The 144,179-nt window shown below is 45.1% G+C and overlaps 1 protein-coding gene and 4 long non-coding RNA genes across 7 annotated transcripts; 3 read left to right on the top strand and 2 right to left on the bottom strand.

Annotated features, from left to right (window-relative positions):
• Positions 1 to 37,264: 37,264 nt before the first annotated feature.
• LOC308472762 lies at positions 37,265 to 40,377 on the top strand. The gene is made up of 2 exons (XR_013983714.1): positions 37,265 to 37,367; positions 38,327 to 40,377. It is a non-coding gene; the product is annotated as an uncharacterized lncRNA (long non-coding RNA).
• A 300-nt stretch (positions 40,378 to 40,677) lies between these two features.
• Positions 40,678 to 102,853, bottom strand: BAHD1 (bromo adjacent homology domain containing 1). Its single transcript, XM_080996627.1, has 7 exons — positions 102,367 to 102,853; positions 61,693 to 63,339; positions 53,618 to 53,979; positions 52,371 to 52,530; positions 49,274 to 49,350; positions 46,377 to 46,468; positions 40,678 to 44,082 (listed from the first exon to the last, which is right to left on the bottom strand). The coding sequence occupies exons 2-7, from the start codon at positions 63,320 to 63,322 to the stop codon at positions 43,893 to 43,895; spliced, it is 2,511 nt and encodes an 836-aa protein (XP_080852753.1). The 5' UTR covers positions 63,323 to 63,339; positions 102,367 to 102,853; the 3' UTR covers positions 40,678 to 43,892.
• LOC308472731 lies at positions 43,971 to 49,266 on the top strand. 3 transcript variants are annotated; one of them, XR_013983682.1, is made up of 3 exons: positions 43,971 to 44,089; positions 46,191 to 46,359; positions 49,114 to 49,266. It is a non-coding gene; the product is annotated as an uncharacterized lncRNA (long non-coding RNA). The 3 variants fall into 3 exon arrangements; XR_013983683.1 differs by having other exon boundaries at positions 49,210 to 49,263; XR_013983684.1 differs by lacking the exon at positions 49,114 to 49,266 and adding an exon at positions 46,572 to 46,775.
• Positions 58,497 to 66,106, top strand: LOC308472784. The gene is made up of 2 exons (XR_013983727.1): positions 58,497 to 59,184; positions 65,523 to 66,106. It is a non-coding gene; the product is annotated as an uncharacterized lncRNA (long non-coding RNA).
• Positions 102,854 to 133,625: 30,772 nt separating the features above from the next.
• Positions 133,626 to 134,537, bottom strand: LOC308472688. The gene is made up of 3 exons (XR_013983613.1): positions 134,347 to 134,537; positions 134,149 to 134,236; positions 133,626 to 134,031 (listed from the first exon to the last, which is right to left on the bottom strand). It is a non-coding gene; the product is annotated as an uncharacterized lncRNA (long non-coding RNA).
• Positions 134,538 to 144,179: the final 9,642 nt, after the last annotated feature.

Below are 144,179 nucleotides of genomic sequence, written 5' to 3'. Positions count from 1 at the left end.
CTACCATGAAGGCTATTCTGTTCTTCTGCGGTCAGAGGCAGCAACCTTCGGAATACCAGTTGCTAGAAACTGCAGGAGGCAAGAGAGTGCTCCAGTGCTCATGTCCTGCTCCCCAGTTTCCCACAGGCATCCATTTGGCCACTGTGGGAACAGGATGCTAGACTAGATGGGCCACTGGCCTGATCCAGTAGGCTCTTCTTCTTAACTCCAGCATACAGAAAGTGCCACTGAATTAGGCAGACACAGTATATACAGCCTGGACGATATATAAAAATGGGCAAAAGTACCGAAGGATGGTTGATCTATAGTACAAGTTCCAGTTTTCAAAATGCTTACATCTGAAACCAGCCTCCTAATTCTGTATAGATGAGAGCAGTGATTTTTTTTTCTTTAAAAATGTAGGGGTTCTCTCATTTTGACTCAAGAAAACCACCATTTTATAGTTCAAATCGGGGGGGGGGGGGAATACAGTAAATGGACAAAAGTACAAAGATTCACAAAATGTTAAGGGATATGTGTACGCCTGCGTACCCCCACCCCCCCCAAAAATAAGCACTGAATGAGAGTCCTCAATAGAATCGAGGTATATGCTAAAAGCTTGAATGGGAAATCTCATTTTGTAAATCTGGAGCTTTAATTCTGATCCTGCCAGAGGCCTGGTCAGTATCAAACTTGAATCAAACTTCATCTGAAGGAACCTGCTGTAGGAAATAAAGGCAATAATTGACAAAGGGTTCCCCATGTTGAAATGACTTCATTATAATTAATGAGCTATAGTTTAAGGCCCGCTATGCCACTAATCACAAGGAAATAAATCAAGGGACTTGAGAATGATGGCAAGGACTTCCTGTTGTGCCTCTTTTGGTAACCACAGTCAGGGCTGGTATTACTCTCTCCATGTCTCAGCAAGCGGACACTTTCTTCTCCGATAAGTTCCAGACCATTAGCCAGGCATTGGAAGAGAATGTGCTCAGGGTGTTACATTTTCCACGAAAGTATGCAGCAATTAGAAGGGAGGAGAAAATGCCCACATCAAATTTCCATTGCTTAACACACATCTTAAACTAAAGGGAAGCAGAGCTGAATGGGAAACAGCTTTGATTCACCCTGCAGACTTTGCAAACATGTTTGCTTGGTGCATATTCTGCTCTTAGTGCTCCTGCAATCCTTCCTCCACTTAGAAACTGGAATGCACCCAACAGCCAGCAGGTCCAGTATTAATGTCCTTTCCTTGGCACAATTCACTGGCAAGGGACTCATTTCCCCCTCCATTAAAAGCAAAAGGGGCGGGGGAACCACATGAAACAGGAAAAATAAAATGCATGTCTAGAATACTCAGCAGCTTAGTTCACAAGCCGCTTTTAAAGCCACATTGATTCCCTTAGCCAGATTCTAATGGGTGCAGGGGGCCTGCAATGGTGTTGGACTACAACTCCCATCACCCCTGGCCTTTGGCAGTGCTGCCTGGGGCTCATGGGAATTGGAGTCCTGGCAATATCTGGAGGGCCAGTGTTTCCATCCCTGCTCTGTTGGAAGCAACACCCTCATACCTGCAAAGAATCCTGGAGACTGTAGTTTATTAAGGCTGCTGAGAACTGTAGCTTTGGGGAGGGGTAAACTATAGTTCCCAAGAGTCCTTGGTGTGAAGGTGCTTTAAAGTGTACAAGGCCATAAACTGAGGATGGAACCAGCAGTGGCGTAGCGTGGGTTGTCAGCACCCGGGGCAAGGCAAGTAATTTGCGCCCTCTAACCCGTGGATTTGCGCCCCCTAACCCTAACCCCCAGATGTTGCACCCGGTGCGGCCAGCCCCCCCCCTGCACCCCCCACGCTACGCCACTGGGAACCAGGCATTACTGGAGGAACAGGGGTTCCCAGCCCCATGTGTCCCTTGGAGCCCTTGTTTGTTTGTTGCATTTATATCCTAGCTTTTCCTCTAACGAGCTCAAGACAGTGCACACAGTTCTTCCTTCTCATTTAATCCCCACAACGACCCTGTGGTGCAGGCTAGGCTGAGAGCCAGTGACTGGCTCTAGGTCACCCAGTGAGCATCAAGTCCTCGTGGGGATTTGAACCCTGGTCTCCCACATCCTAGTCCAACACTTTAACTAAAGGGAGATGGGAAAAGGTTTCTCTCAATATTTTCTGTGCTTAGAACTCTGTACCTAAGAAAGGTTGCTCTCAAATACTATCTGCAGTAAATTCCTGTGCTAATCCTGTGCTAATCTTACTTCTGCAAATTTCGGCCAGACAGTTAGCACACCGCCAGTGACTGCTTGCAAAATTTGGCTGACAGGTCAAAAGTTCGTTTCCTGCCTAGCCAGCTAGCAAGAAACCGCTGCTGTTAGCAATAACTAACCAGACCTACTAAATTTGGCTGGCGGGTCAAAAGTGCAGATTTAACCAGGCCTGCTAAAGAGGCCCCTTTTCCTGTCTTATGCTTACTAATGCAAAGATGAGAAAAGACACGTGTACGAAGGAGAGGGGAGGGAATGTTTAGCAAGCAATAAAATGTGTTTAGCAAGCAAAATAGAAAGACAGGAATGTTTAGCAAGCAATAAAATGTGTTTAGCAAGCAATATAGATGTGCCATGTAAGGGAATAATTTGAGAAGGTATGGGAGGGGGGAAGAGTGCTCAGAGAGTATAAGAAAGTTTGCTGAAGTGTCTTGCTTTACAGCCAGTCTATTTTCAGGAGCTATCCAGCTGGTTGTCTCTGTGTACAGATATTGTCTCTGTGCACAGATTTCAATAAACTTTTTCTCCAAAGAAGATTTTGCTTTCCTGGTACTTTTGTTCCCTCCAAGGTCCGGGGATGGCGTGGCTGATGGATCCCTAGGTAAATAAGGCTTCATTTCTTTGGGGGCTCGTCCGGGATAAGCCCTCTCCCCAATACGGACCGGAGGGCCAGGCTCAACCAAGGTGAACAGCTCAGCAGCGTTTGCAGGCTCCCGTGCGCACCCCACCTGTTTCGTGGGGGGAGCCAGCCACACTGTCCTGCAGTGGAGACATCTTGTTGAGGGAGAAAAACAAAGAGGACGGCGCCGAGGGGACAGGTCCGCAGCGGAAAAAGGTAAGCCCAAGGGAAAGGGCGTGGGCCCCCAAGGAAAAGGGGGGCGAGGTCTGATCAGCCTCACCTGGTTGGGCAGTAGAGTGCCAGCCACCAGGAATAAGGGGATTGGTTGCGCAGTAGAGTGCCAGCCACCAGGAATAAGGGGATTGGTTGTGCAGGAAAGTGCCACCAGCAAAAATTTGGAACAGAAGAAGGAGGGAAAATTATTTTGGTGTGTTTTGTGTATTGCATGCTGAAATTATTTTGGTGTGTTTAGTGTGTTACATGTTGAAATTATATTGGTGTGTTTTGTATGTTGTATGTTGCATGTCAAGATACTCTAGTGGCTGAATTGTCAAGTGTGGGCCAGGGCTTAGTGTCCCCTTGGCCGAGCGATTGTAGGTCTGTTGTGTGTGAAGTATCTGGAAGAAATGGGTTCTGGCCAAAGTAAAAGTACCCCTTTGAAATGCTTTTGGGGATTCAAGCTGATGAGAGGGGAGGATGAGGACATTGTGTAAATTAGATTGGCCCACCCCAAAATAACAAATTGGCCGTCCATCAGGACCCTTGATTTGCAACTCATTAATCCATTATATCAGAACATTTTGAATGTCCACCCTGATCAAATCCCCTACATTTCCACATGGAAGACCAATGTGGAACAGACCCCCCCCCCTCCTGGCTGAAGTCATGCTGCCAAAAAGTCTCAGGCAGCCGTATCTGCTCAGTCAGGAAGACAGGAGGACAACCCCCCAGTCCTCCAGGATTCAGAGAGGGAAGAAGATAAAAGTTTTGATGCCCCACCACCTCATGCCCCGGCAACAGCCCTGGCACCACCCCCGCCACAGGGAACAGATGGCCCAGCCCCCAATCCCGTGGACAATGCATTGGTAGACCTGGGCGAGGATGGAGAAAGGGAGGAACGAGAAGAGGATGGTGAGGATGAGGAATTTGTAAAAAGATTAGTTAAGTTGATAGGTGATAATAAGAACAGGCAGAACGTTTGAGAAAGGAACCTTATGCAGGAGAAGTGGACGTCAGTCCCCATATGTTAAAAACAGCGGGATGTGTAGGGGAACAGAGAAGAAAGTGGCAGAAAGAGTGGGGAAGGCAGTGAAAAGAGTGACCCTCCATAGGGCACATGAAACACAGGAGGAGGGCGCGGCCAGAGTGATGCCTCTCCATAGAGTGTATGACCCTCCAGCCCCCACGGGACCTAACGGGGTGGTGCCCAATAGAACTTATACAGTTCAACATGTCCCCTTCTCTAGTGCAGATGTTTGTAATTGGAAGAACCAAAACCCTTCATTTGAAGAAAACCCTGCCAAAATTGCTAAGCTGTTTGAGGGAATTTTTTTTAAAAACATGCAACCCCACTTTTTATGATGTGCAATATTTGATGGATGCCCTGCTAGCTACAGAGGAGGATAGGCGAATTCATGCTGAAGCCCGAGCACACATGAGAGCGCAGGGGGCAGGAGATCAAGCTGTTGCAACAGGATATCCTGAAACTACACTGAATTGGGATTATCAGACCATTGAAGGGCAAAATACCCTCACCACTTATCGCCAGAATGTCTTAAATGGCATGAGGAGGGCAGCCAGAAAACTCACCAACTTTGTGGAGGCCAGAGAAATAGTGCAAGGAACAGAGGAGGCCCCTGGAGCCTACTTAAAGAAGCTGAAGGAAGCCTACCGCCAGTATATCCATGCCCCTATCATAAAAACTGCCTTTGTAGCCCAAGCAGCGCCCGATATTTGCCGAAAAATCCAGATGGGCCACACCCTGAAATGGATGTTAGAAAATAGCCCAAACCACTTATAATCAGAGAGAGGAAGAGGCCCAGAAGAAAAAAGGAGAAGTACCAGGCAAAGAAGTTGATGGCCCTGAAGACGGGAGGTCCACCGTTAGAAGAAGAAGAGGAGGGCGAGGCCGCTTAGGAAAGAGTCAGCGTGCCATCTGCCGAAAGGCACCTATTTCCTCTCCCAGGCTAAAATGAGGAAATGTCAGATGCTACTACATCCGCGTTAGAAATTCCAAGTCACCACAACCCTCAACCCAGCTGCCCTATTACCGGTAGGAGTAGGTGAGGAGCCCACGCATGACTGCATTGAAGTAATGGATGAGGTGTATTCTAGCAGGCCTGACCTTAAAGATGAAGCAGACCCCCAGTGGCCATCATGGTTTATGGATGGAAGCAGCTTCATTGAGGCTGGACACCGGAAAGCAGGTTATGCAGTGGTAGCCCTGGAAGACCAGGTGATCGAAGCAAAGTCACTCCCGCCTGGAACATCGGCCCAGCTGGCAGAGCTAACTGCGCTTACCAGAGCCCTGAGCCTGGCAAAGGGACAGAAGATAAACATTTATACAGATTCTAAGTATGCATTCCTGACTTTACATGCCCATGGAGCCTTATGGAAAGAAAGAGGTTTGCTTACCTCCAGAGGAAGCCAGGTGGCCCACCCACAAGCCTTGTTGAACCTTCTGGATGCTGTATGGGAGCCCGAGGCAGTGGCAGTTATCCATTGTTATGGACACAAGACTGGACCAGGAGAAGTGGCCAGAGGAAACCGATTGGCAGACAGAGTAGCCAAGGAAGCAGCCCAAGAACTGGCCCCCGCCTCGGTTATTGGAGCACTGGTCCCAGAAGAAATTTTAAGCACCACTGACAAGCCAGCTTATACGAAGCAGGAAAGGGACACTGCAGACGCTCAGGAGCTGACATTGTCCAAAGAAGGATGGTACCTTACCCCTGATGACAGGATATGGATTCCAGAGTCCCTTTCTCGGCAGGTTACTCAGAGATACCATGATTCAACCCACATAGGACCAGATGCTACAACCAAGCAGCTGGAGAAATGCTTCTATATAGCCCACCTCTACCAACTGGCAGCCCAGATTTCCAGGAAATGCCTGCTGTGTCAAAAGAATAACCCCAGAACCGGACCACTAGCTCCCCCAGGAATTCAGCATAGTGGAACTGCACCTATGGAAGATCTTGTCGTGGACTTTACTGAATTACCCCGTTGTGGACTACACCGCTACCTGCTGGTGGCAGTGTGCACCTACACCGGATGGGCCGAAGCATGGCCAACAAAGACTGAAAAGGCATTTGAAGTAACCAGGTGCCTGCTTAGGGAAATCATCCCTCGCTATGGATTGCCAAGGTCCATAGGATCTGACAATGGACCAGCATTTGTTCATGCAGTCCTACAGGGACTGGCAAAAGCGCTCCAGATCAACTGGAAGCTGCATACTGCTTATAGACCCCAGAGTTCTGGAAAGGTAGAGAGAATGAACAGGACTCTAAAGAATCAGCTGTCCAAGCTGACACAGGAAACCGGGTCTAATTGGGTGACCATGTTGCCCTTGGCATTACTCAGGGTCCGCAGTCTCCCGTCAAAGCGAACCCACCTGTCACCCTTTGAAATTGTGCTTGGGAGACCGGTCCCATATGTCAGAATGTTGTCCCCACATGCTGGTCAGGATATGCAATTGAATAATTAAGTCCAGATATTCTTCCGAGTTTTCTTTTGTCTCGACAGGTGGACCCAGGCTCGCAACCCCTGTGTGTTGGCTGCATCAGTTCGAGCCAGGTGATGAAGTGTGGGTAAACGATTGGGCACGGACGCAGCTACAACCGTGCTGGAACCTTATACCGTCCTGCTCTCCACACCCACCGCCGTGAAATTCGCCGGCATCACCCCTTGGGTCCACCACACCAGAGTGACCACTATAGATTGAACTGTGCAGTTAAATCCTGATTAACCCCTTCGGCTGACCATCTCCAGACCCTCCGCTGAGGACCGCTCTGCTGATATCACACCGGAAGCTGATATCTCAACGCACAGCTGAAGAAATGGATGGGAGGGACGCCCGCGGGCAGCGTCCCCAACGTGAAAACCCGTGCCGGGACTGATCCAGGAAGTCCACCAGGACATTTAATACTTTCATAAGGACTTTCTCTTTTCCTGTTTTCCTGTTATATTCTGTATTGATTTGCTCTATGCCCCACAGCCCTGACCCTACCGAGCCATACCGCCCTTACTGGCCTGCTGGCCTCTGCTACGACTGGTTCGTCTTGCCGGTGGTAAGAGATGGCGTGCTCATTGACTACTGGAAACAGGGGTTTGATGAGGTTACTATACCAACCTCATCTGATGGACCAGGTTCTAATCTTAATCCAGGCGTTAGATGGGACGGAACCTATCTTAATGCAAGTATTGCAGGGGTGGGAGCCTTAACCAGGTGTGCATTGAAATTGCTAAACAAGTGCCAGTAAGAATTGCCACCCCAGGATTTCAGCTTCCATATGCTCTGGTCAGTAGGGAGGCAGCACGAGAGTTCAATCCACCCAACAGGGTTAGTATGGTGATAGGCCCAATAATGCTTCTATTGCTTTTTTGCTTTTGTATTCCCTGCTTGATGCAATGCTTGCAGAATATGATGGGAAAGATGATGTCTCGCATGATGGGACCTCGCGTGATTGCTGTAATGAGAGAATATAGACCCCTACCCCAGAACGAATCTAAGTAATAGATTGTTCAAAAGAAGAGGAGGGAGTAAAGGGAGATGGGAAAAGGTTTCTCTCAATATTTTCTGTGCTTAGAACTCTGTACCTAAGAAAGGTTGCTCTCAAATACTATCTGCAGTAAATTCCTGTGCTAATCCTGTGCTAATCTTACTTCTGCAAATTTCGGCCAGACAGTTAGCACACCGCCAGTGACTGCTTGCAAAATTTGGCTGACAGGTCAAAAGTTCGTTTCCTGCCTAGCCAGCTAGCAAGAAACCGCTGCTGTTAGCAATAACTAACCAGACCTACTAAATTTGGCTGGCGGGTCAAAAGTGCAGATTTAACCAGGCCTGCTAAAGAGGCCCCTTTTCCTGTCTTATGCTTACTAATGCAAAGATGAGAAAAGACACGTGTACGAAGGAGAGGGGAGGGAATGTTTAGCAAGCAATAAAATGTGTTTAGCAAGCAAAATAGAAAGACAGGAATGTTTAGCAAGCAATAAAATGTGTTTAGCAAGCAATATAGATGTGCCATGTAAGGGAATAATTTGAGAAGGTATGGGAGGGGGGAAGAGTGCTCAGAGAGTATAAGAAAGTTTGCTGAAGTGTCTTGCTTTACAGCCAGTCTATTTTCAGGAGCTATCCAGCTGGTTGTCTCTGTGTACAGATATTGTCTCTGTGCACAGATTTCAATAAACTTTTTCTCCAAAGAAGATTTTGCTTTCCTGGTACTTTTGTTCCCTCCAAGGTCCGGGGATGGCGTGGCTGATGGATCCCTAGGTAAATAAGGCTTCATAACCACTACACCACACAGGCTTTTTGATGTGTCTCCTCCTGGAAAAGGAGAACTGATAGCCTGGAAGAGGTTGCTTGGTCCCTCCCCATTCTTTGCAATTACCCCCCCCCCCGGCTGCTATGAACTGATTCCTTCCCCTTCACCCCCGATTGGGCTTTTTGAAGTACAGACCCTTCAAGTGTCCTTGTTTTCCAGGGACAGTCCTGGATTTACAGAAGCCATCTGAGTTTCTGATTTGATCCTGGAATGTCCCGCTTTTCCTTAGGACGTCCCTATTTTCATCAGAGAAATGTGGGTATGGAGTTATGTGACCCACGAGCCAAGGAGACAAATAATTATACAGTTATAATTATAGAAGACATCTGAAAGCGGCTCTGTATAGGGAAGTTTTTAATGTTCAATGCTTAATTTTGTTTTTATATATGATTGAAGCCACCCAGAGTGGGTGAGGTATAAACAAAAGGAGAAGCCAGGCCAAGGAAAAAATGATGGGCAGAAGTCCTTTGTAGAGGGAGCTATCAGTTGTGACTTGCTTGGCTGATGTGCTGTGTTTATTCCATGAAATACCATAGGAGTTCCCTTTCATAACAGGGCAGAGAAATAGCACAGAGGCAGCTGTGAGGGCCAAGCCTGCTAAGCCAAAAGTCCAGCAGTTGGGTACAAGCAGTCTGAATCAACTCTCTGAAGGACCAGGGAGGGGGGGGGGAGAGAAAGTGGAGGTAACCATATGGTGAAAATAATACACTTTCTCCCTGGTGGAGCAGAACAAAGAACAGCAAAGTCGCTCGTTCTATTGCAGAAAGGTCTGCCCTTCGTACTAAGTGCTACTGTTGGGCTTCACAGCCAGTCGCTCTGGAAATCAATAATTCTCCGTGAACAAAAGGTTGATCCTCATCATCACTGCACAAGGATGCTTTTCCCGAGGATTCAAAGCATTCTTTGTTAAAATAAAGAAAAGGGAAGGGAGAGAAGTCTGGAGTCAAGAAGGCTCCGAAGTTTGCGATCATTAAATCCCAGCCCATCTCCACAATCTAAACACAAGGAAGGCAAGTGAGGACAGAGACTTCCTCCGCTATTTCAGAAGCGCCGGCTGCTCCTGCTGCATACTCTATCAAGGCACACACAAAGGAGCCGAGCAAAAGGCCAATTAAGACAAAACACTCCTCCGGTTCTTGGGGAGTTTCTTATCGGATGTACTTTGTGCCAAATGGGATGTGTGCCTGCCTCTTTAGAAGCATTGGAAATGACTCAAACCCAAGAATGAGATAACTGGAAAGTACAAGCAGTTGCACTAGGGGGGGGGGCGGACTTTTTCAATCCAAGAGGCCACATTCCCTTCCAGACAACCTCCCAGGTGGGCAGGACCAGAGGTGAAAGTGAGCAGAACAACACAGGTAAACTTTACCTTTGCAGAGTATGCTATTTTCTACACTTACTCATACTAATTGGGTGTATGATGTGTTAGGAGAAGGGTAGCACCACTGGTGGGGGCATGTTGTGCTCCTTCTGGGGTAGTTTGTCCACCTTTGGTCCCCACCCTGCACTCAGCTGCCACCTGTGGCATGTGACAGCTACCACACCCCGAGAAACAGCCTCCAGGCGAGGGAGGTCTGAAGCCCTCATTGAGTTAGGGACTCCCCCTGCATGCAAAGACAGGCTCCTGCAGATTGAGTGAACGAGAGCACTAGGGGGTCCAACGGTCAAGAAAGTGGTTTCTGCACATGCTGTAGAGGGAAGTGAGGGGCAGGTGGGGCTCATCAACCTGGGAATGTAGCCCATCTAGGAGAAGGAAAACTCTGATCCTAAACCTTCCATGCTTCATGAGAAGAAATGGCTAAGGAGTGAACCCCACGCAAATCCAGTGTGGTGTCCCTAAGATGTTTGGATGGTGCCTTGTATGCCTCCTTCCAGCAACTCCTGCAGCCAAGCTAGTGACAAACATATTGTAAGGCCGAGAGAGGGGTTTTGTCATCTGGACAATCCAGGACCTCCATACACACTGCCCTGGCTTGGACCCCGGGGAGCTCCCTTTGGTGCTAACACAGAGGTCTGTCTTCGCCCCCAAAAGTGCACTCCATTGTCTCTTGAGACAGATGGATTCCAATGCACCTACTCATGCGCCCCTCTCTGTCCTCTGAAGCATTACCAGAGATCAGGGACATATTCCAGCCAGGCAAAAAACTCTCAAGGAGGGTGCAAAGCAGGACCAGCCAAGGGTCTGGCTTGGGAGGATGTGTGACCAGGGGAGAGACCCATGAGCCAGAAAGAGAGGCCTAGAGGACTGATTTGGCTTCCAGGCCTGGCCTGGCCTGAGGTTTCCTACCCCTGTAGCAGGGTGTCTAGAATTATGCTTCTGTCTTTTCTCCCACCAATTCTACAACCAAGACCTAATGCAGGAGGAAAACAGGGAAAAGGCCACAGCTCAGGGGCAGAGCACCTGCTTGCCATGCAGAAGGTTCCAGGCTCATTTCCCAGGATCTCCAGGTAGGGGGATCTCTGAAAGCTTGGAGAGCCACTGCCAGTCAGTGTAGACAGCATTGAGTTAGAAGGATCAAAGGTCTGACACAGTTCAGCTTCCTATGTTCCTAAGACAAAAGTCTTCAAACTGTGAAAACTCACTTTATATCTGTAACATGTATGGCAAGTGCAAAACTCTCAACGTGGGGGTTAATATCTCAGCAGAGTGAAGAAATAAGTAACAGAAGAGACACATAAAAATGCAGTAAGAGCTGTGCTGGATGAGACCAGGTGGTTTATCTGTGTCCTACAGTGTCCAGCCAGATGCCTCTAGGAATCCCACAAACATGAAGGCAGCAGATCTCTCTCTTTCTCATTCCCAGTAGGGAGCAGTCAATATGCTACACCCCCTGAAGCTGGAGGCTGCATGTAACCACTGACATACAAAAGACTTCTTTTCCCACCAAGTTGTCTAAGATGCTTTCAAAGAAATCTAACCGCATCCCTACAGCAAATGCTGTAGTTTCAACTGTAGTGTTTCAGAAAAGCCGTGTTCCGATGTGAACCTATGTGCCGTCTGGGACCCTGGCCTCCTGCTGCGTAATAGATGTCCTTGGTTTTGTCTCTTAGCCACTTTCCCAGTTTAATCACCTCCCCCCTTTGGATTTGGATTTGATATCCCGCCTTTCACTCCCTTTAAGGAGTCTCAAAGCAGCTAACATTCTCCTTTCCCTTCCTCCCCCACAACAAACACTCTGTGAGGTGAGTGGGGCTGAGAGACTTCAGAGAAGTGTGACTGGCCCAAGGTCACCCAGCAGCTGCATGTGGAGGAGCGGAGACGCGAACCTGGATCCCCAGATTACGAGACTACCGCTCTTAACCACTACACCACACTGGCTCTCTTTATAGCAGCCCAACTAGTCTGAATTGCATGGCTGTTTCATAACAGATATTTTGTGTCATTTAAAACTGTGGAGATGTACTATGAATAGATGTTTCCCAAGACTCTACTCAAGGATGAATTTTGAGATATCCTAGTGGTTGGTTTCTTCTTTGAAATTCCTGCTGGTTGCATTAGGTATTGCAACAGCCTACATTTTTAGAGGAATTATCAGTGCCTTCTGCTGCCACCTGCTGGACCAAGTTGCCTGTTTTTCAATGCTACTCTTTGTTTTTTCCCTTTTTCTACACTCTTAATTTTTGTTCCTTTGCAGAGCAAACAAGCAACTCTGGCTTGCTGATGGCATCTTTTGGTTAACTGTGAGCCATGTCAAATGATTCAGATTTCCCTGTCTTTCTCTGGAAGACATTTTGAACTCAGCAGTGCCTTTGTTATTTTGTCTGGGGTACTGTTTTCTTGCAATTGCTATTGCTGTTTGTTAATGTGAATAAATGTGGTTGGCTGGCTGTATCTCATCTCACCGCCCCCCCCCCTCTCTCTGTGTGTAGAAAAGGAATGAGACAGGTACCCAGACATGCAAACAACTGGGGTCCCCTGGTTCCTCATCCCTGCACTAAATAGCTGTGTTTTGAAAAAGCAGAAATTAGCAGGAGAAAAGGAAACAAACCGTTGGGCCCATTACTGAGTAAAATCAAAAGAGCAAGAAAGCACCAATATTGTTCACAAAAAACAAAACAAAAACAAATTAACACCACCGAGGAAGTTTTGCAGCACTCCAGCAGACCCCAACGTCAGCTCCACGTTGGGGAGGCTCCTTGGGCAAGACACCCTCTCCATGCCCCCCTCCTTGTCCTCCTCCCTAGTGCAGGGCCAGGGAACTCTTCTCAGTGGGGACTCTGCAGGGACATGGACCCTTGGCAACACAGGAACCAGCTCCTAGGGGCCGTGGAGGCTTTGGCCCCCACAAAAAAAATTGAGGCTCCCCCCCCCCAAAGTTGATGGGAATTGTCATTCAAACGGTGTGCGTGCACTGCAACATGTGATTGATTATGTGGGGCGGGGCATACCTGCCCCCAATATTTTATTCAAGTTGTTCCCCTGCTTGGCAAATGATCCAACATACCGGCTGTTGATGCCAGCCTTGGGTCACCCGCAGGGAATTCTGAGACTACTTCCTCTTTGACTGTGTAAGAAGTCACTGTCCTGAAGGTCAGAGTTGTCTGTCCACTAACCATAGTTGATATTAACTGATCTGTCAGAGGCCACCAGACACCTGGGGCTCTTGGGGCACTTGGCTCCCTGTCTTGCAAGTGAGCAAGAGAGGGCAAGAGGTCAGAGAAAGCAGTATCTGTGCATTTTTCAGCAGCACCACATCATTCAGTCCCACTGCCCTGAGGATGTGGTAACAGTGCTGCACCTTATCCTAAAAGGTACTTATTTTCTTTTTCAAAATAAAAAGTTTTTTTAAGAGAGAGAGAGAGAGAGAGAGAGAGAGAGAGAAAGATAAACCAGCCTACCACATCTTATTGATGTATGTTCTAAGATGCATACATAGTTTAATAAAGAGGTCGCAGCAACTTCCTGTACCTACTATCCCAGCAAAGTGAATGCCAATTGTTTGGAAATATATCTAGATCTTCTTTGTTTGGTGACTCATCACCACAATAGAGAAATGAAATCTTGTTAACCGTCTTAATCAAAACAGATGACTCACATGCCACAAGTTAGGCAACTTTTCTTTGGAATCAGGGGGTGGGGGAGTTTCTGAGTCTCAGCCAAACCCACTTTTCCTTTCAGCTGAGCAAAACTGAGCAGCAGTTGCTAAATTGTGAGGTCGAAGTTCTCAGTTTCTTATTCCCACAAACGTTTGAAACAGAGCCGAATAAGGGGCATCAATAAGGAACTGAAATTTGTCCACCACGTGATGAATATGAGCATATACCTCATTGAGTTGCACTGCTTGCAATTGCCGCAAAAAATATCCAGTTGATGATTTGGAACAAAATGTGTGCCGTTTGCAAAGGTGACACAACAATTTGAACAAATTTAAATTGGGAGCAACCTCAAGATGTTTTAATTAAATTAAGGTTGATTTAAATTTTGATTTAATTTTAATTGTCGATTATATCACAGAATCATAGGATTGTAGACTTGGGATACCAAGGGTCATCTAGTCCAACCCCATGCAATGCAGGAATCACAGCTAAAGAATCGCTGACAAATGGCCATCAAACTTCTGTTAAAAAAGGAGGTTTCATTGTCGAGCAACTTTTACCATCAGAGTTCTTCCTTAAGTTTCGTAGGAATCTCCTTTCTTGCAATATGAATCCATTAGTTTGGGTCCTACATTCTGTAGCAGCAAAACAAGCTTGCTCCATCTTCCATGTGACAGCCCTTCAGATATTTGAAGACAGCTCTCAGTCTTCTCTCCTCCACGCTAAACATAACCAGCACTATCAGCTGTTGCTTGTAAGGCTTCGTTTGTTTTATTTTATTGTACTTGCCATGGCCTCTGGCTACAAGCAATAAATATTTATCATACCACACTCTGTATCATTTCCCCTTCAGATCCACAATTCCAATTAAAACTGCCACTTTTTGCAACATTCTTTGACATCTTTGGTAGCCTCATTTGCATGCAGCAACACTATTCACAGGTTTCAGTTTTTATAACTAGGTGAGGAAGTGAATTCGTATGCAACTAATTATCTAAAATGCCCCTTTGAAGCATAAATTGCATTGTGTTTGAACTGTCCCACTGCAACCTGCTTTCGGTGCAGCAGAATCATGTATCCTAACGTGTGTGCCTTAGACTACCAATTTCAAAAGCTCTCTTAACATCAAGAAGAAACCAGTTCTGTCTCATAACACTCTTTGATCAAGAGCCACAAGCATTTTGTCTGCAGAGTGTGACAAAGCAGTTGTAGAGAGAGAGAGTTCGATGTCAGACTGTTTTCGGGTTCCTCCTCCTCCTCCTTTTTACAGTTTGCACATATTTTACTGCACCCTGAGTTTGACAACCAACAATACATGAAAGATGGGAAGGCTACATTAGCAGAGGGTGCCAAATTGGATGTGTTTTTAAATGCTCCCTTTTTATTATTTATTTTTATTTAACAAAATGTATATAAGACATGATTGTAGCTAAATCCCTAAACAGTTTACAACAAATATTAAAGTTATCAACAAAAACAGTTAAAAACAATAAAAGACAATAAAAATTAACAGTAAAAGAAATTAAAACATGACAACACATTTTAAAAGGGCATAGGATGTAAATCAGACCAACCAAAGGCCTGGTTAAAAAGGAACATTTAAAGGTGTATAACAAAGGCGCCAGGCAAATATTCCTGGGGAGAGCAGTCCACAGACGAGGAGCCACTTCAGAGAAGGCCCATTCTTGTGTTGCCACCTTCCAGTCCTCTCAAGGAGGGGGCACACAAAGGAGGGCCTCAGAAGATGATCTCAGGGTCCAGGTAGGTTCATATGGAAAGAAGCGGTCCTTGAGGTGTTGTGGTCCTGAGATGTTTAAGGCTTTATAGGTCAAAACCAGCACTTTGAATTGGGTCCAGAAATTAATTAGTAGCCAGTGCAGTCGGACCAGGATCAGTGTAATATGCTCAAACCGTCTTGCTCCGGTGAGCAACCTGGCCGGTGAGTAAAGTATGCCTTCTTTGCTGCCTTCACTGTTACTAGGTAGGCTTGATAATGAGCCCTTACCAGTGTTCGGTTGCATTCATTCAGATCTTTCCTCCACAAGCCGTCTCCCAGCTTGTTTCCTCGCCCTAAGCTCTGGAGTGTACCAGGGGGCCAATGGGGTTCCACAAAGTGGGAAAGGGTGCTCAGGGGCAATCGTGTCAATAGCCCAAGCCATTTGGGTGTTCCAGAGGTTGACCAGCATCCCCAGCAAGGTTAGTCAAGGTTTTGGGCCAGAGACAGCATAGGATTCCCATGAACTGTGTTTCGGTTCCCTGTCTTAGAAAAGGACACTCAGCATCAAAGCTTGGGCTCTGCATAGGAAACTTTTTGTCTCTGTCTTCTTGGCCATGTTGGAGGTGCTTCCAGAGGGATAGAGTTGGTCAAATCTTTCAGGAGCTTGTGCTCTGTGAAGAGTCAGGAATTTGTTATAAGAAAAACTGCTCCCTTTCCCTTATGGGGTATTCCAGAGCCCGTATAGAGTCCTTAAGTGGGTTCCCTATTGGCAGGAGAAAATAACAGAGGCCAACCAGAGTATATTGAGAAGCAAAGCGGCTCGTAAGCCTGATCTTTATTAAAGAAACAGTTGCAACAGGGTCCCCACTCACCACACGCTAGAAGAGAGCTCGCTAGGCTTCTAGCTGGGTTGATAATTAACTGTTGATGTTCTCTGCTAGCCTTCACGTAAGTTGCTCATTCATTACATGCCATTATAAAAATGCTTCTTCCTGCCCATGCATTCATTGCCTGACTTAAATGACAAGGAAAAACATCCCTTCAAGAGGCTGCAGGAACTGCTTCATCAGATGTGTAATTGTGTTTTGCTTGCAGCTAACACAAAAAGCTCACATATAGATTCATAATGCTTTAAACTCCAAAGCAGAGAAAAATAGCATGCATCAGAACTATGACATAGTCATATGTTCTTTGCAGGTAGAATAGCCAAAGAGGGGGAAACACAGCTCTGACTGACTCTTTGGTGGCCTGTCCATGTCAACTGCCAACCTAGCAGTTCAAAAGCACACCAGTGCAAGTAGATAAATAGGTACCACAGCGGCAGGAAAGTAAACGGCGTTTCCGTGCGCTCGGGCACTTGTCACGATGTCCCATTGCGCCAGAAGCGGTTTAGTCATGCTGGCCACATGACCCGGAAAGCTGTCTGTGGACAAACACTGGATCCCTTGGCCTGAAGAGAGATGAGCACCACACCCCATAGTCGCCTTTGACTGGACTTAACCATCCAGGGGTCCTTCACCTTTATCTTTTACCATGTCAACTAGTTCCCCAGTGTCCATGGCATAGTGCCCATCTGGAATTTCTGTATTTGTTGACAATCATATTGTATGATTTTTAGCTTGCCAATTCTGAGATGGAAATAATTTCACTGATACTGGCTCAAAGATGCAAGCTGCCCAATGTCTTTGTATTTCACAACCATCCTGTGATCCTAGCCATGTGGTCCTGCACGGTAATGCTCCACAAGTAGGCAGTAAGATCTGGTGTCACTTGTCACATGATTCTTCCTGGCATGGGGTCATTATGCTTGTAGTACCACTTCTGCTTGCGCAGCGAAACTTCCCCACCCTCTCTTCCTGCATGCAACAACCCCAATCCACTCTAGGGGGTTCTCCCAACCCTCTGGAGCAGACTTCGGAGAGAGAGGGAGCGGGGAGGAGGCAGAAGAGGAGACATTCAGTTGCTTGAAAGGAAGTCATTTTGTGGGTGCATTGACTTCCCTGGATACAACCCATGGAAATTCCCCATGACATGGGAAGAAGCCACATGAGAAACCATGCTTGACATAACACCTAGAAGGCTGCCACTGTGAAGCAACCCTCCATGTGAATAAAGTAAGATGTAGACTAGTCTTTAGATGAAGACAGGTGGTGTAGTGGTTAAGAGCGGTAGTCTCGTAATCTGGGGAACCGGGTTCACATCTCCGCTCCTCCACATGCAGCTGCTGGGTGACCTTGGGCCAGTCACACTTCTCTGAAGTCTCTCAGCCCCACTCACCTCACAGAGTGTTTGTTGTGAGGGAGGAAGGGAAAGGAGAATGTTAGCCGCATTGAGACTCCTTAAAGGGAGTGAAAGGCGGGATATCAAATCCAAACTCTTCTTCTTCTTCTGTGACTATGTACAATCATATAGGCTAGGAGCTGGTCAACATGGTGCTCCCCAGATATTGTTAAACTACAACTCCCATCAGTCCCAGCCAGCATGGTGAATTGTCAGGGATGATTGTAGTCCATCAACATATGGAAGGCACTGTTTTGTCTACTCATGATATAACCCAACTACCTGCTGGAGAGGATTTCATTAGAAACATTTGTGAATGTTCATTCATGTGTTGTTGTTGTTTTTAAACAAAATCATCCAGGCAAGCCTTAAATGCATTTGCCCTCCAAAAATACCTAGGCATGAAATTCAGCTAAATCTGGCCAGGTGTCAGCTAAACTTCATTGGATATGTGGGAGTCACAAGCGTGAAGAAATACACAAGATGGTAAAAAGGTAAAGGGACCCCTGACCATTAGGTCCTGTCGTGGCCGACTCTGGGGTTGTGGCGCTTATCTCGCTTTATTGGCCGAGGGAGCCGGTGTACAGTCATGTGGCCAGCATGACTAAGCTGCTTCTGGCGAACCAGAGCAGCACACGGAAACGCCGTTTACCTTCCCGCCAGAGTGGTACCTATTTATCTACTTGCACTTTGATGTGCTTTTGAACTGCTATGTTGGCAGGAGCAGGAACCGAGCAACGGGAGCTCACCCTGTCACGGGGATTTGAACCACCAACCTTCTGATTGGCAAGCCCTAGGCTCTGTGGTTTAACCCACAGCGCCACCCGCGTCCTTACACAAGACACAAGAACAAATTTAAATGCGCAGAAAGCACCAATCCCAATGGTATCTAGTGCCCACTGGGGCTGATAGGGGAAAAGGCAGGCAAGCCAACAGTAGATGGAGACCATAGAGTTCTTCCCACTCCTGCTCATCCTCTCTCCTATCTACTAACAACCAGCACCATCTCCTGAACCAGTTGAAAGAAAGGAGGCAGACAGGTGGAGGCTGGCTGAGGGCAGGTTGAGTTTGGTGAGGAAATGCCCCATTGGCCTAAATGGATCAGGATGATTCCCAACTCAGTACTCACCCTGCATCCTTCATTATAAGTCCAGATGCAGAACCATTAATACACATCCATGTTTGATGCCCGAAAAGTCATGCTTCTATGTAGCAAGAAGTGCCTTCCAGCATCTGAGTAGGGCTGGACTGTAGGTGGCTGTGACTAAGGGCTCAGTCAGATTTCCTCTTGTGCCACGTTTCTAGGCACAGGTCCACGCTTTCAAGCGCCATGTCCGAACACTTTTTCTCTTGCCCCAGCCCTGGCTGAGCCCTAAGCATATCCAGTGGGATGGAAGATCAGACACGTGGATTTGAAAAGAAACTTCTAGATAACTTGGAATAATGAAACTGGGTACTTTCTCTATGACCTTCCTGCAGATGCATCAGTCTGGTCTGATGATTATCTGCTGGAATTAATATAAGCCCAGTGAGTCATTCACTGGGATTTGTTTGCACTTGCCTGCAGAACTCCTATGCCTTGCCTTCAGATCCCAGTGGTGTGCACCTGGGTTAGCTTGAAACAGAATTCCCTGATCAGGCTGCATCTGCCCAGCTCAGTGAAGAACTGTGCATATTTATTGGGAGTATGTGACAGCAAAGCGCAAATCCGTGGCTATCTTTTGCATGTTTCATCAGGAGAAGGTTTTTAAAAAACAGGAAAGGCTTCATGATCCTTTGACAGACCTCACCCCATTGCCACTTCCCTAATTTTAAGTTGTACATTAACTTCTGGACTTCAAATTGAGTTTCCAAGAATGAGAAATATTTATAGCAAGCCTACTTCCTCAAAGATTTATTATTTTTTAGACTGCCACTTCCTCTGAACTTCACTATGCAGACACATTATTATTTTTTTGCCTTTGTCCTTCCACTTCACAAAAAAGCCTCAGCAATCTTGCCAAGATATTAATGACATTTCACTGCTTTTCCCCATATATACTTTTAAAAATTAAAATACAACAACCACAAAACACTCTTTCTTACTAAGCAGCCTCTTCGAGATTTAAAAACAGAATAAAGAACACAAGGAACACTTCAGCAAATTATCAAGCAACACGTTTCTCCAATACTGAGAGGCCTCCTGCATGTTCATCCTATCTATTTTTCCTACCTTCATTTCTTTCATTTTTCTAGCAGTGGAATAATTTGGCAATGCATACAGTTTGCCTGGAATTCAGGTGGCTTATTATTATTGACTCAGCAGCCTGTATGAAAAGACAAAGAAAAATTGGATCAAATGGCCAGAGTGTTGAGGCAAATAGGCCCCTGAAAAGTGTACAATGGGGAATTCATGGGGAAACAGTGTGGAGTGCAGAAAACTTTTGATACTCCTCTTTTGATCATCCTCTCTAAGAAGTGAAGACCAGCAGATATGTTGAAGGTAGACACTTGGTAAGGAATTGGTGAGGACAGCTGGCAAACAGGTAGAAAATACTGTTGTGGGCTTGAAGTTGGTCTTTGGGGGTTGTAATGGCTGGGGAAGGAGGGAGAAATTAAATTCAGTTCACATTTCAAGGCAAATTTGCACTTTCTGAAACAGTATGAGAAACAAAACACAGCCATCCTTCAAAATCCCCACTTCCACAAAATCCACTGCAATGCAGTTCTCCAACCAAACCATATTTACAAAAATGCACAAATCAGGCTGAGGTGTGAATAAAAATGAACATATTAGTTTAAAACAACATACTAAAATGCATTATATTAAGAAAACTTGCAAAACTGTAAATATTAGTAAAAGATTCCTACCAAACTGTGTTTATCAGGGGAAATTCCCACTAAAATGCTGCTGAATTTTTATGATAAAAAAAGACCAGGAAACAAATCATTGCAGAAATGTGAAGAACTGAACAGAAGAATGGAAAAATGAGAAACTGAGAGATCCACAACAGGCAGACCCTTCCATCCTTAGACTAGCAGCCCATGGGCTGGGGTGGGGCTGCCCTCATGAAACACAGTAATTGCTGCTGCTCAGAGGCGTAGCTGGGGGGGGGGGGGCACTGGGTGCCACATCAAAGGGGGCAGCACTTACCACGCCTGAGCCACGCATCTCTCCTGGGACTGACACGGTGACTTGGGTACCCACAGGCCCTGTACTGAACCAAAAAGCAAGGCAGGTCTGCAGGGCACCGGAATGGAACAGGGCTTGGGCACTGGAATTCTGGCACGCCCTGCCCCACCTTGCGGGCACCTTGTCCCACCCCCACAGGTTCCCTGCCCCACTACGCCACTGCTGCTGCTTATCTGAGCGAGGCTGGGCAGGGGGGTCCTGGGTTGAGGTCCTGGGTTGAGGCCACTTCAGTAGAAGTTGCATCATTGGTTGCCAACCTGCCAACCTCCCTGCTGACTAACAACTTGGTGATTCTTGATTGTAAGAGAGAGGGTGGGCCTCAAACATGTCCAGCAGGCAGATGTAATTTATGGGTTTGCAGAAGGCAAGGATCTCCTAAAATTCCTGGGTGCCAGGTTCTCCCGATGATGATGAAAGGTGGGACATTTAGTCTCAGAAGGGGGTGTGATGTCACCACAGGAAAAAATGTACCTTTTACAAGACACTTGGGCTGCGTTTTTAGCAAGGGCTTTGGGAAAGAAGGGTAGGGCCAGAGGCCACATGGGCTGATGGATGGACAAGCTGTGTTGAAGGAGACACAGAGATGGTGTTTTGGCTGCCTTTGAATCCAATGTTGCGCCACTGTGGGAGCGAGCCCCTCTTGAGATGTGGTGCTTGGAACCCTCTCTCCATCCAGACACAGATGTAAATATGTGTGTTGAATAAACCATATTTCATAAAGGCACTACAGCCTCTTCTGCACCTCATTTTTCCCAAAGGAAACATAAACCCTGGTTGAGTGCAAAAACCCCTGGAATTTCACACCACTCGGTAAAGACTGGAGTGGCCACTAAGAATTGCAACCTGCCCTGGGACCTTGTGATGAAGGGCAGGTAAGAAATCTATTAAAACAGAACAAAAGAAAAGAAAAGTACACTGCGGTGACAAGTTGCCCGGGATCCTCCTGTTGCTAAGGAGATTGGCTATATCAAAGGCTAAAGGAAACAGAAACTCCTCCTAGAAGGGAGAATATATTTTCTCCTCCATCCCCTCCCTTCTCTAGGCATAAGGTCACCCAGCTGTGTTTGTGAAAAGGGAAGTGAGCTGCAGTTGTTGAGGGTCTACAGAGGCTGGGGGTCAGGGAGATAAGCTGGAGCTCAGAAAGATTTTACCTATGCTGCACCTGTATGTTTGCAAATCAAACCAAATCTTATAAAACACCAACAAGCCTCTAGTGACCTCATTCAAAGAAAAGCGACTCTGAGCAAGCACTGCAGAGGGTGGCTGTTTATTTAGCACCAAAAAAGAGGAAACACATTGCCAGGAAGAAGGGTACAGTACTAGAATTTAAATAGAAGTACCATGCACCTCACCATAACAGTAAAGACTGTGAGCAGGTGATGTGGCAGCCTGCTCAGTCTGCTGTCCAGGTGCTGAAGTGTTGATGGGCAACTTCATGGTCCCTGCTCTATCTTTAAACTGGAATTGGGTCAGACAGCCCTTCAAAGAGAGAGCTCTGTCTTCAGACAGCCTTTCCAATAGACAACTGTCCTCTGTAAAGCAGGATTAATTGCCACCACTGCATGGCAGTGTGGTGCTGAGCCATATTACTGTATTGTAGCGAGCCAGCTCAGGCCCATCCTATCTCTATGAGTTCACAGGGTGAAAAAGAGAATGAACAAAGGAGGGAACTTAACTGCCTAGGGCATCTAGGAACATAATTCTATGGTCTTAACCCCTTCATGCATTAACTAGCGCTAAGATTGCTAGCTATATTTGACTGCAATTTCCCACACAAATTGCCACCCCTCAGCTGCCTTTCTTGTAGGGAAAGTGAGGCGCTAAATACAGCCCTTTAATTGCTAAATTGCTCTCATCCTGTAGCAATTCCTTTGTACTGGACATAATTGCTCCCAAACATGGGGGGGAGGGGAACGGCACAGGTTCCTATTAGCAACAGGCCCCTGCTGTTTGTCCTGCCTGGTGGGAAGTATACATATAGAGACTCTTTCTAGGAAGGGAAAGAAAAGTTTTGCATGCTATGCAGGCAATGAAAGCTGGATCACAGCAACGTAATGTTCTTTTCTCATCGCTCATCTCCATTTCTACATTTACCTTGGGAGTGATTTTCAAAAAAATACTGAAGAGAGACAAACAACAGCATTTTAAAAAAAAATATAGAAGCTGGTGGAGCGTCAGAATGTACAGGCCTCCAGTGGTGATGATAACACTCCAATCAGTTGCTATTACAAAAGCTACTTTAGGCGATATGCCTTGGAGTATAATAGCTCTTCATAAAGCTTCTGCTATTTGTGACTACCGGCAAAACAAATTATTATTTATACAGAACAATCAGCAGGCATGACACTTTTCAGCTGTATAACGTAAGCAATAGAGAGGTCCTTACTAGAAACGAGCAAATTTTTCTCAGAACACGTTCTCCTCCCTTATAAATTTATTTATTTACTTATTTTATTAACTTTGCATACCATCCTTCATCTGAAAATCCCAGAGTGGTCCACAGCATAGGAATACAAAATAAAGACATAAAATACATAATAAAAAACAAGACAAACCAATAGCCCCTACCCCCACCACATTTAAAAGAACATCGAATGATAATGTAGGTGCCAAGTGAGCTTCCCTGGGGAGAGCATTCCGCAAACAGGGAGCCATTGCAGAGAAGGGCCGTTCTCGTGTTGCCACCCTCTGGGACCTCTTATGGGGGAGACACACAAAGAAAAGCCTTAGGGGATGATTGCAAGATCTGGGTTGGTTCATATGGAGAAAGGCAGTTCTTGAGGTACTGCAGTCTTGAACCTTTTAAGGCAGGTGTCAGGGGTTCAGGAGCAGAGGCAAGGGCAAGGGAGGAAACAGAGAGCGAGGGGGAGGAGGCAGAAGAAAAGATGAGTGATGACGACGACCCGAGATCTCCGAGTCTTTCCAGTGAATCAGAAGATTCACAGAAAGGAGCACCAGTGGCCAGGGCAAGGGGGGAGCCTAGGGGGACACCCCAGGAAGATAGAGCCAGAGGGGACTCAGAGGGGAGCAGTTGGAAATCGGGACCAGCGTCACCGCCAGAGAGCAGGGAAGAGGAAGGGCGCCAGGGATCAAGCGCTGGCAGCTCACAACAGGGGGGAGGGCACGAGTCAGGAGTGGCCACACCTCCATCGGGGAGCGAAGAAACGGTCAGACGGAAGGTGGAAGGTTGGGCGCGCGCGACAAGTTCAAATGCACAGGAAGGTGGCGCAGTAGGCAGCCCGGAAAGGGAGCCAGGTCCTAAAGCCCGCCGAAAGGAGGGAGAAGAGTCAGGGGGGTCAGCGTCAGCGTCAGAGGAATCCCGGAAGGAAGAGACCCCGGGGGGCAGAGGGACCCAGAGAAGAACAGTCAGGCGGAAAAGGTGGAGCAAGGCTAGGATATTAAGTTGGTGTACAAGGGGCGGAGACTCAGATGGAGCTTCGCCGATCTAACCATTAGACGTAGGGTTGCACGCAGCAGCTTGAGAATGGAAACTGTAACTCAATAAAGACTTTTATTTAATGATCGCTGGCTAGCGTGATCCTCTGTGAGCTAGGATCTGGAAGCAACCCTGACAGTAAGCTCCATCTCATGAATTGTGGGCATCTACAGCCTCGCGGAGAGGAGAGAAAGCGGGTGCCTACTAGCGAGCTCACGAACGGCAGACAACATGACGGCCGAACAGCAGATAGTGGAACTCAGAGAAGCAGTGTCGCGCCTGAATGCCGAGGCTCTTGCATCCAGGAAGAGAGAGGAGGACGCAGCTGCCGCCTACAGGGATCTCCAGGTCAGGTTGGAAGTGCTTACGAAGCAAGGGCAACTGACACCCAAACCGGAGGGGATTGGGTTGGGGAGACGAACAGGCGGTTTGGTCTCTCACTTCGATGGGAATTTGCAACAGTACCCCAACTTTAGAGCAGATGTAATGTGTGCACTGCAACTGCTGAACAAAGACTTTAGAGATGAGCAAGAGAAGGTGGGATTCATCATGTCCCATTTGCATGGAGATGCTAAAGCATGGCTGCGCAATTTGTGGAGAGATAAGGATCCGGCGCTCCAAAACGCGGATGCCTTTATTAAAGCGATGGATGGGTGCTTTTTGTCAAGCATTGACGTGGATCTTGCTCGGCAGCAGATACATGGACTGAAGCAAGGGAGGGCCAGCGTAAGGCAGTACCATGCCCGCTTTTTCGCTTTGGTCAGTGCTCTGGAATGGGACAGAGATTCGGCTCCTGTAAGAGACCTGTTTTGGGAGGGATTGCACGGCTCGGTTAAAGATGAAATTGCGAGGGGGGAGAGACCCCGGACCACGCAGGAGATCGTTCAGAGGGCGCTGGCGGTGGGGGTGCGGCTGGAAGGACGTCCGTGGAGCAGTGGCGAAGGGCGTGGAGGGCGCGAACCAGCCAGGGGCTCCTCCTTCCTTCCCAGAGAAGCAGCGCGTGCGCAATCCACGCCTCCGCCAGGAGGAGGAGCGGAACCTATGGAGGTTGGAGGTGCAAGGGCTCAGTCAGCAGCCAGAGCCCTAGCACCGGCAGCAGTGAAAGCGAAGCCTCCTAGAGGGAACAGGAAGTGTTACATCTGCGATGATCCACAGCATATGGCGAAAGAGTGTCCCCAGAGGCTCCACAAGCACACTGCAGCCTCAGCAATGGTAACTGCAGCAACGCAGCAAGGACAACCACAGCAGGGAAACGACGGAGTCTGGTTGGAAGAGGCACTGGGGCCCAGCCAGACGTGTCAGTGAAGCAGTCCCCAGAGATTTTACAGCCCATGGACCCCCTCCCGCCCAAACCGGTAGTGAGGCTCACCGCGTCGCTCCAGCTGCCCAATGGAATCACCATGGACGTGCCAATCACCATTGACTCCGGAAGCAATGCGGACTTTATAGGGCAGGACTTTGTCGACCGGCACGCTATACAGTTGCTGCCTGCCACGCTGCCCCTGCAGGTTGTCACGGTGGATGGCAGGGAGCTGCTAGGGGGGCAAGTGGTGAAGCAGACGCCACCAATGGTGATGCGACTTGGGAATCACAGGGAAATCATCAGCTTCAATGTCACTCAACTATCGGACACGCCCATTGTATTGGGCATGAGTTGGCTGGACAAGCACAGCCCGACGCTGGCTTGGTACCAGAGGCAGCTGACCTTCGGCTCTTCCTTTTGCGCTGAACACTGCATCGTGCCCAGGCAGGAAGGAGAGGAAGAGGAGTCACAGCTGCAGCTAGGCACGCTGCAAGCGGTTCCCCACAAGTACGCAGAATTTTTGGAGGTTTTCTGCGAGAAGGAGGCAGACAGGCTACCCCCCCACAGACCATATGACTGCAAAATTGACCTGCTGCCGGGGGCGGCGCTGCCCAAAGGGAAGCTGTATTCCATGTCTGAGGACGAACTGCAGGAACTCAAAGAGTTCATAGATCATAATTTGGAGCGCGGTTTCATCCGAGAGTCCAAGGCAGCGGGGGGCAGTCCGGTATTCTTTGTTAAGAAGAGGGACACGCCCCAAAAAAGACTTGTAGTGGACTTTCGCATCTTGAACAGTGTGACCAAGCCATCGGACTTCCCCATGCCCCGAATCGACGACCTCCTCGCAAAGGTACGGAAGGGCAGAGTGTTCACCAAGTTGGACCTGCGAGGGGCATACAACCTCATTCGCATGCGGGAAGGAGATGAGTGGAAGACAGCCATGTTCACGCCCCTGGGCACCTACGAATATAGAGTTATGCCTTTTGGATTGCAAAATGGCTCCCACGTTTTTCAAGCTTTCATGCATCACGTGTTGGCGGGGCTCCTCTACAAGACGTGCGTCTGTTTCTTGGATGACATCCTGATCTTTTCGGAATCGCAGCAGGAGCATGACAGACACGTCAAGGAAGTGCTGAGCAGGCTACAGCAACATAGGCTTTACGCCAAGCTGGAGAAGTGCCAATTCGACGTGACGGAGGTGGATTTCCTGGGCTACAAGTTGTCTGATAAAGGGCTCGCCATGGACAGCGCCAAGGTCCGAGCAGTGTTGGATTGGAAAAGCCCACGCAACCGGAAGGAGGTCCAACGGTTTGTCGGCTTCGCGAACTTCTATCGCAAGTTTATCAAAGGCTTTGCGATGCAGACAGCGGCCATCACGGACACGCTCAGCTCCAAGAAAAAGAAGTTCATCTGGACAGAGCAGGCGGAGCAGTCCTTTCAGGCACTCAAGCGTCTCTTCGCGTCGGAAGAGCAGCTGCTTCATGTCAACCCCAGCAGGCCGATGAGGGTGGAGACAGACGCTTCAGACAGAGCCGTGGGAGCAGTCCTGCTGCAGAAAGACCCGCAGGGGGTTTGGAGGCCGGGAGCGTTTTACTCAAGGAAGCTCAGCAAGTCTGAACAGAACTACACCATCTGGGACAGGGAGTTGCTGGCCATTCATGCAGCGTTCAAAGCGTGGAGGCACTTCCTGATCGGCGCCAAGCACACGGTGCAGGTCTGCACGGACCACAAGAATCTAGAGCACTGGCGCACGGCACAGTTCCTGAACCAGAGGCAGATACGTTGGGCTGAGTTCTTTGCGAATTTCGACTTCCGAATAGAATATGTCCCGGGGGACACCAACATCATGGCGGATGCTCTCTCCCGTAAGCCACAGTATCTGGAGGAGGCAACGCCAGCGGCCGCCATGCACATCTTCGCACCGACAGTGTGGGCGTGCGCGGCGGCAACAGTTGACCTGGATGCGGTGCGACGAGCGTTGCAGGATGACTCCTTCGCGCAAGCAAGATGGCAGAGGTGCACAGGGGCACGGCAGCGACCGACGAGTTCCAGCTGCGAGATGGTTTGCTCATCCGTAAAGGGGCCATCTACGTGCCGGGAGACGAACTTCGCGCCAAGGTACTGCAGCAGCGGCACGACGCGCCCACTGCCGGGCACTTTGGCAAGGAGAAGACGGTGGAATTAGTAGCCAGAGACTTCTGGTGGCCCGGAATGAGAGGGGAAGTCGCGGACTACGTGGCGAGGTGTGACACCTGCCAGAGGGCCAAACCAGTGCACAGACCGCCGGCCGGACTGCTGGAACCGCTGCAAACTCCGTTCGAACCATGGGAGAGAGTGGCCCTGGACTTTGTCACGGATCTGCCCAGCTCGAGGGGCAAGACGGCTGTGCTGGTGGTGGTGGACTTGTTCTCCAAGATGGCACATTTCATTCCGTGTGCGAAGGTGGCCACGGCGGAACAAACCGCCAAACTGTTCATAGACCACGTGTTCAAGGTTCACGGTCTGCCGCGGTCTATTCTGTCCGACCGAGGGCGACAGTTCATCTCGAACTTCTGGCAGAGGCTGATGGGCTTCCTGAACGTCAAGATCAACCTGGCGTCGGCTAGACACCCGCAGACCAACGGGCAAGCGGAGCGGGTCAATGCCATCATGCAGCAGTACCTGAGATGTTATGCGAATCAACAGCCTGCGACGTGGGTGGATTACCTGCCTCTCGCCGAGTTCGCCTACAACAACACGAAGCACGTGTCCACGGGGGTCACGCCGTTCTTCGCCAACAACGGGAGGCACCCCAGAACCTTCCCGGGACTGGAAAGAATGGGGGAGGGGGAGCCGCAGACAGCAGATGCGTTCGCGTCGGAGTTGCAGGAGGTCCACGATCAGCTGCGGCGGCACCTGGAGCTGGCTAAACACGCATACAAGGTACAAGCGGACAAACACAGAAGGGTTGGCGAAGAGATCCATGTGGGAGACTGGGTCTGGTTAGCAGCCCGCGCAGTGCCGGCCAGGTCGTTGGCGAAGAAGAAACTAGGGCATAAACAACTGGGGCCCTACCAAGTCGAAGAACAGGTCAACCCGGTGGCTTTCAGGCTGGCTCTTCCGGAGGGTTCCAGAATGCATCCGGTGTTCCACAGATCGGTGCTCACTCCCTACAAGGCACCTCACAGGTTTCAGGAACCAGGAACGGCACTGGGTCCGCTCCGAGAGAGAACCGGGCAAGGGGGAGTGGCACAGGAGGAGCGCATCAACGAAGTCACGGAGATTTTGGACTCCAGATGGGGGGAAGAGGGGGTAGAATACCTTCTCGCCAAGGAGGGCACCCCGGCCAGTGCCAACAGCTGGGTGCCGGGCTACGCTTTAGACGAACCTCTGCTCAAAGAAGAGTTTCATGCCCTCTTCCCACACAGGCCAATGCCAGCAGACTTTTTCGACGACTGGCTTTTCACGCCCACGCTTTCAGCCAGCACGTTCCGGGGGTTCGACTCGGACGAGGAACCGACACGAGACGCCCGTTCCCCGGAGGGGTCACCCTCGGGATCTGCTTCAGAACCCTCGTATTGGTGGGATGATCGACCAGAGGAGCAGTTCCGCAGAAGGTGGCTGGAGGGTCCAGGACGAGCAACGTCTCCAGAAGGCAACGAGGGAGAGACGGACATGGACGTTTTCGGGGACGACCCGGGTTTCGAGCACGGCGGCACAGAGATGGAAGCGGAGGTGACCGTCGTCAACGAGAGCAGGGAGGAAGAACCGGAAGACTTCGGATGGCGGCCCGCCACGGGAAGCGAACTGTATCCGACATTCGTCCCCCTGACACAGCAGCACCCAGATCCCGCACCGGAAGGAGGGGAGGGGGGAAGAGGGGGCTTCGAGGGGGGGATGGATGTCAGGGGTTCAGGAGCAGAGGCAAGGGCAAGGGAGGAAACAGAGAGCGAGGGGGAGGAGGCAGAAGAAAAGATGAGTGATGACGACGACCCGAGATCTCCGAGTCTTTCCAGTGAATCAGAAGATTCACAGAAAGGAGCACCAGTGGCCAGGGCAAGGGGGGAGCCTAGGGGGACACCCCAGGAAGATAGAGCCAGAGGGGACTCAGAGGGGAGCAGTTGGAAATCGGGACCAGCGTCACCGCCAGAGAGCAGGGAAGAGGAAGGGCGCCAGGGATCAAGCGCTGGCAGCTCACAACAGGGGGGAGGGCACGAGTCAGGAGTGGCCACACCTCCATCGGGGAGCGAAGAAACGGTCAGACGGAAGGTGGAAGGTTGGGCGCGCGCGACAAGTTCAAATGCACAGGAAGGTGGCGCAGTAGGCAGCCCGGAAAGGGAGCCAGGTCCTAAAGCCCGCCGAAAGGAGGGAGAAGAGTCAGGGGGGTCAGCGTCAGCGTCAGAGGAATCCCGGAAGGAAGAGACCCCGGGGGGCAGAGGGACCCAGAGAAGAACAGTCAGGCGGAAAAGGTGGAGCAAGGCTAGGATATTAAGTTGGTGTACAAGGGGCGGAGACTCAGATGGAGCTTCGCCGATCTAACCATTAGACGTAGGGTTGCACGCAGCAGCTTGAGAATGGAAACTGTAACTCAATAAAGACTTTTATTTAATGATCGCTGGCTAGCGTGATCCTCTGTGAGCTAGGATCTGGAAGCAACCCTGACAGCAGGGGTCAGCAACCTAAGGCCCATGGGCCGGAAGTGGCCCACGGAGGTCGTTTGACCGGCCCCCAAGCCACCCCTGAGCCGAGCTGCCCACTCGTTTGCTGCGCTAAACTGGCACAGCACAGCATGGGGACTTGCTTTCGCGGCACCGGAAATTGTGTCTGCGCAGACGCAGAAAATTGTGCACCTGTGATCCAGCCCACAGACGGATCTCCACGGGACCAATCTGGCTAAGTCAAGATAAATCTTGCCAACCCCTGGTTTAAGGCTTTATAGGTCAAAACCAGCACTTACAATTGGGCCTGGAAACTAATTGACTGGCAGTGCGGTCGGGCCAGGATCAGAGTAATATAAGCAAACCATCTTGCCCCGTGAGTAACCTGGCTGCCAAATTCTGCACCAGATGAAGTTTTTGAGCCATCTTCAGAGGCAGCCCCACATATAACACATTGCAGTAATCTAAGATGTTTCCTCCACTCCCTGCCAACCCACTGTGACAGATACCCTCACTAAAGAAGGGTGCTGGGTAACGTGACAGATAGTTTGAGTTTGCTAATAGCCAAAACTCTCTCTAGAGGTCTAGACTAAAACATTTGTGGAAACATATATGACTTCACAGTAGCAACGTATTATATTTCTGTAAAGGCTGCCCAGTGTCCATTTATTCCCCACCCAGAAGTTCAAAGCATGAGGTATGGTATGTTTAACTAAAATCTGTGAGAGATTTAACTTTTGATGCTTTCATAAGGAGACACAAAACTTAGTTTAAAGCACACACTTTTTCAGAGAAACCTTTAAACAGCACTCTTTATTGAACAAGTGTCAGGTAGATTTTTCCCACCTAAAATGGTTACCAGTGCTCTAACCTATGGGTAGGCAAACTAAGACCCAGGGGCCGGATCTGGCCCAATCATCTTCTAAATCTGGCTCGCAGATGGTCCAGGAATCAGTGTTTTTTTACCTGTGTAGAATGTGTGCTTTTATTTAAAATGCATCTCTGGGTTATTTGTGGGGCATAGGAATTTGTTCATTTGTTCACCCCCCCCCCAAATATAGTCCGAGGTCTGAGGGACAGTGGACTGGCCCCCTGCTGAAAAAGTTTGCTGACCCCTGTCAGTAACACCCACTCAGTCCCTTCTAGGATTTAACTTTCTCCCAGGGACTCAAAGCTGGGTTGCTCTCCCTAGCTAACCCCACTCAGATAGTTCAAACCCTAACTGCCCACACTGACAGTTACTACCCACTCGGGTAGCCAAAGAACCCCCCCCCATCATCCCACGTAGAAAGTCCCTCTCCCCATCTAGCCAATCCCCTATCTCTAACCAAGGCAGCCCTTATCTGACTGTTAAACTGTCAGCAGCTCACTTAAATTCCAGCCTCTATCTTCTGATTGGCTGTTGGTCTGACCAGGGCTCACTGGCTGTTGGGTTAAGAAGAGGCTGACCCAGGGTGTGTCCATCACTCACCCAAATAAATATACAGCTGTCAATGATCCCAGCCATCACCCCATATTCCCCACATTTTTGTGGCTACTGCCATTCTCCCACACAATGCCCTGGCATAAAAGTAGGGCTTCATCTGCATTACTGCTACTACTACTATACTACATTTAAAGCAGCTTCATACAAATTTAAAAAGTCATGACCTCCCCCAAAGAATTCTGGGAGCTGTAGTTTGTTAAGGGTTCTGAGAGTTGCTTTGTTGTTGTTGTTGTTCCCCTCACAGAACTACAATTCCCAGAGTTCTCTAGGAAAGCGGATTGATTGTAAAACCACTCTGTGTCTACACAGTCAGAAGTTCTCTCTCTGTTTCTGAATTGACACACTTTACATTTCAGAATGAAGTTTGATCTCAGAGAAACATAGGAAGGTGCCTTATTCCAAATCAAACCTTGGGTCAGCTACCTCATTGTTGCCTATGGCACTGCCTGGCATCAGTGGCTCTTTAGGGTTTCAGGTGGAATTTCCTCCACAGCCCTACTTGGAATTTAACTCAGGCTCTATTGCATACAAAACGATGCCTTGCAGCCCTTCCCCAACTGTTTGGCTGATGGAAAGTGTACTACATTGCCATATGTTTAAGACCATTCCCAGTCAAATCCTCTTGGAAAGTCCCCAAAGCAGGCCAGGCCAGCTGTTACCTGCCCCTAACTCATAGCAATCATCTCCCAATAAAACTTAACTTATCTTACATAACTTACATAGCTCTGGTAGATCCCCTGCTATAATTGACATTTTAATGACAATTTTGACATTAAAATATATTTCAATAGCCCTCAAGATAAAAAAACCAAGAACCTAGGACTGTGGGGTAATGTAACAGAAATGGGAGGAATTTACTGAGGTATTTATGTAAGGTGTGATTGGTAGCGAAAGGAAAGTCATCCGCTTAAAGAGAGGGAAAGTGCAGAAAAGGTTTACAGTCTGTTTATTACCTTAGCAGACATTTAGAGTGTTTGCACACAGCGGTTTAAAGGTGGTTCAAGGCATCCCATGAGTGCACTTTTTTTTGGTATCATCTACACAATGTCATCCTTATCCAAGTAGCAGCTTGCACTCCCCTCCCATTTAACTTGGAATATGGGGATTATGGTTCATAGGGGTGAGCCCAATTGCCCCACCATGGATGTCCCTAGGCACAATTTCATTTAAGCCATGAACAGAGCTAGGGGCAGAAGGCTAGGCGTGGCACACACTCCATGGCACCAGCATCTGACAGCTGAAGCAGCCGTCTCACTTTGTCAAATGGCTGGGCCATCCCTGAAAAAGCCCACAGCACCCTCATAGGTGTATAGGAGCACTACATCTGTGCAAAGTTTGGCAGCATATAATCATTTATTTAATTAACGGATTCGATTTCTCTCCATCATATATGATCTCAGAGAGGATTGCAATGTAAAATCACAGTACAGCTAAAACAACATATAGGCAACGTGAAGCTTGTAAAAGGGCACCATACTTGAATTATTTCAATTTCTGATCTCCAGGGGGAAAGGGGATGACAGACAAGCATTTTCCAGCCTTGTTCTTCCAGGCCCCTCTTAACAATCTCATTGCCATCTATTTCCTAGCTTCTGTGCTGCTTCCTGCACTCCTGTTCTCATCACGTCCTCTTTGGACTTTCTTTACATTTCCCCTTCATTTTGTTTGCTCCATGCTTCTGTGATGTCACCACAGTGCAATGCAGCCAATGGCAACGGAGGTCTCTTAGAGAGAGATACATAAAAAGCCCACTTCTGATGGCCTCAGATCTGAAGCGTTGCTTTTAAAAATATCTATATATTTAGCTGGCTGCGCATCCTTTGACATCTCCAAAGGTAGCAAAGATAGGTCCTTTGACATCTCCAAAGGTAGCAAAGATAGGTACTTGTGATATGAAAGTCAACATGAAAGTAAAGGTGACAACTGTAGTCCTGGCCAAAAACTAGAGTCTTGCATTATGAAATAGATGGAAACAAATAATTGCAGCAGACAAGCTTTTAAAAGCCTGACACCACTTTGCATGTTGATAGTTACTTTGAAACTTAAAACTGGATGTGCCTGTGTATATTTTACAGCGCCTTTCCTTGAGTGGCTGTTTTAACTGGCATCTCACGAGCAGAGGGTCTTTAACCTGGAGGTATTGAAGCATAAAACTGAAGAATAAATTGCACTTTCATTGGGCATCATTAAAATAAAAACCTCGTAAATCTACTTCCCTTCATTACATATCCTTCCCTCTTCAAAATGGATTAACGTCTTCACTAGAGAGCAGAAACTAGGAACAAGCCACTTCATTGCTATAGCAACATGGGCTACAAGCTAATATATCCTTCCTCTCTTGGAAGCACCATTGGATAAAATTCCACACACCAGCCAGATGCTCTCTGGATGTTCTGTGCTACAGCTGAAGAATGGCACGTTGTAGCTGAGGCTCCAATACTTTGGCCACCTCATGAGAAGAGAAGACTCCCTGGAAAAGACCCTGATGTTGGGAAAGATGGAGGGCACAAGGAGAAGGGGACGACAGAGGACGAGATGGTTGGACAGTGTTCTCGAAGCTACGAACATGAGTTTGATCAAACTGCGGGAGGCAGTGGAAGACAGGAGGGCCTGGCGTGCTCTGGTCCATGGGGTCACGAAGAGTAGGACACGACTAAACAACAACAAAAATGCTTTTGGGTGTGACTAAGTTATATCAATGCCATTGGTGGAAGATTCCAAGAGCAGCTCAGTTCCTCCTTCCTCCTCTAAATTAGTATAGGGGGTTCAATCTCATGGGAATTATTATTATTACTGGTTGGTACAATCTTAGATTACGTTTGGTATTAACCTCATAGCATTAGACTGCCGGTGCTGCAACATGGCCTTTTTATGTATGCCACGGATTGAAAGGAACAATAATCACCAATAGTATGGGAGAGTATACTTGTGTTTTGAATGTGCAGGCATAGATTGAGGTGAGGGTGTGAGTGTGTTTGGAATTAGTGCGGATATTGAGCCAGCAGAATCCTGTATTATGAATTCCCCCCACTCTGTTTTATATACTGTGCGAGGGTGAGAGTCAGTGCATTGTGAGCAGACTGAGTAGCACAATAGGCATTTCCTCCTCCAGCCCCCAACACATCCCCAAAATCTGCTCCAAAAGGTATGGGGGGACCACTTGGAACAGATTCTGATACATGTGTTTGATGTTTGGAGACTGGAGGGGAGAACCCAGAAGTTCTCTTGTGCTAGTGGAGTGCCTTTTGTACAAGTGGGTGGATGTAATTGGATCTCACCCTCTGTTATTTGGTGCTGTGGTCTGCTTGTCCTTGTAAACTACTTTGCAATCTTTTCCAATTAAACATACTTGAAACAACAACAGCTTTTCTTGACACGATGAATGGGAGATATGTTGGTTCAGATTTGTCTGCCTTCTACCTTACTTTGCCTCATGGCAGCCTCTTAAATTCTAAGCCACCAGTTGGCTGAACTGGATTGACACTACAATCCTAAACACATCGACTTATTAGGAAGACCCATGTCCTGTATGGTAAAATTTACTTCCAGTCTGGATTATTTAAGATTACATCCTGCCATGGGATCAAAGACTTCCAGAATCCAGAGCCATGGCAACATAAAATGAACTTAATACAGTTCAAAGCATTTTATAGTTAATGCTAGTTCTATTTTAGCGTGAGGGGCAGGGGATCCTAGTCTCCTCGTATGAATTGGGATCTTCAGGATTCCTCACAGCAAAGGAAGGATCTATCTCTTTGACCTCAGATGCTTGAGGCAACTTATTTGGAGATTTCTGTTTTGGAAATGTTTTATCATGCCATTTGGGTGTTGTTCACACACGGGGGCAAAATGCCAGAATCCTGCTTGCTTCTTGCAAGGCCTTTTGAAATGTTTGGCCTAGTCACTGCGAAGCGTGTGTTTTTTCCATTATTATATGAGGATGTTTATTCCAAGCAGAAGATTTGCTCTTTTCATGGTGATGGTGCTGCAATTTCGTGCGAAACGAACAAAATGAAAAGGATTGCAAGTACTATTATGTTTGCCCTGAAGTCAAGTGCCTGGATTTGTACAAAAGGCTTTGAAGTGTTCACTTGCATAATTATTGATTCATAAACATGGTGTTTGTTATAGAAATGGCTGAAAACAGCCACTGGAAACCAATTGCAGTGGCAAAATGTTATCCTTTCAGGTGCTTTAAAAGCAAAAGTGTGTTTGCCTCTTTTGTGGCTGCACGAAGACTGACTGACAGAGATCTCTTAGAAATAACATTATGTATGCTCGTTCAGAACCAGAAGGGACCTCCAGTGTGGCTAAAAAAATAAGCACAGTAAAAACAAAACAAAACGGAACACAAAACTGTGGACAACCAGGGTAGCCAATGGTTTAAAGTGTTGGTGCAAAAGAAAAATATAGGACGAGAATTCACTAGGTGCCAAGATCCAGGTTTGGGGCAAGTACTCTTTGGTGAAAGAACCTCAGCAGAGATTTTAAGTCACAAAATATGCAGCAAAGCAAAGCTTGGAAATATAGGTTGTTTGACCTTTAAAAATGCCCTTCCAAGTTTCCCTCCTACCCCAACATAGGAAAAGACTACACTTTTGATAAGATAGAAATTGATTTATTTACAAATTCTTCAAAGGTCTGGTTCATGTGCTTTTCCATTCATCAGTCAGTAATACATAGATTAGTTACTAAGTGGCAAAAGTTCCTAGATTATTGGTATAGGAAATCAAGAGTGGCTTGTGAGAGCCATGCGGTTGAGCTGGAGCAACCAGCAGAAACCTCTTCACATGCTGAGTTTCTCAGGTAGACTGGCGGGTGGGCAGGCAGTAGGCTTGATTACTTATTTCCTTCCAAGGGAAGTGACATAGCTAAGCCTGGCAGGACAGCTTACTCTATGGTATTAACCCCCTCATGCATTAATTAGACTTAAGCAAATTGATTATATGAGGCTGGTTATCCCACATAAAGAACCCTAAGAACAGAGATCAGAAGGGACCTTGGCATTGCCCAGCCACACTCAGACTGACCAGGTCACCTGGTCACAAGTCTTCCCCACAATAGCAAGCTGTTGTGTGTTTCTATTTCTGAATGTGTGTTTCTATTGTGTCATTATTTCTAATTTTGCATCTTTCTATATAAATTAGCACATGCAGATTTTATGTAAAATGACTTTCTCTTTTGTTTTCCTTTTGTGTTTCTTCATTTTAGGCAATATGTAAATAGCCACTCTAGGCAATACTGAATCTTAAATGGTATCAAAAACAATATTAAAATATCAAATGTAATCCCCCCCCATATTAGACATGTGAACATATGTAATGATGAACAACATATTCCCACATGGATTAAAACACGCATCCTCGACTCTTTCGGGGCTTCTTTCTATGTTTCTTAATTAAACCAGATTTACAGTAGCATACAACCACTTTGTCCATGTCTCATTTATCAGTACAATCATTTTAATGGACCCAAAGCAATAGGAAAATCCATTTAATTGGATTGGTATTCTATCATTTTAATATGACAGCCACAATTACTTCCAACACTCAATTGGGGTAATTTCGGGTGCAATTACTGTCACTCACAATTAGCCATATTAAAACTGCCAGCAAAATGTAAGCAAATATTTCATGCATTTTGCCCTCTCGTTACAGCTCTGCAGATAAGGAAAGGCCCACTCCTAATCCTGCTTTCAGTACTTTGTGTAGTCGCTCACAGAAATTAGCAGGACGCCATCTCCTAAGGCTGGCAGCGTGGGAGAATCAGTGGTACCTGACCTTTCCTAAATGGCCAGGTAATATGAAAAGACTGGGGCCCATGGTATATGCTATACAGTTGTAGATCAAGCCATTCAGGTGCTTGACAACTATGCTATTTTTACAGTCCCAGGCAAAGTACAAAGGTGGGAGGATTATTTTGAAGCAATTTATTAGGTTTTACAATAAAAATAAACATAATAAGCAATATAACATTGATCTTAACATATTTTCACATTTTCTTTGGACTTCCTCACATCTCCCGCTCCCACTTTCATCGTTGTAACATTTGGTCAGCAATTTATCATCTTATTTAAATTCTTATATCCCTTCTATATTTCATAATCTTATAATTCTCAGAAGGAGCTAAATTTCACAGTCTTACTTATTTTCTTAAAAACTTCTAAATTTAGTGGTGCTCAGTTATTTTGATCTAGCATCTTATTTAGCATTCACTCAAATTACAATACTTTTGTAAATAGTTCTTAAATTTCTTCCAGTCCTCCTCAATCCTCTCTTCTCCCAGGTCACGGATTCTGCCGGTCATTTCAGCCAGTTCCATGTAGTCTATCAGTTGTATCTGCCATTCTTCCAGTGTGGGTAGATCTTGAGTTTTCCAATGTTTTGCGAGAAGTATCCTTGCTGCTGTTGTTGCATACATAAAAAATGTCTGGTCCTTCTTTGCCACCCCTTGGCCGACAATACCCAAAAGGAAAGCCTCTGGTTTCTTAGTGAAGGTATATTTAAATACCTTTTTCAGTTCATTATAAATCATTTCCCAGAACGCCTTCACTTTAGGGCAAGTCCACCAGAGGTGGAAGAATGTTCCCTCGCACTCTTTGCATTTCCAACACTTATTATCAGACAGGTGGTAAATTTTAGCAAGTTTGACTGGGGTCATATACCATCTATAAATCATTTTCATTACATTTTCTTTCAGAGCGTTACATGCAGTAAATTTCAATCCATTACTCCACAACCTCTCCCAGTCCTCAAACATGATATTGTGCCCAATGTCCTGTGCCCACCTTATCATAGCCGATTTAACCGTTTCGTCTTGTGTATTCCATTTCAACAGCAAGTTATACATCCTTGAAAGTAAAAGGTGGGAGGATTATTTTGTCCTCAGTGGCCATCATTCATGACTGACAGGCTGTGTTGAGTTTGGTGAATACTGAATTTGACACATCTAACCAGCTGGTCATAGAATCATAGAAGTGTAGAGCTGGAAGGGTTGTTTCCTCTGCCTATCAGCCAACTGCAGCATCCATCATTCAGAGACCACTTCCAAATATTTTCTTGCATTGGACTGTCACAAATCTAAGTGAAGACCAAGGACTTGGAGAATTAGTTTGTCTTAGATGGAAACATTAAGAGCAGCTTGACCAATCCATTGTCTCCTTCGATACACGGTTTGGCAACTTGGGAAGCATGCCTGTCTGCCAGCAGATGGCACTTACTTACCACTTAACTGCATTATCTCTGAAGGGTCCCTAACTTCTAAACTCACCAGGTGAGGAAAATCAAAATAACTACCGGTACCTTCCCTCTCCTTGCATTTGTGTCCAAAAGCTGCACAGGGAAGCAGCGGCTCCAAGTTCAGTTCCGCACATGAATATTTCTGGCAACACTTTGCACTTGTACACTCTGTCACTGTTAACTCTGTGAGACAAAAGGAAGGCTCTCCCCCTTCAGTGAACGGAAACACCACTGAGTGGGGGTCTCCAGAATAAGGGCCATCCGAGTCAAAGAAGAAAAGAAAAATACCCACAATGAGCAGCAGGAGTGAAGCACTTTTAATGCCGAGTCATCTCTGGTTTGCTCTGGGAAAGAAGCTAGGACTCCTCCTTTTTTACAGCCCCTCACAGGCAGAGGCCTTCCCACAACAGGGTACAAAGTGAGCTAAATCCCAGGTCGACATCACAGTCTAACACCACATATTTCAATGTAATTTATTGACCTGGCTGGAATGTGGTTGAGTTGCTGTTGTTCTCTGTGCGCCTTAAGCATTTCGAATGAGGTGGGGATTTTCTGCAACAAGCTAGAACTTGTGGACATTTCAAAGGGAGGGGATGGAAATTAAGTTGGGAAGGAGGGAGAGGAGTTCTTCCAACTCCACAGCCCCCCAGCTCTAGTACTCATTTAATTATGAAAAGATAATTGTGGGTGGACTTGATCTGAAGGGGTCAGTCTCCTTGCATCTTAAAAGGATCCTTCAGGAAGAACAGGCTTCCACAGTGCACCTAACATGCTCCCAGCGCAATTTCTGTTCCTATTTTCAGGTTGCAAGAGTAGTTCGCTTGCTTCCCTTTAGCTATCCCCTCCCCAGGCCCCATCCGGCAAGAACGATACTTGTGAGGTGCCCTCCAAGGCCAGGAATGTTTTCCAGCACTACAAGTACAAATGCAACATCCACACATTGTCATTTGGAAAGGAAGAATCCATGGCGGTGGGCCATTCCTCCTGTTTTCCGGTATGCCCTCTTCCCATGTAGATGCCACAAGTGGATGTCCTCAGGTGGATATACTACTTTACTGATATAGAGCACCATATCTACTTCTTAAGTGCCAGTGAAAGACACTCTGATCCCAACAAACTCTCCCTGTGTGTGCAGGTTATCACAGATGGCCAGCCTGAAAGTGACTTCGAAACAGAAAGTTAGGTGAGGCATCATGAGGATTGGGGCCTTTTTTTGATGTGGCATTCTCCTTATGGAAAGCCCTCTCTAGGGAAAGTTGCCTGGGCCCATGCAATCTCCAATCTTAGGGAAAGTGGTTTGTTGTCTCTAGGAACAGAGGCACTGTCTCCGAATACCAGTTGTCGAGTAGCAACAGTAGGAGAAGACCATTGTCCTCACTCCCAGATTGTGGGCCTTCTGTAGGCATCTGGTTACCCATTGCAGGTTACAAGGTGCCGGACTGGGCAGGAGTTTGGTCTAATCCAAGAGGATTCTTCTTACATTCTAATATTTATGAGATGAGGCATTTTATGAGTTTAGGAATGGATGTACCTTGTATTCAGCAGGAGTCTTCTGTGCCAAACTTTTTGGGGGGAGGTTTCCTGTAAATTCTTTTTTTTAATAATAATTTTTTTTAGTCTCCAATTACAATCTGATAATAGCCTCATTACTGTGCCAAACTCTAAATGTTTGCTGAAAACAAATTAACACCACTTTACAATAGTCTATTGATGTTTGATTTTAATTTCTTTTTGCTTTTACTTGTTTTTAACTTTTTATGAAGTTATTGGTTTGGTTTTTATACGGCTGTAAACTGCTGTGACACAGTTTTATGATACAGCTGTCTATAAATATTTTTTTTCTAAATAAATACTGGAATTTGACATACCTTTGTGAACCACCATGAGACTAAGAAAATACATTCCATGGCCTTTACTGTTACCAAGTAGACCCCCATCAACAGATTAAACACAGGCAAGAAAAAACTACATTTGAGCTTTGTTTTCTAAATCAATACAATTTCTCAAATTTATTTTTAAGAATTACTTCTAATATATCTTTTTCACAGAAGGAGGGTATAGGGAATGCTCTCATTCCATCTGTAAACACTGAAATACAGATCTGGGAAACAAGGGAAGAGACACAAAAAAGTGCATTTTACAAAATTATCAACTAAAATATATTTTACATGTATTACATTTCAATTTAAATTCTACTGACTGCATTTTCAGTTTCAAAAATATTTCCATATCTAATAGATTAAAAAAGCATGAAATATTTTCATTTCAGATAAGACATCTCAAATCATTTACATGCTGCCCGCAAAACAGCATAAAACAACCACACAAGTCTTTAAACAATATTTCTTGGCCTGAAGTAGATTCTGACAATATCAGAAGCACGTAAGGGTTAGGGGTTCTCCTCTCCAGATAGGGGGCTTCTAGCCCACCCCCAAACCTGGGCAGATATACAATTTCTTTCCTTTTATACAATTGTGTGAGTTTATTTTCTTTGTTCCTGCCTGGAGAGGAGGCAGGACGAAGGAGGAGGAGGAAGCAGTAGCAGACACCAGCTTTTTCAGGAAATGAGTCTGGTTTCTCAGTTTTCCCAAAAGCTCTTTTTACAGGGCAGTAGCACCCCGAACATGAGTCTCAAATCAAAAGCTGTGAGGATTCCCTTCACTATACCATGAACAACACTACTATTTCCCCCCTCCCCGGAAAAAGAGGATACCTAGCAACGTGGTTTCTCCCCCCCCCCCCAATTACAGGGGCGGAGAAAGGAACCCCAAATCTGATTCTGCATAGATCAGACTACTCAACTCCTAACACACACACACTTTACCCATATCATTCTGGGAACATTCCCTATTCCAGTCATTCTCTTTCCCCTACAATTCCCTCTTCAACCAGGCAAATGGAAGAACAGGCAGCAACTACGGAACCCACAGTATTGCTCCCAAACCACCCCAGCATACCTCCAGACTGAAAAGAGTGATGCCAGCCCTACCCTTCCTTCCATCCAGTCTGAGCCTCCCTCACAGTCAGGCTCTCTCGCCTGCTTGAGGGAAATATCACATGGAAACTTCTGTTCCATTCCTGTGCTATAACAAGGTGTGCTTTGTAGCACCGGCAACTCCCAAGAGCCCCACGACATGCCCAAGCAATGGTTACAGGGGGAAATAAAGCCATTACTTTGGCACTAGCCAGCTTGGATCAGCCACAGATTCTTGCTCAGAATTAGGGTGGGAATTTCCCCCATAACGGCAGGGAGCAAATCCCTTCCCTACTAAAACACAGTAGGAACCATCTCCTCGTGACCTTGAGCTATAACCAACCATCTCTTGCTTTGACCTTCTCAACCTCTCTCTCTCTCTCTCTCTCTCCTCCCCATCACTTTCCCATCTTTGGTATGATGAGCAAAATCTGCAGATCTCCACTTGTGCTCATGGCACAAGGAACTGAACATGGCAGGGCTACTTCCTCCGGGCCAGGCAGGCAGAGAGAGCCCAGGTGGCAAGACTCCATTCCAGCCTGCGGGCAAGTACTACTTCTACTTGAAAAAAGACGACAATATTAAAGCCGTAGGAACGTTTCTATCATCGTATAACACTAGTTCAGAACACTCCCCCCCCCCCCAACACACACACCCAAAAATTAACCCCCACAGGTCCCTTGTTCGGGGGAGCGAGACTGGCCATCAGCAAGCACATCGACTGATCCAGTGTTAATTCTCATTCTTTAGAATTAGTGCAATCTACAAATGGAATCCCAGCTTTGTGTGACCGGTTCAGCGGGCTTTTCGTATGCTGTCCTTTGGTTTGCTTTTAGAATTAACTGAAATAGCTTCGTGTTAAAGCCAAAACTAAAGTAGTTTTTTCTTTCTTTCTAACACCTATACATGTAAGGCAAGAGGCAGAAGTATCCGTAGGAATCAGGTAGCAAGTTTTTTTTCTCTCTCTCCAAAATGCAAACCTCTCATTGGTCAGTTCCTTTTGGGAGCCAAAGAGTCTCGCCTTGGTGGGCATGCTCAGATGTCAGTGTCAAGAGGATATTTTTTGGGGGGGTGGGGAGGTGTTTGGGAGAGGAGAGAGGTAGGCAGGCAAAAGCAGACCAGGCTGGTCAAGTTAGGATGCCTGTTTCGAAAAGAATGCAGTTGAAGCAGTACAATGTCCTTGCTAACTCTGGCTTTTAAGCCCTTCCCGAGAACGCTGGAGTGTGCAAATCCAGGTTCTACAAGGGCTGGAAATAAGAGCAAAAAAAATGGAATCGGGATGGGAAAGAATATCCACTATTTCAACCAGCAGAAGGGATGCCTCTCCAAACATCTGGAGGGAAGGTATCGGTTTTGTAGCAGCTGTCAATTAAACTCTGGGAGCTGTTCAGGTGCTTGCCCACTTCTGAAGCAGTGATCCGTAAGGTTGGACCCTGTTTTCTCTCATGCGTGTGTGTGTGTATTAAATCTACACAGCTTTTCATAAAGGTCTGAAGTAATCCTATTGCATCTTTCCCACTTCCTGCTTTGGAGCTGAAGCTCAAATCCAGCCAGGAAAGCAAACAACGGACTGGACAACCCCAGAAAGCAAGTGTGGTCCTCCTCCCCTTACCAAATCAAAACATGTTCAGCATGTGGCAAGGACACGCAGCACGTAAACGTCTCCCAAACAGGGGTGCTTCTCCAACCTCAAGTATGACGCTGATCAGAAGGATCTCTGCCCTCAGCCTTCATATCGAGGACGCGAGATCAAGGGCCCACGGCAGCTCAGCTCTCTTCTGCACTCGTTCCCTTTCTGTATGCTCTAACCATCCCCACCAAGACTGGCTCTGGATTCAGTTTATACTGGCTTTTATCCCCTGGACCACCCCGCCCTTTCCCCTCCCCCCTCCCTCCCTCCCCCCTTATAAGATGCTCATTGTACATATATATATATAGATATAGATTTACAGAAGCAAGTACCTATATCTATATACACACACACACATTTCTCTATAGATATATATTTCCATTTATGCTCTTTATATGAAGTGCTGTGCTTTGAACATCTGCCTCGGCAGGAAATCTGCTCCCCAAACGCAGAGGATAGAGTGCTTGGGCATCCCCTCCTGTGCCCGAGGGCAGGGCTCCACCACAGCACGTGCCGGCAATGAGGTCAGGCTGCCCTCGGCTCTCCAGCCGCCACCACTTGTCAACCCCACGGAGCTGCAGAGCTCGGCTACTGCGGATTCTTCAAGATGCGCCCGTGCCGGAAGTCGTAGACATGGCGGCAGAGGAAAACCAACTCGGGGTCAGTGTCCTCTGGCACCTTGCGATGGGCAGGGGTGGAATACTCTTCCGACGGAGGAACCATCACGGCTTTCTTGCCCGGGATCCCCTCCACTCGACGCTTCGCCAAGGCACAAAATCTGCAAAGTAAAGAAAAGAATAATACTACATTTTTAGCATTATTAAATTCATATAGAACAGAATAAATGTCTAGTTGAGCCTCTCTAAAGGGCAAGGGCAAGCAAAACCAGACTCTGGCGTTGGTTATAGTGATCTTCCCATTTTGAATCTGCCAGAAAAATGAGAGGAGGGCCATGAAGGCCCATGATGCACTGATAAGACCTCAGAGAAAATACATGGAAGAAAAGTATAGTAATGTGGCCCTACTGACTCCTCTGCTCCACCTCGGCCATGTTGAAATCCAAAGAAAAACTCCCCACATGTTCTGTTGACAAGGGTGACTGGGCGGGGGGCGGATTCACTCTGCTCTTGCACTGTTGAATGCATATCATTTGCATGCTGAGTTTGTATAAGCATAGACTGGATTACGGCAGCCCTTGGGGCTGCCCTTGGAAGCTCCAACTGGAGCAACTGGAAGCTCCAACTGGCTGCCCTTGGAAGCTCCAACTGGAGCAGACTGTGGCAGCCAGACTGCTCATAGGGGCACCTGCCCATCTACTACTGAGCCAGGTTCAAGGTCCTGGTATTAATTTACAAGGCCCTGAACACCTGAGGTCCTAGGTAGCTTAGGGACACTTGAACACTTCTCTTCCAGCTCGATCACTGAAATCATCAGCAGAAGCATTGCTGGTTGTTTCCCAAGTTCGCTAGGCTCATTTACCAACAACAAGTAACTGAGTCGTTGGTGTCATGGACCGAGTCTTGTTGAAAACTCTGCAAACAGATTCAGCAGACGCCTTCTGTTTCAATATTTTAACCCCACTAGGATTATGCTGGCAATTAAGAATATATCTTTCCACAATAGTTAGCTTATTTCTCAATTAAGATTTTTTTATATGTGGCTTTTGGCATGGTTTTATGTATATATTGTTGTAAGCTGCTCTGATACTATTTATGAATCATGGTATAGAAATAATTTATATGAATAAATAAAATGAATAAACAAACAACCAAACCAGTTTTAACCCAATCTGTTTTTTAAAAATTATGCAGTGGTACCTTGGTTCTTGAACTTAATCCATTCTGGGAATCCATTCAACTCCTGAAACGGTTCAGCTTCCAAGGCAAGGCTTCCGATTGGCTGCAGGAGCTTCCTGCACTCAATTGGAAGCCGCGGAAGCCGCGTCAGATGTTTGGCTTCCGAAAAATGTTCGCAAACTGGAACACTCACTTCTGGGTTTGTGGCATTCGGTAGCCGATTTGTTTGGGAGCCAAGCCATACGACTACCAAGGTACCACAGTTGTACAGTCATACCTCAGGTTACAGACGCTTCACGTTGTGTTTTTTTGGGTTACAGATGCGCCGAAGCGCCAAATCACAACCCGCGCGTGCGTAGACGCGGTGCTGCGGGTTGCGAATGTGCCTTCCGCACGGATCACGTTCGCAACCCAAGCGTCCACTATACTCCCTTTTCACAAAGAAATGCACAAGGCAGTCTTGTTTGTTACATGAAAAAAACAAGTCAAATTATTTAAACAGGAGCTTCTTTTAAAAGGGCTAGGGAAGACATAGGTGGTTTGGTTTATAGGTGGGATGGAGCTCTCAATTCCGTCCTACTGCACAGCTTAATCATAAGGACTGGCCACTTCTTTATCTTACATGGCCCCATGGACTAGATAGGCGAGGATTGCCTTGGACTTCAAAACTATTTTATAACAATGAAATACTTTAGGAAACCAACAGCTCACGACTACAAAATTATACAGAAGACTGCTCCCTATAGTCCAGACAAACGTCCTTTAATAATGCACAGGAGCTTAGATACACTTAGCAAACACTAAATGTTCCTTCTAAAAAGGATTCAAATTTCTCTACTGGGGGAAGAGAGATTCTTATACCTTAAGCTGTATTTATTGTTAGTGGGGTGTTGTATTTTGATTAAGACTGTGGATTATAAAACGAGACTCTTCCATTTTTTAAATGAGCTTCTAACAATTCTCCCCCCAACCCCAGTTTTACTGAGAGAGGAATGAGTTGGCAGGTGAGTGGTGAGTGGACAAGTTTTTTGTTTCGTTTTTTAAACTAAAACAGTAAAGATGCCAAAGTAGTAATACTCTTTTCTCCTAGACATACCAAGAATAACCAACTGAAAATGGAATGAGATGCCCAGACAAGCATGATTAATGCCAAGGCAGAGAGAGAAGGAACACACCCATCAGCAAATGCAGCAAAGCAAAGCACACACCATGCCGTGGAAACTGCCTTTCTGGAACTCTGAGACAACAGCAAAAGCAAGGTAAGAGCACCACCTACCTGCAGTATTCTGCAAAGGTCAGGACATAGCACTTCTCCTCGATACAGGCTACACTGTTTTCATCCTGATGTCGGGATGCAAAGATCTCATTCTGCAAGAGAGCACACAGTTGGGACTGTCGCAATGCAACTTCCTGGGTGGGGGGAGGCAGTTGTCTCTGGCCTGCTAAGACATCATGCCTGCATGTTTCTCAGGCAGCCACTTTGAACATAGACCAGGGGTCTGCAACCTTTAAGACCAAAAGAGCCACTTGGACCCGTTTCTGAAGAAAAAAAAACTGGGAGCCGCAAAACTTGTCATTATAAAAATAACTTTTTTGTCACTTTTTTAATTATTTCTTTGTTTGACCCCTCAGAATTACTCCTCCTCATAGAAATAAACGTTAAATTAACAAGTTACCTGTGTGTGTGTGTGTGTGTGTGTGTGTGTGTGTGTGTTCTTCACTCCCCTTCAAAACAGTGACCAGCGTACATGCCCCCTTTCAATGCAGTGACCAGCGTACATGCCCCTTACAATGTAGCGGGCGGGCAGGCGGGAAGGTGACGTCGGGACGGTGCGTGACTAACGCACGCACCGCCCCCATGCGACGTCACAGCCAGTACAGCGCCCGCCACAGTGGGGAGTGTCAGGGCGCACAATGCGCCTCCTCCCCTCGCTAGTATCCGCCCCGGAGCCGCGGCAAAGGTGTAAAAGAGCCACATGCAGCTCCGGAGCCGCGGGTTGGAGACCCCTGACATAGACCGTGAGGCAACTTCTCATGGGATACATATGAGGTATTGTTCCAAGTTGAACCTATGAGCTGTCATCTTTTTAGACCAGCCTTTGCCGGCCTGGTGTCCAGCAGATGTTTGGAACCCAAAGCCACCACCTGGAGAGCACCAATTTAGTGAAGGTAGTTTTAGATTATATAAGGCATTCGCTGTTGAGATTCTCCTTTAGTTGTCTGGGAGCTAAACTGCCCAATCTTAACGTATGGGTACTAAGGAGCAAGCCCAATTAAAATTAATCCCTCGTAAGTGTGCGCAGGATTACAGCCAATTTAATCTCAACATCCACAAGGCTTCTAAGCCTTACTAAAATTCTATCATTTAAATGATTCACATGAAGGTTGCCGGCATCTGATTGTCTTGATAGACAATGGAGTGCACCTCTGGGGGTGAAGTCAAACAGCTGTGTTAGCAGCACCAAAGTGACCTCCCTGGGGCACAAACCTGGGCAGTGTTTATGGAGGTCCAGGGCTGCCCAGACAGCAAGACCCCCCCCCCCGGCCTCACTAATACAGTCCAAAGGAAAGCAGAGAAGTATATTTGGCACCAGCTTGGCTGCAGGAATTGCCGGAAGGAGGAGTACAAAGCGCTAATCATCCTGGAGACTTCACTCCCAGATTTATGTGGGGTTTACTCAGCCTTTTCTTCTCCTCAAGATACCACCCAAGGCAGTGGAAGTATATTGCCAGAAATAGGTAGAATAACTTGTGAAGAATTATACTCCCTAGAGTAAATGTAGTTTTTCATGTTATTTTGCAGCCAGTAAGAAAACCACTATGTTGCAAAATAGTTTTTATAAATGATACCATAGAGTGCTTTTTGACCCTTATGCTTTGTTTTTCCCTTTTGAGAAAATGTTAACTGGAATCCATTTTAACAGCACTGCTACTTTGCAAGCTTTGGGGCTTGGATGTTAATGTTTATATTTTACATGGAACTGTTAATTAAGACAGAACTCTGTCAGTTCAGAGACATTCAAGTGCATTATAAAAGGTTGCACTGCCTTTCCAATCACTGCAGAAGTTGGACCAATATACAAGATTCTTCTTCTTTCTGTTTCTGGAACCTGCTTGTCAACTCTTCAAATCAGATGCCTCCCTTATCCTCACAAACTCCTCCTTTCTTTCCCACACAATTTTAAAGTATTATTTTAACTTGAAAGGCAAGCAATAGCATACTCTTTCCCCCTGTGTCATTCTAGAACAGATATGAAGCAATCAGGAGTGGCTGAATCATCCTGTCAGCAGGGCAACATAGCTAGAACTAGTTTGATAAAAGGAATTCTAGGGTGTTGCGGTTTTTTGGTGCTGAAGAAACAAGGAGAGCATTTTTGTTTTTGCTGCTGCTCAAAAAAGTGCAACTGACCTATTAAACTGTGGGGAAGATGATCAAACCTTCCATAACAGACAAACACCTGTGTACAATAAAAGAATTGCCTGTGAAGGGAGAAATACAACAGGTGCAGATCTTTAAAATCTAGCATTTAAAGAGGTCTCTTTAAATACAGCTGTACCTAGGTTTCCAAACAGAATGCATTCTGGGAGTCCGTTTGACTCCTGAACTGTTCGAAAACCAAGGCGTGGCTTCTGATTGGCTGCAGGAGCGTCCTGCAGCCAATCGGAAGCTGCGCCGGATGTTTGGCTTCCAAAAATTGCTCGAAAACTGGAACACTCACTTCTGGTTTTCAATTGCTCAGGAGCTGAAACGTACGAGTTCCAAGGCATTCAGCAACCAAGGTACAACCGTACAGGTAACTCACAACTTATGCACATTTAACTTGCATGCGTTCAAAAAGGGGAAAGACTTTCACAGAGGTAACAGCACACTTCCAAAGCAACTACAAGTTGACTGTAAAATCATGAATGTTCTGAATGAGGCAGTAGAGGGCTGATTTTACACCGGAACTCAGATTACTTGCCAATTTATGAGATGCAGCAGGTATTTACTTATCAAACCACACTGGTTATAGTTACAGAAAGAGATGGCCTGGCTAACCAGAAATAGAAGATTCCATATGTTTTGAAATAGGCAGCACCTGTTAATCACTCTCCCTTCTCCCTGCAAGAAAATGAAGGCACAATGATCCCCACCTGATCATACAAACCACCACACGGACATACTCAACTCACCTGATGCATGCTAGGATTGCGGCCTCCCTGAGTGTGCTCTGGTCTGTAGTACCACAGGAGGCTCATCATCAGCTCCCCTGGAAGCAAACAAGGTAGGTTTTCAAAGACATCTCGCACATCAGCAGGAGCACAGACATAGCAAAAGAAAGAGAGATCCCAGCATTCCCTCGGCTATAAGGTGAGCCTGACTTCATGGCAGAAATAAGAGATGTGCATACTCATACATTTGTGCGCCACTCTGGAATCGTCTCAGGAAGGCTCGTTAAGAAATATTTAAGTAAGTTATGTGACACTCCCCACTTTAAAAAAGTTGTGCGTGTCTTCACCCACAAAATTAACAGTCATGGAAGCAGTTAATTATTTGCCCAGGATTGAATGACTTGTTCTAGTCAGTTCAGTCTTTACACTGTCAGCCTGTTTAGACTTCCTTCGGGCTGCTCAGATTGTCTCACGAGCGACAACAAACAGCTTCTACAAACAGGATGGTTGTTCTGCCGTTTCAAAGCAAGGCAACACGGTTGTGGGTTGAAGCTTTATCTGAGCAACGCTCTTCAACCTTGACTTCCCATATGTATTGGACTACAGCTCCCATGATCCCTGACCATTGAGCTAAGCTGGGAGGGCAAGATAGGAGCTATAGTCCAACATCATCTGGGAACCAGAGGCTGAACTAAAACTGGATTAGAGAGCTCTAGAATTCCAAACCGCTTTCTTAGCCACACAAAGCCTCAGCTGTAGGCACTCTGGGACAATTGCACAGCATTCTTCTTTAGGAAGCCAAAAGGTTTGGATGCTCCTCGTACCCTTTTAACTATTGGCGTTTGGAATGTAACTTTTTATTTTTTTGGGAAAAAATTGTTAAGTTTTCAAGAATAAATAAATACATAAGCAGCGGATGCTGATACAATTGCATCACACTATTATACTACCCTCAAATAACTAACTGAAACGAAACTAATTCCTTTCCTCCTCCAACCAACAGACCCTTTGGTTCAAAGTGCCATAAGAATGTCCTGTTAGTCCTCAACAGGCAAGTGTGGCAAAGAAAGGTGAAGCATAACACGTACCAAAATATAGCAAATCTACCAAATAGCACTTTATTTTAAGATGTCCAAACCCTCATATGTTGTGAAGGAAGAGATATATCCTTAGTTTTATCATTAAGAAAGGTGGTAAAATCCCACCACCCTCCCACAAAGTAATCTTTATTTGCTCGTCCCCCAACTGCTTCCCATTTATATGTAAGTTTCCCCACTAAAGTTAATGCCATTTAACTTTTAAGTCTTGAGTCATCTTCAGCAAATTAAGAAACTTCACCTCAAAACCCAACCACCCCTTGGCCTAGAAAGGGAGAAACCACCTTGCTCCCCCACAGGACTTTTGCTTTTTGTTCCCACCTGCAGCACAGCATGCATGATCCTAGCTGCTAGAAGACGGATTACAAAGCAGGCAGAAACCAGAGTTTGACGCTATTTCCCGGAATGCGAACTATAAAGAACATTAGTCTAATTAGTGGCTTCTGAGATTCTGGCTGTTAAAAGAATCACGTGGCAGCAGGTGTTGCTCAGATGTTACGATCAGCAGAGAGACAGTGCAACTGTTTGGAGGGCGCACATTCCCCAAGTACGTGGCTTGAGGCAAGAGCCAGAATTTGCAGTTCTTAAGAGCAGTAAGAGAAACGGCATTCCTGTACTTCCCCTTGTTGTTGTTGTTGCTCGCAAGGGGAGGGAAATGAAGGGAATAAAGTTTTTCACTTCACTTCACACACTCTTGGCTGACCTGGCCTAGAGAAGGAAACCTGCAGGTATGGGGGTTGTGGGGCAAGCTATGAAGGGATGGGGGAAGAGGGTGCAAAGGGAAGACTGGCAATGGGGCAGCAGCCCCTAGTACAAAATAATTAAATAGGTTTTCTCGCCTGTCTCTGCAACAGAGAGGGCCACCAGCCAGATGCAATTCTCTGAAATGGGATGGATGCACTTGTGTCCCACAAAGGATGCAATTCAGGGATGACCAGCTGAACATGGGAGTTGCAGAAGACCTGGCCACGGAGGCTGAAGAACTCCCCGAGCACTAAATAAGAGGCTCTTTCCGTGCTAATTGCAGAAGCCTCTGAAGTGGCCTCCCATTCAGTACAAGGGATGAGGAGAGTTATAGTTTGGCATGATCTGGAGACCCAAAGGTTCCCCACACCTGATGTAAGGTTTCCAGAGCATCACTGCCATACGGTGCCTTTGTGGTCTCTCTTTAAAGACAGTTTAGAAACTTCCAACTGTTTCAAAACACAGATGCCCAGGAACTGGCACCACCTCTATTGCTCCAGTTACACTGCCAGTGCTACTATATTTCTAAGCCAAATTTAAATGTCTGTTGTTGGCCGTTAAAGCCCTGAACAGGTTACTGAAGGACTGCCTTCAGTCTCATCAGCCTGCCTGTGTGCTGAGAGCCGTTTCAGAGGCTTGCCGTGTGTGAGGACAGAAGGGAAAAAACTTTTTTTCTGGCGGACAGAAGGGAAAAAACTTTTTCGGCAGTGACCCTACATTTGTGAAACTGTTCCAGTTGGGATTCGACTGGCTCCATCATTACAGGCCCTTAAGGGGACATGGAAAACTCATTTGTTGACCACCAACTTTTCACTTTTCTTAGGATTTTAACTGGGCTGCTGTCCTTGTGACGCTGCTTTATTTTGAGATCTCCTGTTCCACTGGGCTGAGCGCTGCTTTGATATTATCGTGGCTGCTGTGGTTCAGCTCTGTTGAGATGGTGGGCTCACAATTCACTTCCTTAACGTGTTCTGCTAAGCCTACTTGTTGCCCCGTGGGGAACTTTGACATAATGGGCCTTCTGCTTCCTTCTAATTTGGATGGAATCATTAATAAAATACAGAGGCTTTGGCAGAGGTGTGGAGGCAAGGTGGACAGGATGACCCTCCAATTCTCTTCTAACTCTTTAGTTCTTTGATAAAGAAATTCAGTATTAGCTGGGTGGGTGTGGGTGTGTGCATGCGTGCATTTACAAGCCATCCATCACTTGCTACCTTCCATTTCATTTCTCCCTGACTGCCTACAAAGGAGATGGCAGTTATTTACCCATCCAATACCTGTTTTGGGGTCTTCCCATAGGGCCGATATCTTTGCCACATAAGGCATAGATTTCTTTCGTGGTCCAGATTTCAGGAGGACTGTGTCTCGGACCCGGATGATTTCTCCATCTCTCTCCACGGCCTGGTAGCTCTTGCGAACAGCTGGCTCTGGTTCGTTCTACAAATATTGACAAGAGAGAGTGCCGAGGAAAGAAGTGAGGCAGGGAAACAATGCTGAGAAACAGACGCCAGCTTCCTTGAATCCACCTACACCAAGCAGAAATCTTTCTGCCAGAAAGGGTGTGTCTGCGCTGCCAGAGGAACCCATGGAGAAGCTGCAGCATACAAAACAGCAGGATGCATCTCTCTCCTCCCAGCAGGTTAATTTCAGAAGCAAAACATGCTGCTCAGATGAAAGGCAATGATTATGAAACCCAGAAAAGAAAGGGAAAAGAAATCTTCAAGCAACTTCAGTTTGTTCACACCGGTTTTAAGGAAAGCAGCTCTGCAAAAAGTGGGGTACTTCAGCCCTCTGCCCGCAGGCTTAACATCCCTGGGAGAAGAATCTGTTTAAACTTCTTTGCAGTAAAACACAACACAGGGCAGTCCCACTTAATACAAGGATGCTCTATGATGAAAGATGTTGGAGCCTAACAAGGCTCCACCGGTACCTTTTTCCAACACAGGAGCAGGGTGGGGCAGGGCACATAAAGTCAATCATCATCATCATCATCATCATCAATTAAAATTGTATACAGTCATACCTTGGTTTTCGAACAGCTTAGTTCTCGAACATTTTGGCTCCTGTACGCCGCAAACCTGGAAGTGACTGTTCCGGTTTATGAACTATTTTTGGAAGCTGAACATCTGATGAGGCTTCCGTAGCTTCCAATTGGCTGCAGGAGCCCCCTGCAGCCAACTGGAAGCCACATTTTGGTTTCCAAACGTTTTGGAAGTTGAAGGAACTCCGGAACGGATTCTGTTTGACTTCCAAGGTACGACTGTACTACCCTATACCCACAGGTCTCAAGGTGGTTACAACATAAAACCACAATACAAAAACCCAAAATACATAATAAAATCAAAAACAACCCAACACATTTTAAAAGGGCATTGGATGCCAATCAGCCAAAGGCCTGGTGAAAGAGGAACGTTTTTGCTTGGCGCCTAGAGCTGTATATTCAAGGTGCCAGCAAGCAAGCCCCATCATAAACAAACCTCATTATTGGAGGAAAAAACCCCTGCAGTTTTGGCAGGCTGCTTACCACAACATAGACAGCCTTCTCGGAGGCTGCTCCAATGGGTATCCAGCCATTGGTGGCTCTTCTCCGGTTGATCCGTTGCTGCTTTGGATGAGAGTGACCCCCAACGGTTTTGCTGTCGGACACATGTAAACAGCTGGCGGTGTTGCGGAGGCCTGATTTGGAACCACTGGGAGGCTTGGAGCTCTGTGGGCACTCACGGGCCATAGTCTGGGGCTCCGAGTTGGGCGTCTGCAAGTGAGGAACAGGTTCTGCAGCTGGTGGCACACTTGGTACCGGACATCCTGAGAGTGGGTGGGCAGGTGAAACAGGGTGCCCTGCCACAGGGATTGTGAGGCTCAGCTGGTCCAGAGACTTGCAGCTGTCTACAAGGAGATGAGGAGGGAGGGAAAGCAAAATATAGCGTGAGGCACTGCTTGTCGGAAGAAGAGGGAATTATTGGGATGGTTCCTGAGAGCACGACTGTAAAGCCCTCCTTAACAATGACTAAGCACAAATATTACCATCGGAAGCCAAGTGTCACGCTCAGAATAACAGAAGAATGACATCCTGGCTCCATAAAAAAATACTTTTTGCTTCTGCCCAGCTCACCTCCTCCACCACAGTATTTACGCAGCATTTTCAGTGTTCAAAATACTTGACTGCCCGGTGCCAAATTTGTCAGAACATGTTTTCAACCTCAAGAACCAAAGTCTCATTTTCCTTGCACCTTCTTTCTCTTTCAATGGCAAGATTTTAGCTTGTATGCTCTAATTATCAGTGGGGGAGGGGGAGTAAATGTGCAAACCAATTTTGACTGAGAGATAGAAGGCAAAATGGGTCTTTCACGAAAAAGATTCCTGTACTTCCCCATGCTATCAGATGCTCTTCTCCCTAGTCCCTACATAGTTACTGCTGCTTCAGGTGTCCCAGAGGGGCTATCTGCGCCATATTATTAGATTTTGAATGAAAATAACAGAAGATGAAAGGTGGAAAGCTCTCATCCCACTCCCAAGAAATCTCCTGAAACCAGAAGAAAATGTGGAAGGTCCCTATGATTCAGTAACAGTTCACATGAGAAGACCTCTTCTGCTTGCCACACGTGCAGAAAATCCAAACCTCTTGGGTGTGCAGCTGCCACATCAGCGGCATGGGGGCTGCTGCCATATTTCTGGTCTACCTACCAAGCCAACTATAAAAGCAATACCAAAACACCCGCAGTTCCTCCTGGCAGAATGCATGCAAAAGGGGCTTCAGTTTCTTAGGAAAAGTTAGAACAGAGAATGACTGAGAGTGTATTTACTTATGGTCTGTGTGTGTGGCTTGGAAGCTGCAGAGTCAGGAAAAAACAGTGCTGTCCAGGGTTGTAAAGACTGCGGAGAGAATAATTGGGTGTGCTCTTCCCACCTTGGGCCAAATCTATGCTTCCAGGTGTCATAAAAAAGCTGTAGAGATAGTGCAGGATAGTATGCACCCCAGAAATGATCTCTTTCAGCTTCTGCCTTCTGGAAGAAGGTACAGGGTTATAAAGACTAGGACTAGCTGCCTGAGAAACAGTTTTTATCCAAATGCGATTTTGGTTTTAAACGCAGTGTAAGATGCATATTGGATGTATATTGTATTTAATTATGGGGTATCAGAGTTTTTAGGGGGTTAACCAGGCTGGGATAGCAGGCTTGTTGGTTTTTGAATGTCTGGTGTAGATTTTTTCAATTTCGTTGTTCTGCATGGGACAATGACAATAAAGATTATTGTATCGTAACTGTTCCAAAATAATGCAAAAGGCTGCTTCCTATGTGGGACTGGGGATCCTAGCTGTCACAGCCAAACACGCCTCGGCGCGAAGACATTTTTGAGTGGCAAGATTAAACACCTAGCTCAGTTGGTACAGCATGAGATTTTTAATCTCAGGGTTGTGGGTTCAAGCCCCACGTTGGGCAAAATATTCTTGCATTGCAGGGGATTGGACTAGATGGCCCCTGGGATCCCTTCCAACTCTACAATTCTATGAGTCTCTGATTCCCCAGCTCATGACCTGACCAACGCTGCAAGAAGGGAATTCCGAACATGAAGATAAGCCTGCTTGAGCAGGCTGGCCTGAACCTTTCAGAACAGTCAGCGGAGCAACTTCCGTCGGCCTCCGATAAGTGAGGAAGTTCACAGAAATGGATGCTGCGATGAGTGGCAGCCCCTACATACGCAGCCTTGGAAATCCCAGCAAATTAGAAGAATCAATGCCACAGCTGATTTCGATCTAAAGAAGCAAAGTACGGCTGAGTCTTTTTGCTGTGGGAAACTGCTGCCCTCTGCCTCCCACTCTGCAAGCTGTAAAACAAGGCTGGGAAGCAGTCCTCCCTCCTCAGAGATGGGAGTATTAACAAGCAAGTGCCACAGCTGTAAAAACAAGGACAGCTAATAAAATATGACAAGATCTTTAAATGACCTGATTATTACAGGCACAGCCACCTTTCCAGGGCTCCCTGAGTTGTGGTGGCCCCGCCTTTTGATATGTTAAAAACATCAGTGCAGAATCCCTGAAGTCAGAAACTGGAACGGAGCTTTCTGGAGAGGGTCTCTTCTCCTGGGGAGTTGTAGCACTTTTTGCATCTCAAATCTAGTTCTCAATGAGCTGGACAAACCTGCATTATGGAAGACTCTGAAAGTAAATCCACCTTACTTAGGTCTAAATACCAGCTCACACCTTTAAAGCAGGAGTAGCCTAAATATATCACAATTAAAAATACCATGAGAGATCCATGCCACTTCTCCAACATGGCACAAATCTGCGCAGTCAGCCACTAAACTGACCAGCTAGCAAGTCTCAATGCAAGGATTGGGGAGACTGATGCAAGGAGTCTCCATTTTGCCAGTGGTCTTTCACCTGTTATTGGATATTACTGCCAGCTCCATGACACTCAATGGATCTGGAGGAGGGCAGTCACCCTGATGTCTGCAACAATCTTCTTGCCAGACTGAGGGAAAGTGAAAGAACTACAAGTGACTTTCAAGCAATTGCTTCTGACCCAACTTAGAAGTAACAGGCGATACATGGATTGTTTGTGCCAGCCAGATGAAAGACAGGCAGTTGAGGGGAGGGCTTCAATGGCCACTGGACCAATTGGCACCTATAGACCAATTGACTGCATACAGTCCTGAGTACCATTAACTACCAACAGAGCTGTTGATGGCTACTAGTAATGAGAGCTACATATGTTCAATGTGTCTCTGAGAACCAGTTGTAGGGGGATGTGAGTGGGAGTGTGCTATTGTGCCCGTGACCTGCTTGTGGGAGGCTTCTCATAGGCATCTGATTGCATGCTGGACCAGATAAGCCTTTGATCTGACCCAGCAGGGCTCCTCTCATGTTTAGCCACCACTCAAACCTCCTAATTTATGAATGACACTCATCTTCCTTTAGCAACTTCATCCCTTTCTAAGAAAGGCGAAACCTGATTAAAGGTCTTCCCATGCATGACTCAAAATATTTACACCACCTTCCCAGTTCTGTCAACTAAACTACAATCAAGTTCTTGATCATAACACAATGTGGCATAGGGCACAGCCCCCTTTGTACAGAGTCTGCGCTCCCCTAATTTCCTGAATGTGTTATGCAATCAATAAGTCTTTAGTGCAAGGTAAGTTTTTGAAGGCACATAAATCCACCAGGTGAGAACAAAAATGGCACTATGGTAGCACACATATTTACACAAATACACTCTTTGCTCCTATGCTTCTTTTTTGAACCGCAATATATTCCGGGAGCAGGAGGAAATCGTAATGCCCATCTTATCCCATAGTCCCAGTTTAAACATTTCAGCCATCTACCTAAAACCCTCCAGCAGTTTAATTGGATTAGCTATCCTTTCCTGCGAATCTTAAAACGGTTTTCACAGCATGGCTGTGCACAGCCAGAAAGAGATGTCCACAGAGGCAACTGCCATCTCGGGGAGAGGAAATTACACCTCTTTATTGACTAATTGTGTAAATAACAGTTATTACAGATATAGAATTTTATAGTCCGGCAGCTTTTATTCTAGACACAGAATTTCCTAGCACAGCAACAGTGAGAAGCGTTTTTAAATCGTTGGGATCAACATTTTACATGCAGTAAGAGAAAGATCCAGAGAACACATTGATGAAGCCCGGCTATGCAGACACCAGAAACTGTACCTGAAACAAATGACCTATGAAGCTGCCTTATACGGAGCCAGCCTCTTGGTTGATCTAGCTCAAGCCTTTCCCAACTGTGGATCACTGGGTATTCGGACAACAACCCCCATCAACCTCAGCTAGCATGCCCAATGGTCAAGGATGGTGGGGTTGTAGCTCCAACAACTTCTAGTGACCCAAGCTTGTGGAGGACTGCTCAACTTCAAGTGGTCTTAGCTCTCTGTGGGTACCAGGCAGAGAGAAATCCTTTGATGCTGGAGATGCTGGGGATTGAACCTGCAGCTTTGTGCATGCAAAACATGTGCTCTACCTACTGAGCTATGGCTTCTCTTTACATGGATTCGAATAAGAACACAGGAAACGAGTATGACTGGGGTCATACTCTGTGCAGGCCCACCAAAATCAACGGAATTACTAATTTGTCCATTGATTTCAATGGTTCTACTGCAAATATGGCTTATTTAAATAAAACCCTATTTAGAGCAATTTTTTTTAAAAAAAAACTTATCTATTTTTTAAAAAAAAACAAGTTTTTTTGCTGTTTTTCTGTAACAAGCACTGCTTTCCCTCGTTAAACTGGATTAAAACAAAACCTTAATGTAACCTTAATCACTTAAAACAGAACTTAAGTTTTCTTACAAACTTACAAAAGGCTGCTTCTCTCTGTAAGGTAAAATTGTGGAAAGCTATCACCACCAGTTGCTGCCATGCAGCACAATAGTTTATGTACTTGCACTAGGGCCTGATCCTGGGGGCCAGGGACTGGCAAGTCACCACTGTCCCCTCTGTAAAAGGGTCATAACTCAGTGGTACAGATGCACAGGTCCTGCGATGGAAGCTTCCCACAGTCAATTCCTAGCATGGCCAGGGAGGGCGGCTGCTACCAGCAGATCTAAAAGTGTGTGAAATTAGTAGGCAAGCTTTAAAAGGTGTTGGAACTACAATCCACCAAGTGCAATTTTAGCTTAGGGAAGGGGAAGGCACTGAGGAGAACTCAGTGTTGTGACCTTTTTGTTTAACTCAACTCAGTTCTCTATAATAATACTAAGGGCTTTTGTTTTTTGTTTAACTCTTTTTTGTTTAACTCAACTCAGTTCTCTATAATAATACTAAGGGCTGTAAAGAGAACTTTGCAATATGTACTGAGGCCTCTGAGTTTAGCCCCAAAGTGTCTGGGGACCCTCCGCAGTGGGATAGGCTGCACTGAAAACCACTTGGAGAATAAAACAGAATAACCGCTAAATGGCAACCACTAGGGCGTGTTGACAGGAATCTTTAGACCAAAGCTGTCATCTATTTTAACAGAGGTTTGTAAATAGCCTCTTGCTTGGTTGCTAGTGAAGAGGAAGAATCAAGACCAGGAAAAGTTGTCCCTCTTTTTAGGATTAAGTAGGATACTACGCTATGCAAACCTGGCAAATGTAAGTCTTAGTTTTAATTCTATCAACATTTAATTTTTTTTAAATTATTCCCTCCTCGCATGCCTTTAGCTGTTCTTATTTTTATCTGTAAGCAACCTTGCATCCCTGTCAGGGGAAAGGGGGTGGTGTAAATAAATATATAATAATTTGTTTGTAAGTTGCTTTGGTCGGAAACAACTGTAGCTTACCGTGCACACCAAACACAGCCCTGACTTTGTGGTTTGTTTCTGTCCAAACAAACCATGAGGAGAAGCCAAGAACAAACCAGTTTGTTGCAAGAGCACTGGTTTGCACATAATGTGATTTGTTTTGCCCGAGCTTGGCAAAGGGAGGAGACAGACGAGTGCAATTCACAGCAAGATACAGTTTCAGACTTACTGTGAAGTGAGAACAGGATCGCTAGTGGGTGTGTGGGCAGGTGGCATTTGTGTACCAACCTTCACAACTGCTTTTTGTTTTGTTTCCTTCTCTTCCCTTTACAAACTGCTTGGCTTCTTCCGAGTAACAGAGAACTAGAGGAGGGTTTGTGGGGCACAGTGCCTCTGAATGAGGAGCAGCTTGGTATGCTATTCAGCATGACCACCAAACTGCCTGCCCTTCCTCTACCTAATGGGAAAGGATAGTATTCAACCAGCCAGAATCTCTCCATGTTATCAGCAGCGCCATACACATATTAGCAGCCAGATATATGGAGCTCTGGGGTAAAGGGTGGTACAGTGGTCTAAACCACAGAGCCTAGGGCTTGCCGATCAGAAGGTCGGGGGTTCAAATCTCAATGATGGGTGAGCTCCCATTGTTCAGTCCCAGCTCCTGCCCATCTAGAAGTTCGAAAGCACGTCAAAGTGCAAGTAGATAAATAGGTACCACTCTGGCAGGAAGGTAAACAGCGTTTCCATGCACTGCTCCAGTTCGCCAGAAGCGGCTTAGTCATGCTGGCCACATGACCCGGAAGCTGTGCGCCGGCTCCCTCAGCCTTTAGAGCGAGATGCGCGCTGCAACCCCAGAGTCGGCCACGACTGGACCTAATGGTCAGGGGTCCCTTTACCTTTACCTTAATGTGGAGCTCTAGAAAAGTCGGGCAGCTGCTTTCCCCCCTGCACCCTCCATAATATCCTTCCATACTCCCCTCTATGAACTGAGCTGCTCACTTGGAAATAAAACAAGCACAGACCAAACTATGAGGTTACCACTGAAATGTGAGACTATCAGTAGAAGTTTCCCACACTTAAAACTATGTGGTTTTAAATATATGAAGGCACATAAGAACTCTGGAAAAAACTGGGGTGGGGGAGTGTTTTGCTTTCATTTTCCTGGAAAGCCTTCTTTTTTTTATTCCCCCTACCCAAATTGAAAAATGTTGGGCTATGACATGTGAAAGGATAAAGAAACTTGTTTCTATCCAAGCATTACTTCAAGTTTTAGAAGTGCTTGATGGATATGATGACAAATATGAAAAAGCAGAAGCTGATAATAATAGCTCAGAAAATGAGACTGATTAAATTTCATGTAATATTCATTGAGTCTTGGTTCCTCTCCCCCATCCGCCTTCACATTTCTTTCAATGGAAATGAGTGATGTGGGGGACTGAAAGAAGCATGGCTGACTTAGGCTCATTCATTTCAATGGGTATGCTCTTGAGTAGGACTTAGTTGAATACAAACCATAGTAATTTTCTTTCTTTACTCTAATGTTGATGGTTTATCCTGTTTTTATTGGGGGGAGGGGTTGCCTACTCCTCACCAACTGGTAAAATGAGAGATGCCATGTTCCTTATAGTGCAGCATAACTTTGTGGGGGTTTTTTTAAGGAAATTCAATACAAAATTATAGACTGAATAAATGGCATTTCTAATATACCAAACATGATAATGTAATGGCAAAGTTGAACATGATATATTTTATGTTCCTAAAGTACCCAAATGACTTTCAAAGTGTAAAGGATGCTAAAAACCCAAACGCTGCTTATTCCCCCCCCCCAATTCCCCCCTCCAAAAAACAAAACAAAACCCTCCAAATTCCGCCCCCCCCCCCCCATGGTTTTAAAATTTCTGGAAATTTTACATTTCTACTCAGGTTCTTTTCACAAAGGAATTTTTCTGAGGAAAAAAAACCTGAAGCTGAATACCCACATTGGACAACCTGTAAGTTTGCAAGCCTTTCATCTCACACAGCAAATACGGCACACGGTATGTGTACCCCACTTGCAAACAGAGAATTCAATTCAAGCCATCTGGTAGGAGAAACTGGGCTGCTATGGGCAACCATTAAAACATATCGCTGCAAGGCAGGTCATGCTAGGAAGTAAGATGAGACAGTCGCTTCAAGGAATGTAAATGTCAAGACCAGCACAGTATCCCAGCATCTGATCACCTAGGCAAAAACTAATTCATTCTCAATAGGCTACAGTAAAAAGCCGGCAACCCACATTGTAAAGCCTCAAGTACTCTTAAGTATGAGCAGCCAAGTTTTTCTTTTTTTAAGGCGTGGGGTAATCCCATTTCAGACTTACCTGCTGCAAAAGGCATCTTATAAGGGTAGCAGTTCCGCCCTGCATGCACAGTACTGATTCTGCTCTCGGGTACGTGCATAACTCCACAAAGGCTGTAACTGTTAATTGCCGGTCCTTCCCCACAACAGTAGGGAGAGCTACACCAGTGAAATGGCTGGAACGAGGGGTCTGGCGGTAAAGAACCCGGAGATACCAAAAGCCCCTCGCAACCCGTCGCCTGGGACAGCTCATCCTTCGGGTAAACAGAGCAGTGAGTGTAATCATTGTATCCGCTTTGGCCATAATAAACATAAAACCCATTCAATGGAGTCAAGTCCGACGATTCGTAGAGGCAGCCACAATCCGTATGGTTTCCTGGCACGGGCAAAGGGTGGAACTGAGGTACTGGGAAGGAAGGCTGATGAAATTCCTGCTTGGGAGTCGGAGATTTCTCTCCGGGTCTTCCATATTCAGGTTTCATAGAGGCTTGCCCACCCATGAGCAAAGGCAGTCTGTGATAGAAACCCTCCGGGCCTTCGCAAGAGTTAGGTAGCGGCTCGTAACTGACAGACTCCGTTTCCCCCAAAATTCTAGGAGGATCATGATGGGCTGGTTTTGTAAATACGCCCTCAGCGACTCCTTGCCAGCTATGATGACCTTCTATTTTTACAGTGGACGTTTCCTTTTTGGATTTAACGCAGTTTTTCCCACTGGCTTTGGCCCATTTAAGCTTGGATTTGGAACCGTGGTTTTCAGGCTTGCTCTCTTTTTCACCAGTGGATTTACTCCTGGGCTTCAGCGGCTGGTCTTTCTCATGGGTCAGTTTCAGAAACGCCGCGGCGTTGAGACTGGCCAATCTCTTTGGAGCAGGGTGGTAGGAAATCCCACCATCCTCCCGCCCTTTCCCGTCAACGACACCATCCAGCGGCTGAGGAGCACACTTCGGACTCGGTCGGTTTTGGTTCTTTCCCTTTGCTGCCTTGGAGCTTTGCTTTTCCACTGAGGGCCAAGCGCCCTGAGTACTGCAGCATATATTCTTAGTGCAACAAACTCCGCCGACTTTGGGGGGATCTTTCCGGAAACGCCGGCCGGTTATTAAGCCGTCGTCCCGTTCGAAAAGCAGGTTGTTGACTGCCTCTGCGTTCAGCGAGGCTAGCCTGCGCTTCCTGGGTTCTGCAAGACAAGTATTGCTTCCCTGCTGCCCGGTCCCAGAACACGATATTGTGCATCTCCCTGCCGATGGCTCTTGCTTCGCTGCTCTCACGACCTGAACGCGATCCGGAAGGCAGGCGGGTCTGAAGTCATCCATACAATGGGCGAGACCTCTCTTCATCCCACTCTGAGTCTCCTCCGACAGGGATCCGGCAACATCCTCCAATCTAGTGAGGAGCACGGAGCATGTTTTTTTATCCACGGATGAGCTGAGGCGTTTTCTCAATGGATACGTCTTTCTGAGTTCCTGCAAATTCCTGCTTTTATTCACGCCTGCAAATCGACTCTGGCAGGTTTGCCCCTCAGCGCCATTGCCTCGCTCGCAATCCTCCGCCTCAGTCCTATCCATTCTCTCACCGTCAATCGGTGACAAAGCTTGGCCAGCAGAACCAGCTGAGTGTTTCAGAAGTAAGAGCTGTTTCTTCCGGGCATGCGTCATAGGATCAATGTCCACCCCTGAGAACAAAGAGGAAAATGTCTTAATATTACGGGTTGAGAATATCGCACAATACACCAAGAGATGGCAGCGATATGTTTTAGAAGCATTTGCCCTGTAGGAAAAAAATGCGGACCCTTTCAGAGAGGGAGAGCTTTTCGGTCAAATTAAGAACCTAGATACATTAAGATGGGGTTTTATTTCAAACTGAGGAGCTTGATAATTATACGCAAGGCTAAAGGCCCAACGCCTTACTACTAAGCCTCCCTTTCTTCTCTCAGATGTGGGCTACCTCAATCACGTCAGCTGGGTGAACGCTATTTATGATGTAGTTACTTCATTAAAACCACATCTACCTCTGTTTCCAAAGAGAATATTTCACTTGCAGTTCTCCCACAGAAGTGGGAAAACCCACTTTTGGGGGGGGGGGCGGAATGGAAGAATTGGTTGTCTCTTTCTATGAGAGATAGAAAAGGATGGGCGCAAGTATGCATTTGTCTGGAAGGGAGGAGCAGAGATAGATATAGATATAGATATAGATATAGATATAGATATAGATATAGATATAGATATAGATATAGATATAGATATAGATAAGTGTGTATGTGTACACACACACACACACACACACACACACAGTATACTAAGGAGTTCAGCCACGGGATGGTGTAATAAAAACACAGTGAGGGGGAGGAAAGGAACTCTGCACATGTTCAAAGGAGCCCACTTTGCACACAGGGAGCCTTGCAAGGTGTTGGGAAAAGAGGAGAGAGGGAGGGACATGGGAATAGGGGGGGGAGTTCAAACCCCTAGTATTAAGCAGGCTGCGGAAGAGGAGGGCCAGCAGTTACAATGAGTGTGTGTGGGGGGGTGGAGAGATCCAGGAGGTTAACATGGGGGGTGATCTGTATGCAAGGTGGGGAGGTTAGAGAAAATGACTGGGGAGCAGCTGTGAAGGTGATGCAAGGATACAAAGCAGGGATGTAGAATAAGAGAGAGAAGCAACCCCAGAAGTGAGGTTGGGAAGGTTAAAAGGGGGCTTGATAGCTGTGTGGGGTGGGAAGGGAAAGGTATAGGCAGGCATCCCCAAACTCGGCCCTCTGGCTGTTTTGGGACTACAATTCCCATCATCCCTGACCATTGGTCCTGTTAGCTAGGGATGATGGGAGTTGTAGTCCCAAAACAGCTGGAGGGCCGAGTTTAGGGATGCCTGGTGTAGGGGGTTGCCATGAGAGAGTGGCAGAGCCCTGGTGAGGTGTAAAGGGCAGGAGGCTGCCAACAGGGTGGGGTGTGCACTAAGGAGGGTTGGAGGGCAACGTGAGCTAAAATGGCAGCCCTGCGTGTTTTTGTGTAAACACAACACAATATGTGAAAAAAGTACTGAACACCCTCATTTCCCCCTTTCATGCCATTCTGTGTTAATAATCGAACACAGCTCTTCAGCAGAAGCAGCTATTTTGTGGCAATCTGCTTTAAAAATTTAAGCTGTCGTATGGGAATTGGGATCCTGGAGTGTGTCGTTTTAATTCATGTTTAATAAATGCTGTTAAAAAGCTCTAAAAACCGGCTCATAATCTATTTGAGCTTCTATCTGCACAAAAAGCACCAGAAGGGAGCAGAGTGGTGGTGGCCTGGGCCACGGAAACCCTGTGGGAAATGTGATGGGCCTGTGTGAAAGTGAACTGCGTGCAGTGTCAGAAATGGGCTGCAGAGACTGCGAGAAGGAGGGTGGGAATATGTTGCTTCCAGGCAGTCATAGTAAACGGAGGCATGCGGGAAGAATAAAGGTGTGCTTGTTAATAGCCACCTCACTTGGTTGCATGCGGCAAGAGCCTGGAGCCTGGATAGCCCAGTGGGTTAGAGTGTTGCTCTGATAACACCAAGGTTGCAGGTTTGATCCCTGTATGTTCCAGCTCTACAATTCTATGATTCTACGAAAGAAGCATGTACACTTTAAAAAAGGTGGTTTGCCCTCTACCATCTTTAGGCACATATCAAGAATGCAGGTGTGTTGTGGGGGGGCGGGCAGGATAGTGAAACTTTGTGGGCCTACTTGGAAGTAGGAAACAGCCACCCACAAGACAGCATCTTGGATGGCTAGACTACGAAAGGTTTATCAGATAGGTTAGATGAGGCATCTTTGCAGCTCTGCGCTTCAGGGTTAGCTTTTGCATGATTTGTGGATTTATCTCTTGCCCTCCAGGGTTTTGTGACCCACTTGAGAAAACATCCAGAATAATGCAGCGCGTCACATGGAAACTTCCTATTTTGAAAGAGACAAGCAACAGGGCTCTGAGGAACAGAAACCGGCATTCCACAGGTGAAGAACGGCTGCAGCCGCTCCCCACTTGTTCAAGGAGCTTCCACTTGAGGCCTGCAGCCTGCCACACATTTTGTACATCAGTCGCAATCAAACGCATGCATCACATCTGATAGGAAGAGGACACCCAGAAAAGCCTGCTCTTCCCTTTAAATACAGGAGGGAAAGTCTCTCAAAGACACCAGTGCTTTTTTGCCCTTAATTGGAAAAGGTGCAGGTAATCATAACTCCACCCCCCTCTCCCAGAGCCTTCATTAAAGGTTGCTTTCGGTTAAAAGCACAGGGTCCACCCTGAGACAGCATCAAATGTGTAGCTTGTCCTTGGTCACCCATTGAAACCTCTGCACATTTTATCTGCTGAAAGGTAGAATGGAAGCCTCTGTATCTTCAAAAGAGGCAGTGCAGGTACAACAAAGCCAAAACTGTTGTTTCTCCCTCCAATGAATGAATAAAGTCCAACGACTACAGGGATATTGCCTTTCTGTTTCTATTATCTTACAGCTTCTTGATCCGGCGGGGGGGGGGGGGGGCTCTTCCATATGGGAGGAAACAACCCAAACTGTGGCTGAAAAGTATCAGTACAGTGGTACCTCAGGTTAAGTACTTACCGTATTTTTCGCTCTATAAGATGCACCAGACCACAAGACGCACCTAGTTTTTGGAGGAGGAAAACAAGAAAAATATATATTCTGAATCTCAGAAGCCAGAACAGCAAGAGGGATCGCTGCGCAGTGAAAGCAGCAACCCCTCTTGCTGTTCTGGCTTCTGGGATAACTGCGCAGCCTGCATTCGCTCCATAAGACGCACACACATTTCCCTTTACTTTTTAGTAGAGAAAAAGTGAGTCTTATAGAGCAAAAAATACAGTAATTTGTTCCAGAGGTCCGTTCTTAACCTGAAACTGTTCTTAACCATGAAGCACCACTTTAGCTAATGGGGCCTCCCGCTTCTGCCGCGCCACTGGAGCACGATTTCTGTTCTCATCCTGAAGCAAAGTTCTTAACCCGAGGTAATATTTCTGGGTTAGTGGAGTCTGTAACCTGAAGCGTATGTAACCCAAGGTACCACTGTACAGTGGTACCTTGGTTTAGGAACAGTCCGGTTTAAGAACGATTCGTTTTACAAACTCTGCAAAACTGGAAATAGTGTCCCAGTTTGAGAACTTTACCTCGGTCTAAGGACGGAATCTGAACGGTGGAAGGGCACCGGTGGCAGGAGGCCTCATTAGGGAAAGCGTGCCTCGGTTGAAGAACAGCTTTGGTTTAAGAACGGACTTCCGAAACAGATTAAGTTCTTAAACCGAGGTACCACTGTACAATATTTAGACTGCCTGGAGGAAGTCAATGGCAAGTGAAACAAATCTATTCCTCTCCACCCCCTCCTTTACTTAGAATAACCTCTAATATTAGGCCAGTGACAAGGTTACGTCCTACATTTAGGCTTGGAAAGATTAGGCTGCTGTTGTACCCTTTGTTTGCTTGAATATGACCTCAAGGGTGAACAAGTTTTAGAAATGCTGGGCAAAGACAACTCCTTCTGTTAAAAGTATGTGGCTCATTTTGAAGCCCTGTTGCTGTTCCGCTGAAGGACAATTCCGCTATCTCAATCTTGGCGCAGATCATTCAATACATTTTCTCAACAGAGGGAGAACATTTAAAGTGACTTGCACCAAGAATTCCATAAACTGTGAACCCATGACAGAATGTGAAAGACAGTTCTTAAACCATGAAAGTCCATTAAAATGGGCAAAAAACAAAACATTGCAACTTGACAAGCCTACACACATTTCTTATTTACCATGTGCCAAACTCTACAAATACCAAACTCTAGGCTGCATTTTAGCAAATAAACATGAAATTTATTTTCTCCTACTCTGCACATATCGGCCAAATCTGGACACAATGGTTTTTTACATGCTCAAATTTTGAGTTTGTGTCTCCCCCTTCCCTCTTTTGACATGACCCCCTTGTGCTTCCAGTTTCAATTAACAACAGTTTAGTGCTGTATTTGAACCCTAAACCATGGTTAATTTTAACTATCGCCAGCTGAAACAAGCCAAGTTCACAAAGTATGTTGTGAGGTCAACTATGATTTATTGGTTTAAACAAGCAAAGAGTATCTGTAGCATATTTTGGTTTAGAAAATTTTTAACTGTTGTTTGTCTTGGGGGGGGCGGGAATGCTTCCAAACTCATTTCCCCGGCTGAATTTCTTTTATTTTGAAATCCCTGCAATTCCATATTAGGATGCAGTTGCATCACTGACTCCTTGCCCGCCGGCCCCCCCCCCCCGCCCCCAGTTCTCTATGCATCCTCAAAATCTGCTTCAGAGGGTTGGGTGAGACTCCACAGAACATGGCGGGGCACACAATAGAGCAAAGTAAGGGGGAACTCCCCTCACCAAGCACTGGATACAATCCACCGTAATTTGGAATGCTTTGCATATGATTTAAAGCTTTCAAGAACCACACCTTTATGGTGACAGCACAGCACCAATACATCAAGTGGCAGACTGAATTCTGCACTACCTCCACAGGAACCTATTGGGACACACTGCATCAAAACTGAGGCTTCATCATATTGATACGATTTGTTCCATAGCTTTGAAAAACATGGCTTACATGCCCCAGGACAATTAATTGTTTTGGGACTAAGGTATGAAATTTGCAGTCCATTTTATGTGACAGCATCTTCAAAGTCCCTAATCAAACCCAAACCAGGATTGTTCAATAGCTTTTAAATCTCTGGAGGTGGCGATATGTTAGGCTATTAGAACAAATAGCAGCTGCTAATAAGGGGCAGGGGAGAGAATGCTGGTTTGAATGTGCTACTGGTCTTATCTAATACAGCAATTCTTGAGTTTTGATCCCAGTAAATGCTAGCATGGCCATAAAGATTACGTCTACTTCCCTTTACCCTTTTGAACAGTATTGCAAACTTATGTGTCTCAGGTCAAAAAGTACAGAGACAAGTTTCATCATCTAGTTACACCACGGACCTGGCACTTAATCAAGTGCATTAACAGTGTAGAAGTAAACACACTGGCCATCTAACCCCTCTCTCCTAGCAATTGTGATTTGGGCAAGGGAGGCTAAGGAGAGCTGCCAGCGTCCTGGTGGCAAAACACTCAAACTATCATTATAAAACATAAATGCTGCACTTGGCATGAAGAGGAATTCACTCCCAATTCCCAGGGTCCTTTGAGGAAACCATGGCAGGCAAGTTTAAAACCAATTGGCATATAATTAGTATAGACGTAACTGTGTAGATAAATACAGGCACCATGAGTAAACCTGTCAAGTTAAATTTGGCGAGGGCTTTCGTGGCTTTAGGGGGAGCTTCTCCTGGCACCTGTCAAAATTCGACTTTCACGCAGTATCCCACCTTGAGCTGAATCTGGCAAAGCCCGGTGTGTGTAAGTGGCGAAAGTGGAGCAGGATGGAGCAGTCCTCGTCAGAGTGACACAAAGCCCTGGAGCAGGAGTGGGCAAGCTCTAGGTTTGCAGGTTCTACTTGTTTTCCACTGACACCCACCAATCAGAGTCAGGTGCAAAATAGTGGCTCCGCTAAGAATTTAGGAAATGCCCAGCCAAGGAGTTTGTGATCAGTACGAGAAGTAATCTCACAAGACCGTTTTCACACCCAAATCCACTCCTGGTTCGTTTGCTCCCTCCCACCCCTCTTTCTGGTCAGCCTAATTTGGGAGGGGGAAGCTTTTAGGCTGCTTGACAACAGAGATAGAAAATCTTACTATTTACTGCAAATAAATCAATCTATCTGTCTTCTGCACCCCCTGACCTAGAATATGGTTTAAGACAGGTTGGGAACATGGCGGGGAACCCTAGTCGCTGGGGCACCGAAGAATAAAACCCAGAGGTACCACCTGAAATATTTTATACAGTGGAACTGAAGTCTCTCCTCCTCCTGGTCCATAAAAAATCCTGTAAAAAACTAACTGAAAATGCAAAAAGAAGTTACAGGTCCAAACTCTCAGAAGTCCTTCCCTACACGCTTCTCATTCTAATTGCACAAAACTTTGAATAAGCAACGTCTTTGCCTCCCTTGCAAAGTAAAGTACAGCTATGAATAAGGGCCATTTCTGAAATTGGCAGTTTCTTCACTGCACAGCTCTAGAAATCTGTGCCAAAAAGAGCTGCTGATCTTTCCAGCTATCACATAACCATTGGCGTACCTGCTGGTAATCTTTTCAGTCAGACCAAAAATGCAAGCGTATGCAGAGTAAGCAGCTTTTTAAATTTTATTTCTTGTTGAATACGGTGGCTGCAAACATATGGGTCCCTTGAATCTCTGCGGGTGCAGACCCCATCCTAGCAATTATATCACTGTCAAGCAATCACACTCCACAGTAAATTACAGGACACGCTAAGCTGTTATCAAACCCAGCGCTTGCCTTTGCTGCAAGGTTTGATTTTAAGGCCATGAGGCAAGCACATATGAATGCAGGCAGTAGTTGCAGGCTCACCGCTTACACAGGAGTCTGCTGCGGTAGGCTTGCACCTTCCCTTAGAACCCACTTCTAATTGCAAGCATTTAAATCCTTTGGGGTTTTGCACTGCTGGCTAGGCTTAATTTCTGGCCAAGTGAGTAGTGCCTTGAATCGCTTGGCAGAAGCACAAAACCCACAAGGACAACAGCACATTTTCATTGACGCTATAACACAATCACCAAGCTTTATTCCGATGGGAAGATAAGTGACCCTGAGGATTTAATAATAGTCAGATTAAAGGTGAAGTGAAGCAAGAGAGGAACAGCTAGGAACAGTACCGAACTTCGCCCAAATCCATGAAAATCCAAACTTGTTCCTTTGGGGAGAAATCATACCTCAGAGCAGCAGTTTTCAACCAGTGTGTCGTGGCACCTTGGGGTGCCCTGAATGAAGGTCAGGGGGGCCATGGGCAACACTGGCCTCTGTCTTTCTTTCTTTCTTTCCTTCCCTCCCTCCTCTGATGCCCTCTTGCATCTCTGCCTCACAAAGGCTTGCAAGGCTGTTTGTTGCAGCTGCCCTGGCTATAAGCTCCACAGGCGAATGGTGTCTCTGCGGCTGGCCAGGGGAAGCTGGTTGTCAGGAGCTGAAGTGGCCTCAGAGTAAGCAAGCAAACGGGCAAGGAAGTCCAGCCAGCCGGTCCACCAGCCCTTGCTGTTGGGTATGCATAGACAAGTCCCAGGCCCCTGTGGGGCAGTGTGAGGGGCACCTCTCTTTGGGGCAGCTCAGAGACCAAGGGCGGCGGCGGCAGCTGCCTGGAGGACTTCCAAGGAGGGAGGAGGGGAGAGGAGAGGAGGCTGAAGGAACCGTCCACAAGGGAGGGGGCTCAAAAAGGGGTGAGGGGCTGCCGGCTCTGCAGGCAAGGGGTGACATAACTGGGCTCCTGAGCCCCACAGGGGTGGCACAGAAAGAATGTAGTTGGTCAAGGGAGCCGTGGACTCAAAAAGGTTGAAAACCTCTGCCTTAGTGGTAAAACCATAGAATTCTAGAGTTGGAAGGGACCCTAAGAATCATCTAGTCCAACCCCCTGCAATGCTCTAACCAACTGAGCTATTGATGCACATGGATTTGCACGCAGTGTCCACAATTCAATCCCTGGAGCTGCCAATTAAAAGAATCAGGCTGCAGGTGGAGGGAAGGACCTCTGCTCATCAATGGAGACTGTCCAGGGCTAGACGGACAAAATAGTCTGACCCAGCATAAAAAGGGGTTGCTTATGAAGGTGACCCAAAGACTTGCAAAGCCTCTGGGCACAGCATTGTATTTACTTGTTTATTTGTTAAATTTATATACCGCCCTTCATCCAAAGAGCTCATGGCAGCTCACAAGATAAAAATACAGGCTAAAAGCACAAAACAAATAGTTAAAACAAAAATAAAGCAAAACCCCTCCAAACACATCCCAAAGGCTGTAGAATATTAATCAGCCCAAGGCCTGGTTGAAGAGGAACGTTTTTGCTGGGCACCTAAAGATATGTAATGAAAGCACCAGGTGAGCTTTCCTGGGGAGAGCATTCCTCAAACAGGGAGCCACCGCAAAAAAGGCCCATTCTTGTGTTTCCACCCTCCAGACCTCTCACAGGGGAACTACACAAAAAAGGGCCTCAAATGAAGATCAGAGGCAATCAAGCCAATCCTTTCTGCACCCACAGTACATGCCAGCCAGCAGTATATAATCCCCCCCCAATAAAAAAGGGAAATAAAAAATATAAATATTCCCAATTATGTAGCAGGTGCATAGGATCTGCTGCATATTTCCAACCTTTGATGTGGCAAAAGTTAAATTTATTCAAATGTTCAATGTACGATTTTGATTCTCTTTCAGTTTCAAGAAAGCTACAGACTGTTTCAAATTTTAGAACCACGTGGTGATTTCACAGTTTGTTAGTGTGCTTAAAAAATGCTATATGAATGATAGATTCTGTTCCTATATTGTCAATTATAAACCTCCTGGTTTGAGATTGATATGAAAAGTGAAAAAGGAACTAATCTGGCATGACCTGATGGCAGAGGTGGGAAGAGAATTTCCTTCGCAGAAGCATTCTGAAATGCCTGAAGAGGGAAGACATAACAGCTGATTCCATGTTGTTCACAGTCGGGGATAACAATTTCAGAATAATATTTTAGGTTAAATGCCATATGTCTACCAACTATACTTCAACATCTGTCACATTCATGAAAATATGTAAATCATGCTCAAAGGCATCTAAAATATGCAGATTTCTAATCTGGTGCTGAAGAAGTTGCTCACTTCTGTAACAGACACATGAGAGTACATGCATTCAGGAGCGGGAAAATAGAGTTCAAAAAGGAAGGATGAAAATGCAAAGAGAGGATTTGCAAAGTAGCAAATGTAGAGGAGGACGAGCATGAACCAGAAGTGGGTGGCGAATAATCTGCATTTTTATGTTCCATGTCCAATTTGAGCTAAAGTCTGGGTAGAAACTGTGGCTTGTTAAGGAAAAAGCCCGCAATCCCTGGGTTTAGACCTAACAGGAAGCCAAGGCTTCGTTTATCCTGCATTCGCCAGCAGAGAAGCAAAGGAGGAGCTGGATTAGCATCACATGTGAACACACCCACTGTTGTTGAACTCCGCTTGAAATGGATGTGAAAAGGCAACACATAGGGCTGGACTGAACGAACCCAGTGCGATGTGGAAGCCAGAGGAAGGACTCCTGCTACTCTAACCAGGCGTTCCTCTGTCTTCTCTCCCCACACCTTCCCCAAATCCACTCAGGGTGGTTGGGAGGAACCCTAGAACAGCGCAGAGGGGGAGGAGAGGGGAGATCGCTCCATGGGGCAAGCAGCATTGCCTGTGCTGGTGGAACAGTAGTGTTAGCGCAACAGGATAGCTCAATTGGTAGAGCAGGAGACTCAATCTCAAGATCGTGAGTTCAAGCCCCATGTTGGGCAAAACATTCCCGCACTGCAGGGATTTGGGCTAGATGATCCTTCCAGCTCTGATTCTATGAATACTGAATTACACCCTTTAGTTTTTAATAACCGCTTTTAAAGCGTACATAGACACATGTACACACAGACTGCCTCTAAGATGCATGCTTTGAAGCAAGAGTGTGAAAAGAGGAAGCCCAAAGGGCCATCTCCAGTCAGTGTATGGAAAACTACAACACAAGCAAATGAGTTTGTCAGCTGTGCAATGTTAAGTTCACTGTGCGGAGAACAGCCTGGAGAAGCTCAAGACAAAGCAGCAGGGCTGCACGTACTTCTAGACAGGTATATCCATGACTTGCTGAGTCCTCTCTCTCTCATATATCCGCAGTTGCTCTCCCACCTGCACATGCCATCTGTACCTCTATTTCCCTCAGGCCTCAAAGTTGTTGCAACATCCAAGTCCTTTATTCAGCAGAGGCACAGTGAGCTTATATTCCAGGAACTGAATATAGATTTTTGCCAGTGGCAAATGTTGCCACCCCACAGATCTTTGGCTATGACCAAGAAGCATCGTGGCTCTGTTACTCAGTCCCACTTCAAATACACCGTTGTTGGGGCAGCAAAAGTACAGTCAAAGCTCGGTTGTCGAACAGAATCCATTCCGGAAGCCCAATCAGCTTCCAAAACGTTCGACAACTGAGGCGCGGCTTCCGACTGGTTGCAAGAGCTTTCTGCACTCAAGCGGAAGCTGCGTTGGAAACTGGAGCATTTACTTCCGGGTTTTCAGTGTTCGGGAGCTGAAACATTCGAAAACGGAGCCATTTGAGAGCTGAGATATTTGCAAACAGAGCAACTGCAGAGCTGATCACCCAAGCACCCCAAAGTGAAAAGGAGCAACAGTTTAGCAAAAGCTGTGCAGTCACTGCGACAGTTTATTTATAGACCTAGCCAGCTATGGATTTTGTTTGTGGTTTGTTAATGCACTTTGACTTATCCCTTTTGTTTTAAGTCCAAGTATATTAACACACCACGAACAAAATCCATAGCTGACTAGCCCTATAAATGAAGCTTTTATAGATTATCCCCCAGTGTTAATCTATGTAAATGGCTGAAGTACCCACAGATCTTTGCAAGGCCCAACTATTCCTTGCTCCTTCTTAGCATAAGCTGCGGAGGGGGCGAGAGATCCTTCAGGCACATTCTTCCCGCAAGGAAGGACAACAAGTACTAATGTTCTTCCTGACCTTCAGAGTTGTGTGGTATAGATCACAAGAGCGTAAACACCAAAATCTCAATGATTTATAGCAGTAGCAGCTCTTGACAGTTGCCAGCGGGGGCTGAAACTTCTCAGCTGGGGTGGCGGGTGGTTTTTATTATGGTTTGTTCCCTGTTTCTGAAACATCTGCACTGCTGAGGACTGGCAGGGCTTTAAGGGCAGTGAGAACATTTTGGCAGCTCAGGGAAGTAACACTAACCCTTGGGGTTTCCTGACCAGCAACACCTGAGATACTTCCCTGAGAATGCCAGGTTGAAGGAAGGTGTCCCCTGAAGGGACAGCGGGGTCATCCCTTGGGGGAGGAGTGAGGGGCAGGGGCACTGTCCTTACTATACAGTGGTACCTCGGGTTAAGAACTTAATCCGTTCTGGAGGTCCGTTCTTAACCTGAGGTACCACTTTAGCTAATGGGGCCTCCCGCTGCTGCCGCACGATTTCTCTTCTCATCCTGAAGCAAAGTTCTTAACCCGAGGTACTATTTGTGGGTTAGCGGAGTCTGTAAGCTGAAGCGTCTGTAACCTGAGGTACCACTGTATTGGCATAGATTCCCCTCTCTGCAGGGGAGGCAGGGAAAGGAGGGGTGTTGTGTAGGGTCTCCCCATGGGAGAAGCAGGTTGGTTTCTTGTAACCACAAAAACCTAGGGTGCATACCTGATGCCTTCAACAGGAATCAGCAGTGAGAGGACTAGGGCTGGGCAATATATCAATCTATCATCCAAAACTGGTTTTGAAGTCCATATCATGTTATCGGTTTCATCGTTTTTGACCTGGCAATATATTGCAAATCACAATGTGTGCACTATGCAAAAATCACAATGTGGGGCAAACCGTGAAGCCAGCCAACGCCTCTATATAGCTCCATCCTTATTTCAGATACTGTGATCTACCATTATATTGTGCTATTTAGCTGGTGATGTATCGCGAAGTTGAAAACCAGATATTGCCCAGCCCTAGAGAGGACAGAATGGAGGAGGTGATTGAAGCCATTTAGTGCTGGCAGGAGGGCAGCTCCCTGTGAGGAGTATTAAGAGACTTATGGTATATGATCGAGCTGCTATGAAGTACTTTAACTTTTAGACTCTTTAGGCATTTTCTAGTCCAAATTTATTAACTGCTATGCATTTCATAAAATAGGACCAAACTGATAGGGACTGTGTGCACTTTAATTTTTAGCCTTCAAAAAAAGAATTCCACACTTTGTTACCTTTAAATCATTTGATATAGTACTAACAGGCAGTGTCCGCTGGTTTTATTGATAGTATGTAATATGTCCTTGATAAAAATTGATGTGTTAATGATTAATGGCTTGTTTTATAATAATTTAAAATGTCGTAACATTTATATTAGCAAAGTGAGTTGTTTGGATTGTCATTATGTTCTCAAAGGAACTAGTATTCAAGTGTGATTGTAAGGATGTACTAAATTGCATTTTTGTTGTGTTGCGAGTCGCTTTGGGCATGCATACAAACTGAAATAAAATTTTAAAAAAGATACACAGCCCTTCACCAAAACTGGTCACAGTAATTGTTTACAACAAGATAAGCAATATGAAACACATATAAGCAAGAACATTAAAAATAATTCTCATAAAATATGTAAAATAATAAGCAGCATCACAACTTAAAAATGACACAAACCCAAAGCCTCTAAAAAGGCAAATATTTACCTGTAAGCAACTCAACTGTTTCCTATGACACCTTGTGATGCACTCCCTGTTGAATCTAGCCACTTGAACACAATAAATGATTCTGCGAAAAATGAGTAAAACTATCAATCTACTTGTTGTTATTATTATAATTTATCACCTGCCCTTCACTCTAAGGTCCCAGGGCAGGTTACAATTAAAACAAAACATTAAAAACAGTTTAGAACAACTTACAATCACAGAAATAAGGTAAGTCCTGACACCCCTGGTGTCAAAAGCCGGGGTAAAGAAGTGTGTCTGCAGCATTTGCCAAAAGCTGTACAATGAAGATGCCAGACACATCTCTGTGAGGAGGTAGTACCACAATGGGGCTACCACGAAGAAGGCCCTCTCCCAGAACACCCCCCACCTGAGCTTTTGGGGGTGAGGGAACTACCAAAGGGTCCCGTTTGAACACCTGTGGGGAAGATCATTTAATACAAACTCCACTCATTTTGTGTTGAAAGCAAATCAGAAAAGAAAAGCTATGGATGCACACTGTGAACACAGTATGATACATTTTATTGCAAATATGATAGTTACTCATCAGAACTCTGGATTGGCAGGAGTCCTTCACTACTTGAGCAACTGTTCCTATTCCTTGATGATACTGGAATGCTTCAGGCTAAACCTATACATGAAGCATTTATGGTAAGAGCAGAATAATCTATCGGATCTTCCCCCAAATTATCAAGGATTATAGATTAAGAGCAGGCCATGTGTAAGTTTCCATGTAGTATGACTGCCAAAGACACTTAGAAATTGAAGCTTGTTACAAAGCCTGATGGACATACCGTATTTTTCGCCCCATAGGGCACACCTAGTTTTTTTGGGGGGAATAAAGAAAAAAAAATTTCCCCCCCAGGCGTGGGGCTGGGGCGGGGGAAGCCCTAGCTTCCCCCGACCCCAGCCCCCAGAACAGGCTGCTATCCGCAAGCCTAGGGAGCCCGGCGGAAAGTCGCGCCGGTCTCCCCAGGCTTGCGGATATCTGCCCGAAGCCCAGGGCGCGCTACTCAGCGCGCCCCGGGCTTCGGGATGCAGGCAGCTCTCCGCAAGCCTTGGGAGACCAGCACAGCTTCGCGCGAGGCTCCCACAGCTTGCAGAGAGCTGCCCAAAGTCCGGAGCGCGCTTCTCAGCGTGCCCCAGGCTTCGGAATGCAGGCAGCTCTCCGCAAGCCTTGGGAGACCGGCAGGAACTCCCGCGGGCTCCCAAGGCTTGCCAATAGCTTCCTGAAGCATGGAGAGCGAGAGGGGTTGGTGCGCACCGACCCCTCTCGCTCTCCAGGCTTCAGCAAAAGCCTGCATTCGCCCCATAGGACACATTTCCCCTTCATTTTTGGAGGGGAAAAAGTGCATCCTATAGGGCGAAAAATACGGTAATCCTAGGAAATGTAAGGGAGAAAAATCAAGGTAAATGCAATGAAAACCAATTTCCATGCAACTTGGGATAAAAACACCAAGTGATGTGAAATTTACATTCAGCTTCATAGCAGAATTAAACAATTCATTCAAAGAGCAACAACAGTGGTGTCTAGTATACTTTGGGGACGAAAATCTTGCTACTATAAAAACTGTGCCAAGACACTCTTGATGGTTCTGTTTCATCCAAGTTGTGAGTGGCATTCTTCATGCTAAAAACAGATGACTAGACTTGATGAAATGCCACGTGTGTCATTTGACAGAAAGGCTGGCACTGCTCCTAACTGTGCGGATAGCAAAATATTGACAGCTTACATCTAAAACCAAACTCAAGCGACAAAGAGTCTTACAGTTATAAATATTAACACATGTATTTAGTCTTCCCATTTCTTGTATTAAGTGACAGATTCTACTCCATCCAGAAATTCATTCTCAGTTTTGTTTTTAATCCAGCTATTTTGAATGATCACTCCCCGCATCGTAGGTAAAAAGTACTGCACAGAATTCTTGCCCTTTTGTTTAGAAGTCAGAGATTTTATTTCAATCAGCGTTCAGGGGGGACGGACCATCTCTTTTCCCCCACTAGCTAAACCAGCAGTATTCACACTGTGTTCCAGAGAACTGTGAGACTTCTCAAGAGAAAAATGCGAAGACTGCTGTACACACATTACATACAGGCTGAATTGCAGGACGTTAAACCATATGACCCAGTGGTTCCTTTTAACCATTTGTAATTCTACAGAAGCTTAATCATATCCAAGACCAAAATATATGGTCGCTGTGAGACATAACACTTAATGAAAAAGGAAGATTCTCACGTGTTATTATAGCGTCTACAATTGTGTACACCTCGAAATATGACATTTGTGACATGTCTGTATTCGTGGTGGGCCGTCTCCAACGTTTTACTAGCACAAGAGACTTGCACTAGAAGAAACGAACTTTCCTCTCCTTTCCAGCTCCCATCCTGTGTGCCCATTGAAGATGATGTGGGGGGCTGCAGGGGAAGGAGAGGAAATTAAACGACTTTGGATGAAACCCTGTACAGTGGACCTCGGGTTATGTACCGTCCTCCTTACAAACGCTTCTGGTAACGAGCTCCTAACCCGGAAGTAGATGCTCCTGGTAGCGAACTTTGCCCTGGTATGTAAACGGAAGTTGCGCACTGGCGGCCCCATTAGCGAAAGCGCGCCAGGTTAAGAACAGTTTCAGGTTAAGAACGGGCCTCCAGAACGAATTAAGTTCGTAAACAGAGGTACCACTGTAATAGGCCTGATTTTAAGCGTGGTTACTGGAAGCCAATCCTATTGTGTTCAGTGGGGCTTATTCTCAGGAATAGGATTCCAACATTACATAACTTACTGGCAAGACCAATAAACTAAAATAATATCCCCAATTAACTGGATATGCAACTTTTTCTCTCAAACAGCAGCTTTTTAAAGGGGCCTGGAAAAGATTTTGTCCTTTTCTCACACACCGAGGTAGAAAGGCCTCCGATTCATACATGTACCACAATAGCTAGGAACGAAGAAAGAACAACTTTTTCTTCATACTTTTGCATTCATTCACAGACAAATATATTGAAATGATTACTGAAACTTGTCCTTCCTAGATTAAGAGATTTTTAAAATGAATAAATCAGCACAGTGATAATACCTTGCAAGGCTGTTGTTAAGGATTGCAGGAAACAAAGGTGAAGAGTGCTGAACATTTTAGAAGTGCTACTTAAATGCTAATCATTCAAATTATAGCTTATATATTAACCCCACCAAATGGGAATCACTTGCAGATTATCTCATTGCCTCATGAAAGACAGTCAGGTCGTGTATCTGTAGCAGTGACCAGAGGAAGAATGACCACTGGGAGGAATCACAGAGAGAAGCGCTGTGGTGCACCTGTAGCAGCACAACTAGATGCCTTCATCTGCCCCAGCTGCAATAAAACATGTCTCTCCTTTATCAGTCTCTACAGCCACAACAGGCGCTGTAACTCTCCAACTGTTTGACTTTACTCCCAAAGGCACACTCTTCTACTGTCTCCCAAGACAGACGGATGCCAACAATAATCCTAGGTAAAATATTACGAACAGCTCTGAGAAATGAGTGAGTTTTTGCTTTGCTTCTCTTTGGATTCCACTCCTTCCATCTAACTACCTGAAATGTCATATTGCCAGCTGCAATCTGAAAAATGTAACAAACACAAGAGTCTGCATTTTGGAATGAATCGAAAGTAGTGTGGTGCTATTTATAGAATACTCTGAAGAGTGTACCTGCAGGTATTGTGAACGTCAAGGCTACAATCCTGTCCACAGTTCACTTGCTTAAAACTAACTGGAACCAGAAGCTTTTAAGTCACCCAAGTGCATGCAGAATCACAGAACTCTGAAGGAACCCCAGCTTTCTGATTATACTGCTCTGGAGATGATTTTCTACATCCCAATCACATTTTCAAACTCTGCATTCTTACCCTTGCAGTCAAGGCTTGCCATTGAAAGACTAGGCAGGAGGGACGTCATCCTACCAAAGAAATACATGACCCAAGCAAGACCCATCTCTCAAAAGCACCAGCAAATCCCCCATGAGCAGGTGTACTATGGTGAACCACTGGGGACAACTTACGAAGGGAATCATGTCGGCTGTTCCCGCGCTAGAAATGCAACTAGCATGACTGCAGTGCAACATTATTCTCTCTATTCTGCCAGGCTTACGCAGGCAACTGAGAAAACATCTTTCCACAATAGTCAGCTGATTTCCGGTCTTAAAAGTTTTATTGCATGGTTTTATGTTTAACATTTCTATTAAAAAATAAGTGAAATAGACATTATCAAGAGGTCCTGCTTCTACTCCTCATGGAAAGTCTTTCCTCACTTTCTGGCGAGGACAAGAAGAGTCTCAGCTTCTACCTTGGAGGTGGGGACAGACAGGTGGTGGTTTCCATAGTTGTGATCTTTGTCGGCTTAATGTAGGGAACCCAAATTTGAGAAACACTGGTGTAGGGAGTGGAAGTATCCTTGCCCGTTTCTCTACCTGCAAGCTAGAGAGAAAGGTTGTAGATGACACTTCTGCCAGCCAGCACCAAATCAACCCCTTGCTCTTCTCCTCCAGCTCCAAAAACTTTGCCGTGGAGAAGGTATCTTGAAATTGTCTCCAGACTCCTGTGCATGCACAGCAGTAGACCACAGGTTTTCTACATATGAAAGTCACAAGCAAAAGTTTAGCACTCTCGACGACCGTGATTGAATGACACAGTGGCCTAAAAGTTACTAAAATCAAAACTGGAAAATGCCATTTTAAAATGAATCCCTACTATACTATGCTCCAAAACTGACGTTTTGCCCATCGTGTCTCTTATTCAAGCACACACGTTTTTGGACAGGTAAGGCCAGGTTATGAGAACCTCAAGTTATTAAACACCTCCATCAGAACAGACAGTTTCTACCAGCCACTTTCCTGTAAAAGTTAATTGCTTGGCAATTAAATATTTCATTACTAAGCAATTAGCACTTAAAAGGTTTAAGTGCCGAGCATTCAGCTGCATTCCAGAACTGCACAGGAGGCAGGGAAGGCACCAATCCAGGCAAGGAGGGCACCGATCCAGCAATCCAGGTGGCACAGAGGAGACCAGGTATGACACAAAAGCATGTGTCAAATGCCATATTACTGAGAGAAGACTCAATGAGGGATGAGCTTATCATCTGACAGTTGGGCTTGCATATTACAAAAGCTATAAACTGGTGTTCAGACAGCGAGGATGCAAGCAAGGAATGGATGTTAATAAAAGGAGCTGCAGAACCCTCTGAGAAATTTTACTAGGAAAATGTTTTGCTTTGGGTGACATTCCTTGTGCTCTGTGTTAACAGGAAGCACACACACATACAAATGCATCTCAAACCTTTGCTCTAGGAAGGAGCTGGCAGCAACAGCATCCTAGAATTGCAAAGTTGGAAGGGACCCGAAGGGTCATCTAGTCCAACCCCCTGCAATGCAGGAATGACAGCTAAAGAATCCCTGACAGATGGTCATCTAGCCTCTGCTTAAAACTTCCAAAGAAGGTATTCCAATGTACAGTGGTACCTGAGGTTAAAAACTTAATTCATTCCGGAGGTCCGTTCTTAACCTGAAACTGTTCTTAACCTGCAGTACCACTTTAGCTAATGGGGCCTCCCACTTCTGCCACACCGCTGTACCATGATTTCTGTTCTCATCCTGAAGCAAAGTTCTTAACCCGAGGTACTATTTCTGGGTTAGCGGAGTCTGTAACCTGAAGCGTCTGTAACCTGAAGCGTCTGTAACCTGAGGTACCACTGTATTCTGTTCCTCAGCTCTTACCCTCAAGAAAGTTCCTTGTAACATTTCTGTTATAAATATAGAAAAGGGCAGAATAAAAGGTGGAACATAGAAAAAGGCTTTATTTCTGTTCAGACTATTTGCCCATCTAGTGCAGAGATGGAGAATCTGTGGTCTGTAACAACAAGTCCCATCAGCCAACATGGTCAATGGCGACAAAGGAGGATCAAAGGTTCCCTTTACCAAGCCCATTATTCTGTACTCTGAGGAGGAATGGCAGAGGTATTTCCCAGAACCTGTTGCCTAATTTCCCCATCCTCCCTTTTATAAAAAGCTGCAGATACCAAAGACTGAACCAGGGAACAGAGCATGTCCTCAACTGGGTATGGTTGAGGAATGGTCTCTACCTTAAGTATGGCTGAGATTAAACAACCTCTGAAAATGCATATAACATACAAGATTCCCTAAGTAATGAGTCAGTGTTGACAGGAGGAAAAGAGAATGCTGAAGCAGGAATAAATGGCCCTTGGGAACAGTGTCACCATACTAAGGAATGAGATGGACTTAGGAAAGACTCAAAGTAGGCTTGCTGTTGGGCCAAGGAGGCAGAGGCAATAGTTGGCTATGCAGGGCACAACCTTAGCCAACGATCCTACACAGAATGAGAAGATCGGTTTACGCGGGGGGGGGGGGGGATAAAAAAGAGAAAGAAAAGAAAAAAGACATGCAACTTACAGGAAGAAGAGAACAAAAGCAAAATTCCACTAAGTGTCATGCAGAGTTCAATTTTCTCAAGTACACAAAAATGCAAACTATTTCAGTTTATATAAAATACTCTTTAACACACAACACAGAAATACTGGGCTGATTACGTAGTAAGAGGAAGGAAGGAAGGAGGAGCTTTGCATTCAACTCAGATACTTCCTTTCTCTACTCAGTGTAACAGCCCTTTCTCAGCATCGCATCTGTAATGTCCACGCAAGGAGTCTGTTCCAAGCCTTACTGTGTTTACACGACTTACTAGCTAAATTCAATTTTTTTGTACTTAGTAAAGAAAGAAACAAAAGCTTTACTGCTACTAGTAAAAAGTAGTTAAGGATGACAATGGTGTTATACCATGGGTAGGCAAACTAAGGCCCGGGGGCTGGATCCGGCCCAATCGCCTTCTAAATCCGGCCCGTGGGCGGTCCAAGAATCAGCGTGTTTTTACATGACTAGAATGTGTCCTTTTATTTAAAATGCATCTCTGGGTTATTTGTGGGGCATAGGAATTCATTCATTTTATTTATTTTTTCAAAATATAGTCCGCCCCCCCACAAGGTCTGAGGGACAGTGGACTGGCCCCCTGCTGAAAAAGTTTGCTGACCCCTGTGTTATACTATGCAATCTGTATTAGAAAAAGTCAAATGGAAACCACCACTAGCAACAAGATACTCCGGATGATTTTTCCTTTTGGGAGAAAACGCAATTTAACAAACGAAACCTCCACTGTTGGTCTCAGGAGTACAATTTAAACAGACTTAACCCAGGATTATTAGACAGGTATAAAAGAAACACACAACCCTTTGATGACAAGCACAAATAATATGATTCATCAATTTCCAAGTGACAGGGGTGGGTATGGTGCTTTCAAATTCCTAGGAACAGCCATACACACAATTTCTATGAGGCTTTCCTTCCAAGTTAAAACTTAAAACAAAGACAATTTTATGAGTTCTTTGTAAAAAAAAAATGTCAAAGGATGTGCTATAATGTGCTTAATTGTGTGCTGTATAGAAACAGTTTGGCTTTTGAATCCTGTTGTTCCATGTTAAAACAAAACCCAGCCATAAATTCAGGCCATCAGAACTTTATAGCAACTACTGTACTACAAAACCTTTGCCTATCTAAGTAACTAATAGTACACAAGTAGTACATCATCTGATGTTCTTCTGAACCTTCTGAGGGGTCCTACACAATGCCTCCCCTTTCCCCTTTCAGTCTGTTTCTGGAGGATATCAACATGGTTTCTCTAAGGAAAGGTTCTGCCTTACTAATCTTTTCAAATACTCTGAGATTAAAGGCATACATATCAACAGAAACAATGTAGACGTTATGTATTTCTGTTTCTGCAATGGTTTGGATAATATTTCCTGACAAAAGTTGTGGGATAGGATGTGTCCTTCTATGGATTAGAAGACAGATTTTTTATATATATAAAAAACACACCTAAATATTTGGAGTAAGGGGTCAGCAATGTTGTACCCAAGCCTGCAGATAACATCCGTTATTCAGGACGATGAAAACCTGTTCAATGGCAAAGAGCTCCCCAAAGAATATTTCCAGGGTGAGCAGGCAGTAAAATGGTGAACGTGATTCAAAGTATTTGATTGGCAGAAGATTTGAGGCAGATAAAAGAAAGTTCCTCTTCACAAAGTAGTTCTTCAAAACAAAACATAATTAATAAGGAATCGTATCCAACAAAGTTGTCCCCTTAGCACACCTCTGACTCTTTTGTCATCCAAAAGTTTAGCTACTTCCCAAAGTTCCAATGCCAAAGGAAGATAAGGCGATTATAGCGGAATTAATTATTTGCATCTATCTTCGCAGGGAAAGATAAATGGAAGATTCCTGTGCCTGAACTAACTTTTGCAGGAAGGGTGTCTGAGGAACTGAGGCAAACAGTGGTGTTGAGAGATGAAGTTCTAGGCAGAATAGACAAAATAAAAACTGACAAATTGCCAGTTCCAGATGGTATCCACTGAAGAGTTCTCAAAGAACCTCTCAAAGGGGAAATTGCTGGATCTTCTAACAAAAAAAATGTAATTTGTCGCTAAGATCAGCCTCTATATCTCAGGACTGGAAAGTGCCCAATGCAACACCAATTTTCAAAAAAGGATCAGGGATGGGGAGAGGGAGGTTAATGGAAATTGCAGGTGAGTTAGCTCAACATCATTTTTGGGAAACCTGGCGAAAAGTATTGTTAAAGATAAAATAGCCAACCACACAGAAGAACAAGCCTTGCTGAAACAGATCCAGTATAGCTTCTTGAAGGGCAAGTACTGTCTCACAAACCTGTTTGAGTTCTCTGAGAGTTTCAGTAAGCATACCAGAGGTGTTCCAGGTCACATAGGAACTAGTTAAACAACAGGAAGCAGGAATAAATAGTTCTCCCAATGTAGGGATGTTGAAAGTGGAGTGCTGACCCACCAAGGATCAGTACTGGGACCTGTGCTTTTTAACTTGTTCCTAAATGATCCACGGTTGGGTTGAGCAGTGAGGTGGCCACATTTGCTGATGGTACAAAACTGCTCAGGGTCATCAAAACAAAAAGGGACTGCACAGAGCTCCAAAGTGACTTCTCCAAACCGACTGAATGGGTGGCAAAAAAACGGCAAAAGCAATTCTATGTAAACAAGTGTCAAGTGATAACATGTAGGGGCAAAATATATTTATTTCACATAAACACAAAGTGACACATTTTTTCCCATGTGTAGGAATGCTGTGTGGGAATCCCCACCTTAGTCATAAACTCCCATACATAGTGGAATGATTTCTAGCATACAGGAAATGAGTGCAGCAGAGCCAATTCATGCACTACATTTTTAGGGGCATATCTGAAACATCCCTAGTTATGCATCTAAAAATCTAAGTACAGTGGTACCTCGGGTTACAGACGCTTCAGGTTACAGACTCCGCTAACCCAGAAATAGTACCTCGGGTTAAGAACTTTGCTTCAGGATGAGAACAAAAATCGTGCTCCGGCAGCATGGCAGGCCCCATTAGCTAAAGTGGTACCTCACGTTAAGAACAGTTTCAGATTAAGAACGAACCTCCAGAACGAATTAAGTTCTTAACCCGAGGTACCACTGTATGAATTTACAAAAAAACTGTCAAACTAGTAGTTACTATTATTATTAGTCATTTATCTATATGCTGCTTAATTTTTCAAAAAAGTTTTCAAAGAGCTGTGAATATGCCTCCCAGTTGTGTTGGCTACAAAACCTGAGCTAGCATATAATTTGCTAAATAGCCAGTGTAACAAACACAAAGGCCCAAACCCCCTGCTTCTCTTCAGAACCCCCCTTTTCTGCCCACAGACATCTTCCGTTCATAAAATGCACACACAGTGTTTGCATCATCCTACATATCGGAAGAAAAACATCAAACTCAACAAGGTGCTAAGTACTGCCACTTCTCTCTCTCTCTCTCTCTCTCTCTCTCTTAGTGTGTGTGTGTGTGTGTGTGTGAGAGAGAGAGAGAGAGAGAGAGAGAGAGAGAGAGAGAGGGAGGGAGGGAGGACGAGAACCCCAGATAATCAAAATCCTCACTGACTGGATTCTTATTCCTTCTCCAAAATCACATGGGAGTCATGCCATTAAAATATTGTGGTTTTGGAGTTTGCCTTTATTATGGATGGCCTTGCAGTGCTTTGTTTGTCCCCTTTCACCAACTGAACCCAGGCTGAGCCTGTAGAAGGATACTCTGCTATGTACCTCAGAACAGCTGCTATAGGATTTCTTTTGAACAAGTGCCACACTCTCATTCTCACCCCTTTTAAAAGCAATGCTTTGCTTCTTTATGTCCCTTGGTCCTAATATTAATATATCCCCATTAGGGCTGGGCAATATCAGCTTTTCAACATCGTGATATATCACCAGCGAAACACTGTGGTCTGGCAATATACCACGATGTTGAAAAAACAAGCTGCATTGGCTTCAGACCGGGTGAAATTGCCACAGCTCTCACTGCCGGAGCTGAGACAGTTTCACCCCAGCACCTAGCGGGCTGGGACAAGGCAGCTTGTTTGTACGGCTCAGCTGGCAGAGCCATCCCTGGTGCTCCCCCCGCTTGCGCAGGAGTCAGCGCCAGGCTGGGGGATCCTTTAACTGCTCGGCTGAGGGGAGCGGCAACCGCACACTCCTCAGCCGAGCCGTTCAAAGATGCAGAGGGAGGAACAAGCTGTATCAGCACCTTGCCAGTGTAGCTTTTTTTCTCCCTCTGCACAGTATGAGGGCAGAGTGGGATGGCGGTTTCACCAGTGATATATCACTGAGTGAAGCCAACATTGCGGTTTGCTCCTCATACCGGTCCTGGGCGATGTATTGATACATCGCCTAGGCCTAATCCTAATTGGAGCTCTTGAAAGTGCCTGGTCAATTGAACTTAGGATCCACCCAACCACTCAGCTACAGTGTATACATGCAAGGAGAGGTATCTGGAAATCACAGAAGAATCACAGCCTAGCTGACCGTGATCACTGGGCTGAGAAAAACATGCACACAGGGACCTTGGAACCATTACTATTAGCTACCAATTCTTGTGGATAGCTGAACTTCTGCACACAAACTCAGTAAACACTGAAAACTTTCACTTGGTCACAAATAACTTAGTATCATCCACTGCCAAACACAGATTATTAATCCTAGTAGACCAAATGTTGCATTAACAGCATCATTTATAAATTCACTTTTCTGGATGCCTTTCCGATCTACAGGACACAGATGAAATGCAAGGTGTTCTGGCTAAGATTTTCCATTCGAATAGTTCTGTGTAATTCAAAAGCTGACTGCATCATATCAACGCGTTTGTATTTATAAGATGCACATGCTACTTTCCCAAAAAACTATGCTGAACTATGCAGTTTCCATCAAACACTGGAAAGGTATTACCTGAACAGAATGCATGAGCAGAAACCAAAGAATATGAACAAGAATGTTGAAGAATAATAATAAAATTTTTTTAAAGAAACACCCTCCTATCACCAGCACACACACACAAAATTTGGCCACACCACTGATATGCAGTGAAAATCTGCTTAACAGCTTTTGTTTCCCAAAGGCACATTTCTCAAGCCGTGCATTTTATAGACGCAGTCCTTCCTACTGCAAGCGCCAGTCTACCAAGCAGCGATCCCTTTTTAAGCCTCCTCATGCTTTCATAAGTACCTCCTGCGTCTGCCCCTAGACCTCCTGGAACATACCCATCCCAGCAAGAGAAAGAAACCTTTGCCTTTATCACTAATTGTATCCTCACAGTAGGAAAGATCAGATAAATCCCAAGACAGGCACTTCTATCCGGATTGCACACAGGCCAAGCAGCCACATACAGTAAAAGACACACATCTTATGTAGTTAAACCTCCCAAGCGTGAGGGGGAAAGTGGAATCATTACTTCCATGACCTCCATAGAGCAGCTATGATTCCTTGGCCTCTAGAAGTCTTCCTTTTCGCTGATCAAAGGTGCGTCTCACACTCCACCATTTGACGGAAGAAAATAGATGCTCCTCTCTCCCGTCAAGTAAACAAGTAAATTAATGGCACTGAGAAAGCAACTTCAAAGGTGTTTCGAGTTAAAAAACACTTCACAAACTTTACAATTTCTATCTTGTAGAGAGCACATTTTCACACCCTTTACTGGAAGTGTGTATCGGTTTTTATTATCACAACAAAAACATTTCATTCGTGGAATATGAAATTTTGGAAGTACACTACAGTTTGTAGAAGCCAAATAGTGAAGTTCAGCAGAATATTGCACCTGCCAAGTAAGATGTGGGTGGCAAGCCACAATTCAAAGAAGAATACAAGCTTATCACACGGTGGTTACAACACTAGTCCTGTACCTATTCTACCTGCAGCTGCAGCCCACTCCTATGGATAGACTCAAGAGCAGTGTTTCCCAAACTTAGGTCTCCAAGCTGTTGGAGTACAGTTCCCATCATCCCTGACCGCTGGTCCTGCTAACTAGGGATGATGGGAATTGTAGTCCAACAATAGCTGGAGACCCAAGTTTGTGAAACACTGCTCAAGAGAGCTGTCATGCAGAAGGTGGGTCAGACTTGTTCTCGGCTGCTCCACAAGGCAGGACTAGAACCAACCAGTGAAAATTGCAGGGAAACAGATTTTAATTATACAATAAGGGAAAGCTTCCTAACCCTAAGAGCTTTGAGCTCTGGGAGGTGGTGGGCTCCCCTTCAATGAAGGCATTTAAGTAGAGGCTCCATGGCCATCTATTAGGGAGGTTATAGTTGCACCCTGCATGTAGATTTCACACTGAGCAGGGGGTTGAGCTAGTCTGCCACTGCAGTCCCTTCCATGTCTATGATTCTAAGTCCCACAATGGGATATTACTCCAAGTGTGCACAAGATGGAGGGTGGTACCAAACAAAGTTATCCTGTTTGTGCCGGGGCTTCTGCTTGAACAACAAAACTTCACCTTTCCTTTCACCTCCCTGTCCGTCCCCCCATTCCGCTTGGGAGGGTTGAGGGAACCACGTAAACAGATTTGGGGGCTGCATGAAGTTCAGTTTTGCACGCGGGACGACTTTGTAGGATACAATCCTTGAAGTCATAGATGAAGTTCTTCCTCAGTTCTATCCCTGCAGAGAAGACTAGTTCGTTTTTAAGATGGCAATCTTCACTATGCCAAGCCAGGGAGGCAAGACCTATTTCTATCCCATGGCCTCCTTTCACCCTAATCCCCAAAACCAGAAACACCTTCTTTAGCATTGCCTACAATACCTGCTCTCCATGTATGAATGATTAGGAAAACAACACTTTCTATTCTCTATAGGTTAGCCAACAACAGCACCAATTCAAGTTTTATTATTATTTATATCCTGCCCCTCCTCTCTCAAAGGAGCCCAGGCCACATTCCAGAAGCAAAATAATGTTTACTAAGGCTTCAAGTACTCAACCATGTTTTGGTGGTTGTAGAACAGTTGTGGTATACCATGGGTGTTATTAGGTCTTTGCTGGTTGTGCTTACATTGCTGGGCACTACTGACACAGCAGCAATTTTTCATGACCAAAAGCCACTCTCATTCTACAGATACTTATTCCAGTATTTACAGCCTAATCATCAAAAAGAATTACTACCCACGGGTACAGAAGTACCATGAAGGTGTATACAAGGAAGAGAGAAATCCCTTGTGCTTGATTCTTTGCTGTTCTGGTACCAATCGTTGTTCAGCTTCTTAAGTCTGATGTGGAATGATCCACCATGAAAATGTTTCATGAAAGCTTGCTATGAGCGGCAATAGTGCAGGAAATTAGTGCGAAAATAAAATTACAAAATTGTACCTCTGGCTACCAGAGACCTCTCTCAGACCCAAGTCTCTCTTCCCAAATAATCTTTGCTACATATGCTAGACAGCTCTTACCAAGGATCATGCTACTTTTGCAAAAATTGCTTAGGCCATCACTTGAGGTCACCTTCAAATGCAAACACCACATCTTGGCCAGCATTACCCAGCACGAAGGACTGGGTGATGTTGGTGTCCCAAAATACAAGCTCTGAAGAGTCAGAAGGCAGGAGCTGCAAGGATGGTTTTGTCATGCAAGTAGAGACAGGCAGCTCTCTGGGCTGCATACTTCATTTGGTCCTTTGCAGTCCTTACTGTTCTAGTCCTTACTGCTTTTTAAACAAATGTGATTAAATAGATATATGAAAAATACAAACCGAAAACAGTAACCATAATCAAGCTCCCACTCCCACTTTGTCCAACACAAACACAGAGTTGAGAATTAATCTTATTCTTATTAAGATTTATACACCACCCTTCATCAAAAGACAGTTCAGGACAGTTCACAAGATTAAAAACACGAGATAAAAGCACAAATCAATAGCTAAAACAGAAACAACAAAACAAGAAAATGGGATGGTATAACCAGTGCTCCCCCCCCCCCCAAAATAGGTGTCGGTACTCACCATTAAGTTATTATAGTGTCACACTTTTTAACAACTGCGTGCCTTTGAGTACCCCCTTTAAAAAAATCACGGGGTATAACCAAAAGGCCTTTGTGACTTCAAAACATTATAGTCATAAGGAAAGTCAATCAATTCTATATTTCCAGTCATAGAATAATAGAATCATAGAATTGTAGAGTTGGAAGGGGCACAAGGATCATCTAGTCCAGTGGTTCTCAACCTGTGGGTCCCCAGATGTTGCTGGACTACAACTCCCATCATCCCTGAACTCTTGCCTTGCTAGCTAGGGGTGATGGGAGTTGTAGTCCAACAACATCTGGGGACCCACAGGTTGATAAAGGCTGTTCTAGTCCAACCGCCTGCAAGACAGAAATATCAGCTAAAGCATCCATGACAAATGCTCATTCAACCTCTGCTTAAACACCTCCAGACCCCATAACACCATAAATGAAAGACAACATATTTTCTGAAGAGTGTAGCATTTAGTAGTATTTTAAGACTTTCTGATAAAATGCTTTCCATGACAGATTCATTGACATCCAATGAAGCTAAATGTTGGAAGATTTAGGGCAGATAAAAGAAAGCGCTTTTTCATGCGGTGCATAGTCAAGCTATGACGCTCGCTCCCCTAGGAGGTAATTATGGCTTTAAAAGAGGATTAGACAAATTCACAGAGGAGAGGGCTATCAATGGCTACTAGCCATGATGCCTATACACTACCTCCACTGTTGGAGTTAGCAATGTTTCTGAATACTGGTTGCTGGACATTGCAGGAGGTCAGAGAGCGCCCTTGAGCTTGGGTTCTTCTCCCTGGTTTCTCACAGGCATCTGGTTGGCCACTGTGAGAAAAGGATGCTGGACTAGATGGGCCACTGGTCTGGTCCAGCAGGCTATTCTTATGTTATCATCAGTGTCCAGATCACAACTGACATGTGTGAACGTATGCACCAAGTACAGGATGTGGACTCAGAAATCACATACACAGAGAGAGCGAGCTTGGGTATTGTATGAATATACCAAATCGACTAACAAATAGGCCTGGACATTGTTTGGGGGACTTGTTCTGGGGAAAACAGCCCCAAAGTTAGCCTTTGGTCAGTTTTAGAAATCTCAAACAATGATAATAAAGACAGCCCTGTTCTAACTTGCTGTAATCGCTGGTGTAGGGATGATGATGCAGCAGGCGGTATAGAAACATCCAGGTTTACTGTACATTCGCGTGCTGCCCTAATAGAGGGAACAGGAAAGTTCTTCACCTGATGTCAACATTTCCAGGACAGCAGATGACGCCGAACAAAAATGCAGAAAAGCAATGGAGAATATTGCTTGACTAGCAGTGCAGACTAAACGACTTTAACCACTGTGATGAGAATAGCCGTTTTTACGTACTTATGTTTCTCTAACTACTGTAGAATTGTCACATGGTGGGAGTTATAATAAATGAACCCCTGAGCCATGAAAAGATTACACACACAGTCTCGATCTCCCCTAGGAAAGCTGGAAGCGTCACATTTTGCATGGATGCCCCCAGCTGCAGACTCCAATGCCTGCTCTTCTTGTTTTCTTAGAGCTTAAAAGCTTCCCTCCCTAACTTCTTGCTTTATACCAATGAGTCCAGGTGTTAAATAGTTTCTTCAACCCATCAAACCGTTTCTTGCACATTCCTGCCACTATTTAGCAACATTTATGTCTCTTTATGGTTGCCGAATTCTCCCCAAACAATTCAGTAGGGAATCCAGGATTTTGGCTTACCCACCCAGCTTCACATAGACAAGTCTTGTTTCAATGGAGCTTCAACCTTTACCCCAAGCATTCATATCTGCATGCATTTTTTGCATGAAAAATACTTTTAACTAAGCTACAGTAAAGATGCATACAGCATAAGTACATCTTAGTGTCTGTTCTGCTAGCAATCAAGTAAATTTTGCTTTATTTACCTTTCAGGAATCCTTTGGGGATTTAAAATGGTATATACAGTGGTACCTCGGGTTAAGTACTTAATTCGTTCCGGAGGTCCGTTCTTAACCTGAAGCACCACTTTAGCTATGGGGCCTCCTGCTGCCGCTGCGCCGCCGGAGCACAATTTCTGTTCTCATCCTGAAGCAAAGTTCTTAACCTGAGGTACTATTTCTGGGTTAGTGGAGTCTGTAACCTGAAGCGTATGTAACCTGAAGGGTATGTAACCCGAGGTACCACTGTATAGCAAACTTAGGAATATTAGGTATTTTTTAAAAAAAACAATTTTGCACATTTCATACACATTATGAAATATTATTCACAGTCATAGCTCCAAAATATTAGCTTATATAACTGAATCCATGTGCTCCATCCCATTAGTATATTTTTGCCATCAGAAAAGGAATTATTTGTCTTCCTTCCCTACATTTCACTGTCAACCTTAACTATTTTAATTATTTCCCACAAACTCACTAGAGACTTCCAAAGCAGGTGCACTTTCCGTCTTGCTATCTCTATTTTCACTGCCATTATGTTGGAACCACTTTAGCATCCTTTTTGCTAATACTCAGACATCTAACATATCCGAGTAAGATTGTTAATGAATCTACGCATAAGGAATATCCAAAGTATTGAGTATGCTTGTATGCTGAATTTTCAACCCACCAGTGTTTACAGTCTGCTCCTACTAAACCACACTTCCAAATATAGCCTAGAATTTCCTGAATCTTACAGGAATCACATATGTATATATGCATTACTCCATATAGTGGTTTTCTTTTAGACTATCAGCTATTGATATCTGGAACTGTTTTTAAAAAATGTAAATCCATACATGTTCAGCTGTTGTAATTTTTAGATCTCTTCTTCCAGCCTCTTGTAAATTTTCATTCTCAAGTAACACCTTAAAAACTGATTAAAGACCAGTTCTAAGTATGTGCTCTTAACACCTCAGATTTAGTAAACTAGCCCAAAGTACTAATATTCATCACCTGTGGAAGATAAGCAGCTAGCTGGGAAAATGTAAACGCATGTGCATTCCGCATTTTTAAAAAATTCACCTCTGCTAAGATACTAAGTAGAATTAAATACAATCACATTCTTGAAAGTTCAATAGACTGTCATATCTAGAAACTGGCTAGTTTTCCCAACCAATTAAAACACCTATTGAGATTAATGGATTAACAGCAGTAAGAAAATGGACCGTGTTCTAAACAATAATAATGTTACCTGCTACATTAAAAGGTATATGAGAGATTGTGACAGGATAAGAATACCTTAGAACTCTTGTTTACTCCAAGTTAAAATAAACAATAACAATACAAAGGTGTCAGAATACATTTTTACATTATGTTCCTCCTTTATAACCAGATATCCATTTTGGACTGATACTGACTGACCCACTAAGATGAAGATGGATATCATTTTAAAATGTTCATGATAAAGTATATACTTTAGGACAAAAGAGAAATAAGTTTAGCCATTTACTGTTATCTATGATATTCCATATTGATTCTACTGATCCTGCTCTCTTTAAATCTTATCAACTAAAGGACTGTGTGTGTTTGAAATTAAATCCCAGAGTTAGAAGTGATTTTAATCCCCAAATATTTTATTGAAGGTTTCTAAGGAATTTGAAAGAAATTATATCTTGCTTTTACAGCTATGTGATATGAAAAGTCATAAATTCCGACTTGGTTGTTAATCCAGGACGAAGACTAAACTCATTCATTAGCGTTGTGGTTTCTTTTTTCCTTCACTTGCCATATTAATCAATTTTGGGCCTTTAGATAAAAATCCTCCCCTTTCCAATTAGAAAAAGGGTTCCCATTACCCACTGAAACACAACTGGCTCATGGATAACATAAAACTTTGCCCCAATGATATAATGCATTAGTTTGTGCAAACCTGAAGGCGAAGGAATAATTCCAGTGATAGAACTAAGCACCACTAAATTAAAGAAGTATAACTTTCATCAACTCTACAGACCTATTGTATTTTGCTCCTCTTTACAGTTTAAAAAAAATACTGCACTTGAAATCCTCTCAGGCTGGAACTGTCTGGAATTGGATTTAAAATCTCCTGCCCAAAAAATGCCCCCTTTTTCAAGGCTATCAACATAATTAACTCTAAACAGCAATCTTCTGAAATCTGTATTAGGTTCGTATCCTGATCCCATGGCAATTTTGCTTCTGTATGCATTTCTTGCTGACTTTTCAAAGTTGCCTATACAATCTCTCACTGCTTTGCCCTTGTTCTGTTGCTACTCTAGCGACTGAATCAGCCAAATGTCCTAGCAGAACACAAGAGAGTCGTCAATTAAAAAAATGTGTTGTTGTTGCTGTTGTTGTTGTTTAGGGCAGCTAATATGCAGAAATGTCACAAGTTACCCTAACTGATTTGGGAAATCAAGAGTGAGCAACCTATTGTATCGCAAGGAATTAGCTCAGCACAGGGGCTCACTCATAATTTTGTTAGTGCACACACACAACCCATGGTTGTGTCCTACGCCGACCAATCCAAACTTTTGTTACGTAGCACACATTCACTGTGCAGTGCTCCTTACTTTCTCTATTTTGTTCAATACAATTAAATTACAGTTATGCACAGGGCTATAATGGCGATTTTCAATTAGTTCAATTGATTAGCTGAAAACTAGAAGTTGTTTCCACAACAGCCTCTTTGCATTATTCCTTCATCTGAGTGTTTACAACTACTTATGTAGATTAGTGGGGAGAGGAAAATATGCATTGCACAGAAGCAAAATCCAAATGTGTCATCTCAGTATTCTCTACTTGATGAGTGGTGAGTTTTCTTTTTTTAATTAACAGGTATTAATTAAAATAGTTATGTTACTTGTGGTACCAATTGATAAGGTATAATTGCATGTCTGACTACCAAGGCTCACCAACTATTTCAGCTGTTTGTTTTGCATCTAATGATTGCTGGGAGTCAAGCTTCTGTACTGGAATAAGTCTGAACAGTATTTGAAGAAAAAGTATTCCCAGTCTTCTATTTCAATAAAAGTTTCAAATACAGTGGTACCTCGGGTTAAGTACTTAATTCGTTCTGGAGGTCCGTTCTTAACCTGAAACTGTTCTTAACCTGAAGACCACTTTAGTTAATGGGGCCTCCTGCTGCCGCTGCGGCATGATTTCTGTTCTTATCCTGAAGCAAAGTTCTTAACCTGAAGCACTATTTCTGTGCTTCTGTTCTGTTAGCGGAATCTGTAATCTGAAGCGTATGTAACGAGGTACCACTGTACTGTGCAAGAAGCACCAGCAATTTTATTTAATTTTTAAAAAAGGATCACAAGGCTGAGGAAAACAGCCTCTTGTCCCAAGGGCTGACTCCTCCATGCATTCATCTCACATCCTCAATACATATTAACGGACCAACTTTTTAACAACCGTAGCCTGAAATCAGGGATGCACAAGGCAAATGCAGGAGGAAAAGAATGCCAGAGGTGCCTACTAGGTTCAAAGAGTTACTCAGCAGCAACAGCCACTGAATAGTAGTTACTGGAGTACATGGCAGGACAACAGGCCCTGGTTAAAAGACTTACAGTCTATAGTTCGACACAGAGAACACAATAACAGGCTGCTGCATCAGGCCAATGCCCCATCTAGTCCAGCATCTTGTTTTCACAGAAGCTAATCAGTTGCCTGTGGGAAGTTGCAGTGGAGAGGAAGGGGTAGGAAAGACCCACAGTATAAACTTCCTTCTGTAACGCAACTCTGGATATACCGTATTTTTTGCTCCGTAAGATGCACTTTTTTCTTCCTAAAAAGTAAGGGGAAATGTCTGTGCGTCTTATGGGGTGAATGTGTGGCCCCTGGAGCGAAAAGCAGATCATGTTGTTAGTTTTTTTTGAAAGAGGGAAGTGGGTGTTGAAACAAAGCCACTAATCACCAAGTGATCGGGGAGGGAGATAAGGGAGCTAGAGATAAAGGAGGCTGCCTGGGAGGGGAAAGGTAAAAGCCCATGGATCCTCAGGATTTTTGCATTGAGCCACCCCAAATTCACCACCAGATCACATAGCATGTCCATGGCTACAGCCTGCACCCAAAACACACCCACATCCACTTTTTCGTGGGGCCACAATGGCGCAAAAACGTGGTTACAAAGCACGGATCCACATGGATTCCCAGGATTTTTGCACTGGGCTACCCCAAACTCACCGTCAAATCACATGTCTGTGGCCACAGTATGAACCACAAAAATCATACATCCACTTTTTGTTCAGAATATTTTTTTCCCCTGTTTTCCTCCTCTAAAAACTAGGTGTGTCTTATGGCGCGAAAAATATGGTAGCTTAACGTCTCTGTCCCCGTAAGATATTTTTATTCAAAAGGACAGTATCGAAGAGTTACTGTTCTATAAAAAGCTGTGAAGGGCTATAAAGAAGCCAACATTCCATTTGTTTGTTTGTTTGTTTTGTTAAAGGAGGAGAACAGAAGCCTTCAAAAAATGGCACAGAAACTTTGAAGGATTGATTCAAGGAGGAGCTGTAAATATTGTGAAAGCAGATTCGGTACTGCTACGTGAATGACGGGGTATCATTAGGAGTGTTTCTTATAAGGGAAACAAATGGGAGAACGATGGAAAAATGCAAAGCTGTCTATGAAATGTCACACTGTGCCCCACTTTAAAGGGTCACTAATCCCACAAACATTAGGAGGACCCAAATCTAAAGAGTGTCTTAAGTTCTCTCACTGTCTCCTATATGAAGCTTTGCCTCGACAAAGGGCCTCTTTAAAAGTGCTACAATAAAGAATGTTGTAGACTGTGTTCACAGAGATTAAGGCAGGTTTTCAACAAGAATGTTGGGCTGGGGGTTCTATCTAATGCTTAAGCAAATCCACTCAGAGATCAGAGGATTTCTGGTCCTAAAGGTGCTCCGGTTTTCTCTTTGCTTTGAAAGATCAATGACAGGTGCCTTACTGGGGCAAAGGTCGCAAAGAGGAAGCATCCAGAATGAAACTGACAGGTCTTGCTTACAGGGGAAATGCCTACAATTCTGGACCTTGCTGTGATTCTTCTCTTAAAAGAATGAAAATGAATCCTTTGCTTGAATCAATTTGCTAGAAAATTCTGTATTTTTCACAAAGTCTCTCAAAACGGCAAAACAGCGTTTAACCCATTTGCAGCATACCAACTGCAGCTTGCTTGATGCAGCATCACAGCTGAGGAGTGTGGACTCGGAGGTCCTTGGTCCTCACAGCCTCAACCCACCCACCCCATCTGCAATATGGTCATAACAATACAGTGGTACCTCAGGTTACAGACGCTTCAGGTTACAGACTCCACTAACCCAGAAATAGTACCTCGGGTTAAGAACTTTGCTTCAGGATGAGAACAGAAATCGGGCGGTGGCGGCGCAGCAGGCCCCATTAGTTAAAGTGGTGCTTCAAGTTAAGAACAGTTTCAGGTTAAGAACGGACCTCCAGAACGAATTAAGTTCTTAACCCAAGGTACCACTGTATTGACCTACCTTGCAGGACAGGAAGTTATAAAAGATTGCAGAAATATGCATTCAAAATTATTTGAATAGGCATTGAAAATGCACATTATAAATACAGTCGTACCTTGGAAGTCGAATGGAATCCGTTCTGGAAGTCTGTTCAACTTCCAAAATGTTCAAAAACCAAATCATGGCTTCTTATTGGCTTCAGGAAGCTCCTGCAGCCAATAAGAAGCCGCGGAAGCCCTGCCAAACGTTCGGGTTCCAAAAGAATATTCACAAATCGCAACAACCACTTCCGGGTTTGCAGCATCCGGGAGCCAAAACATCTGAGTTCCAGGGCGTTCAGGATCCAAGCTACGACTGTACTAAGTCTTCAAGCCCTGCTCAACAATCCACTGACTAAAATGCAGTTGATAGGTAAACAGTGCAAGGCTACTGTTTTGGCTTCCAGACTTCGGAAGTATCTAAACGCTTGAACGTCCAGCCCCCACTTTGATTCTGCTCTGGCATTTCATGAAAAATGATACTGCTCAACAAGGCTCTGGTCCATGACTGTGTGCTCTTCTCTTTCGTGATGATGATTTTACGCTGGGCTATTTCTTCAGAGCCAGTAGTTTTGATTAAAAATAGCAGAACCTTGTTAGCGCCTTTAAATACTCATTAACGGAAAGTAGAGTGAAGAATAAAAGTATTTTAATAAATAAAATCCACTTCCCTTCTATTTTGAGATGATTATTAATGCAGGCAAGAATTCCAGTCTGGGACCCGGTACATACAAGAGACTACCTGCAAGGATCCCTTCCAACCTTGTTTTCTATGACTGATTTACACACTTGACTAAGACGAGAAACCCATCTCTAACAAGGACTCCAGATTTCTGTTCATCCTGCTTTGAGCTGGGAACACAGGATAGGCGACATCTAACTTCTCCAGAAGTGCAACACAGCACGACACTATTAGCGTACACGTTAAGAAAGAAGATTTCAGTAATTTAATGTTGGGGCTTACTCTTTCCCAAAGTTCGCAAATGGCCAAAGACACTGTAAATCCTCCTATCCTTTTTTAATGTATTTCACACTTATTCAATGTATATGTACGGTGGTGCAGCTTGTACAGCTTTTCCTGCCTGCATTATACTGAAATTATATTCAATATTCACAACCTTCTCCTCGTTCTTCATTTGGATGCTTAACAGGTAATCCTGTTCCAGCCCACCTTCACTGCTACATGCTGATACCTATTCTCACCCTTCACTTTTGTCCGGTTCATCTGACTTAAAGCAAGCATGGACAAAGCCCCCTCAATGTCCAACAGAGAAGCTACTGCATTTCTAATACTAAAAAAAGTGCTGAGCTATCAGCACTAGAAAATTCCTTTAGACCAGGTACTTCACGCCCCTGTGTGGCAAGGGGCTTCATAAAATATTGGATGAGTAAAAATCAAACAATACAACTTAAAAAACACACTAAGCAAATGAAAAAGTCAGCATATATCCTTGAAGAGAAGCATGCACTAGATCAGCTTACAAACACGATACAAGCAAGACTCTTGAACCAGCAAATATTCTGATTTATTATGATGCCAGAATTGCATGAATTCCTCAAGCACTCTGTAAAAGTCCCTTTGGAATGTCACAAGGAAAATTTAGCATTGCGCCACCTACTTGAAACCAGAACTCTGGATCTCAATCCAATCTACAGAACACATCTAACAGCTTGCAAATGCCCTGTAGGCAAGAGCTTGACATAGGGATAATTTGGAAAGAAGGGCAGCCAGTGAAACCAAAACTCAAAGCCACGGTTTATCCATGGATTCACCAGGTGATCTCAGGCATCTGCCTTGGATCAATTTCTTACAAAATGGAAATTAACAAAAGTCGATGCAATAAGGAAATGTTACGTGCCTTAAGGATTAGTCAGGCTACATATCTAAATAAATAAAACGTAATGATCCATCTAGAACTGGCTAATCTCATAAAGTCAGAAGCATCCGGAAAGGAGCAAGAGCTGATCGCCTGAAGTTACTTTCACATTTTACTACAGAAAGCAACAGAAGCAACCGGTTTTGTTTTCCATACAGATAGAAACAAATGGAAATCAGTGTCATCTGACTCTTAACTTCATTCCTCTACATATATGACAAGAAACCTTAACTTGGAAATAAAAACAGAAAGGTACTTTCCTAATCCTAACATTATTCTTCTACGTAAACACAGCTTCCAGATTTTAGAAGCTCAAGTCAGATGTGTGAACATGTGGTCTACATAATGAAACAGAATGCCTGATGTTCCACACTGTAGTTATGCATAGGGAGTGATGACACACAAGCAAAATGAAAACTATACACATTTTTCACAACACAGTCGTCCAACATGCAACACTGAGTTGCTACAATCTGAGTACAAGATTAATTTAATGCTGTTACCAAACATTTTTAGAACACTCATGAAGTACTACAAGAACCCCTAAAGATAATTTCACAATACTACTTCAATCCTCTTTTCTGTTTTTAAAAGAAATGAAGTTCTAAAACGAGCCTGTAAAAGGTTTTTAAACAGGCTGGAGATATACATTGTGGATGACTAACCAATCATATTTTAACCTTCCCACAATTTTACACATCACCTGCAAACAGAAATGTTCCATCAACTGCACCATTTCAGTTCTCCACCCATTCCTGCCTATTCAGAAGGCTATGGTGCGAGGGAGGATAACCTGTCAGAAACACTGATGTGGATTTCATTCTGGGTACCCATTTGTTCACTCTCTGTTGAAACTGTCAGACAAGGAAGGGAAGGGGACTTCTTACGTACACTCTCTTGCTACTCTTAGGACATGAGGAGGGTGTGAAAACTGGTGTTAGCATCTTCTCCCTAAGTGCAAGGGGTGACATTTAAAACAGGAGAAGATTGAGCTTGTGAATAGTGATAAAGTACATTCCAGTATTCCTTACTGGAAGGGAAGAAGATTCCAAAGTTGATAGCCAATGCACTCAAAAATGTACATCTGATTTTGGCCTATGCAAACACTACACATCCAAGTTGTGATAAACAGAGAAATACCACACAAAACAAATATTTATATTCCCTGAACTATTAACAATTACAAAATAATTATCTCCAGGAACAAGTAACACATCCACTTGGCTCCCTTTGTTTTTGCTACCACTTCTCAAACGTCTTCCACTATTTTGATGGCAGCTTTCAAATATCACAGCAAATCTGTAACTTTACTTTGCCTCACTGAGGCATGTCTCTTGAGCCAGTGTCAAGTTATTAAGTGCCTTGTTCTTTCTAGAGAAAACCCATCAAGATTCAGTTTCCGATGCCTCTTTCCCACGACCACTTTCTTTTTTTAAACCCTCTTAGGTTTGATCGCTTCTGTTCTGGCGCTCGGTTCCAAGTTCCTGTTCCAAAAGACCCCTCACGAGAAAGAGAGAGTGTTGCATGCGTCTTTGTCTTTTACAGCCCATTTTAAACAGGACATCTGTCTCTGTGTCTGGCTTATCCCAAAAGGTGCCTCGGATAGACACAGCAGCCCTCTCCCAACTAGGAAACAAGACTGGGTGACAATGTCGTTTTCCAAGAGGCAGGGGACAAAATTAGGAAGGGGGGAAGGAGAGAGAGAGATAGCGCGAGCGCCAAGGAGGCCCTTCACGTGGTCTCCCATGGGTTCAGTTCCTGCCTTTCCCCCAGATGAATCGGGAGGGGGAAAGGGGGTGTTGTTTTCTCGATCGTCGATGTAAAAGTTAAATGGCTTTATTACATAACTTTAGACCTTAAAGCTAATCCCAGGAAGCGAAGCGGCAGCCTGACCCTCGCTCGCATGATCCAAGTGGGCCACCGGGGAGTCGTTGCCAGAGCTCAGCCCACCTGCCACCGGGGGCCATTTCCTCCCTGCTCTCCGGCGGCCGGGTGATGGGCGGGGAGAGACGGGAGCAGCCCGGAGTGTCCTTCAGCTCGGACAGAGGACCAGCCCCAGGGCCACGGCGCCCTTCGGGGAAGGGGGATCGCCGCCCACCCCCAGCGACAAGGCAGGCCCCCGGCGACACACACAGAGGGAGAGGAGGAGGAGGTTGCAGGGGAGCGGCGGCGGCGGCGGCGGCGGCTGCTACTGGAACCGCAGCCAGCAAACCACCCACCCACCCACCGTGACACGAGGAAGATCAGGGAAGCGGGCTGAGGCGCCCGGAGGGACACGCTGCCTGAAGACCGCCACCGATCGTCCTCCCTCCTTCCCCTCCCCTCCAGGGCCCCGTGCCGGCACCAGCCGGATCCCAGCAGAAAGTTCCCGGTGGCCCCCGGCTGAAGCCTGCGCGCCGCCTCGTCCCGCAAGAGCCGCGCCCCCCTCCGCCCCCCGCTTCCCCGGCGGCACCTGTTCCCATCACCCGCCCGCGCCCGGCAAGTTCCTCGACGCTGCGCCCTTCCAAGCAGCGCCGCCGCCGCCGCCGCCTCCGGCTTGTGGGGCTCGCGAGGCTGGCGGCGTCGGCGGGCGGAGCCCCATCGCGCTGCCGGCCGGCCGGTGCAGGCTGACGCCGAACTCGCTGGCTCGCTCGCACTCACCGGGGCGCTGGCGGGCTGCTGCTCCTCTGTCGTCGTCGTCGTCGTTGCCGGCGCCGTTCGGCTCAAGCGGGCCCACCCAGGGCAGGCGGAGGCCCCGGCCGGGCTGGAATCCGGCGGCTGGAACGCCCCGGGGCGCCCGAGTCCCGGGCTCCACGCTGCTGCGTCAGCGCCGCCTCCTCCTCCTTCGCCGCCGCCGCCGCCGCGTAGCCGCCCGGCTGCGGGATGGGGACTGGAGGCGCGCCCCCTTCTGGGGCCCGCGCGCTCAAGGCCGGAGGAGGGGGCGGCGGCGGCTGCTGCTTCTCCTGCTCCCGCCGCGGCTCCCGCTCCCGCCGCTCCCTCGGCCGAGGAAGGCTCAGCTGCCGTCCTGCCGCCGCTGCTCCGCGCCCGCTGCTGCTGCCGCCGCCTCCGCGCCCGCCGCCGATGTGCTCTAACTCCCCGAAAGCAGCAGCGGCAGCAGCGAGCCCCTTGCTCCGCTCAGGCTCCGTCCTCCCTTCCTGCTTCCTCGTCGGCAGCCAATCGGCGCCCTCCCCAGCGCCGTCCGCTCCGACGCGCCCGCCAATCGCCAGGCACCTGGCCCGCCCCCGCTAGCCAATCTCCGCACCAACCACCCGCCCCAGCCAGGTCCCAGCGCAGCTTGCAAGGCAAGGCAGGCAGGCGAGGCGGGCGGCTCCCAGCGGACACGGCATGGCCACGGCCGCCCAGCCGGGGGAGGGGCGTCCCCACGCGAGCGGCAGCATCCTCCGCGCGCGCCCCGCCCCCCCCCCGCCGCCCAACCTGTCTTCTCGGCAGCCCCGTCGCGCCTCTAGTCCGCCCCATCGCTCTTTTCCCGCCTGCCCAAGTCCCCATCTGCTTTTCCCATCCTCCCCTGGACGTGAGCGGGGCGGGGGCGCCTTCCCTCCTCGCCTCGGCCGCCCCTCGTGCTTCCCCACGCGGCTTTCCTCGCGGTGAAGAGAAACGCCTCGAAGAAGTTTATTTAGCCCCTGCTCCGTCCGTCCCCCGCCCCCCAGATTCTCCCCCTCCTCTTCCCGTGGCTCTTTATCGCCCTGTCACACAACGAACTAGCCGTCACCTTGGTCGGCCACCAACAGCACCCTCCTCCTCCTCTTCCATTCGAGCGCCTCTTCCTTTGTTGCATCCAGTCCCCTCGGGAGATCTTCCATATTCAGGTCACCGGCTCTACTTGTCAGTCACCCTCCCCCAGAAGCCGCCCACATCGACCCGAGTCCCTCTGCTTTCTACCCGTCTACTTTGCCCAGAAGTTCCTAGGCTAGCAATCCTGCTTTCCCTCAACTTTCCCTTACTTATTGGACTTTCATCTCGACCAGTCTCTAAAGCTTGGAGGAACATTTGTACAGCTAAAGAAGAATCGCCACCCCCCAAATCCCCCATCTCCTTGCTGGCATTCAGGAAGGGAAGGGGTGGCCTTAGCAGCCTCACTTCCACTGTTGGGTACTAGACTGTCCTTGCGCCTCATCTCTGCAACAACAGGGCACCTGTGGACCATAGCTGTGCACACCATAGACAAATGCAAGCTTGATTGCATTACCATTTAATATGATTACATAGCACTGAATATTGAACCAAGTCCTCAGCACAATATCAAGGCTGCAGAATAAATGAGCAAAACATTGCATGCACCTTGGTAATGTTCATTGTGTGTGTGTGTTCCTCTATCAGGGAGCCTAATGTGAAAATGTCAGGTTAATACAACAGGCTTTTCAATTTTGCCTTCTAACTGTCCAATGTTCGTTCATTCTCATTTTCCAGTTTTGCTCGTAGAGAACCAAAGGTTCTTTGCTCTGTGCTGCAAAAGACTTGGTTTGGGGGCATTTAAGCTGATCTGGGATCATTTACTGCAGAATAATCTCTTGAAGGCTGTGGGCTACCTACCCTCAGGCTGCTTGCAGGTTGCGACCTTTTGAGCAGCTGGAATTTAATTCCAGGTCCGCACATTATCCACCTTAGATCACACGCAAGCACTCTACCACCCCGAATTCTAACCATATTAAACTACAATGACTGATAAAAGGCCACATGAATGCATACATAATCCATTTTGCTGCTTACCGTAAGCTACAATTCCCTAAAAAATGAATCAACAAGTAATCCAAGAGTACCATGACACTAGCCTACCACGTGTACATGATTTCACTTTTGTATTCCTTGTTAATTATTTTGGAATAATTAACTACATTTCTCTTGCTATAAACAAACACTACTATAAATTTCCATTTCAGCTGAAAGCACATATGCTTTTTGCAGTATTTTCCAGGAATCCCAACAGAAACTGTTTATTTTCCCAGGAGATGGAGGAGAGCCCTTGCCCTGGGTGAATGTGGGCTCAATATATGGCGCAACAGTGAAAAAAGGAAAAAGGTAATGGTTCACATTTGATTAGTTTTAATACACTTTAATATAACAAAATTAAAGTCATCTACATCTGCAGGAATCTTGGCTTCTTGTAATTTTGCTCAACTCTTCTTGATCTTTCTGGTGCTCCTTTTCAGTTGCTGCTTCTGCATACACTTACATGCTTACTGGTTCATTCACATGAATAAGTACAAGGCAACTCCTATAGTGGTGCTTTGGGATATATAGGCAACTCTTATAGTGGTACTTTCCAATAAATTAAAGCTCCTGCTTTCGTTTATTGGAAACCACTTCAAATGTTACATGCCCGTTATCTGAGGATCTAATATTTACAGGCCTAATACTTTTTCAAAGATCTGCTTATAGTTGGTTCACAGTTCCCCAGATGTCATTTCATGACATCATTATCACGATAATCTCTTAGACACTAACAAAATTCAGTTGCAGCTGAAGTGTTTATTTATATATCAATCTCAGATCAGTTTCTAAAAATGAATTGAAAATTTAAACACTGCTTGTGACTTGTGATCATAGGAAAGGGTGAAAGGTTCAGAAAGGGGGAAGGGAGGTTCCCTGCCTGTCACTACTTTCTAGAATTTACAAGACGGTGAGATCAAGTTGTTCTGAGAAGTGAAAGGAGGTCATCCACATCAAGTGATCTTAAGCATGCATGTTGAATCAGGTGCTTGAAGAAGACTAAACTGCAATCCCCAAGAGCAATCCCTGAAACACTGGTTCAGCCAAGGATATATGCGTTAAAAGTGAGGTCCACATATGAAAAGTGAGAAATTTCATTTCATATGCCTAGAGCAGCAGCAATCCTGGTTTTTGTATAATTTCTGTTTTGTTTATTGGGAAAATGTCTACATTTCTTGGAAAAGTGTCTGAATTACAACACATTTCTCTGACTCATCGTAAAATGAAGCAGCTGTCACTGCTGGATTCTTTAAGAATGATTTCTTTAAACGGGGGCATCTTCTGCTTCAAAATACTTATAGATGCATCATTCCCCCCTCCCCTCAACTCCCCCTGCCTCCCAAAATAGCTTTGTGAAATTGCTATCTGTTCAACTGTTTTAAGATACAACAACTCTGAACAGCAACATGATGAAGCAATTTCTGTATCGCTGTGGGGTTGGTTGTTCACAACAGCTAGAGATTCCAAGGATGCTATCCCACATCAACAGGGCTAGCAGAGATGGCGCTGCCCAGGTGTAGCCAAGTGTTGCTTAAAGTAGCAGACAATGCTGTACTTTTTCCTTTAGGGTACTGGTTGCCACACTTCCAGTTCAGAATAAGCCAGAGAACAAAACAGAAACCTATGATTTGGGCAGAGCCTAAGAGCTTAGTAGAACTGGAGGTGTGGTTGGTTGTTTCACACATCATGCTAAGTCAACCTTTGGCCTATGTTGCTCCACATTCCTGGAGAGTGTGGCCACTTAGTGCCCTCTCCTAAAAAAGCAAACACAAGCTGCAAACCTTGGTTACAGCTTGTAACTTGACTGGAGCAAGCCAAACCACAAGGTCGGGTTCGGATGACATGCTAAGCCGAACCAGACTATGGCTTAGCTTGCAGCAGCAGGACCAGAGATGGTGCCATGATCTGGAGGCCACACACTCCCATATTCCCACCAAAGCTTAGTGTTTGGTTTAGGGTTATGTGTGAACCAGGTAGTTTTTAGAAAGCGTTTCCAGGGACATGATAAAACATTTGCTCCAGTTTTAATGGACTTTGAATATATTTACTGACTGAAAATAAAAACACTAAATTGAAAGGCTCTGAATTGACTAGAAGGAATGGCCATTTCTCGATTCCGTGAATCAGATTCATATGCACACACAAATAGCACAAGACAAGCTTTCTGTGTGATAGTGCCCTTAGTGGCACACCGTCTTCTCAATCTAACTAGGTAACCCATGTTGGATTTAGGGTGGTGTGGGTGGTTCTCCTCCCCCAGGGCACTGAGCCAAGGGGGGTGCAAAATTGAGAAGCTCCATAATTGAGACGATCCATTTGGGGGCACTAAGTCCAGCCCTGTTGGTAACCCCCCGAACTTGGATGTCAGCAGGATAGAGGAAGCTGGAGTTGGTTGCTAATTTCCAATTTCTTATTAAAAAGTTCAAAGCACAGCTGCATGAGCAATCTGAATAAGGAACTGAATGCTATATGCACCTCAAATTAAGCTTTGGGGCTCCTAAACGTGGCCTGTGGTCACACCCATTAAAGGGCTGTATGGAAACTCCATTTTGTCCAAAGAGAGTGCTGTTTTTCTTGAAAGAGAGTTTGTCTTTGGCATAAGAGCCTCCCTAAAACTGAGGGCGCAGGGGAATATAAAATTCCATTTATTATTCAAGGTGGTTATGTAGGAATACAGAACTGGGACCTAGCAAATAACCTTATGGGAAGAGCTCAATGGTAGAGCATCTGCTTTGAAGGCAGAATGTCCCAAGTATAACCCCCGGTATCACCAGGTAGGGCTGGCAAAGACCCTTCCCTGAACCCCTGGAGAGCCACTGCCACTCAGTTTAAGTGATGCTGAGCTACATGGACCAATGGTTTGGCTCTGTGTAAGGCAGATTCATATATTCCTATCCTCAAGTGGGTAAGAAGGGCATCAACTCATTGACATGAAATAGCTCTCTGGTCCTCCAGTCACATAATAAAATGTAGTGTGCTCCAGGGCTTACATGTTTTACTGAAAATAAAGTCATTTTATTTTCCAGTTATTTTCATGCTTGCTCAGTACTGTAATGCTTTCAAAGGCTTTTTATGATGCTGTACATCACCTGCTGTGTTTTGTTTTTGTTTGTTTTTCCCCCCAGGAAGGCGGTATATAAATTCATTCATTCATTTACAAATCAGTGCTGGCATACTTCCATTATTTTCATGGATTCTTATTATTTAATATTATTATTTATTGGATTTCCTACATACCCTTCACCATAAGTTCACAGAATGGGTTACAACAATATAAAAACACAATATAAAAATCAGTACTAGTGTCTTTTTTAAAAAATCAGAAAATATGGTGGGCCCTGAAAATGTTCTACCATACTAATCCGCAACTCCTCCATGAGGTCTTGTTTTTCTTGCACCATAGACAGCAGAAGATTCTTTTCACCATTGTCATTTCCGGGTGGGCAATAGCATCAGACTGTACGGACTGCCTCAAACAATTTCCTGAAGGCCACCCAAAGGGTCATCGTCCCACTAGAGAGTTGCAGCAGGATCACTGATTGTGCAAAAAAGATCCCCAATTCCCAAAACACTAATAAGAACTTGGAAGTCTGAGATCATCAGCTGGAATGTCCAGAGGGGCAGAATGAATGTTTTGAACAGGAGATACAACTATGGACCAGCTGGTGGTTAAGCAGCCAGCCCAGAGCTTCATTTACTGAATACTAGAGACTTTGGAATATATTTTTGAAGTATATTTGTAATCCATGAGTGGTTATTGGTGTCTGTGACAGCTATAGGAAGACTTGTGAACTTTACTCTTAACCTGACCTTTCTCAACATGGAAGAATAGATGTTCAGCTATACCTTCCCATTAAGATTTGTTCATATAAGAATGACACTTCTTTACCTGCTGAAAAAGAAACTGTCCATTTGTACTCAAAAGCCTGAAAACAAAATTAATCAACCTGAGACCAACTTTTGCTATTCTCAAAACATACATCCCTACGTATAAACATCTAGCAACATAGTCCAGGATGTCCCCAGTAGACAGTGAGTAAGAATAGAATAAGCTTTCAGGTACTGTATTCACTTTAATCTCCAGAAAAAAGAGTATATGTTCAATTCTGGACCATACTTAGGGGACCACTAGATAATATGAATTGTGCAATACAGCAGGAAGTGGTGCTGATGAGTTCATGGGTGAACTCTGCCCTCCAGCTTCCACCTTGATCAATAGCATGGCTCAGTGCTAGAGAACAGTGTGACACTTGTAACATCATCTCTTCTGATCAAGTACAGCTTAGATCTTGTTTTTGCTTACAGTGTGCCAAAAGACAAGGTGGAAAGAACAGTCTTACACATTAGGGATATCCTGAACAGCTTTCACCTTAGAACATCTCACCAAGTTTCTATACAATGGGGAAAGGGAACTGAAATCGGGGGGCGGGGGGAGAGGTGTACTTTGCTCAGCCTACATAAAGCATAAACAGTTTACTTTTGCCACCAACGTAGGTATCCTCAACCTACTTCCTGGTGGGAACTTCTTATTTTCCTGAAACACTTCTGATGGATAAGTCATCTGTATAAAAGTTGCGCTGATGAAGGCTTCTGCAACTGAAACATCTACAGCAGGCGTGGGAATGCTGCTGAACTACAACTCCCATCAGCCCCAGCAAGCACAGCCAACAGCCAGGGATTATGGGAGTTGTAGTTCAGTAACATCTGGAGGGCCAAAGACACCCCAATACCTGATCTACAAAAATTCCTCTCTTTGGCAATAGGTGCACTGTGGAATACAGGTACTTGTAGAAAGTATTCTCTCCTACTAAATAGTTACACTGAAATTTAGGAACAGGAGAAGCTAGTAGTGTATATAGAACAACTAGCTTAAATTTACTGCTAATCACATTTGTTGATACACCTTTATGTTGGTCACTTGTGCAGTCTGACCTTAGACATGTTTAGTTGAAAGAATGACCCACTAGGCTGTTCAATGGGGCTTACTCCCAATATTGTACGTGTGAATTGACTGCAAGCTTAGTTAAGAACCTACATTTATACTTTTAATACAGCTAGAGAAAAGGAAAAAGGTGTGGCAATAAGACCAGGATTTACTCACTGTACACTTGATGTTTCATGAATCAAATGGAATGCTAGAGCTTTTCAGCTGCTTTTCAAACAAGTGTATGTGTGTTGTTTTAGGCAAGCTAGCAGACAATTTAGGTGGCATTGATCCCTATGAAGGTTGAAAAACTGCACCCTTCCCTCTCTCCCACTTACAGGGATTACTTGAGGCGCTTTGAGAAGTTTCTTGCTAAAAAGAAATAAATGGGATTTAAAAACAACAACACCCCACTAATATCAAGGTTTCAAAGGGTCGCCTGGAAATGTAACTTGTCTACCTGTCAGCCCCATTACAAGCTATTCTACTCTTGTTTTTATGTGTGAACGGAACGGACAGGCTCCTTGAATTGGAAAGGAGTAAAGTCCATTCTGCCACCATAAAGTAGAAACATATATATTCATCAGCATCCCCTACAACAGGTACTGCAATCTGAAGGTAGGAGCAAACAGCTTCAGAGCTCTCAAACAAGGGAGCTAAGTCGCATAATAAAAAACAAAGGCAAAGCCTTCACCAGCTGAACAAAAACAAAACAAAACATCATTTGCGCGGCACTGAAATGATATCAAGGTAGATGTCAGGAAAGCCTCTCTGAGGAGGTTATTCCATAGCCAGGTTGCCATCACTGAAAAGGTAGTCACCTGCTGTACCTCACTTGGCAAGGGCACTCAGAGTAGAAGGAATCTTACCCTCCCCCATCAATATTTCCTGTTTCCAAGCAGACACATGCAGCTTCAATAAGAAAGTTGCAAGAATTTTTCATGGATTACATGGTCCTCTTATCACATCTCTGCAATATCCAATTGGTTTAAATAACAACCACCACCTCCCAACATTGGCAAAAATGAAAGAATGTGCAGATAAAATTATCTGGGATTATTATTGCTCCAGCAGCCACAAATGTTTTTTTAGCAAGGTTTCCTATTTGACATTTCTAAATCCTTCCCATGTAAAAAGGACACACCTTTCACTTGCTACGCAAAACACCCAGAGAAGGAAAACAAATGTGCCTGCTCTTTCCATCTGAAAGAGGTCACTGGGGTAAAGGGACCTTGTCTACCAACAATCACAAACAGCATCGGTGATGAAGGCTTGGCTATAGTTCCCCACTAACTACCTCTTCAATAGGGTGGAGAAACCACAAGCAGCGTGGGTTACAGCAAATCCTGCGATCCATGATAGCAAAGAGGCTGAATGCTTTTTGTTAATGCAATCCCTGAAGCTTGTGTTATATGGCTGCAAAGTCCCATGAAGCTCGAATTAAGAACCTAAGAAGAGCCTGCTGGATCAGGCAATGACTAATCTAGTCCAGCATCCTGTTTTCACAGTAGCCAATCAGATGCCTGTGGGAAACCTGAGCACACAAGCCCTCTCCCTTCCTGTGGTTTCAAGCAACTCGTACGGTGGCACCCTGGCTATGAAACACCCACCTCAGAGAGGCTTGCCAGACATCAGCCTTGTCTGCACTGGCCCCCGGTACATTTCCGAGTGCAATTCAAAGTGTGAGTGCTTACCTTTACAGCCCTAAACGGCCTCGGCCCTGTATACCTGAAGGAGCATCTCCACCCCCATTGTTCAGCCCAGATACTGAGATCCAGCTCCGAGGGCCTTCTGGGGGGTTCCCTCATTGCGAGAAGTGAAGCTACAGGGAACCAGGCAGAGGGCCTTCTCAGTAGGGGTTCCCACCCTGTAGAATGCTCTCGCCTTCAGATGTAAGGGAAATAAACATCTGACTTTTCGAAGACATCTGAAGGGAGTTTTTTTGTGTTTTAATATTTTGTTGGAAGCTGCCCAGAGTGGCTGTGGCAACCCAGTCAGATGAGTGGCATATTATTATTATTATTATTATTATTATTATTATTATTATTTCCTTGCCAGGCAAATGCCTCTTCCTCTTGTATAAGGAGCTGAGGTTTGCTTTTCTCATCTGAAGGAAATAAAGGATTTTAGAGCAGATAATTCACCTAGTGGCATTCCGTAAGCGAGGCTGTTGAATTTGCCACCATGCACCCACATAATAATAATAATTATAATAATAATAATAATAGCCAGAGAAGGAGAATCTGGTAATTCTTCATTTAAATTGTGTTTCTCAGCAAGAAGAAAGAAGAGTAAGTGCTAGCTAGCTGCAGGTAGATAACGCTTTTGCAGTCACCAAATAATAGCATGACTAGGATGGGGCAATAAAACTACCTGTCCCAGATGGAATTTAGATAAGGACACAGAATGGGTAAAAAGGTGTTGTAATATATGAGTCAGTTACCAAACGAAGGTGACATTATGTAACGTGTCGTTTTCAGTACAAAAGAATGAACCGTGTTTCTAGAATGGTAGATGAGGAGCCAGGGAGACTTAGCGAAGGTAGGAGTCAAGGCAGAATGGCACAGATTCAGCCTCTCGGTGCTCCTCTTTGTGCCTCTAGCCTAACACGGTGAGACTCATTCAACCATTGATCCTGCTAGAAGGAAGGAAGGCGAATATGTGACCCTGGACAGCGGCAGGCAGCAAATGATTTATTTACTTACTCGCTCCATATCTATCAGAGGAGAGAGAACGTTCCAGTTTTTTGCTGCAGTATCTTTGACAGTCCACAGCCAGCCTTCAGTGGTCCCTGGTGCTAATTTCTGCTGGGTGGGCACAGAACTAGGAGCTTGCCCCAAGCACAGAAACAACCAGTTATGGCATTCCAATTAGGGAAATATGTGAAGTGAATAAAACAGGACGCTGGCCTCCCCGGAGAGGTGAACCACCAGACGTATTAATGGAGTGCAGAGATAGATTTATTGCAAGAACCCCATTGCACTCAATTACCAGCTACTACATCTTGAGCTCCACTCTCCCTCTGAGTGCAGTTGTCTTGGCAGACTCCCTATGGAGGCACCTGCTCTCTGTACTTCTGGCTGGAACCCACTGGGTAAGGAGAAAGCATGCATTAACTAGTTCACCCAATCAGCGTAGGCTATTCCACCTTACTCAACTGCTGCATTGGTCGATGGTGCAAAATCCTGATTTAATGTTTCTGTGTGTGTGTGTTTTATAGATATTTAAAAAGATATTAACTTCCTTGAGTTCTGTCTCTTGTGAGACTCTAAAATACATTTCATATCCACACAACCTAATCCTTCCCTCTCCTTTGATCTGCCAGCTAATGGGCTAAGTAGGAGAGTGGATGCTGCCAGCTGTGCTTCCTGGCAAGGCTCAGGTGGCTTCTTTTTGACACAGAAAAGCTTTTCCATGGCAGACTCTGAGAGCTTCTAAAAAAAAAAAGGGGGAAATGTTGAGAGAATAAGAAATATTTGTGTGTCTTGATATCCAGTTAGCCAAGGAGAACCCTCCGATTTGATTGCCTGTCTTTTTTAAAAGATACCAACAGGATCATAGGTCTTTGATTAAATTAGGGTTGCTAATTTTTCAGGAAGCCTCTGCAGCTGTACCTCTTTAACCTTTTATCATTATTATAATCTTCCAAAATATTGCACATCAATCCAAGGAGGAAATAAGGTATTACTAAGGAAAAATCATAATTATTAAAGCCTTAATAGGAATTTGATGTGCAGAAATTAGCAGCTGATCATATTTGTCTCCACGCTGTGGAAAGTTTCGACTGATTGTCTTTACTGATTAGACTGCTGTTCAATGCACAAGAGCAGGGTAGGGTGGTTCCCCTGGTCAGTTGGCAATCCTAGATTAAATACAATCTGAAAGCACCATTGGTATGCCACTTCTTAAGGTTTGGAAGCCAGTGACGAAGAATTACTGACAAACTTTTGATTATCAAAGGGAATGAGTGATATATGGATATGGATAAATATGCAACAGGAGCAATTAATTTCAAATTTTTCAATGTGAACTGAATGCCATGGTTTAAGAATGACAAAGTAACCCTTGAAGTGGCAATGTTATTTTGGATTACATGGTGCCTCTCTGACTTTAACACTCAAATGGAAAAGTATTAAACTATGCGGAAGAAGGGTTTTCAGCAAGTACAGCTTGGGGAAAGGTCATAGCTTAGTGGTACAGTGCATGCTTTGCATACAAAAGGTCCCAGGTTCAATCCCTAGTGTCTCTAAAAAAGGGAAAATTGGAAAGATTTCTGCTTGAAATCCTTAAGTACTGTTGCAAGTCAGGGTCAACAATACTGTGCTGGGTGGATCAACGGTCAGACTCAGTGTACGGCAGCTTCAGATGTTCATGGAGTGGTGAGAAATGAGAAGCTTGCTCAAGTTTCTTGCTCTATGCAAATATTTAAATGCATAAGAAGTTTGTTCTTCTTTGCATTCAGTCCCAATGACTTGCAGGAGGGTGGAGAGGGGCAGCACAGTGAGGGAACACTTGGCTATATAGTGGCAGCACACAGCAATTCTCTTGTACAGTGATGGCCAAACTTGGCCCTCCAGCTGCTTTGGGACTACAACTCCCGTCATCCCTAGCTAACAGGACCAGTGGTCAGAGATGATGGGAATTGTAGTCCCAAAACAGCTGGAGGGCCAAGTTTGGCCGTCACTGCTCTAGTACAACATGGAATTCACACTTCCCATTCAACATTTTGCTTTATGATCAAGGACATCACAAACAGTGGAATGTCTATAAAGAGCCCATCTTTTCATATGGGTCTTTCTTGTGAAGACCCATAATCTTCACCGAAGATTAATCTGGATTTGCCCCCATCCCCCGGGTGATGATTCGCAACCATTAAAAGGAATTAGAATTACTCTCCCAAATGCAAACTTCCAAAGAAAGAACAAGGAAACCCACCTTTCAGTCGCCCTGGTTATTTGCACAAAAGGGCAGCTCATTGTGTGTAAGAAGGCCATTAGTTTGTTCTTAGGCAATCTTGAGTACGTGCCCTCAGTGCAGTTTAGCCTGGATTTAAGAATCCTGCTCAACCCCCTCATTCAGACATCTTTAGTGGACTCCTGGGAATGAGTAATCCAGGCTTCTCAGTTGGCGATGGCCATTGGCAGCTGTGTGATGTGTTGCTTTCTGGGGAGCAAGTGGGATAATGGAAAAGGCTGCCCTTCCTATACCGTTCAAATCACACACATGCATACATTACTAGATCTACATAATTCACCCTGATTATCCATTTCTCCTTGAAATTCCCCCCCCCCCCATCCACAAGCACAATGCTCAAGTTTTAAATGAAGAACCAGCCTTACCATGAAGAAGAAAAATGGGGGACAAGTAAGAAGAAAGGGGATAAAGAGAAGTTTTTCTCCCTCTCTCATAATACCAGACATTTTGGGCATCCAATGAAACTGATTGTTGGACACTTTCAGGATAGACAAAAGAAAGTACTTTACCACACAACACACAGTTGAACTATGATATTTGCTCCCACAAGTAGCAGTGATGACCAGCAATTTGGATGGCTTTGAAAGAGGAATAGACAAATTAATGGAGGATAAGGCTCTCCGTGGCTAATAACCCTAAAAGATATGTTCTGCCTCCACCAGTGGCGTAGCGTGGGGGGTGCAGGGGGGGCTGGCCGCACCGGGCGCAACATCTGGGGGTTAGGGTTAGGGTGCGCAAATCCACGGGTTAGGGGGCGCAAATTACTTGCCTTGCCCCGGGTGCTGACAACCCACGCTACGCCACTGGCCTCCACTGTCAGACGCAGGATGCTTCTGAATCCCAGTTTATGGAAAACCACAGGAGGGGAAACTCCTGCTGAGCTCAGACGTTCAGTTGCCTACCGTGAGAATGGCATGTTGAACTAGATGGGCCACTGGCCTCATCCAGCAGGGCCATTATTTCCTAATTATACCCCACAACATCTTGCAAATGAACGTAGAGTCACTCCTGAGAACCTAGTGGAGCCAGGGGCAGGCAACCATGGGTCAAGGCACTGGCCCCAGCTCATCAGGGCTACTCCTAGGATGCAAAACGGTTTCCAACACGATACAGTGCCCCAAATAGCAATTATTATTATTATTATTATTATTATTATTATTATTATTATTATTAATACCCCACCCATCTGGCTGGGTTTCCCCAGCCACTCTGGGCGGCTTCCAACAGAATATTAAAATACATTAGTCTATTAAACATTAAAAGCTTCCGTAACAGGGCTGCCTTCAGATGTCTTCTAAAAGTTTGGTAGTTATTTTTCTCTTTGACATCTGGTAGGAGGTCATTCCACAGGGCGGGTGCCACTACCGAGAAGGCCCTCTGTCTGGTTCCCTGTAACTTGGCTTCTCGCAGCGAGGGAACGGCCAGAAGGCCCTCAGCGCTGGACCTCAGTGTCCGGACAGAACAATGGGGGTGGAGACGCTCCTTCAGGTATACTGGACTGAGGCTATTAGCAATAGTTCCAGAGAGTGAAAAATTAGGATTTTCCTCCCAGTCATCAAGGAAAGGTGATCTGCGCAAGAGGTACAAAAGTTTATATTTCATTTTGTTCTTATGAGCTATAACCAACATTTGCCCTTGGCTTACCACTCGTAGCTTGTTTGTGGAGACAAACCATGGATCTGGATTCAAATGTGGCAATAATTAGCAGGAGTGCGGGAGGAACAGAACAGCCACAGTTTTCTTACTGTGCCCCATAGTTTGGCTTAGCATTACAATACAAGTGAGGCCTCTGTTTCTTCCCACTCAGTTTGCAGCACCAATAACTTCTTTATTTGTATACTCTCCTCCATGCAACCACGCATGCAGACAAAGATTCCACCCAAACCAGTGACATGATCAAGAGAGGGAGTGATAAATTAAGATTACCCCAAAGACAATTCATTAAAAATAGGACACAGAATATTAATTGCAATACCTAGTTCATAATTCACAACATCTCCACCCCCTCCCCTGCAATCTTCAGCTTAAACTCCACAACCTCTAGCAGGCAATCATCATTTTACTCCAGTTATGTACTTTTCAGGGCCAAGCCCTCACAAAGCAACATACAAATAAAAACAACAGAACTTCTCTGAAGCACTGGGTGGATCCAAACAAATGCACAAGAGATGCTGAATTAGATCACAAATATTCTTTTAAGGAAAGACGACAATATCTTCTTGAATGCCAGAGCTGAAAGGGCTAAATGTATGTTAACTGGAAGAGAGTTTCACAACTGCAGGGCCACCACTAAAAAGGCCCTGTGCCATGTGCTTCCCAGTCTAAATGATTTCACCAGCAGGCACATAAGCAGGATCTCAGATGCAGATCTTAAATTATAGGCAGGGTCATATGGGAGCAGGCAATCCTTAAACTAATCTGGACCTGTATTAATACCAGCATGCTGGAAAGGAACTGGAAATTTGTGCAACTGGTGCAAAAGTTACATGCTCAGACCTTCTGCTCTCCCCACATCCCCTTTAGCATCCTGGCAGCTGTGTTATGCACCAATTGAAGTATCCAGCCTGTCTTCAGAGGTAGCACTATTGCAGTAATCCTGTTTAGTGTGTGGTTCATTACCTGTCCCCACATTCTGCTTATCAACTTTTTTCTCCACATCTCACTATGTGGAGGGGGGGGGGGAACTGACCAACAATTAAAAGCATGCAGTTTGCATTTCCCACAGAGGCCTTTGACATGGAAAAGTTTTGACAGGAAAAATTAGAAGGGTGAGTGGATCTGTATTTGCATTTAATATGATAGATCTTGCCGCTTTATTTGCTTGAGCGTCAGTGAAATGCTACATTTATTACCAATTATCGTTTCTGGCACAGCCTTAAGGTGAAACACATCGAGATTTTCAAAGGTTTATATACAGCTTTGATAAATCAGCTCTGTGTGATCTGCATCCCTGAGGCATTGGCTTTAGTTAATAGATGGATGGGCAATACCACAAACTAGCAGCCACCAGCTGCTTTTTTTGAAATTAGGATTCTCATAGCTAAACGACATGAGATAATAGTACTTGATCCATAACGCAGTGGAGGCAGGCAGGGATTGGAAGCACAGTATGCCTCTGAATGCCAGTTGTTGGGGATCTCCTTGGCCAAAGCTCTGCCTCCCCAAACTGCTTTTTAGCCATTTCTTTCTATCTTCCCAGCTGTGCTCCTAGACTGCCACAGGGCCCTAATATGCTTTAAGCTAAGGTTACCAGAATTTTTCCAAAGAAGCCGGGGACACTTTTTTAAAAAAAAAAAGAGGAGGAAAAATTATTAAAACAAGTTTTTGTTTTTTTTAAAAAAGAAGTAATATATTCTCTTCTGTGGGCAATTGGCTGGGTGTCTGGGTGCTCTTGCTCCTGGCTCAATTTGGGCTGCGGGGGGGTGTGTGTCAGCGGTTCCCTCAGTTGACGTGCCGGGTGTCCCCGGTTCCCCCTTGGCAGTGGCAGCAGCTGTCTCAGCAGCCCGGAGCCAGCCTGGTAGCGCAGTTGGCTCTGGCTGGCTTCAGGAGCTGCCTGCTGCCGTGGCGCCCGCCATTTTGCCTCGCCATAAGTCCCCATATGATGTAGTAGGGAACATTCATTCCCTACTAATAAATCTATAAGACTTAAAATATAAATCTGGGGACATGAAATGAAATCCGGGGACATTCCGGGGACGGATTTTGTCCGGGGACAGATTTGTAAATCCGGGGACTGTCCCCAGGAAACAGGGACATCTGGTAACCATACTTTAAGCACTACCCGTTTGGCAGGAGAGAGTGGAAGCCGTCTTGGCCAACATTTGGGGCGTCAATACCTCAGAGTACTTGAGGACAGTTCCTCCTCCTGTCCACCCCTGACTTCCCACAGCCATCACTCTGCCTACTTGTGTGTTAGGCCTTGGCCACAGGCATGTGGACCCAGAAGGTTGTCAGTGAGGTAATATAGTTCTCATACTGTTAAGGTGCCCCACCCAGTAAAACACTTGACCCAGTGGTATGAGTCGTACCACTGAGAATGGACTCTGTATTGTTGAGTAAGACAAAAGGTCTCGTTCTTAGTCAAACTGCTATGCAACACCTGCTCAAAACAAAACAATGAACCAGTTGGTCCCTCTAAAACAGACATGGTCAAACTTGGCCCTCCAGACTACAATTCCCATCATCCCTGACGACTGGTCCTGTTAGCTAGGGATGATGGGAGTTGTAGTCCCAAAACATCTGGAGGGCCAAGTTTGGCCATGCCTGCTCTAAAAGGACACAAGCATCTTATGAACGTAAGGACTACTTGCTGAATCAAACTCCCAAGGTTTATCTAGAGACCAACACTCTGACTAGGATCCAAAGAGCCACATTAGGTACCTATATGGGCTTCAGTATGCCCAGTGGGAATTTTTGAGCGTGCACACACACACGCACCCTGAGCAAGAGCAATGACCATAAAAATGCACCAAATAGCTGTGTCAGGACAATTGGTCTGACCCACCCAAGTTGTGTCAGCAGCACAGTAGTTATTAATAGCCTGACGGCGCTTAAGAAACAGTTTCTGCATCTTTCCTCCCAGAGAAGCAAAGTAATTGCTGAAGGCTAAATGCATTCTTGCATTTATTGTACTGTAGTTATCAATTGGAATGATGCTACTCCCAGGGTCTTAAGCTAAAAAAAATTTTGTGTGCTGCTTTTATAGCTTTTAAATATATTTTTTGTAAAAACAAGTGACGGAGGAAGGTGGACTGCAGTGAGCAATCAGGCTATACAGAAGCACACCTACTGAGTAATACCTCAGCTCTGTATAGGGAAGTTTTTAATGTTTGATGTTTTACTGTGGTTTATTAAATTGTTGGAAGCCACCCAGAGTGGCTGGGGCAACCCACTCAGATGGGCGGCATATTATTATTATTATTATTATTAATAATAATAATAATAATAATATTTCTAATCATTTTTAAAAGTAATGCAGCTTTACCTTTATTGATGAGGCTTTAAAAAACCCCAAGTGTGCCCAAGCACACAGCCACATGGAGGTACAGATCATGTCTGACAGTCTACTACCCAGAAGGACAGATAAATCACAAGGGGGAGAGTGCTTTTGTGCTCAGATCCTGGTTGAGAGTTTTCTCTACTGGCAACCGGTTGGCTACTGTGAGAACAAGATGCTGGACAAGATGGGCCTTTGGCCTAAGTTCTCAGCATATTTTTTCCTGTTATATCCCTGTTAATAGTAGCTGTCCTACCCCTCCAAAAAACACACCCTAAAATGGCTTTTAAATATGAGAATTTTTTAATAAGGGAGTGGGCAGGAGGAACCACAGCTACTTCACTGGTGAAATTCAACACCAATGAACACTTCAACACTTGTCTTGGCTTCAGGCATCCAAATAAAATCCAGATACCTTTTCTTGTCTTCATTGGGCTCCATCCCTGTTGTGGCAAATAGCAAATGTGCTAACTACATTTGAAAAACAGCATGGAGAAACGGTTAATTTATGGTTACCAGATTTTTTTCAATGAATCCAGGGACACTTCTTCTTCTTTTTTTTGGAAGCTGAGTAGCAACAAGGAGTCAGTAGTGGGGATGGTAAGGCAAAAGTCCCTGGGCCCAAGCATACATGCATATTGTATAAAGGTGCAAAGCCCTTCTTTCGCACCCTGTGAAACATAAATGCACAGAGTTTTAAAAAAACTGGGCAAAGCCGCCCGCCCGCGACTCCCGAGCCTCCCCCGATCAGTCAAAACAAAGGGGGAAGGGGGCAGGAGATCACACAAGGCAGATCCTATGTGCACAAGACACATCATATGGGGACTTCCAGCGAGGCAAAATGGCGGGCGCCATAGCAGCAAGCAGCCCCTGAAGCCAGCCAGAGCCAACTGTGCTACCAGGCTGGCTCTGGGCTGCTGAGGCTGCCACTGCCACATTTCCCAGGGACAGATTTGCAAATCTGGGGACATTCCGGGGACGGAATTTGTCCGGGGACTGTCCCAGGGAACCGGGGACATCTGGTAACCCTAGGTTAATTCCCTTCCACTACTTGGATTAAAATTAGAGCCCACCATGACTGCCTTAAAGAAAAATCTAGAGATGTGACCATGAACTGCCCACTGCATCACGTCTCCTTTGGCTCTTTGACAGGGAGCACTGGAATAAGTAACAGGGCAGTTTACTCCTAGGTAAATGGGCACAGGCTCACAGCCTGAGAATATTGGAGGCAGGGAATGATTCTCCTTAATGTGTGCAACACAGCAATATTCAGTAGGCCCTTGGGGGAAAGCAGGAAATAAATCTGAATGAATATATTTAACTACGGGCTTGCCATTGAAAGAGGGGGATCTGCCAACCTTGCAAGCAACCGATATTAATAAAGATGCATGAGCATCATCGTAGGAAAGAAAAGGGCAAGCTCAAAAGCTTAGACTGAATCTGCACTGCTAGCAACAGCCAAACGATAAATTCTAAATAAAAAAAAACTGGATTCAGGGAGATACAATCCAATACAATGACGGAGTCACACCTTCCCCCTTAACTGCTTTTTAAATACAGTACTCCTTTTCAGAGTGGGCTCTCTTATTACCATTCCAGCTAAGCTGCTTTAAACACTTCACATCTAATGAGGCTCTTAAGCACTACAGGTTGCCTTTGGCTCTAAAAGCTTTAAAGCTAAAGGCATATATGAAGACGACTGGCTCTTTAAGATGCCTCTGCACACTATAGAAACAAGTCGCAGCTTCTGACACCTGCAATTCTTATAAAAGAGCTTCCATACGTACACAAAGAAAATGCTTACTGGCCTCTTTCCCTGCATTAATTCACCATGGCTGTCGCAAATGAAAACCAAGGTTTGCAGCAAGTTGCTCCTTGCCACTTGATTTTCAGAGCTTTCAATCATCCGTTACACATGCCTTTGGGGGGTGGGGTCACTCTGTCGGAGACGTGGGATGAACAAACCGGACCCTTTCCGTCATATCTGCACCCACAGCTGCAACGGCAATGTCATGGGATAAATCTTTCTGCAATACAGTGTACTCAGAAGAACAATGTAGCACAGGATAATTCAGAAGTGACACTGTGCCAATACTTGCCTTCATTGGACTGCGCACCTGATACGTAACCAACCCAATGATGGTATCCGTCTGTCACGAAGGACAATGGAGGGCGCCTGGGGGGGGGGGGAGTCATAGAGCAATGTAAAATGTGTGGTTTGGTTGCCCACACAGATATGCATTTGATGTGTGAAGCTAGACAAGCACCTTCTTCGCAAACTCTTGCTTTGATTGTCAGGTAACAGGAGAAGACGACACACACAAAAGCTTATTTATACATTAACCGAACAGGATCAATGCTGTGGTCACAAATAAATGAGCAAATTGCTTACATTAAGCGTATAGAAATGGGGATCTCTGCTTAGATTAATAAAAAGAATGTGCCCTAGACCCTTTTCTTCATTAGAACACTATCATCCCTGAGCGTTATCGCAACAATTTTATTTTATTGCAGCCATTGTGGGTGCAGTGGACAGAGCACTGCAAGGCCAGCATTCAAAACATGGGAGTCTTGGGAGTGGAAGGAGGATGAGCAAGCCTCTGCTCTGTGGCAGAAATGCTCTTTTTCCTTGGAACTTAACTAATGCCAGACACAATGGTTGAGGATAGGCTAGCTGTTGGTGCATAATCTTGCTTGTGTGCCATGGGAGATGATTACCTTTTATTTAGTTGCAGGAGGTATGTGCTTCAGTGCTGGTGAGAGTGATAGGAGGAAAAATTCAAAAGAGAGAGAGAGAAAATTGCCCCCCCCCCCCCATTATTTAGTTTAAAATAAGCAGGACATGCAACATGGCACTGGAATATGAGTCAGAGAATTATGGCACACTTAATGCTTGAACTATATCCATCCCAACAGTAAAACAATCCTGAGGGGCAAGAAGCACGGTTCACCAGCTGTTTGGATCAATGGTTTGAAAGCTGGCAAAGAGCAGCTTGTTCTTATCTCAAGGTTGGGGTGACACAGGCAGTCTCTGTCAAGGCCTACAGCCTCAGGTCAAATATTAGGAATGGAAGGGACTGATGAATCAGCAAGTTTAACCAACGCTTCTGAAGAAGGCCATCTGATATCCAGGCAACCCTGGCATAAGCCTCTCCTAACTTAACGAAAATATTTAAGTGAAATTTTGAAACAATCCCTAAGCAGATTCTGCTGCTGCTGTTGCTGCTGCTGCTGCTATAGTTGGGAACTTCCTCCTAAGCTTAGATTCATCACTCAGAATCCCTCTCTGGAGTCTGCTTCAAGAGTAAACCAGCAAATCTTGTCCACTTACCCTTTTTCTATCCTGTTAAACAATGGCCTTATGGAAAAACACATCACATTTGGTCTCTCTGAGACCAGTGTCTTTTACTATTCTCTCTCCCCCCCCCCCCTTCTATAAACAGCACTTTCAACCACTGCATCCCGACACTCAGTAAGTTGACAAATTCTCACAGGTCTTGTTCTTTCACAGTCCCACAGAAATGAATGGCTCCCACCAATCACGGTATATAGAATATCAACTGCGAAGAACATAAGAGTCAAAACCTGCCCAACCCCTGCAACACTGAGGTAACTCGTGCCGAGAGTGGGATGCAGGTACTTTCACTCCTACCTCACCTTTGCAGCTCCTTTACCTTTTCTGATCACAACTGAGGCAACTGGGGATATTGTTGACATGGTGCAAAACCTGATTCCCACCCCTGATGCTCCCATGTTTTAATGTTTCTGAGATAAACCTGTCAGATACAAGATGAATCTATGCAGCAGTTAAGACCTTCCTAGAATATTTGTTTCCTATTCCTTTCTGCCGCTATAGTTATTATTTAAATTTTGTAAAAATTACATGTGCAAAAAAAATTAATCAGACTGCAGTGCTATCATTTTGCAAGCCAGGCTCACTTAGGTCACGGAGGGTCCTGCAAAGTCAGCACCGCAAAACTGCATGTTATAAGGAACCCTCCAGTTAAGGGCACAGCCGGCATTCTGATTAACAGCTTCTTCTTCAAAGGGCCCCACGGTGCACACGCAGAATTGGACTGTCTTGGAAATTGCTGCCCTCTGTAGCAAAACACTGTGGGAGATCCTCTGAAATGGTGCTGTGCTGTGCTGACTGCATGTAAAACCTACACTTTCTCGGCTCCTGTGCCACCAAAATTGGCAAGTTTTCCAATTGATTTCACAATTCGGTCTTTATTATATGCCTACCAGCATAATGGAAAGAAGGCCTTGCGGGGGGAGGTTATGCTATTTCTCTCTGCAGCACTTCGCTTTTCCTCCATCAGAGTGAATAAGAGGAACATGAGGAAGCAGATCAGTATTGTCTCCACTGACTGGCAGCTGCTCTTTGGGGTTTCAAACAGGAATCTTGCTCAGCCCTGTCTGGAGGTGCCAGAGAAAGAACCTGGGACCTCTACCAAGAAATGCCTTATGATCAACCACTGGGCTATGGTCCCTTTCACCTTAACAGTGGGTCATCCACTTATACGAGAGAAAGCAAAAAAGTGTACTCCAAGATACTTAGTGTGATGTGTTATAGAGATGCGGGTGGCGCTGTAGTCTAAACCACTGAGCTTCTTGGGCTTGCCGATCGGTGGTTTGAATCCGCGTGATGGGGTGAGTTCCCGTTGCTGTGTCCCAGCTCCTGCCAAACTAGTAGTTCAAAAGCACACAAGTACAAGCAGATAAATAGGTACCGCTGTGGTGGGAAGGCAAATGGCGTTTCCTTACACTCTGGCTTCCGTTCCAGTGTCCCGTTGCACCAGAAGTGGTTTAGTCATGCTGGCCGCATGACCCGGAAAGCTGTCTGTGGACAAATGCTGGCTCCCTTAGCCTGAAAGCGAGATGAGTGCCACAACCCCAGAGTCGCCTTTGACTGGACTTAACTGTCCAGGTGTCCTTTATCTATACCTGTGATGTGTTAAAACTGCTTTTTGTTCCTGGTGATCTATTTTAAGAGATTGGGGACTAGAGAGATCCATAATATGCTCCTTTGGCTAGCAGTACAGCAGATTGTAGGCCGTTTACTCTGCCCCACGGAATTGAACAGAAACTATTGAAACATAAACATGCTGTACCTATGGAGACCCACTCTTGGCTCCATTTCTTGGTCATATAATCTATGTAATATATAATCTCAATTAACATATGCATTGAGATTATAGATAGATAAGTCATATTATGCTGATTTAAAATAACTATAATGTTTGTGTGTGTGTGCGCATGCAGGAAGGAAGTGTTACCTTTTAATTCCTGAAATCAGGAAAAATGATTACCAATGAGATCTAAAAATATCCTTATAATCAAGTAGTATTTTTTTTCTAAATACACCCACAAATATTAATAATTCTCACCAATCTACTAAATTTTGGCTTTTGAAAACATATTGCAATACTTTTTGAAAAAATGCAGGGGAAAAGGAGTTATGGAACAACCACCAAGAACACCAGAACACCTCTTGCTGTTTAACTAGGATGGATAGTAGGAATTCTTCAGACAATCTTAAGATCAAAACAAACAGGGAGAAAGCAGTCTTTTCTTCAGTGTGTTGGACTGAACTGAACTGTACTGTATAGATAGAAAACAGCAACTTGAGTTATGCCCAGAAACATAATGCAAATCTAGTGCTGGAGCAACAGTGTTTCTGCAATTTGGTAATGGTAACCTAGTCAGATGGGCAGGGTATAAATAATAAAATTATTATTATTATTCATTAAGAGCAGGGTGTGGGCTACCATGATCTGTATTAATTTAAGTGCTTGCTTCATACTGTGCACCACACTCTTTATTGAGATATCAGATATTCTATTAATTGTACTAAGGACAATATAGCACTGCAGAGCTTTATAAGGAATGAGAGGACTCTACCCTCAGGGGGCTTAGAATCTAGACAGACACAACCAAGCAAGGGGAAGGATATGAAGTTGGGGGATGAACAACGGAAGAATATGCAATTATTTCAGCCACATTTACTTAGGTTACAATCCTGTATCCACCTACCTGGCAGTAAGCCCCATTGAATTTGATGAGGCTTACTTCTTCTGAGTAGGCATGCATAAGATTGTGCCGTTAGTTTACAGTCTCTAGATAGGAAGGACCTGCAATAAAATATTATTGTGTTCTGTATGACAACACACATTTACCCATTGCAATTCACATCTTAAATATATATATTAAAAAACCACTCTTTTGGCTCCTTTCCTGGTCTTGCACTCTGTCTCCCAAATCTCTTCCCTCAGGAACTGATGTCCCTTGAATTAATCCCTCCAAACATCCCAGCTGTCTGCATTTGCTGCTATTCTGATTCTTGTGAGAATTCACAGCAGCTTAGAGTAGCTTATTTTACTTCACATTATAGAAGTTTATAAAATTATGCGTGTCAAGTTTATAAAATTATGCATGAAGTTTTTTCTCCCTCTCTCATAATACTAGAACTCATGGGAGCTGAATGTTGGAAGATTCAAGACAGACAGGAATGGTTAACTACGGAATTCACTCTTATAGGAAGCAGTGATGGCTACCAACTTTAATAACTTTGGCTACTAGCCATGATGAAGGCTGTGCTCTGCCTCCTTGGCCAGAGACCATGTGATTCTGAGTACCAGCTGCTGGAAACTGCAGGAGGGAAGAGGGCTCAGGTCCTGCTTGCAGGCTTCCTATAGGTATCTGTTTGGCCACTGTGAGATCAGGAAGCTGGACTAGATAATAATAATATAATAATAATGTATTATTTGTATCCCGCCCATCTGTCTGGGTTTCCCCAGCCACTCTGGGTGGCTTCCAACAAAGATTAAAAATACATCAAAATGGCACACATTAAAAACTTCCATAAACAGAGCTGCCTTTAGATGTTTTCTAAATGTCAGGTAGTTGTTTATCTCTTTGACATCTGATGGGAGGGTGTTCCACAGGCCGGGTGCCACTACCAAGAAGGCCCTCTGCCTGGTTCCCTGTAGCTTTGCTTCTTGCAGTGAGGGAACCGCCAGAAGGCCCTTGGCGCTGGACCTCAGCGTCCGGGCAGAATGATGGGGGTGGAGACACTCCTTCAGGTATACTGGGTTACTAGCCTGATCCAGTAGGCTCTTAGGATGTTCTTTAAAGGTTTTTGTGGGCTACGATGAAATGATCTCTACTCCATGAAAACGTATGCCATGATAAACTGTTTAGACTACAGCATTTTCATTTTCAAGACTGAAGCACAATTTATCAGCAAATCTTGTGCTATTGCAGCATCCTACCCATGGGAAGAAAGGTAAATTCTGCTCTATGTCAATCCCCCTCCATCCCCTTAAAAGGCATATGGCAAAACCACTCTCTTCTGGGCCAAGTACACTGCATGAGGCAGACTGGATCTCCTCCATCATGCCCTGTCAATAGTCAATCCAGTGTTACACATCCTATGCATAAGATATGATGTAGCCTACAGTGAGTTGGAGGGGGAATTGGGAGATACTCTATAGATATGGCATACCTGTTTGTTTCAGATCCTTAACTACATCATACACTGTGCAAGCATACAGATGCAATTCACTGGCCAATGAAGAGAAGTAGAATTGTTATTTTTGAAAAATAGCCAGCCGCTGATGGTTGACTGGAATTAGAAATGGCTTAGCTACTTGTTTTCTCCTATCTACACTATCCAATTTAAACTATTTCCTACACCAGTTAATGGGTGACCAGCAGGGAAGGGTTTCTAATAACCTGTCAGCATTGGGTGATAACCACAGTGTATGAAAGGCAATGGATGGTTGCCAAAGAGGGAAAAGATCCTAATAGTTGTCTGAGTCCTGTAAGCATTTTTCTAATGAAATAGTTAATTCTTTTTAACACTGAATAAAATTCAAGGGTGAGTCTTTTCACAAATGTATGATTAATGACCTATCTCTCTGTTTGAATATGGCTATAGAAAATAATGTCCCCAAATATATTTGAAGTCTACATTGCAATTTGACAGAGAACATACAATATACAACCTTTATTGTGTTCAACCTCAAAACTGATGAAACATAGGGCCTCATTAATTTCTTTTGTAAACACATGCCAACTTGAAGGTTTAAAAACAGAGAGCCTAACATCTGGGAGTTAGTTCTATTGGAGTCTTAAGCAAATGTGCTTATAATCAACATGTAAATTATCTGTTTGGTTGTCATTATATGACTGATGGATGGATGAATCCAAAACTTCAAAGTGTGTATTACTTTGAGAACATTTAATGAAGTCTCTCTGTCAGCTAATAATGATTTCTTGTTTAGAAAATATATATAGTATAAAATCAAAAGAGAACACATATTTGTCTCACCCAAATCCAGCATTCTCAATGTTTATCCAGTATCTGAACATACAGATTAAAATGGCTGGCAATTATTTGAGACAGCAAAGGACATCAATGCTAGCACATAACTGTGGGTGTTTCAAAACAGAACTAGCAGCAGCCAGGAGAACTTTTCACCATCTCTATCTGAATTACTGAAAGACTTTATATATACTGTATACCAGATACCGAGTACCTTACAATAATTCAGATGGAGAGGTTGAAATATGTTTGCTAATAGTTTAAAATCAAGATTGCCACTTTCGAGTAGGGTTATGTTGCCTCATACAACTGAACAGGCAGAAATTCATCAGGTACAACTTTTCCCAGAGTGGAGGTGTAGTGATATAAAACTTTCAGCTGATTTTCTCCCTTTACACCATTCAAAGGACAATAATTTTAGCAAGTAAAAACAGTAGCCCTACTCAAAACATTCTGCTGACACAGTGGCCTAGTAGGGATAGTTTATTGTTAGTAGCCCATCATTGCTCTCAAGACGGCACTGGCTTTCTACAACTGTCTTATCACAACTCAAGATATTGCTTTTTAATTATTATTATTTTAAAATAATAGAGCCCTATGTTTCCCCAAGGGACAATTCACCATTAAAATTCAGCTACAAGCCCACCGTTTAAAATTCCCATTTAGTGAGTTAACTGAATACACCTGCTCATCAATGTTTTTAGTCTTACTTGCTGAAAGACACATTGCTCAGCTTGCTTCCCCTTCATCAATCTCATTTCAGTTTTCATCCACGGTGCCAGCAAAGAGATCTTGTCTGACAGATGTAGATTAAAGGAGCAAATTTGCAAAATAAAACCAAGGGGGGAAAAGCAACGGAGTAGTTAAGGGAAACCTGCCACAATCAACTATATTCTTATAGGGTGATTTTAAATAATACATAGCACACCTCCTCTAATCATATAAAAGCAGCAAAAGCTGGCTCCATGAAGGTATGTAAGACAAGCCCTCTCACTCTCACGTTTTGAAGCTGTGTGTTCCTGGGAATAAACATATTGCTACATGTTTCTCCCCGCGCCCCCCCAAGAGACAGCTAGTCTGTCCTCCTGGGCGAAAGCTGCAAGAAGAGTTTCCACAGTGAGAAAGGCCATTCTTCATACAAAAGTGAACAGAAGTCCTAAGGGGCTACTTTGGAAGCAGTCTGCCTTCCACAGAAATCTCTTATCTAGCCCACCTTGCCTTCAGCAAAGGCTAGTACCAGACACTGACTTCCAGTCTGTTTCAAGGCCCAATACAAAGTGCTGGTCCCGGTCCTGTCCATTCTTAACTTTCTTTTCCGGTTTTTAAATACATATAATGAACAATCCCCACATATAGCCACAGCATGGTGGCTTTTGGCCATTCCAATACCTCGAAATCTTCATCCTCCCCACCTGAGGTACAGTGGCTGGTTTTGGGGAACAGGGCCTTTTTAATGTTGGTGCCACAGCTTTGAAATGTTTCCCCAAAGGCTCAATTGGCACCACTCAGATTTTGTTCCGCGGCTGAGCAACACCCTTTCTCCTTTTCCCAGCTATGGTTGCTCTGATTCACTGGGGAGCCTGCTTTTATTGCGTTCCCATTTTTATGTTGTTTTGATGCCTCCGTTTTTATGCTATATTAAACATTTTTATTGTAAGCTACCCTGGCAATGCAAGGGGATGCTGGGTTTTGCCGGAGCCGGGATTCTCTCAGAACCTCGTGAAGCAATACATGTCTCTGGGCATATGCAGAGTGCTTTTCTCCATCAGTCAGTAACTTAAATCTAAACAGCCAACGATCCCAGGTCCGAAACCCGGGAGCAAGACGATTCAAGCTGGCAGGATGTGGCTTCCCAAAGCCACCTCCACCGCCGACACTTTCCCTTTCGGAGCGTCAGCCTCAGCTAACTAAGGAAAGAGCTTCGAGAACAATCGAGAAACTTCGCCCAGGAAGCGGCTCGAGGCTTTCAGCCAAAACGCTCGGCAAGCGGCAAACAGAGAAAGGCTCGTCAGCCTCCAAGCGCCGGAGAGTTGTAGAGATTTAGGGATAGCCGAGCAAAGGCGGCTCTGGTCTGCGCCAGCCGGAGAGCGAGCGAGCTTCTCGCGGCGGAGCGAAGGAAACGGCCCTGCCGAACCCATTGCAGGCTTGAGGAGCGGGGCGGGAGTCGGGGGCAGATGCTGCTGCCCGCGTCTTCCCTTTCCCAGTCAGCCATTCAAGCCGGCCCGCTTGTTGTGCAAACGGCAGCCGCGCGACCACCCACTGGCGGCGGCGGCGGCGGCTGCTGCTTCTCCCAGGCAGGCGTCGCCCCCGCTTCGGTAGCAGCTCTTTTCCTAGCTGGCCGGAGACCGGCGGCGCCCTCGGAAAGTCTCCGCCTCGTGGCCTAAAGCGCAGGAAGACGCGCAGGAGCCTCAGCCCAGGCCCGAGAAGAGGTGGCGGCGTTTCCAAAAGTACCAGCAAAGTTCTTCAGCTGTTTTTTTAGGAAGGCTCCAACACTTTTATAAAAAGGAAACTACCAAAATGGTTGAGCTTGGGGAAACCTCATTTTTGGCGCTTTTTCCATCACGTTGCCACTTAACCGGGTTTTCATGACATTCGGCCAATTCAGCCAAAAAAACCCCAAGCACCGATTTTAAAATTTTATTTATTAAATTTAAAAACTTGGGGGGGGGGGGCTCAGGGCAGTTCGCCCCCAAAACAGGACATGTCAGGAATTTGAAGTCAACCCTGTTTAGGGAAGTTTTTAATGTTTGATCGTGTTTTTAATATTCTGTTGGGAGCCGCCCAGCGTGGTTGGGGAAACCCAGCCAGGTGGGCAGGGTAGAAGTAATAAATTATTATAAATTATTATTATTTTCCTGGTGTATTTAAAGTCTAAGTTTCTCTGTCTCCCTCTCTGCCGCTGCTGCACCTTCCTGCAGGCCGACCCTCTGCTTCGAACCCACCCAGGATCCTGGGGCAGGAAAGGGGCGTCGAGGTGAAGGGAAAATGTAGGGCTGCAGTTTTGAGGGGCGAGGGAGCAGGCATCACGGCGCAGGAGCAAAGTGTGAGCTTGGCGGGTTTCAGGCTCTTAAGGTTAACTCAAAGTAAGTCAGAAGCAGATCTTGCTCTCTTTCTTTTGAGTAATCCTGTTTCAAGTGCAAGAGGTCAGCTGCAGAGCACGTGAAGTGGACGCCTGCCCCTTGAGCATGTGCAGAGCGTGCTTCTACCGGCGGCGATGCTGTACATTTAGGATGGAAGTCAAGGCGTTCAGACGGCGTTTCGCACTACTCACGTGTGGTCTCTACAAACCAGACTCTTTCCCCACAGTTTTAGTGTGATCTGCAATGGGGGCCATGGTTGTAGCCAAGAAGTGAACTGGAAGTGAACTGGCAAGCCGTGCAGCTGTTTTAAAACAGGAGTTATTGTGGGTTCTAAATGGAACCCCATCTAGTAATTTGGCTTCTGCGTCTTTGAACAGTTAAGTTTCTAAGTCATCTTCTGTTGATGGCCAGGGAAAGAATATAGATACTGTATTTGAAGGAAAATTCCCTGGGTGCCAAGATTGAAGTTTGGGACAAGTACTGTGGTGACAGAACCCCAGCAGAGATTTAAAATCACAAAGTACTCAGTAAAGTAAAGCATGGAAATATAGGCTGCTAGACCTTTAAAATATACTCTTGTGAGCTCCAACACTTCCCTCTTTCCTTAGCATAAAAAAACACACCACACATTTGGTAAGTTAAAAATGGTTTACTTACAAACTTCAAATATCTGGTTCATGTGCTTTTCCATATAACATTCAGCAGAGGTTGCACAAGCAGTAAAAGTTGGTTTAGTTAGAGTGGTGAAAGTTCCTAAATTATTAGTATAGGAACTCAAGAAAGGCTTGTGAGAGCCATGCTCACACGTTGAGCTTCTCTGGTAGATTAGGAAGGAACAATAGGCTAAATAGCTAAGCGTGGCAGGACAGCTTACTCTATGGTCTTAACCCCTTTGTGCATTAATTAGACTTACGCATGTTGGTTATAGCAGAGTGGTTATCCCACATCTTCAAGGAAAGCCCATGTTCAGCACATTCCAATAATCCAATCTGTAAATTACGTGAGTGTGGAGTACAATCACCAAGTAATCTCTGCCCAAAAGTGGCTGGAACTGGAAACAGGCACTCCTAGCTACCAAGACCACCTGAGCCTCCAGTGACAATCCTGGATCCAGGAGTACCCTTATGCAATGAACCTCCTACAGGGGTTTGATCTGGCCCAGAAGGAGACAATCTCCCCACCTCTGGGGCCCAGGAACTTGGAGCAAGTAGCAACATGTTTTATCAGTATTCAACTTGAATTTGTATTGACCCATATCTAGCCCCTTGCCACTTCAAATACCAGCCTAGCATGCTTCAAGCATATCTCTTCTATCTTTTCTAAGCTAACCTTTTAACCAGGAAGTTGTAAGAAGCAATACTTGGTTCTGTTCACTAATATGGATGACTTTATAACTGCTCAATGACGATCAGACCTATATGTTAAATTACATCTTTAGCCAATCTGAAAAGGTAAGAGAAATGCTTTTGATTCATTAAAATCTAATGGATTTGTGGTGTCACACTAAGCTTCTACTGTATATTTCAGAAAGTTGTTTGTTCACCATGCATTTGGATACCTCTAAAGATATTACAAGCATTTTTTTTTCATGCTAGTTCCTGAGATCAAGAAGCAGGTTTTCATCTATGCTTGGATACAATTGGATGCCATTTTGAATCAAGACTGAACCTTTAAAAACTGCACCATTTAAACCACCAATTTCAAAACTGCCGATTTTTTTATTGTTGTTTCTTAGAATTCCCAAGCAATGCTGGGTCCAAGGCTTCTAGTTCACAGTATAGGGAAAAGTTTGGGTTTTCTTTGGCAACAGCAATATGTACCGTATTTTTTGCTCTATAAGACTCACTTTTTCCCTCCTAAAAAGTAAGGGGAAATGTGTGTGCGTCTTATGGAGCGAATGCAGGCTGCGCAGCTATCCCAGAAGCCAGAACAGCAAGAGGGATTGCTGCTTTCACTGCACAGCGATCCCTCTTGCTGTTCTGGATTCTGAGATTCAGAATATTTTTTTTCTTGTTTTCCTCCTCCAAAAACTAGGTGCGTCTTGTGGTCTGGTGTGTCTTATAGAGCGAAAAATACGGTATGTTGGAAAGAACTTCAGATGCTTTATGAGAGAGGACTGGTTTTCTTTTGACTTTAGGCCCTTTCACACATTGTAACATTCTACATGGTGATATATAGAAGGAAAGTACTATACTACATGTTTATGACATCTCTCATCTGTAGAGCCAATTTGTTGGCATGAAATATGGTGATGTCTACGCAGATGTGTATTCTGTCTAGGAACATTGCAGTGTGTAAAGTGAATCTGAGAGAAACAACACCTGCCTGCTACTGAATTGCTAACTACAAACTCTAAAAAGGATTTAACTTGGATTTCTGGAATTTTCTGAAGTCAGCATTTTATCCAAAGGCTGCTACATATGCTCATGTCTTTGGCTACTGCCACATGTCCAGGGCTCTTACAGAGCTGCAATAACATTTAAATGCCTCCCTATGTGAGTCTGCTAAATAGTGTGGGAAACACAAAACCCAGTGCTGCTGACCCCAGAGAAATGCAATAACTGGTTTGATGCTTTGTTCTCCAGCAGAACTACATGGTATTTAAGCATTCTCATGGCTACAGGGATCTCGACCACGTGTCTGGTTTTCGGTGACACCACTTTCAAAAATATAAATGTTTTTGAACCAAGCACAACTTGGTATTCTATTTTGTGTTAATGTTCTCCTATGTCTGAATGTACATTTTATTATCTTTTCCCTAAGTTGATTAATCACCTTCCTTTTAACCAGTTAATTGTTTTATTGAGTAATTTTAATTAAATTTTGCATATCACCCAAACTTCATTGTGCTTTTTTGAGTTATTGAAGTGCGAGGCAACATAAAACAAATCAGAAAGAAATGCTGTCTTTACTGTTTTGATTTCCTATTACAGTAAAACACCAGAACTGAAATAACCATATCTGGCTGACCATCCTATACACAATGAGTAAGAATAATTCAGCTGAGTGCAATTTACTTCTCAGTTGACATACAGTGGATTCCACTGTAAAATACATAAAATGACTTTGTCCTCAGAACCCTTTTAAAACACACCTATTCGTGTTAAATTGTGATCAGGAAAGATGCTTCCATATACGGTAGCCAAAAATCTGCCTTTGCTCCTGTATCCCATGGTGCTTTCTTTTTCTGCAATGCCTCCACTTGTGAATGACTGGGCAGAGAGTTTCCTTGTCAGCCTCCGAGAATTTCTTCGTTCTTTTTAATCTCTCATGAGAAATGCACAGTGGAGCACTCCTGTCATATCAGAGTTAGAATGAATGAGATAAGGATTCTAAAGCACTCTGTAGAATTCTTGTGCTGTATACATGATTAATAACAATGAAGTGACTGGGCATTTTGGAGTGGATTTACCTTAGTTAGTGAATTTCCTTATTTCCCCTTGAATGTTCAGAGAGCAGCGATTAATATTAATGTGCAATTAGAGAACTGGAAACAAAAGCTGGAAATGGAAAGCATGCCATTAAAAAATTGTAATAGACTCCAGTCTGAAGTACGAGTCTATAACCTCCCCAACAGGCATTCCCGCCCTCCTGCATAATCAGCACTTACTATAAAAGGCATCTCCACATTCAGAACAATTCTTACGTAGATCCTAATTAGAGAGGAGCTCAGTCATTGCCTGTGTGACTTCTCTGGCTATCTATCAAAGCCTGTTATTTTTAAATAAGGGGTCTTCCTGCTCCAGAGTTTCTGCTCCTACCCGCTCCCAAGAATGAAGCTCTACTGCTGAATTTATAACATTACATTACATGCATTCCCATGGCAACAGACTGTGATGTTGCAAAAAGAGAATTATGACTTCACTACAGGTGCTGCCACAAAGAGAAGCTGGGTTACCCAGGAGGAAGTAAATATTCAGAAAGAACATCTGATGCAACAGGGAAGTGAATAAAGCTCAGCAATGATAGAATGGCTGTTATTTGTGCCAATGTACTGTATCCAAAGAGCATTTGCTTAATTGTGTTGCATTTCGCCTCTATGTACTAAACCACAAGCTAGTCAAAACTGAGCTATGAACATAGGGAGAGTGCCTTACAGTGTGTGTCAGGGTGTTTCCAGGCAGGTGTTTATTGTGGGAACAATGATCATCATGGAAGTTTTTCACTGCATCTACACGGCGTTCTGAAAATGCTAGCTCACATTTTCTTCTCATTTAATCCAGCAAAAAGTCTTTTAGAATAAACCAACCTATTTGATGTCTCAACAATTCATTTGCAGTATTTAAACCCCATCTGGAAGCACCTTTTGTCAGACAACAGGTCCATCTTCTAGCCCAGTATTATACACTGACAGGCTGTGATTCTCCGGGGCCCCAGCGAAAGGTCTCACCCCTGTCCTACCTGGAGATGCTAAGGACTGAATTTCTGCCTGCAAAGCCTGTGCTCTGCTACTGAGCTGCAGCCCTTTATTCATTCGTTTAGGCTAAGATCCTATGTCCACTTATCTGGCAGTAAAACCAATTGAAACGAGGAAGACTTTTATCTGAATATATAGGATTGCAGATCAAGGTCCTTTACATGTTCATCAGGGGTTAGTCCTGGATTTAATTTAATGCTAGGGTTTAATCTTAAGAGTATGAGAAGTTAATAATAAAGAAGAAAGATCTTCTGATTGTAGACATACAAAAGTGCTATGCTGACAGTTCATTCTGTTTGCAGCCTGATTTCCCTTTTAGCTCCCATTCTGGCTTCCTCTCATTAGAATGGTGTAAGCAATGGCAAAATGTAGAAGACAATGGAGAAACCCAAAACTTCTGTCACTGCAGTGATCTGGTAGCCATTTGTAGCGTTGGAGTTTGAGGGATATATTGCAGCAATGTGCAGAAAGACTCTGGTTGAAAGGATAGATAAAACTTAAAAGATTTATTACTCAAGGCAAACAAAGTCATTGCAAATAGATGTGAAGGTAACACTGACACATCTTAGCTCATACTCAGACTAACTCGGAAAAGAAGCAAGAAGGAAGTAAAGCCTGAGAGTTGGTGATCTACTTTACGAACAGGTAACGTTACTAAAAGAGAAGGAATCAGTAAGGGATGAATAGGTTGCTTTTCTGTCTATTCCATCCCCACGGATTCCGATAACTTACTGCAAACTTTACTGCAAGCTAATAAGCAGCATGCCCCAATCCACTCTCCAACCAAGTAGTGTGGGAGATTTAGCAGCCCAATCTAGCAATGCATATTCTTCCTAGTTAGCATGAGAAGGGGCTAAGACCACAGAGCTGAATTCTGATAGGCAAAGACAGGCCATAGAAATTTAACTGGTAGGGAGGGCTCTGTGTGATGTCAGCAGCATCATTATCATTTATGTTAGTAGCCCAGTCTTCCTCCAAGCAACTCAAGAGCACCTGTACATGGAGCAACCTCCATTTATTCTTGCAACACTCTTATGACGTAGGTAAAAATGAGTGGTGATTACCAGCCCAGTGTGAACCTGTGGAATGCATGGCTGAGGTGGGATTCAAACCCATGTTTCCCACGTCTCTAACCACTACACCACATCTGATATCTGTATCTGATAGTCATACAGAAAATTAATCCCATTGTGTAATATGTTGGTGTCTCTCTGGCTTTGCATAATAAAAGTGGGAGGCAAATAATAGAATTGTAATTATTGCTGCTTACTTCCCACTGTGATAAAAACAAATTTATTGCCTCCTGTGTGAATCACACCCAAGGGCATCTCTCTGGCTGTTGTTGGAGGGAGAGGGCTGGATTAAATAGATCTGATTCAGGAAAGCAGTTCTTATGATGATGTTGTCATCGTTCTGCTCTTAGACAGTCTTCTCTAACCCGGTGCTCTCCAGATGTTTTGGACTACAGTTTCCATCAGCCCCAGCCAATGTGGGAGCTACAGTTCAGCACCCCTGGAGGGCACCAGCTTGGGGAAGGCTGTCCTGGAGATGATCATGTTTGAGGCTGTTTACAAATCTGCACTGTGTTCTTTATCACCCAGGGCTTGTGGCAAACTACACTTTAAAACAAGGAGTAGTGTTAATAGTATGTAATGAATTACGCAAAAAGCGCTGCTAGGGGGTGAAAAAGACAAAATATTAACTTTGTGTAAAACATTTGAATTTTAATGCTAAGTGCTGACTTAGAACCTCGCGTTTTCTTCTGCTTGCTTTTGGTTAGCAGGACTGAGAAACGAAGGGGGGGTAAGCTGGTAATATTTTCTTTCATCATAATTTGGCAGCTGGAGTGAGGGGGGGCATCTCTCTCTTTCCCCCCTTCCCTCACCTAAGTCCCCTGTTACTACTTTGTGTGCTGTTATTGCCAGCCAAGCCGCAAGTAGTGTGCTTGACATAAGGATAAGGATCGGCTGATATCAGCAGTTATAATGCTTATTTGTCTACTGTGAGAAGTTTTTTGTTGTTTAGTCGTTTAGTCGTTTAGTCGTGTCCGACTCTTCGTGACCCCATGGACCAGAGCACGCCAGGCACTCCTGTCTTCCACTGCCTCCCGCAGTTTGGTCAGATTCATGTTTGTAGCTTCGAGAACACTATCCAACCATCTCGTCCTCTGTCGTCCCCTTCTCCTTGTGCCCTCAATCTTTCCCAACATCACAGTCTTTTCCAGGGAGTCTTCCCTTCCTCCTCCTCCTCTTCTTCTTCTTCTTCTTCTTCTTCTTCTTCTTCTTCTTCTTCTTCTTTATTAAAGATTTTCTTGATTTACAAAAGTATTTGTAATGTCTCCCATATTTTTTCCATGTAACATTTTTACAAATCAGTTTCATTTGTTGAGACATTAGGAAGAAAAGGGGTGGGGGGGGGAAGATGAGTGGGGTGGGGTTGGGTGGCGATGTTTCTATTTTGCTTAATGTATGTAGGGTTTGGTGTCAGTGTTACTCGTGCAGGTTCTCTGCTGTTTACTTGTGTTCCTTTGGTGGTGAGAGAGGTTGGGGTTGGCCTAGGGTGTGGTTGTTTAGTAGCCAGAAACACCATAACCAGACACTGGAGAGACCTGTCAGGAGTAAGCATGGACCAATGGTACCAAATCGTATGGTAAACAGCCCTACTAGAAAAATTAACCAATAAACTGAAACTGACACAGGGACAAACAGAAGAAGACGCCCCTTTATCACGTATGCAGCCCAACAAGACAATGACAATAATCCACCAACAGCATACAAATCAATATGGCTAACCTGATCCAAAACACCCACCCACCCCACTCACACACGAAAACAAAGATCACCACAGTCTTCTCATGAGGTGGCCAAAGTATTGGAGCCTCAGCTTCAGGATCTGTCCTTCCAGTGAGCACTCAGGGCTGATTTCCTTAAGAATGGAGAGGTTTGATCTTCTTGCAGTCCATGGGACTCTCAAGAGTCTCCTCCAGCACCATAATTCAAAAGCATCAATTCTTAAGCGATCAGCCTTCTTTATGGTCCAACTCTCACTTCCATACATCACTACTGGGAAAACCATAGCTTTAACTATACGGGCCTTTGTTGGCAAGGTGATGTCTCTGCTTTTTAAGATGCTGTCTAGGTTTGTCAGACCAATTTCTACAAAGACACAGGAGTAAACCAGGTCTGCTATTCTCTGGTTAGCTGCCTGCAACCCTAAAGAGGTCTATCAGGGTGTTTGTACGGAGCAGGGGGCTAGAAAATCAAGTGCACAGAGATGGGACAAGGACGTAATGAAAGCCAAGCTTCAGTGCTCTAGCTGTGAGGCTGGCATGGCTCTAACTTGGGCAGGCAAAGAGGAAGAAGCAGAAAACTGAGTAGGTGAGACAACAAGGCATTGTCTGATCACTTCAAATCTCTGAGGTTCTTCTACTACTAGAAGGCACAGTCTGCAAGTAGCAGAGGTGACCCACCCTATTTCGCCACCTGAGGAGAAATGGGAATGTCCCACCCCTGGTTGCCCTCCACCACCTCCCCACTGATGTCTCGCTTACCAGGGTCATGTAACTGTGATGGCTTCCAGTGAGATATCGTGGAACTCTCACAAGATCTCACTGAGATCTCACGGGAAGCTGCCACTGCATGACACTGCCAGCTGTGGTAGGGACGGGTTGGGCATCCATGGGGGCACCACCCCATGGGATTCTGCCACCCAAGGCAGCTGCTTCAGTCTACCTCACAGGCACAGTACTGGCAAGTACTGTGTTGATTCAAGGGAATCTGCACACTTTTTCATGCTTCCAAGAACTAATTATTGATCGTTAACTATGCTGGGTTATACTTGTTATGGGGAGCAGTTATATCAGATAGAAATATTTGGCTTGAAAATTACTACTTTTAATTTCAGTATCCTGTTCACACATGGAAACAATGCTTGCAACAATAGTGCATTTCAAACATTGTTACTGTGGAAAAATAGGTGGGTGTAGAGAGAGGAACTGGAAGAGTTGTGCTATTCTCTTATTTTAACAGAAAGCAATTATCTTTGCATTTAGTCAACCCTCCTGTCTCTACAGTTAGGCAAGGATTTTCAAAGTCAGCAATTTACATTTTGCAGAGCAACATGCCCTCATCACTGTAGCCCGAGTCTTTAATATGCAGGAATCTCAGCATCCAGCTGGTAGATTTATGCCTGGTGGAAAATAATACAAATTGCAGAGAACTTTCAAGTCTCCTGAGTACAGAACAAACTGTAATTAATTGATTTGTTAAACGCTGATAAGATGCTCGGTCCTGTTCAAAGCATGGACTGACATCCCTGACCTGACATTTCTTAGATTTCAGCAGAACTTCCCTGACCCGACATCTTAAGAGGCAAACACTGGGAAGGGATTGAAACCGAAAGACCAGAGCAAATGTGTGTTTGTGTATATGTATTTTAAACCTTAACTATTAACTTCAATTTGAGAGTCAGTCCCAATCCATTATTATTATTATTATTATTATTATTATTATTATTATTATTTACCCACCCTTCATCCCAAGGTCCCCAATTATCAGAGTGTTATTTTAGTCATTTAACTGTCTAGCTTATAATGGTAATTGATAAATGAAGGTGAATGAATTAACCCCAATTAATTATAGTCATTAGTGGACTGGCGCCTTCACACTCATTTTGTAGCATACCTAATCTACTATTGGCAGGGTGAACATACTTCAGGGAAAGGAATGTGTGATCCATCTGTCCTCCTTGTGGTAGGTTAACCTCCTTACCTACAAGACTGCTGGGGAAAGTGCTCTGTGAGAGCTTCTACAATGTTATGATGATGCATTCATATATTTCGATAGAGAGCCGACTGTGCTTTATGGCTCAGAGGAAGTAACATTTTCATATTTCAACTTGCATGTCTTCCTAATCATGCTCTAATTTAATACCGCTTCCTTACTAGTGGCAAATTCTGAAGTGCTGGCGTTCCTCATGATACCACATCCCTTTTAAGGCTAGGCTGCAAAAATGAACTTTTGACCAATGTAGACATTATGACTTCAATACCGAGCCACTTTTCCCTCTCATATCTACCCATTGGCTTAACATCCAGCTTGATGAGCAGTTATAATGAGTTCAAGACCTTGCTAACTGTTTCGGTTAGCCATAAGAGAGTTTCGGATAGGTTTCCAAAATACTGTAAAAGTGTGAGGTTACCTTTAATCATGCATGTCATTGTCACCTACCTTTTCCTTTGCTTAGCTTATTTATTTGACATGCAGAACATGGACCAAAGAGATGGCATCCTTGTCCCTGCAGTGAAATCAATGGCAATGCTCAGTCACTGCCCATCTCTGCCCCAGTGTCAAGGGTGGCAGGCCAGTGCCTCATTCCATAAATCAGGACTGGGGAACCCATGGCTTCTTATTTTGTTGCTGGACTAGAACTCCCATCAACAGCCACCAGCATGACCAATAGTCAGGGATGATAGGAGTTCTAGTTCAATGATATCTGGAGAGCCACAGGTTCCACACCTCTACCCTACCTTAAAGTGGCTTTTGCCACAAATGACACATCCTTCATACTTTTTGCCTTTAGGCTGGTAACTGTGAACTGCAGAAAACCAGAAGAGATTGGATTTAGCCCAAGGGCCTACAGTCACTGACACCAATTCTAGGTTCTCTTCTGTTATGGAACAGTTCTGTTTCCTCCACTTTCAAGCTGCAATATTTTGTCAGCAAGAAAACATGGGTGTGTCCCCCCCTCCCCATAAGCTAGCAAGTCTATTACAATTGTGACTATTGTGCAGAATGAATTTTCAGGGAGCATTTACTGGAGAGTGCTGAGTGAAAGCGCTGCCCCTCGCAAAAGCCCCCGCTATTTTGTGAACATATTTTTTTTTTAAAAAAAAAGATTGAAAATGTTCCCAGAGATGGTAAACAGCTCTGTACCAACATTCTCCTTCCACCTTTTATTATTAAATTTGGAGAGCATTAAGCCTAATCTTCTGTTCTACTTTCTCCCTGCCCTGTTCTTAAATTTCAGGAACAGTGAACTTAATCTGCTTCATTTTCCTTGCAGGCTTTTGCATACCCTTGCTTCATATTGAAAGAGGCTTCTCCTCACACTCCACATTCTTGGAACCATGTGTTCTTCTCTTTCCCTCTTACAGCTTACAAATGGTCAAAAGCGGATGTTTATGCTTGCAAAAGCAGCTACTTTGAGTCCTCTCTGAAGCAACAAGAAGAAGTAACATAGTGGGGTAGAAATATAGTTCATCATACCACCAGCGCCACACAAACAAACACCCTGTCCCCAAAACCACAAAGGCTAAAAGGGGTGGGCCTAGCCAAAATGATCGTTCCAGCCCATCTCAGCACAGATCTTGAGCCTAGGCAAACATTTACCTCATGCTGAAAACCACAGAGCTCTGTTTGTATATAGAAAGAAACAAAACAGTAGCAGGAGATGCGGGGGGGGGGGGTGTAGTGGAGTCACAATAAAAGGGGAAAGAGAGCAGAGTGCTCACAGCCTTGGGAAAGGAAATAAGCCAAGGGCAGTATTTCCAAAAAGGATCTACATTACTTAGAAGTTCGAGCCATTTAGGGTCAAATCAGACATGACAACCATGCAATTAATTATTGCATTACTTTTTCTGCATCCCCCACCCCAGCAAAAAGAAATATCTAATAGCTGCTGTGAGGAGTGTTGATGGATCTCTAGCAGAACCATGGCAAAGGGTAGAGGTGACTTAGCCCATTGCCCCAGCCAAGTCCCTGTTCTGGATTTGGCTCCCCCATGGCTTTTGTTGTCATAGCCCCATCTGAGTCCCGTTGCCAAGCAAGCAGGGGCTAGGCGTCTTTGACGAACACTTGCATGAGAACAGAATCCACATACAGACAGTCCAGAGGTCAGGGAATCCAGATGATCACAGAGCCAAGGGTCCAGATGGAGAGCAGGAAGCAGCAAGGTAGCGCCAGGAACTACAGGCGTTGTTTCCAGCACCTGACTGCTGCTGAGAGCTGTGTTTCAGAAGGCCAGAGCCAGCTGGTTCTCTTCAGTGCCTTCTCCCCCTGCCCTTGAAGGTTGATCAGCTGTAGGTGGAGTCATCCCACCTCCCTGCACTTCAGGCTGCTGTTCAGCAGGTGAAGCTGACTCCTGGCCCATGACAGTTGTTTGCATTGGGATGAAAGCTCTCATTGGCCAGGGCTCAAAAGAGTTGTAGTCCAAAATATCTGGAGGGCATCAGGTTGGCTACCACCGGCTTAGAGGGATGCTCCCTTTTTGTGGGGTGAGTTGTTGGGGGCGGGGAAATCAGTCATAAGCCCTGTGCCATTAAGACCTTCTGCACCAGTTTAACATGTCCATTTTTCCTGATGTTGGAGATGCAGTACAGTCGTACCTTGGATCCCAAACGCTTTGGTACTCTGATATTTTGGCTCCCGAACGCGGCATACCCAGTTTGTGTTCCAGTTTGCAAATGTTCTTTGGAACCCAAACGTCCGATGGGGCTTCTGGAAATTCCGATTGGCTGCAGGAGCTTCCTTATGGAGCTATTGCAGGAGATGGAGGCCAGGGAGCTGCTGCGATGGGCTTAGGGCCCCTTTTTCTGTGCAGCCACTCTGCCTTTGCAGATGCTTCTCTCCCGTCACTGTTACAATATTCGCCCTGTGGCTGTTCCACAAATAATATGAAGCTGCTTTATTATACTGAGTCAGACTGTTCATCTAGCCCAGGGGGTGGGGAACCTCAGGCCTGGGGCCAGAATGCAGCCTGAGAGGGGAAAGCAGTCAAAGCTGCCAGCTCCCAAAGTCTTATAAACCATTCCCTCAGATGTGGGAATTCTTTCTTTTCCCAATATTTTCCATGCAAAATTCTTGCTTCTAGAATCACATGGTATAATAGTTTCTCTCTGTCCTCAGGAACCATGTCCTTAAGATAAATTAGTATACATATGCATCTAACAGTTCCAAATATTGGCAGTGATCACTTTAGGTACGCCTGGTACAGTATATGCATAACTGAACAGGCCTGCATCGTGCTGAACCCTGAAGTGACCCGAAAACATCACAAGAATGCCACAAAAAGGGGAGGAATGGGTGGTTTTTTCAGACTTTTTCAATGGTGTCTCAAATATACACGTGTAGTGCCTTGGAACGTAAATTGGGAGTTGCTGGAACTTCAAAATATTGGATGCAATTTCATACAGTACTTTTTACCTCAGGACAGTTTCACCAACAGTGGACAAAATCTGCTCTCTTCATTTCACATTTAGATATTCTAAACATCTGAGGTGGTGCTTACCTACCACATTGTCCAAAGTTTTGAGGAACTTCTAACCATTCCCTTTAGGCTTCAACTAGGCCTGGACGATGTATCAATGCAGGTATGAGGGCCAGACCATGATGGCTGCTTCACTCAGCGGTATATTGTGGGTGAAACCGCCGCCGCTCCCGAATCCCTTTGCCCCTAGCACACGAGGGAGAAACAAGCAGCAGTCATGAGCTGGCGAGAGAGGGACTCAGGAGCAGTGGCAGTTTCACCCACAATATACTGCTGGGTGAAACTGCCATCCTGCTTGGACCCTAATACCACTGAGGGCAGAACAATCTACTGGTACATTGGCCAGGGCCAATGTAGCTTGTTCCTCCCTTGGTTGCCCATGCAAGCAGGCAGCTCATTTAAGCTTCTCTGTTCAGGGACTGCCCACCCCTGAACGGAGAAGTTTAAAAGAGCCCCCATCCTGCTCTGGCTCACGCAAGCCAGAGGTGGGTTGGGGGCTCACTCCATCTTTGGGTAAGTGGGGGGCGAGCGGGCTGACTTTCTCCTGGGAGAAAGAGGCAGCTTGCCCGCCTCCTCCAGCTGGTGAAAGCAGAGGGAGCCCTGCGGACAGAGCCTGACCCGGCTCCCTCTGCCTTTGAGTGAGGTTTCCAAACCTTTGATCATGGATGCTTTGGTTGGGATTCATGCATTGCAGGTAGTTGGACTAGATGATCCTTTGGGTCCCTTCCAACTCTATAATTCTACAATTCTGTTGTATAGAA

Source organism: Podarcis pityusensis (assembly GCF_964106645.2).
Source record: "Podarcis pityusensis genome assembly, chromosome: 1".
Taxonomy (NCBI): domain Eukaryota; kingdom Metazoa; phylum Chordata; class Lepidosauria; order Squamata; family Lacertidae; genus Podarcis; species Podarcis pityusensis.
The sequence above is the reverse complement of the archived record's forward strand: the minus strand, read 5'-3'. Positions and strand labels throughout refer to the sequence as shown.

What these genes read in the sequence shown, in the direction of transcription:
- BAHD1 (XM_080996627.1), bottom strand. Translation starts at nt 63,322, where the DNA reads ATGACGCATGCCCGGAAGAAACAGCTCTTACTTCTGAAACACTCAGCT. An exon ending in AGAAGGCTGTCTATGTTGTG is followed by an intron (nt 52,531 to 53,617) that starts GTAAGCAGCCTG and finishes CAATATTTGTAG; the next exon opens with AACGAACCAGAGCCAGCTGT. An exon ending in ATGGGAAGACCCCAAAACAG is followed by an intron (nt 49,351 to 52,370) that starts GTATTGGATGGG and finishes GTTTGCTTCCAG; the next exon opens with GGGAGCTGATGATGAGCCTC.